At 40.5% G+C, this 144179-nt stretch overlaps 1 protein-coding gene and 1 long non-coding RNA gene across 2 annotated transcripts; both read right to left on the bottom strand.

Moving 5' to 3' along the window:
* Positions 1-46522: 46522 nt before the first annotated feature.
* Positions 46523-143335, bottom strand: SH3GL2 (SH3 domain containing GRB2 like 2, endophilin A1). The gene is made up of 9 exons (XM_027634890.1): positions 143200-143335; positions 64990-65058; positions 62746-62818; positions 58394-58537; positions 56418-56551; positions 55188-55346; positions 53625-53728; positions 50281-50411; positions 46523-48015 (listed from the first exon to the last, which is right to left on the bottom strand). Exons 1-9 carry the CDS (start codon positions 143242-143244, stop codon positions 47816-47818), a joined length of 1059 nt encoding a protein of 352 aa, XP_027490691.1. The 5' UTR covers positions 143245-143335; the 3' UTR covers positions 46523-47815.
* Positions 139985-140279, bottom strand: LOC113943293. Its single transcript, XR_003526275.1, has 2 exons — positions 140203-140279; positions 139985-140104 (listed from the first exon to the last, which is right to left on the bottom strand). It is a non-coding gene; the product is annotated as an uncharacterized LOC113943293 (long non-coding RNA).
* Positions 143336-144179: the final 844 nt, after the last annotated feature.

The raw sequence follows: 144179 nt of genomic DNA, 5'->3' as shown, positions 1-144179 counted from the left end.
ATTTTCATTTAAAGCTAGGTTTGTGGGGAAAGGAAAAACCCAGATATTATATATGTATATATATATGGATAGCCAGATAGAGATAGGTAGATAGATAGATAAAGAGAGAGAGAGAGAAATATAATAGTTAAATTTTAATTTTTTTTTTGTCATTTACTATTCATCAGTTTCATTCCAGAAAAGAAATACAGAAATATTTCTCCTCTGATTTAATACCAGGAAGCTAAATTATTCTAACATACTACTCTGACTTCAGACTCTTATTTCTGAAACATCAGAAGACTATGTTTGAATCTCTCCAGTATGGAATATATTAGCAATTCACAGTAAAACAACAGTAGGTTATTCTTAAGACATTTTGGGACAGTTTTAAGAGAATAATGTCTATTATTAAAAAAAGGTTTTATATGAACCACTTTCTTTGATAGTATTAGAAGAGATTAAGCAGGGACAGTGAGTGTACTATTCTGAGGATGCTGGTGCATGTAGATCAGGTTTGGTTCCAGAACTGTAGGGTTCTGGAAGAACTGTAGAAGCAGACACTGCTTTTATTCATTCCTCTGTGGATGTGATATCTTTCAGTGCTGTTGAAGTATCATCTGTCATGAACAGTATTAAGTATTCTTGATTTAAATTTGGGTTTCCGTATTACAATGAGGAAAAACAACTCAACCCAATAAGTTCATAACTGTCTTTCAAAAATAAGCAGAAAAAGAGGAGGTAATTAGATATGCATTTGTTAATAGTGATTTGGCAATAATCAGATGCTGTAAAAAAAATTATATGAAAAATGCATTTATATGGACCAACCCCAAAATACCATTCTAGGCACTGTTTTTTCATTAGTAATGTTCACCATGCATTGCAAATCAAAGTATAAAGATGTCTGTTTCACAGATTGGGAAAGAAAGGCTCACAGAGATATGGTAATTTGTTTGTAAGCTGGAAACAAGCAAGTCAGATCTAATTAATTTTAAAAAATCACTTTCAAGCCACATTATATTTCAATTGGGATACACAACTTCCGAAGTATAAGTACATTTTCTTAGGTAAGTAATTCTTCTATAATAAACAGTCAAGTGAGACTGGAACTTCCTTCATTAATGTGTACCTAAGTTTTTGTGACATTTGTCTGACACAAAAGGCGAGAACCCAATGAAAACGAGCACCTGTGATACATAATGATCATTCAGATATGAATTATATCTGCCCTTTGTAGTGTCATTGGTAGTAAGCAATTCAGGGAGGTCAGAATGAAAAATTAACTTAATTGCCTAAATAGGTGATTGCGTGCTACGCTCATACTGAGGTATGGGCTATGGGCAAGCTCACAGCTATTTTATGAGCTCTGTGACAAGAAAGATGTTCTTGTTATAGGAGACTGGGATTTTCTATTATGTATAGGGCATTTACCCTACCTTCAATGAGATTATAAATTCACATATACCAAACTGCTTGCATGGAGAAAGGTAGGTTTAGTTGTTTGTTTTTTCTAGTAAATAGTGAACATTTTCATGTCATGCTTTTGGGCCACAGCATGTACCTTTTATGGGCAGTAAGTAAAGAAAAAGACTCACCATGAAGTTATATATATAATTTTACAGTTTTCTGTAAGAATTTTTGATTAACCTTCTCTTTTTCCTGTATTTTTAAGCCCTACAGTAGTACCCTTTCCATGCAGTCTGTCTTCTAAGTGTTCCATTATAGATAAAAATTTCAGGCAGAACTGGACTAGCACAGAGGCTCTGATTGTGTTGAAAAATTCTTACCAATTCCAATTATTTTGTTCCACACTACATGGGTTTTCAATTTTGATAGGATGAAAACTACAGCAAAACTAGAACAAACCACTTAGTTTCTCTATAGTCATCATGGCTAGGCTTCATGAACGAAGATTTGGGAACGGCTCTACCCACATTTGCTACAAGTGCGCTGGTGGCTAATGAGGCCAATAGGAGACAGACAAGTCCGGTTGCAAAAGGCACAGCAGAAAGACTCCTTAGGTGGTACATTCTGCAAGACACGATTCTTTCTGCGTTGTCTTTTCTCCTCAGGAGTGATCCTGCGTGCGTTCTCAAAAGAAGCAGCAGCGTTATAGGTAGTGTGTCTCCAGACCTCCCGACTGGAGGCCAGAGAAGACCAGTTATGTTGATCAATATGGCCAAGGCTGAGATCTTGTTTCAGGGAGTCCTTGTATCTTCTCTTCGGGGCTCCTCTCTTGCAGTAGCCAGTGGTAAGTTCACCATAAAGCAAGATCTTAGGGAGGCGGTGGTCCTTCATCCTTGAGACGTGTCCTGCCCAATGCAGCTGCGCTCTCAGTAACATGACCTCAATACTTGTGATTGCTGCTTGTTCTAGAACAGATGTATTGGTCACATAATCTGACCAGTGGATGTTTAGGATTGTACGGAGACAGCGTTGATGGAAGCATTCTAGGAGATGCAGGTGGTGGCGGTAGATGACCCATGATTCAGATCCATATAAAAGAGTAGACAGCACTATGGCTCTGTAAACACTGATCTTTGTACCTTTCTTCAGGTGTTTATTTTGCCAAACTCTTTTATGAAGTTTTCCAAAAGCACTATATGCCTTTGCTAACCTGTTGTCTATCTCTCCGTCAGTCTTACCATCTGAGGAGATGAGGCTACCTAGGTAATTAAACTGCTGGACTGATTTGAGCTCTGATTGGCCAATGGTGATATGGGGATGATGGAAGACTTCCTGAAGTGCAGGTTGATAGAGAACTTCTGTCTTCTTTAAGCTGACTTTCAGCCCAAAGAGCTCAGCTGCGTCTGCAAAGCAGGATGTTAAATGCTGTAGTTACAACAAAAGGGACCTAGATGACAACCCATTCAGTTTAGGGCTCAGATGTGTTTGTGGTGAACCTTACAGTACTGGTTTTTGTTTTGTAGCTGCTGTAGGATTAAGCAAGGTCTAAAGTCCTTTGAGTATAAAGAAAGAAAATCTCTAGGAACAGTCTACTACTTTTTCTTATTCACAAAACATATTTTTATAGTATTTTGATATCCCAACTATAATAATAATATTTGTTGGATGCAATGAGAAGTGGCTTGCTTGCAAGTTAAATTTAGGGAGGGACAGGGAAGGTGATAAACTAGAGGTAGTAGAGACCTTTACAGGTATTGATAATTTGGAATGCTAAAATACTTGTTTGATATGAAAGTTGTCTGTCATTCAGCCTAAGAACTTTTCACATGTATTCAATATGCTTTACATTTAAATTGAGTGTTGTATAAGATCTCTCAAACTAACGTTTCTCAGATGGTTTCCCAGAATTTACGTTTTTTTATGTAGTTGCCTTAATACTCATTATGTATTAATTATCTTTGGACAGATGTTGTTTTGTGTTCTGCTTAGTGATTGAAGAACACCCAATAAATGCATCTAAACCAAGGAATAAGATTCCTAGATCCACATACATACTGTGGTCCCTTCCCAGCTGCTGATAAGAGCAGCTTGTGTGTCATCCTCCTACTTGCCCTCATTTCCCTTACAAAGAAGACTGCAGGGGTAGGTAGAGGTGGGCTGTACAGTAAAGAGCATTCATACCCTACCAGTGAAAAGAAAAGACACGTTAGAAGTGTGTGTGGAGTATTCAGGAGCCTCATAGAGGAGATGAGGAATAACAAAGCAAAACTTCCAAGCTGAAAGCAAATTTCTTTAAAAAAATATCCTGAGCATGAGCTGCAGAATGTGCCTGCACATTCCTTGCTTGTGTATGCAATTTCAGAGAAATGTTGACAGTGAAATGTGACCATCTGCTAGACTGTGAAGTAGTTGATAACCTCAGCTGTAGCAATTTTCCACTTAGTATTATAAACATATCAAAAGATTTCAACTATTTCCTGTGCTTCATGGTATGACCTCTCACACCCGAACCACTTTACATCATCATGCTAGAATGTCCTATGGGGAATATCCACTATTCAATGAAGAACAGTTTTATTTTAGCACGAATGCATGGAGCTTTTTTAGGAAGTGTCTCCCTGCCTTCATTTTACATTCAGATGTTCTTTAAAGCTGCTGTGCTTCATTTCCCTCGCATTTATAGTCTAATTTTCAAATGTACATACACACCTGCTGTTCTTATTTTAAGAAGCTTGACTAGCCTAACATCTCTGATATTCAGGTAATTAATTCGCTATTGTTTCAATGCTGCTACTTTTTGTAAAAAAAAAAAAATTAAAAAAAGTCAAGGAGTTGAGTAACAAGACATTCATGTTAAATGGTTGTAATAATTGGTAAAATAGATTCTCCATATGTTAAAAAGTAGTTTGGTGCCTTACTGTCCCAGATCAGAAAACATGGATAACATATGCTTTCAAAGTAAATAGTTCTGTTAGCACAAATGCAGGACGCAAAATCCTCACATTTAAATAAATTTTATATTAAATTAGGAGATTAACAAAGGCAGATGTAAGAAATATAGCAGGGAATATTAAAGCTTAAAACATGAAAAAAATCAGATTGACTATAACTAAAATGAAACATCTGTAGGGCCAAAATTTCAGATATATATGTACCTGCATAATGAAACAATAAAATCAAAAAATCTGATAGGAAATTCTGAGAGGTGGAATTATCAGATTTTCAATGTTTGTGTTAGTTCTTGTATCGTGTATAGAGTTTGTTAGCTTTTGTTTCCTCACAGACTAATTCAGAAAGAATGACTATATTACATATCATTGTTTCCCCAATCTGTATGCCTGATACGACCTCAAGTGAAAAAAAAAAAACAAACAAAAACTACAGAAATTTTTTAATATTTATTTGGATGCTATTGTTTTAGAAAATGAATGCACCAGTATTCCTGTTCCTTTTACAATAGCTATATAGCATACTTCTTAGAAAAGATTGCACTCTGAAACTGTAACAATAATTATGGCTTCCATTTTATCAGAATTTCAGAATGCCCTTTTTTATCCCTGTGCTGCCCATACAGTGAAAACTACAGAAACCACTACAAAAACAGCCCAAAGTTGGATAAAAGGTGGGTTGAGTATACATAGCCATTCTGAGCACATCATAGATATTTCACCCCTCCTCACCTGTGCCCGTTGTATATCCAGGGATATACAGAAAAGAATGGTTTTCTATTCTCCCCCAGAGGCTTGATTCCTAATGCTGCACAGGGAGGACAGAGCTGCGTTCCCACCTGCTCCCAGGGATGGAGCAGCAGTTTCCATGTTTTCTGCTGGAAGGTGCAGTGCACACAGCAGGTGGGGACCCCACAGTATTCCCTCAACCCTGTCAGGGATTTGAGCTGTTGGTACTGGAGCATTGCTAAATCAGAGGGATTGTGGGTATTGCTGATCTGCAAAGTCTGTGAGCACAGTGGCTATAGCTGGATATGTTCCCCCTCTGGCGCAATTGCAACTCAGCCCAAACTGAATTAACTTCTTTCCATCACCCCATTCTTAATAACACCATACTATCAGAAATATTTTTTCTTTTTGTTAGACAGAATCCACTGCCACCATGGCCACAATAACTTCATTTGTTGTTGGGATGATGGGAGGGGGGAGGAAAGGGTGAGAAAGAACGAGAAGAGACCTGCATGCTTGATGTTGAAGAAAAGCCTGTTTGTGCTCAATACTTTGGAGAAATTGTTCAAGAACAGTTCATCCGTGTGAAAAACACAACCCCTACATGGCTGCCAAGTTCAGTAAGGCCTAGTAAGATCAGTTATGTAAGTGCCAATCCTAAAACTTGAAGCTGCCTGGAGGCAGTTTCAACTTCTGCACCCCATTTTTTTCTAAAGCTATAGAACATTTGAGAGAGATGTTACTTACTTGTTTGGGCCAACTCCTTCCATTTTTTTCTGCTTGTTCCCAACTTAAAAAAAAAAAAAAAAAAAGAACTGGAGATATATGGATATATGTGTCTCTGGCATGGTCCACAAAATCAACACCTAATTCAGAGACCTGGGATACAAACACCACATAGCGTAAAGGGACCAACAGAACCAGAACAGTTACTGGAAAATCATGTGTTTTCATATATTTTATGGCACCTTTAGTTAAACATGGTGTGTTTAACATGTTTTCATACTGCACTAGGGTTGTCTGATGACCATTTCTTGATCCTGTCATACCCACATGTTCTCAGGCAGCCCTGTGACTGCCTGTCTGTGTCCTTTGGGCCAGGAAGAGTTCAGATATAAAAATATATATGTTTATAACCAACATATACATACATATAAATATATATGTACTGAGGAGCCAGGAGGCTTCTGTGCCCACACTCAGTCCAGCAGCATGGGCACACAAGGCAACTGAGGCAGACCTCAGGCTTTGCTCAGTGCTACAGGACACTCTGTCTGCAAAAGTGGAACACAAGAGCAAAGCGCCAACTTCAGAACATGCATGAGGGGACAATAAGGAAAAGATACAAAGGTGTTCCAAAGAAAGACTGGGTGGACCAGAAGAAATGGCCAATGGGCCTATGAACCACAAACTGGATTTCAAGATCAGTATCATGCAGAAAGGGAGGGTAGTGGTGGGAAGCTCCCTTTCCCTGTAGTTGTGGCAGATCTTGCAGCTACCTGTAACAACATTGTGGGATGGAGGTTGGTGCTATATATTTCTCCATATCTTCAGGCTGATGCTGCAAATAAGAGGTGGAGGACTGGGCATGCTGTCAGAAGACTCCAGCTTCAGAACACACGCTGCAGCCCTGTGCTCTCAGAGAACATCAGTGGGATGCTCCTGATAGAAGGGCAGACAAGCCAGTTTTAGCAGGCTGCAGGAATACACAGTAAGGAAGGATTTAGCATGCACAAACCATGATTATTTTCAAACATAGAGCAGTAGCAAGCAGCTAGGTGGTGACAAAAAGGCAGGTGGAGCTGTTCATTCTGAGATCTTCACTTACAGACCCACAAAGCAGAGAAAGAAAAAAAAAATGTTAGAATGAAGATTTCCAGTTAGGAAAGCCAAATGGATTTTGCATTACTCCAAGTGTCTTATTGGCAAAGGGGAGCCACCACAGCCCCTAGGTGCAAACTGCTTTTCTGAACACACAGGCCAGTGAAAAACTGTCCCACTAGAGTAGAAGACGATCTCCCCAAAGGGACTTACTAGTTACTGCAGCAGAGGTGGAGAAGGCAGCAGTTCATCCCACGGCTGCCATGGAACATGTCGGGCTGTGGGACTGGACAGTGCAGAGGCTCAGAGCTGGATGCTACATAAAAGATACAGATTTGTTACTTTAGGACCAGAATCTGTACTTTAAGCTTATGAAACATTTGTTCAGGGTATAAATCAAATTTTATGCTAGCTGTTTGAACCTGCTGATTATGTTCAGCTCCATCTTGAAGCTGTCAGGATGCATGACTCTTTATATCCTCCCACTATTCGTTTACACAATTAATACAACAGAGTTTTTTAGATTGGGTCAGTACTCTTTTGCAAAGTGTGTTTTAATCAAACTTTCCTTCTGGCTGTCATTATTGTGGAAGTCATAGGTGGCACAGTTTGTAGAACCCTGCAACCTGTCCCCTAATCCAAAATTACAGACTAAAAAGATGAACTATTTAATTGCTCTAAGGAACAGTGACAGTAGACTCTATTTTGATGCAAGTACTGTGGCAAATTCAGTCAGTTGTTTATGGACACAAGGTTTTAGGGCTACACTTTGCTAGCACATAATGCCGAAAGCTATGATGGCTACTTCATTGTTAGTCAGCTTCTAAATGAAAAAAGGCATGTGCAATTAATCACCCAAGGTGGTAAACTTGTATGCAAAAAAGTACCTAGCATGAATATACATTTCATATACTCTTCAGTTTTTGAGGAAAATTTATTTCCCCCATTTTTTTTACAGCACTCCTGAAAATCCAAGTTGTGGGCCCTCTTCCAGCACTGGAATATTATGGGGGGGAACAGCATAATGCTTCAAACTTGATGGCACAAAACTAATCAGTAGATTATTGACTTGAAAAATGAACAGAGTTACTGTTACAAGATGTAAAAATGCCTAGGGAGGCCTGCAGATCATGGAAGAGAGAGATTATAGTGATGACCTATCACAGATTCTGAGAAAAGGGCAGTAAAAAGGTAAAGGTTTATTGCCAGCATTACACTGACCTCTACTTGCAAGTCTATGTACCAGTTTACATTCCTTAAACCTTAGCACGGTGACACTTCCTCCCTCCAAGCAGCTATTATCAGAGGAAAAAGAGGTATTCAGCCCTTTCTATTCAATAGCATATGAATGTGGCCAAAACTGAAAAGTCAAATCTGTCATGTGTTACAAAATGGTGACTGTCGAGTAGGATCCTTCCTTTTAGATGGCCATCAATTGATTTAATGGGTGTTTTTCCATGGCTGTATTGAATAATACCATGAAAATAACTGGAATGTTCTGTCAGGGTCCAGCTTTGGATATGTGTATTACACAACATAACAAAAAGATGGACCACCTTAAAATGAAGGGGTTTAACATGAGTTCTAAACATGTGTATGAGAGGGTCACTCTGAAAAAAATCAGACATGGAAAACTTTCAGATAAACTGCTTACACTACAGGTCCCAAGAAATGTGCTTTTTGGTAGCAGGAAAAAATGCCACTTTTATTACAGACCAACCACTGACAGAAAAATGCATCAGTAGGATTTTTGTAGCCTCTATTAATTTTTTACACCCTGACAGGCTACTTGGGAAGTTCAAAGTAAAGGTCTACTCCCCTCATGGGCTCTTTCTGTGCTTCCTGTAGGGTAATAGGCAAGCTACTGATTCTCTTATGCCAGGCTTGTGCAGAAAGCTGCCATGCTGTCTGCATCCACGTCCACAGCAATGAAGAAGGAGTCCTTTTGAGTGCTTGGTATTCCCTAGAACTGAACAAGGCTTTGGAGAAGGGCTGTGAAATTTGTGGGGTTTGACATTTTCAACAGGGGGTAAAAGTCTTTTTAGACTCCAGCAGAAGCAGGAACCTTCAGGCTAGCCAATCTGATGTACAGATTTTTACAAAAAAGGCTAATATGTTGTAGATTAAAGGTGGAAAGGAGCCGTCATTTTGTGGCCTGAACATATTAAGAAAAATTCTGCCAAATGTCAAACTGCAAAACCAATTTTAAATTCTGCATAAGGAAAATTGAGGCAAAGATCCAACCTAGCCAACACCACCATTGTAAGAAACACCGATGATTTGTAGGTTTACCTCTTCTCTCTGACTTATCATGTGTCCTCCTGTAAATGTACCAGTAAGGATGTGGACACTGCCAAAGAACGTATGACCCTGAAGTGTAGCACTAACATTTTCACAGTGTGCTTCATCACGGTATACCCAGGCCTTGAAGTTTGCAATCTCTTACATGCCCTGCAGTACTGCTGCCTTTATCACAACACAGACTCTGTGACATTTGTGAGTCGTCTGGGGGACTGGATGCCATTGCTCAGGGACTATTTAGCTGTCTGCAGATGAGCACATGATGGAGCTTGTGTCATCAGACCCCAAATGGAATGGCTACTTGCAGTCTGGAGGCAAGTGGTGTTTAAAGGTTAATGATATCACTCTATATCCAGCAAACAGAGAAAATACAAATTTTGAGGCACTAGGGGTCTCATGCTAGACTTTATCATAAATCCAGCCAGTGATGACCTTAAGAAGAGAATCATAGTGTAATGCTCTATCATCAGAAATGAGAAGTGAGCAAGAGAACCTTTCAGAAGATGCAGAAGGTAGTCTATGACAAAGAGTACTTACCAATATTTTAAAAGCCTCCCCTTCAGTTTTTTACCATGGGTGTGTGCTGGAAGAACCCTTTTCTGCTACTCTGGCATGGCCTAGCAATTCTGAGAAAACTTATTTTGTAAAAAGTCTTTTGGAGAACACTAACCACTACCTCTCTGTTATACCTGAGAATAATGTGGGGTCTGACTGTTGCTGGCAGAAACTGCTCTGTAAATATTCTTTTATCAAATTTGTTCAAGTCTCATCTGAAAGTCTTAGGGATAACCATTTGTTTCCCTCTAACAAAGTAACTAAGCTTATGATGAATGATGAACTCTGCTTGTGAGAGCAGAAACTGAGGAAACTTTTACTAAGTATGTACATCACGGGAATGTCAATGTCCAGGAATTTTTTTTTGCCAGAGTGAAAAAAGCTGCACACTCACTCTGAACAAAATATATGGTGTTATTTGCGAATCCCAGAGACAACCTCCAGGTTGTGTCCCTAGAGAGGTAGCTGTATCCTCAAGGCCCTGTTCTTTCTAGAGGTGTTTGAAAAAGTTACATAGGTACTGCAAACGTATCTGATTGCCAGTTTAAATGTTGCTAGCCCTAAGGTTTTTAGACTAGGAAATGGTGTTTTCCAGCCAGAGCAGCTGGCTCTTTACAGGTTGAAAATAAAAGACTGATGTTCAACATTAAATAGAGAGAACCTGGACTAACATGTTGCTATCAATGCACGCTTAGGAACAGGGTGTCCCACTGTCTCTCCCTCCTGGACCTGTCTATCAGTCCTTCCCCTGGCAGAGGAAAGCAATATTATGCACTATTTCTGGTGACCTGACAAAGGCCATTTCTGAAATTGACCAGAATACTTTAAAGAGGAACATTGCATTAACACGCCAGAAGATACACTGAGTAACAAAAGTGTGTCCCTCATCCCCTGTTCCCTGCAAGGCTACCATAGGCACTCTTCATCAAGTCTAGACATGACGATAGTCTCTTCTGAAGAGAGAGCACTGTATAAGGGATTTCTACCTTGGAGTAAAACCTACAGTCTATCAAACCTCAAGTTGAAATGAGAAAGGAAGCTTTAGTTCAGTAGGCTGGGTTGGTTCTGAATAGGTTGAATGGATGCAAAGTGCTTTGTAAGAGGGTATCTTTTCATTATATAGCCATTTTGACATCATTGCATCAGTTTGGCATATCAAGTAGATAAAAAGTGCTGTGGACTTACAATTTGTCTTTCTTCCCCATGCTCCCTAAAAGCAAAAAGCTTTTCTTAAACCTGCTGAAGAGCCAACAAAATGCTTTTTCTTAAAATAAATGAATATGTAGTAGTCATGACAAAGTGGCATAATGTACTGGTTTAAAGGTAAACCAGCAGGAGAAATGAATCCAACTCCAAAGATATTATAATTCAGAGTTACAATTTAATAAAAATAATACCATAAATACAATTATATGAACAAACATTTGGTTTAAGTCACAAAACCCAGATGTATAACCTAGCACCCTGGAGCACAGAGTGGTGTTTGTTGGCCCCCATGCTGAGCCCCACGTGGTCCTCCTGAGTCCAGAGTAAAAGGAGAGGGAAAACCCATTGGTGAGAGTGCTGGTTGCAGTCTGGTCAAGGGTGGTGATCGCAGTCTGGTTGAAAGTGGCGGTTGCAATCCAGTCGAGAGTGGTGGTTGCAGTCCGATTGAGATTCTAGTCCTCCTCTGGATCCAACAAATGGTACCAGAAGTCCCAAGACTCCAAGATTATATACCCTCAGGTTCAGGTAGGAATGCCCAGTACCTCCCCCAGGGCAGGGAGTTCCACAATGGGTGATTGTGAGTCGTGGGTATGAGGACAGGAGCATCCTCCTATCTCACAGGCCTCTTAACACCCAGCTTATAGCCTGAGGGGTCAGGTGTGCTCTGGGCAGCTGCTGCAAATGGTCTGTTCTTAACAGTTCCTGGGAAATGACATAGAGGGTGTAGAATATACGGTTTGGGTTACACCCACACAGTGATGAACTGGTCCCAGCTGTTCTAACTAGGACACATAGGCATACAATTAGTCGGAATAAAGATCAGGTCAGGTGTCTGCAGAGCACTACTGCTTATTTCTGCTGGTGTTGGTGGCAAGTTTTCTCAAATTAATTTTTCAAATGGAGTGGTCCTGCCCAGACTGAAGGGAAACAGACAGAAGAGTCAAGCCCATTCAGATCCCAAACCTGGAGTTAAAAATATATTAACATGCTTGCAAAATTGTGTGTTGCCTCTGACTGCATGATGCACCAAATCACACTTAGCTCTTCCCCTTTGCGGTTGTAAGGTGATAGAGAGAAGAAAGACAAAGGGAATAGAGATTTAGCTGTTTAAAGTATAAGTAGTAAGAAGAAAGACCACAAAAACTGAAAAAAAAGAAGACAACCCCTAAAAAAAACAAAATCAAAGGGAGTTTAGTAATGTGCATGTGGTTAGCATGCTGGTTCCTGGGGTTTATGCCTTTATCTGCATCAAGCAGATTCATTAAAAAATTAAAGATTTAATTCAGTACAATTCTCTTTTGCAGACCCTGATTTGAAAAAAACCACACAACCTCATGAGACACAGCTAGGACAAAGACTGCTATGAGAGTCAACAAACACCAAACACTGGGGTTAAAGAAAACATGACCCAGTTTGCTTTTTCTTGTTCAGGCTTCCATCGTATTGCGGGGGAGAAACTAAACCAAACCAAAAGCAAAAAAATGACCAACGCCCCAAAACTCTCCTGGAAAGTTAGGTACTCACATAGGCCTCTTGCTTCATGGGGATTAATGATTCCCATTCAAAACTGTGTTACCTCCAGAGTAGCAGGGAAGACTATATCCCTTGCTGGCATGAAAGGGTGGGTCTCTGACTTCAGCAGTTTGGCTTATTTATGCTAGCTGAGAACTTGGCCCTGAAATTATTAGTTGCATTGTAAGTACCTTTCTCTGTCAGAGCAGGATTATTCTGTCATTCAATGCATTTTGCAGTCTAATGTTAAACAAGAAATGTTAAGCATTCCATATGACAGGGTTTTCCCTATGCCTCTTGGGATGCTAACTCATTAAGAACTTTTTCCAGTTGCTCAGCCTATGCTGATTTCTCTTTATTATCATCTGACTCCAGTACTCACAGCTCCATTGTACCACCCAAAGCAATTCTCCATCCTTTCTTTGTGCATAACTATCCTTTTTTCATAGCACTAACATGCATATCTGATTGTTCTGCAAAACGTTCAGTATTTATTATTACAAGAGTTAAAAGTTAATTTAAGAAATAAGGAAAATGTCACCTTTGGTCTTGTTTATGTGCTAGAAGGAATACAAAAATTCTCATTGAGCAGCTTACCAGGAAAAAGTACATGAAGAAGTACAACATACCTCTGCCTCTATATGTAGATGAACAGAGATTGCCAGATGCACTAGAAGCACTCTTTAAAGCAAAACCATAAAGAAAGCAAATGAAGAGCCTCCTACTTCATCTCTGGTGCTGGAAGTACACTCTGTACACTCCCTGACACTGTCGCTAAATGCCAGAAACTGAGCCCTGCTTGTTGAGATGGATTAAAGGAACAGAGACCTAAAAAAAGCCGAGCAATTCCTTGGCCCACTGTAAGACCACTGTTTGAATTTCCTAAGATTGTGAAGGTAACTGTGCTTAGGGGTTTGTGGTTTTTTCCTCATATATTTTAAACAGTAATTTACTATCCAAGAATAACCTCAGAGATCAATAAGGATACTTTTGAAATAAAATAGTATTGCAGTAAAGATGGCACACAAAATAGTCCCTGAGTCGTCCTTTTAGATTCCTGTTATTAGCCAGCTTAGTAAGAGTTTAGCCAGTATACATGCTTTCAGATCTTCCCAAATTGCAGAAGCTGGAGAAGCTGCTTAGTTCCCAAAACAGTAATTTTGTCATTCTTTTTCTATCTTACGCTGTTCTTGTAAGTAAATATTTGTAACTTTTCAGGGTATTGGAAGTAGTTCCTTCTACTACAGCATGAAATATCTTAACCTGAGGAGAAATTAATACCTATTATAAAGGCATGAAGGTCCCTATAAATTGGGAAGTCAGAGCATTGTGATTTTGGCTGCAGACCCTGACCGGACTTGAGAAGCTAAACTGCTGGAGTCCAAGTGTAATTTTGGTGCCAAACATTTTTCTGCACACTGTTCCTGTGCAGCTCAGTTTTGTCAACATCCCTGTGACTTAAAAGGCACTGCTCCTCCTTGTCTCACATGTGGAAACTGTTCCCTGCTAATGAAGTCATACTGACTGAACATAGCACACTCCAAATGAACACTGATCATAGGGCACAGGAGACATGCACAGAATGGCCCTGCCTTCCGCACCCCAACACACACTATTTTACAGCCCATGGCTTTTTAGTAGGGTGAGAATGCAGAAGCATCACATGTTCCAGCTCTCTACCGAGAGGTGCTCCCAGCTTTGCCTCTTGAAGTACTCACCTGCAGTACACTGTTGCAGAATAGAACTATGGTTTTGAGGCAGGGAATTAATTTTCTCTTTATGTCTAGATGCCACAGAACAAATTATTTTTAAATACAGCTCCTCCTAGACGAGGGTTTTGTTGGCACATTGCACAGCCTACAATATAAAGTCAGGAGAATATTCATTATTTTTAGTACAAGTTACTTACTGTTACAGGGTACTTGTTTCATAAATTAGATAAATAGACCTAGAAGTCCATGCCTGTTTTTGGTCTCTGGGCTTAATTTCATCAGAAAGCAAAACAAAGTTTATTGGAGTGTACTCTGCTATGATTAATGTACTTACCTTAGCGATATAATTAGTTTACATCACAAAGAATTACATCAGGTTCATTTCCATGAACAGTTCAGAAAGGTGTGGTACTTCAAGGACAATGGTACATTTCAACTCATTGGTATGATTGTCATATGTAAAGGAAACAACAAATCAGTAACAAATAGGGAGTGGAGCTGACACTCCAAACAACAAATGTCGGAGTTAATCAATTCCAAAAGGAGGAACACAACTTTCATAATAATAAATGAAAATGTGCAATCTACCAGTGCAGAAGCTGTGTTGTCTTCACCATCTACACAGTCCTGGTTTTGAAAACAACACCTCTTGGATTTTTTAATCCAAATGACACCTTTTTAACTGTGTAGGAACATGACACCATTTTGTTAGTGAGATAAAGCTTCTAATTGAAAATGCATATTTGAAAAATACTTTTACTCCATAGTTTTAGATTTGCAGTGATTAGTTTAGTTGGTCTTACAAGGCAGTAGCAAGATGTTGAAGATTTCCTGCCCCTGAAATGATGTATTGGATCATTCCAAGACTAAATTCAAGACAGTGCCCAATAGTTCAATCTCACAATGAATTCATGAAGGATAATCTCTTTAAAGTATCATGCTTATCCTCTGTTTCTATTGCATAAAAAAAACCCCCATAGAATTAAAGGACTTTCAGTGTTTCAAACACAGTCAGCATAAAGCTTACTGTTTCAAAAGATATATGTCAGATATAAGATGAATATAAAAATTTAAGAATATATATAAAGTAAAAAGACCAAAAACAAATGCTAGAATGATCCAAGGAAGGAACACTCCCCACCAAACATCTGGACACTGCAAACTCTGAGAAAGTTACTGCATCAGAATCCAGATTTTGCAGCTGTCTTATAATGAGCTGAACGAAATCCTTGGATGTGATCGTATCTGAGTTTTAAAGATGTTTGGATTTGGGCCTGAGTTTGTAGCTCTGGCTCAGTCACAAAAAATGCGTGTTTCTGAGCAACTAAAATGATTGAGCTTTGTAAAAAACAAAACATTCTGAAATGTATGTTGAGATACTTTACCATATTAGGGAACTGGATTAATTAATTTTAAGTTTTCTTGTTTAGAACTTATTTGCATATTCACTTAGGTAAAATTTTAACTGTGCGCACTCTAGTAGTCCCACTGAAAGTTCATGCATTATGTGTCCTTATGGTTGGACCTTTTGTATGACAAATAACTACTGGACATTTAAGAGGCAGCTAAATGCTTTTTATCAGTTTTGTTTGCATACAGTATTACATTGGTTGGTAAGCACAAAATACCACCTTCTTTATAGCATGGTTTCTCACATATCACTCAGAATTCTTAACATTTTTCAGGTCATTTAGAAATCTTGAAGATCTTTGGTATTCACCAGAATATTTTCTCTTGCAAGATAAGAAGCTTTTTTTTTTTAATAGAAATCTTAGTAAGTAGCACTTTCTTCTTTCCTTGCTTGCCACACACACATCAGTTCATTTGTACCACAGAGAGGTGAATTATCCTCTTCAAATGCTGCTGCTTTAAAAGATATTTTAAGTATTTCATACATATAATGTGATATAGAAATAGATAAAAAGCACCTGACAGAAGTTTTTCAGAGAATAATTATTGTGATCCAGAAATATTTGAAGTCTGAGGCCTTCTATAGTAAACATCATACCTGTAGATTCATGCAGTATGTGGAGTAGACACAAGTACCTAGCTAGGAAAAGCACTGTTTGAAAAGGTTAAGTTTTTGCCACTAAACAGGGGCTCAGCATCTGCTGATATTAGTAGTTGCTGTTTCTCCCCCTCTTTCCTTCCCTGCCTTTCCACAAAATAAATCTGCCTGACTTAAGCATTCCCTCTTCTGTAAAGAAAAAAATAATCTGCCAAACCCCAGAGATCTGTCAAATGTTTCTGGTATCTGGAAGATGCTTGGTATTCTCCTGGGCTACCCCATCCTCTTTCCTTAGGTACCGTTCACATTGTACAAGTGCCTCACCTCGTCCAAAACCTGTGTTTCAGAAGTAGCATGCCTGAAAAACTAGCAGAAGTAGAATGAAACTACACCTTTTCCACTCCTTTACAGGGGACGCAATTACACCTTCACTGAAGAGATCGATTGCAAAGACTAGTCAGCTACAGTTAAAAGCCCAAAGCACCTGTGTTTATTTACAGAGGTCTTCACCCAGAAGACTAAAACAGCATCATGATAATAAAACCACCTTTGAAATACAGATTATTTTCTCTCAGTGGACAATTTGGGGATATAGAACTTCCTTTCATGCCAGATACTTTCTTGTCTTTTGTGACTTTTCAGAGACATGTATCAAACTGCACTCCTAACACCATGAAGATTGTCCATAACTGCTATTTAAAAATAGAAGTCTCTTTAAAATAATTAGATGCAAGTTGTTGGAAATGCCCTTTTCGTCCCCTTTTCGTCCCCTTTTCGTCCTTTTTTTTTTTTTTTTTTTTTTTTGGATACTCTAAAAAGCCTTTGGAAATCTTGTAAGTATTTTAAATTTCTGTGACAGTAAGAAATATACTTAAAAGATTTCTCATATATCCAGTTGCATCTATGTGTTAGAGCTTTTTAAATAAAACTGGAGATATTGCAAGAATTTCTTACAATAAAATTTGCTTTTTGACTGTACTGGTCAAGAGAGCTCCACGTAATAAGCCACGACCATAATTTAATTCCTGTTTTTACTCATCTGTGTCTACTATCAAAGTAATTACACAAAGAGCAAGTTCTGACCAGCTATGCAAATTAGATCCTAAACACAGTGCTGCCTTCTCCACCTTTATACATCTTTCCTCACCGATTTGTGAATCATATTTCAAGCCAGTACTAAGGAGTTATATATGAACACAGACTTCTTCTTAGATAGGCTGAAATTTTGGTGTAAGTCAAGGTGAGTAAATTAAATCACAGTCCTGGGACTTAAAAAAGAGCAATGAACCAGCTACTTAGCTTCCAGATTTTCGTTCATTCAGCACAAGAGACTGGATGATATCCACATTGAAATGGAAATGAGACATTGCACTGAAGATTTAGTTAGATAACTGAAGTCCAGATCAGCTGTAATTGTGATCAAAGTAAGAGGACAGCAGATATATGCACCGGTAGGGATCATCTCTCATTTGCCCACTGAAGGTGTAGGTAAAACAAATAGTTACTAGTAACTAGCCATTAAATCGCTCTGCAGTTCTACCTCACTTTCTTCTTGGAAGATATAGGAAGGAGAAGGGTGGTCAAGGAACAAATGTCTCATTTCTGCAGCCTCTTAGTTTTGAAAAGGAATAAATGCTATTGAAAAAGAATCACAAGAAACCTTTAAGCAAGCAGCAGGAATAAGTTCTTCAATCCATGTCAAATGAAAAGCTCAAATCTTACAGGCCTGGTAATAAGATGGATTGTTTTCTATAGCTCAACAAAAGTGCTGCTCCAAAGCGATTATAACAATCAAAATTAATCAACACTCTTACTGGAAATTTAGGATGAGTAACTGAGCATTTAATGATACTCCTAGGTACAGTCCTAGAGTCCATGGTTGCAGCAAGTCAGTAAGACAATGACAAGACTGTTTTAGAAAAATACTGGAGAGGATTAGAGGGATAGCCAATCCAGTTGTTGCAATGAAGAAAGCACTGTATAAAAGGATCAGCTTAGAGAACAGTCTATAGGATTTCTAATCCCTATGTCATCAGAGAACCCACAACACTTCTCAAGAAAGTACAAAGAAGTTAAAGCCAAATGAAGAAAATCCACAACTATAAATAAGCATAGGATGTGAGCAGAAAGGTCAGAAGGTCTCACAAATCTCATAGCTTCCTTACTTCCTTATGTAGCAGGACCCCCCTTTGATGAACCTCCCAGATGATCCTCAGCAGGAAATCATGTTTTACATTACTAAAGAGAAAGAAAAAAAATATAATTTTTGTTCCAATTTGATCTAGATGAAAATTACTTCTTTATTCCAAACCCAGCAGTTATTTAAACCCATGAGCATATTAGTTGGTCTCATCAGTCAGGCACCAGATAAAAATTACAATCATTAATCACATTTTCTCAATATTTACTAGATTTTCAGTGAAGTGATTCAGAGAAAGGTGACAAGGCCCAACAGACAATCTTTTAAGTGCTCACTGAATTGGGGCAATGAAGGGAGGAAGTGAGAGAGGGAGAAGAGAGTTTTCTTTCCTTGGCAAAGAAATTAGCCTCCATAGCAACTAAGAAAACTCAAAACTCGAAGTCAAACTGCAAACAATCAGTAATCTAAGCTCTTTTAAACCCCTGTCAGGTCAGAACAGAAACACAGAAAAGTATGTTGACTAAAGCATGTGGCATTTTACTTCACTTATTTGTTCTTGAGCCTAACCAGGAGATGAAATATAATAGGCAGATTAAAGAGGATTTTGATTGGAAAATTCTGGGAGATTATTTTTCAGGTATTTTTAAGCGTGTTTCAAGTACTTCACTATCAGTACTCAATTTTTCCTGTTAAAGCCACTGGAGAAAGAGGAGTTGATCAATTTGGTCACTGCAAGATTTCAGTCCTAATACAATGCATATTGAACCAGCTGGAACACTACATTAGGTTTCAGTATAGGTTATACCACCATAAATAAATACATATTTGCCTGAAATAGAACAAATTCATCGTTTATTATCCAAATTAATAAATCAGTGCACAACTAACCATTTTTTGGGGTTTTACAGCCACTGAAAATCTTTTTATTTACATCACATCAAACTGCTACTTTGAACAAGATGAAAAAATGCTGTGGTAACTATCACATAGGCAGCAGTTTTTTACCAAGTTGGGTGATATTAATGATATTTGATTAACAAGTGCTATAGAGGTACACAGTAAAAACTGTGCTCAGATGAACAAAGTGAATCCCATCAAATTTGGGAGGAGGAGAAGAAGCCCTGTCAGATGTTCTCCTCTTGGGTATCTCAAGGAGGAGATTTGCTTAGACAGGTAACACTCCTGTGGCTGAGGGAGAGCACATGAGATTGCAGGAGAGCTTCATTTTCTATAAGGATGATGAGGAGAAAGACTTCTTTCTCCAAGTAGCCCCAAGTAGCACAAGGGGCTACTTGGCCAGGGAGAGGAGCCAGCAGCAGCCTTGCTTAGGAATCCCAGGGTAGCAGCCAGCAAGGGCATGTATGCTGCAGTGCTGAGGAAAAGGAGGGCAAGTGCAGGCTGCCTTTCAGCAGCCCTGCTTGCACAGTCTGCCTGGTTGGCTAGCCCTGACAGCCCTGCAGAGCCAGGACCATCCTGCTGCAAGGAGTTTGCTCCCATCTCCATGTCTTAGTGGGATACCATGGTATCTGTGGGGTACCTCAGGTACCTCCTTCCCCAGGCAATGCCATCAGTGCCCTGTCTGCAAGGGGATCAGCCTCTTGCTCCCAGTTGCCCCCCTCCATGCCAGTCGAGCTGTGGAGGCACAGAATACAGCCTTCAGTGTGAGAAGATACACTGGTTGGGCCTTTCCAAACCCCCACATCTGCAGGTCAAGGAGCTCCCAAGATACTTCCTGTATGCAGAGTCCACCCAGTCTCAGAGCCAATAGCGAATGCGAGTTTGCAGCTTGTGGAACCTCATGTTGGTGCTTGCTGCATCAATGAGAGGAAATGGTGGGATGTCAAGTGTGCCTGGAAATCATGCCTGTGCAGAGTTTCAAGGCCCTGGGAGAGGGTGACCTCTTGGAGATGCAATGTCTCTGAGCACACCTTCCCCACATTCTTAGTCAATCTCTTGCCATCTTGATGTTGGAGAAGACTGTGCAGGGATGATTAGAAACCCTAATTTTATAAGGGTATTAGCTGAATAAGGTATAAGCTGAATTATAGCTGGCACCTGCTGCAGAACTTTGATGCAGATGTGGATCAGGCTGACAAAGGATGTGTCACAGGTCAGTGATTGCTGTTGTGGGACAGGAAAGTCCCATAAAGGAGCACTGCTGGAGATGGGTGGGTAAATAGCCATGTCCTTCCAGCTCTAGGCAGTGATCAAAAGAAGCAGCAACAGCAGCTGCCTTGCCTTCCTAGAGCCACCAAGTCTGGAAAGCCTTGGAAGCTCTGGGACTCAAATGGAGAGCCTTTCCTTTTCAGATGCTGCTGGAGCAGCCTGCAGCTGACCTGAGGTCCCCATGATAAGAGCCTTTCTCCTCTCTCCTGACCTGCAGCACATCTAAGTGGCATAGCAGCAGACGAGCCCATGGTATTTGCACTCCCTAGCACTCCCTTTTGATTCTGCCTGGGCCTTTTGCTAAACCTGGAGGGGAAGGAAAGCATTCAAAACTGGGGTAGAATAAGGGTCACAAGAACCCCTGCCTCTGCTCCTCCTGAGAAGCTCCAGGAGAGGCTGGACAGCAATATGACTGTGCCTGAGTGGCTCTCTTGGGCTTACCCAACCATGCTGTCAGACTCCTAGCTATTGCCCCTGCCATGCCCCTGTGACAGCATTTCTACCTTTTCCCACCCCATAGACCTTTCTTGGGGAACAAAAACAAGTGGCCAGGTTGTTCTTTTGCTGTCCATTCAGCAGGGTCTTGGCTTAAGTCTGCTGCTCTTAACCATGGGGCTTGCTGTCTGCCTGTGCTTGCAAACCTCCTCTCTGTGTGGCTGGGACAGAAATGTCTCCCTCCTTTTCCTGGGACATTTCCAAGGATGAGGTGCTATGTGCAGGGCTGGCAGACAGCCTTGGAAATAGCCTGCAGCCAGCAGGTTGGCCAAGCCTGGGGCTTCTTACAGTCAGCTGCTTTCTGCTCCTTTCAGGGCCTGCCGTTGACCTACAAAGATTGTACAGCAGATCTGCACGGCCCTGCAGGGTGTTTTGGTTCCTGTGTGCTCCACTCCTTCTGGAGAACTTTGTGGAGGTAGAGTTGAAGAAACTGTCAGTGGGGGTTCTCTTGCCTCTAACAAAGTTGGGGGCAAGCCATGGGGCATCTACTCTCAGGCCAGTGGTATTGCTCAAGGCCACAGCACTGGCCTGGTCCCTGACACCTGAGGTCTCACACAGGGCTTGACTCTCTACAAAACAGCTATTGCCCTCAGAAAGGGGCTGAGCTGAACTGAGGTTCCTGTCCACTATTCCTGGTCACTGCTGGGTGAAGGAGCTTCTCCTTCAGGATCCTATTTCCCTGCCACAGTTCTGATTGTTCATCTTCCAACAGGGCAGCGGGAGGGTGGGGGTGGCTGCAGTGTGCCAGGTAAAAAGAGTGCTTTCATCAAAACCCTGTCTCAGGTATGGGGTATCAGATGTTTCCCACTGGCTGGCTATTTTCCTCTTTCCCAGGCCAGCAAGATGACTGGGTGCTTTTGACACTTCCCAACATGCCACACATGTGGACCAGAAACAGCGACAGGCACAGTGCTGCCTGTGTGCTGCCTGTGCAGGAACACAAGGGCCCCATCATGCCTTCATGTTCATTGCTCTTGCTATCTGCTTTCAGCCAGATGCTTTCCCAGGATGCTGCTGGCCTTTCCAAGGGTCTCAGAGCAAGGACCCAATCTTGTTGCCCACAGATATACAACTGATGGCCACCACCATACAGAATACCTCAAAGATAACTTATCTGCTGGGGACTGTCAGTAGCATCCCCTGAGATTTTGATGTTTGTCTTTGCCGGGCGTTGGGGTTGGGACCTGGCCACAGGGAGATTTGCTACTCCCTGCACATCTGCTGAGATTTGTGTGCTCCCAAGAATTGCTGTTCCCTGAGGGTGTATTTCAATGAAGATACAGTGTGATATCACCTCTCCTAAGGCTTGCTTAGCACATTTTGGCTGAACACCTCTGGGCCATTCAGCAACACACAAGCAGGAGACTCAGCCCCGTGTCATCCTGCACAAGACTGCTGGAGCTGCAGGAACTGGGTGGGGATCATGGGCCCAGATCTGGCATGACCATTTCCTCATGGTCACATTGAATGTGACCTGCATCCCTGTGCTTTGCATCCAAGGGACTGAATGAGGCAGATGAAAACAAATATCTTCTGGGGACATTCACCTATGCTGTGCAGAAAGAGCTGACCCAGACCTTCACTTTGCCAGTGGACAGTGAATGCATGTGGGCAAGAGGCTGGGGCAGAAATGCTCATTTCCCAGCAAATGTCTTGCCAAAGGAGTGTGAATGGTACCTGCTGGGGCAGGGGCCTGACTCTGGCTGAGAGGAGCATTAGTAGGATTGGATGGGAGAAAGGTATCCATCAGGGTGGCAAAAGCACAACAAAGACTGTGTTGGCCCCACAGCCATCTGGTTCCCCAGAGGCCAAAGCTGCTATCTTCTCAAAGCTACTATCTTCTGCCTTTTGCAGTCTGAGACCTTTCTCAGACTTTCCATGTTCTCTCCACCACAAGAATGTTTCCTAACAGAGCAAAAGCAGTCAATGCCCCCATAGCCTTTTCTTACCTAAGTTCCGTGACAAAATCCTTTGGCGTGAGGAGTAGTCCCCCCATTTCACCACAGAAAGGAGCTGTCAGAACCTGGTAGCATTTGAGGGTCATAAAAACACTGACCCATTTCATTCAGATGGAGCCTTGGATCTGGAGACAGGCACAGCCCTCCACTTCTACCTTCTGCTTGTCTTTAAGAGAGCCACCATTCCCCCACCCTGGAATGCCAAAACACTGTCAGCTTCCAGCTGAATGCTGTACGCAAAGACATCTGTCCTTGTCACAGGGAGATTTGCTCAGTTCAGCTCTACATCTTCAGCAGCAAGTTCTCAATTCATCCATTCACCTCAGACTGATGTAAACTCCAAACCCTAAAGATGAAAGTTCCACTGTCAACACTGTTATTCTGCTAAGTATATGGTGCCTGAAAAACAGTGTAATTATCTTCTTCCAGTGGGTGCAGTTTGTGGTGAAAGCCTGACCACTTCCACTCAACTTTCATGTTGCTTTCCTCATTTGCCTTTGAATATAATGTGGCTGCCCAATTACATTGTTGTCCAGTTAATTTTAAGGTCAAGGTGGGAGAGAAGTTCTTGGGGTGCTGCCCGAGAGTTCCACTGCTACTGTCCTCTATTCTACTCTCTCCAGTACAGCCATGTCTCTCTTTTACTGAGGAACTCAGAACAGAAAACAGGACTCAGATATGAGCTCACCAGTGCTGAATAGAGGAAAAGGGTTGCCTCCTACTACTTGCTGGCAATCCTTTGTTTAATGCAGCCCAGGATGCCATTTATTTTTTTTACTGCAATGGCACAGTGCTGGCTCATGGTCAAGGACACTGAAGTCCTTTCCTCCCAAGATGCTTTCCAGCTGGGTTGCCCGTAGCATATAGTAGTGTACAGAACTTCACCTGCCCAGGTGCAAGACTGCGCACTTCTCATTACTGATCTTCATGAAGTTCCTGTCAACCCTTTTCTCTAGCCCGACGAGAGCCATCTGAATGCCAACACGACCCTCTGGTGTATCTGCCACTTTTCACAGTTTTGCTGAGGGCACACCCTGCTCCATGATCCAGATCATTTATGAAGGTGTTAAATAGGACTGGACGAAGGACTGACCCCTAGGGTACACTGCTCGTTACTGGCCTCCAAATACAGTTTGTACATGGAGAACAGTGAAGTATTATTTCAAGCAGCCAGCATTGCTTCACCAAGGGCAAGTCTCACCTGACCAACCTAGTGGTGGAGGGACCTTGCTTTCTGTGGTGGAGTGACTTCAACAGTGAACAAGGGAAGAGCTACACATGTCATCTATTTGGACTTTTGTAACAGGCCTTTGATAAGGACCCCCACAATACCCTATTCTCTAAATTGAAGAGAGATGGTTTTGATGGATGGACTATTAGGTACACAAGGAATTGTCTGGACTGTTGTATCCAGGGAGCAGTGGTCAGCAGCTCAATGTCCAAATGTAGATCCATGACAAGTGCTGCCCCTCAGGGGTCTGTATTGGGGCCAGTTCTGTTTAGTATTTTCATCAATGGCATAGACAGTGGGATTGAGTGCACCCTCAGAAAGTTAGCAGGCAACACCAAGGTCAGTGGTGCAGCTGACATGCCTGAGGGATAGGATGCCATGCAGAGGGACCTGGACAAGCTTATGTAGTGGGTCCATGAGAACCTCACGGGGTTCAACAAAGCCAAGTGCATGGCGCTTCACCTGGGTCACAGCAACCCCCAGTATCAATTCAGGCTGGTGGAGGAGCAGATAGAGAGCAGCCTTGCCAAGAAGGACTTGGGTGTACTACTGGACATGAGCTGGCAATGGACAGCCATGAGGATTTTTACTGTCTACTATCCATGCAATTGAATATTAATTCTGATTTTAAGATGCATAGAATACATGGGAAAACTTAAAAATCTTTCAAAGAGATAGACGATGAAGTTTGAATAATTAGACACCAGATACTGTGATGTAGGCTCTAACAGATAATTTGGTGCAGCCATTAAAATAGACAAAAGATTCTGGGCATTATTTTCCTTTTCCTCTCTATCAGTATCTCTCTGCCTCCAAACTTTATAACTCAAATTTACCTTTTCTTGAGCTACTTTTGAGATGCACTGAGCTCAAGATATTAATGATGAAGTGAAAAAAAATCCGTATTAGGTGTTTTCTGAGGACAAGTGAAAAAATGAAGCAACATACTGAATACTTCCAAATGCAAACAGCGTTTCCCTCTTCATCACCAAGATTCTTCTCAATTTGCCTGAATGCTATGCAACCCCCTCCCACTGCATTAAATGTACTTGCAGGTATCCACTTCTTTCTATCTTGGCCTGGTGCCTGTTGTAAAAGTTGTTGAAGAGCTGGAAGTAAGAAAGTCTTCCTAGTTCTGCATGAAAAAGAGCCCATAGATAATTTGTTAACAGATTTATTCTTGTCATCTATCAGCCTGTCTTGCATATGGTTTAATTAACCACCTGTATGAGACTTACATGATATACTTTACTCGCTTATGCTATCTGAAGAAGCTGCTTGACTTATTCCAGAGGTTACTCATCTGTTGTTATATCTTTTTACTGTACAAGGAATTTCTTCCTTAGTTACCTAAAAAAAAAAAGGGAAAAAAAGACAGAGAAATAAAACAATGCATCTTCTTTTGTAAAATGAAAATATGCAGAGAATCCAGAGGTGTGCTAGTAGTACTTGACATTAGGAATGTTTTCTGTAACAGAAAATAGAAAAGAAAAAGTACTTGTATGCCATCTAGGCAGAGATTTTAAATGTGATAAATTTGCACTGTGCTGCTTTGGCATGCAGTTGCAAGTACCCAAACACAGTTGAAGGACATTCTTCAGGTCTAAAAGGGACTAAAGCATCCATTAAAACTTTCAAATTACTTGAATATATGTGAATATATTGTTCTTCATGTACTATAGAAACATATGTATGTCATTAAACAAAATGAGTGAAGTCGGGTAAATTTTCAATACAGGGATTATGGAAGCGAAATGCTAGTTTTACTTTATAATGCCAGGTGAAACTATTTACAGAACTGATTATGATAGAAAGGTCCTTGTGCTAGATTCTCTTTTTAAACTACACAAGTGTGAATCTTCCACTAGAAAAGGCCAAGTGGGAGTGAGGAGGAACTAACTATAAATTTCCAAAGAAAAATATGCCAAAATACAAGTATTACAGGGGTTTTTTTGTGAGAGTTAGCCTTTCTTTTTATTTTTTTTTTTTTATTTTTTACAATCACAACGAAGTTCAATGAGATCATAAATGTTGCATAGTTACTGTGGACCACAAATATAGAAAATGTAGATGAAACATTAACAACATCTTAGAATCATAGAATCAGCGAAGCTGGAAAGGACCTCCGAGACCATCAAGTCCAACCCTTGATCCAACACCACCGTGGTTACTAGACCATGGCACTAAGTGCCACATTCAGTCTCATCTTAAAAACCTCCAGGGACAGAGAATCCACCACTTCCCTGGGCAGCCCATTCCAATGCCTGATTACCCTCCCTGTAAAGAATTTCTTCCTAATATCCAACTTAAACCTCCCCTGGTAGAGCTTAAGACCATGCTCGCTTGTCTTATTGATAGTTGCCTGAGAGAGGAGATCAACACCCAGCTGGCTACAAACTCCTTTCAGGGAGTTGTAGAGTGATGAGGTCTCCTCTGAGCCTTCTCTTCTCCGGGCTAAACAACATCAGCTTCCTCAGCCTCTCCTTATAAGACTTGTGTTCTAGACATTTCCCTAAGCTCTCCCCTTGTTTGAAGCACTTGAATAAAAACTGTTGATCATAGGCAATTACATCATACTAAATCATGCTGAAAAGCCATGTAGCTAAAACTTCCATTACGTATCTTTTTTTTTTTCTGATTTTTTTTTACTCATAATTGCAGTTTAAATAATACATTAAATATTATCACATTTTTGTGAGTTTCTGTATAGCATATTTTCTCTGGACTTCATCACCAGTAAAGACTAGCTATGGTAATAAACAACTATAATATTTAGCTGATTTTGACAGCACACCAGAGAGATATGAGTGTTTCAGATTCCAGTAACACCTTCAGCTGAGTCTCACTATTGATCTGCCTGACTTGTTCACAGTGAGGGATAATGACCCATTCATAGTAAGGGATAATGACCCATTCTTTTGCAAAAAGACAGAGAAATGTAGAGAGAAAGCCTTGAATAATATATCACTTAAAGCATTCTTCATATATTCCAAACAAAAATTCTTATTAATAAACCATTATTTAATCAAGGAGAAGTCATTACTGTCATGTTGCTCTACTTCCCTGTTATCTGTATCTTCTTTGATGGCATGTTCATTTTTTTCTCTACTCTTCAATTCTCTTTGGTTTTTTCATTATCAGCTTCTTGTCTTTCAGGTTGGTAGGGGTTATTAGACAAATAAAGAAATTAATTCAAGGCCCAGGATTTCATTCAATTGTCACTTCATAACTACATCTACATAAACTGTGCCTTGTCAGGCTCTGAAGTTTGGAAGGGACCCACTTACCTACAGACTGGGGATGCATTTTTTTTCTGTCATGTTTTGGCCAACAGCCTTTCTTTACTGTTTTTATGAGATCTACTAGACCCAAAATGTTCTCTATTTTATTCCATTTATACCAACAATTATCTTTTGCTACCAGACTTAGGTTGTCTCTGCTTCTTATTAAGCTAAAGAAGGATTGCATCTTCAAGCAATTAGTAAGTGTTTTCCCACATTTACATTTTTCAGTTCTTTGTAAGTGTTGATGTTAGAGGTGTATGCAAGGTACTGGCATCAGTCTCACAAAAAATGCCTCTCTGCAATTTACTACACACTTCAGAAAGTTACTTCCATCCTTGTTAGGATGGAAGTGTAGTATTTATTTTGAACTGCTTGAAGCAGCTTTAAAGGTAGCAAACTCATGCACATGACACTTTTTTTTATGATCTCTGTCTCTCATCCCCTAACAGAAGCCCAGAAAGAAAACCAGTTCTGAATGGGGCAAACTGCTCAGTTCTTTTCATGCACCAACAGACTGTAGAGGTAAAGAAAGAGCACAGACAATAAAAGATGAGGAAAGAAAAACTTCACAAATCTTCAAATGTTTCTGATAGCCTAAGTAGATATAAGAAATGTAGTTTTGATCAGTTCTGAAAGATCAACCACACATTTCCAGTATCAATTCCTTTAAATATCAAATCACCTACACAGAATTATTAGGAAAGATTTCTGAATTTCTGCAGTTGGCCAGAAAATGTAGCCTTTTTTTTTTTTTTTTCTTTAAGATAAAAGTTTTAAAAAGTAAAAATATCCATGATATCTTGTCATTATAGTTAACTATACTTCAGTCATTTTCAAGATGTCAGAAACTGTGTTAAGCATAATCACACAGAAGCTTACTCAAAATATTTTGACTGGTAAATTGTGGGGAACCTGTTTTAGGGATGCTGGACGAAGCATCCTGGGAGACGTAGGCCCCAAAGTACTCTAATACATATGGGCAGTGTCAAGTCCCGTGGTGGTTGGTTAAGAGAACCACATGTTGTTTGGAAGTGCATATAAAAGATGCTGTTCACTTCTAATGAACAGATTTGGTTGGTGGAAGCCCCAGCCACTGGGTCATGTGGGTTTATTTATTTATTATATTAATAAAGGCACATCTGGTGTCTGGAACATGGGGCTTTCCCTGTAACAGGGATAATCAGAAACTACCTTGCAGCAAGGAAGATTGCCGTAGCATTCGCACTAGCTTGTTCTAAAACTCAGGAACGCATCCCGGAAAAAAGCAAGACGTTTATAAAAGCATCAAGACTTCAGCACAGAATGCAGCTGGAGGATGCACCACTGAACAGAGCTCGAAAAAATTCGGTGGTGGTTTCTCTAGGCGATGGCGAGTGCACAAATACAGGGATGTTGATTAACTGGTGGGAAAAATGCCGCAAGGAAGCAATGTGGACAGGAGACTGAAAAGTTATTAATGCATGCTCAGTTATATACCGCCTGCACCAAAAGCCTCAGTTCCAAAGTTTGCCCTATGAGGTGACCAAGGAACTGAGGTAACTTGTTAAAGAGAGTGGAGTTTCCTCGTCTCATACGAGGAAACATTGAGTACCACTTATGTATTTACACCTCATGATTGGAAGATGCTGTTGAAGATGGTTTTAACAACAACCCAGTTGTGCTGGTTTAAAAGTTAACCAGCAGGGGAAAATGAACTCAAAAGAGAGACCACAAGTCAGAATAACAATTTATTAAAAACAACACAACAAGTATGATTATACAGACAAACAACCAAATTCAATCCACAAAAACCCAAATGTACAACCCAGCACCCTGGGATATGAACAAGCAGGGTTCCCCGGGCCCCCCCCGAGTCCAAAGTAAAGGGGGAAGTGGAAAAAAACAAACTCTGCTGGTGGGAGAGCTATTGCAGTCCAGTTGAGGATGGTGGTCTCAGTCTGGTTGAGAGCGGTGAGCTGCAGTCTTCCTCTGGATCCCACGAGTGGAGGGAGTGCAAGGTTCTGAAACTCCAGGTTTATATATTCTCCAACTCAGGCAGCAATGCTTAGCCCCTCCCCCAGAGTGGGGAATTCCATAAAAGGATGTTCAGTCCTTCCCTCAGAGTGGGGAATTCCATAAAAGGGTGTGAGGGTGCTCAGTCAGGGAATTCCACAAAAGGGCATGAGGACAGGAGCATGGGGGGGGGCACCTCGCAGGCCTCTACTGACAACAGTTTCTGGGAAATGGCATGGAGGGCTATAGAATACACAGTTTTGGGCTACACCCATCCAGTGATGAATCAGCTGTTCTAACTAGGACACCAGTACAGCGTCTGGTTAACTGGGTTTTGGGAGAATTGCACAGAGTATGCAAATGACCCAGGTGGTTCGCAGGCAGGCATGACTTGCAATCACTTGGCAGGGGAGGAGGCCTACGTGACAGCTGATTCACAGATAGGCTACCCCTGGGAGATATATGAAGTGATCGTGAAAATGGCTTTGAGGGCCAAAAGAAAGCTCCCTAGCACAGACAGGGATAGCAGCTTGTCCTTCACAAAGGTCCTTCCGGGATCGACTGAATCCTTCTCCCAGTTCCTCGATCAGCTGCAGGTGTCTTTAAACAGGCAGGTAGAACATGAGGAAGCTAGAGAGCTGCTTTTTAGGCAGCTTGCTTATGAGAATTTGAATCCAGACTCCAAGCAAGCTCTGCAGGCTACCCCTAAAAGGGAAAGCTGCACCATTGCTGAGATGGTTCGAGCGTGTCAGGGTGTTGGATCGGTTGAACATCACACAGCCTCTCTAGCAACAGCCTTAAGCGCCCAGCTGAGATTACAGGACGAGGCAAGAGGGGACGGAAGCTGCTACTGATGTGGTGCTGCTGATCATTTTTATAAGGACTGCCCAAAGAAACACCCCTCGGCAGTACGCCAAAAATGTCACCATGGGAAGCACTGGTCTAATGAAGGTCAAGGTCGAGTTGACCTGACGACAAACCCTTCCCATCAGGAAAACTGCAGATGGGGTGCAAAGCTGAGCTCCCCGATTCAGCAAATAAATACGGCCCAAGAAAACAGATTGGTGATTTGCTCAACACCACCTCAGGCAGCACTGGGCTGGACCTGGCCTCCAGAGGGCCAGTAACTTTCACATCTACCACCATAGTGTTGATCCCTGCAGGGATCTGGGAACCTTTAGGCCCAGGAGTCCATGCCCTTTTAGTTGGATGATCGTCAATGACCAGGATGGGTTTGTTTGTCTTACCCAGAGTGATTGACTCTGACTCTCACAGTGAGATACAAATTATGACATGGACCCCAGTGACTCCCTGTTACATGCCTAAGGGAAAACGGCTTGCACAGCTAATCCCCTTTTACAGCACGCCACCGGCTGGGGAGGGGGAAAGAGGCTCGAGGGCTTTTGGGAGCACAAGTGAGCCTCAAATATTCTGGGCAAAAACTACTTCTCCGGTACAACCAGTGATGACTTGTCAGATAGACAGATGCAGATTCAAAGGCTTGGTGGACACAGGAGTGGACGTTACTATTGTCAAAGACACTGAGTGGCCAGCTGACCGGCCCACTCTTTTTCCTGCTTCAACTATCCAGTTTGCAGAAGTGCTGACCTCAAGGATACCAACTGCACAGGGTTAGTTGTTGCTGAATGTAGCTAAATGTAAGACACTTTGTTACTTGTTTTCTCTGTGAGTTTGAACAGCAGCATCTAAAGGCTGTCCTTACACTCTAAATTGTCATTACAGAGTTTAGTACTGGAGATTAAAAGCAAGTATTGGAGATTAAAAGCAAGTCTCAATAATATATTATTACAGAAAATACATAGAAAATCTACTCAGACCAAGATTAATATATATTGGGTATTATGTGTATTACGGTTGTGTCTGTAGCTGCTAAGTATTGATATCTAAAATTACTGTAGAACCTGCACCACGTCCGGCATAGTGCTAAAAAAACTTTCCATCTTCTTTCTGTACTGAATTCTATAGAAAAAAAGTCAAGTAACTATTTGTCCAGTCATAGGACCAAAATATTTCAAAAGTGGGGAGATGCACACAGCCTGTGGTAGTGCACCACTAAGTGCAGGCAGGATTTACAAATTTAGGGAACTTTAAAAAGTGCTTTTCAGCTAGATCCCTGCTGTCTGAGCATCCACCACAAAAATAAAAAAGCTCAGTGAAGTTTTATAGAATGTTAAGTAGATGAGGACAAAGCTAAATGGAAAAGAGTTGCAGATGCTATTCTAATACATAGCCAGAAGAAATGAAAAGGAGTGACTATGTGCAGTCTCTTTTGGAGCATGAGTTCTCAGAGTTTACAGTGAATACGCAAAAGAGGTGTGATGACAGGAACAAATGGAAGTAAAAGGAACAGTCTTAATAACAGAGGTTCATCATTTTCTCCTTCAAGGCAAACTTCTTAACAAGTAGGTGTGCATCATCCAGAAAACCAAAAATCACCTGTCATAAAAACATGAGCAAAATATAATATAAGAGGCTGTTGCTTCAATCTGTAGACTGGAAAACTAGAAAAGTTGAAAAGACATGGTGCAAGTTGTCCAGTAATTTTGCATATCAAAACAGTTATGGACACCGTTTTACATAACTGAGTCCCAAGGGAACTGGCTGATGTTGTTGCTAAGCCACTCTCCATCTTTTTTAAAAATCACAGCAGTCAGGAAAAGTCCCCAGTGACTGGGAAAAGGGAAACATTGCTCCCCTTTTTAAAAAGGGGATGAAGGAAGATACAGCAAACTATGATCTGGTAAGCCTCCCCTCTGTGCCTGGCAAGATCATGGACCAGATCCTCCTAAAAGACATGCTAAGGTACATAAAAAACAAGGTGGTCTGAGCCAGCCAGCATAGCTTTACTAAGGGCAAATCCTGTCTGAACAATTTAGTGACCTTCTTTTATGGAGTGATGGCAAGAGTCAACAAGGGAAGACTGATAGATGTTAGCTGTCTAGATTTCTGTAAGGCCTTTCATATGGTCCATATGACATTCTTGTCTCCAAATTGGAAAGACATGGATTTCATGGATGGCCTTTTCAGTGGATAAGGAACTGGCTGGATGAGCCAGAGAGTTGTGATTGATGGTTCTATGTCCAGGTGGAGGCCAAGGACAGTTGATGTCTCCCTGGGCTCTGTCTTAGGACCAGTGGTCTTCAATATCTTCATCAGTAACACTGATGGTGGGATCAAGTGCACCCTCGGCAAGTTTGCAGATGACACAAAGCTAGTGGTGCAGCTGGCAGAACAGAAGGACGGAATGCCATCCAGAGGGACCTCGACAAAACTGAGAAGAACTGGGCCCACAAGAACCTCATGAAGTTCAACAAGTACAATGAATTGCACCTGCGTTGGGCAATTCCAGATGTAAACACAGAGTAGGACAAGCCATTGAGAATGGCCCTGCCAACAAGGACTTGGGGATTCTTGTGAATGAAAAGCTGGACATGAGCCAAAAGTGTGCACTCGCATCCCCGAAGGCCAATCACATCCAAGACTGCATCCAAAGAGGTATGACCAGTAGATCAAGGAAAGTGATTCTCCTCCTCTATTCTACCCTTGTGAGACCCCACCTGGAGCACAGTATTCAGCTCAGGGGTCCTTAATACAAAAGAGATGTGTATCTGTTCGAATATGTCCACAGGAGGGCTGTGAAGACAATCAGAGGGCTACAGAACCTGCAACAAAAACAGGCTGAGAGAAGCGGGGTTGTTCAATCTGGAGAAGAGAAGGGAGACCTCATTGTGGCCTTTCACTACACTAAAAGGCCTTATAAAAAAGGAGAGAGACTTTTTGTACAAGCAGAGAGTGACAGGACAAGGGGCAATTGTTTTAAACTTATTTAATTATAAATATTTCTTAGAATACCAATTCAAAATAAAACACCTGAAGAGTGTAAAAGTTCAAAGCTAAAAATATTCCCATAGTTTTTTCAGGGTTTTTTGTGTCATATGCTTTGTTTTCTACAGAAATCCAGGAAAAATATGGCATAGAGAATCTATAAGAGAGAAAACAGCAGTCATTTTGCTTCAGTGGATCACTTAAAAACAGAGAGCAGAACATTAAACTTTTTCGCTCTCCATATTGGGTCAAAAGCAAGAATTTAACAAAGCAAAGGAAAATTGTCCAATACTGAGACATTTACAGAAAATATCTTAAATGTATCAAAACATCATCTCCCACAAAAAGGGAGGAAATATATTGAAGCAAGACAACTTGTATTCCTTGATAATAACATAATCTTGTGTGAGAAAAGGAACACCAGATAACATGACGTAGATGAGTTAACTTCTTCATTAAGTGGACCAAAACAGTGGGATAGGCCATGTTAGGTAAAGAGTTGTCCACACACGTGCACATGCACATGATTTCATGCCAGAAAGTTGAGGCTACAGAAAAAGTGACATTCCTTCTAGTACTCCCTCTAGTCTGTCTGTGACAGGGTGTGCCTAAGGGCATGGCAGACAATGTTTTCACCATTTCATCCTGGATTCTCTGTTTCTATGTGCTGCCAGATGTCCATGTACCAGTTTTCCCAAACTCTTGTTGCTGGGGGTGTTTATGGCCACATGCTGTCTCAAATGGATACACGATGTTATCACACTAGGCCTTTCCAGCTGTTTTAGGCATTGTTCTCCTGGCACTTTTTGATCCATAGTCCATACAATGGTTCATTCCACTCAGTTCATGCTTTCTTGTTTGCCTGCCTGTCAGCCATGGCTAATCATCCTTAGGCACCTTAAGTAAAGGGCTGCAATACTCTTGCAGCATATAAAAAAGATTTTGGAGACAAAAATATCAAATATTTGGAAAAGAACAAAAGTTTAAACATTGTATGAAAAAGATTTGCTTTCAGCCATCTCAAGATATTTTGCCATCTCTACTGTCCCGAGGTTTTGGAAATCTATCACAACAAAAAATATCCAAATAATTTGGCATTGAGATGGCCTATTCCTTGGAAACCCTGTGTTTTGTAATCCATATGGGTTTAACTGCAAGGAATTCCCTTAGGTCTTTAGGAACAAAGCATTAGCTGAAACAATTGCTGTCACTAATGACGCTTTGAAAGGACTCAGGAATAAAGATGGCAAAGATTGGTTGCTAGAAGGGATTTTCCAGAGCTCATCAACAAATCATTTCTACTTTGCACATTCAAGATACTTGCAAGGAATGTGCTGACACTATAAGCCTTTCCTACAACAGTAGTATGCTGGTGGAAGCAGAAGCCTGTATCCATGGAGCTCTATCCCTACTCTTATGTTTTTTACTTATCTTTCTATTCCAATGAGGACTAAAAAAGACCTAGTTTCTTTTTGTCAGACTCTTTCGTTTTCTTTTTAACTCATTCTAAATGACAAAATTATATCAGTCAAAATGATAGCTAGGGATGGGAAAACTCTCAGGAAAATGTGTCTCTCCATGCTGCTGGACAAAAACACATTTTACAAAGGACTGGTATTGATGACGACATGAGGCCATATCTGGGGTGGTGCCATGTGGGCACACATGAAAATGATTTGCCATTATTGCTACTGTCTGTACCTTTGGCATCCTAAGTCCTCTTGCCTTGTCCATACCAAGCCCCTAATGTCTCAGTTTATTATTTGCTCAGTCCATGCACTGTCTCCTTTTGCACATGTGCATATGGTTACAATCTCATTTTGAGGATGATTTTAAGATTTCACATGAAGATTACTTGTTTCAGCATTTTTAGAGGTATTTTCAGCTTTGATGTTTACCAATGTGAATAACCTTTGGGACATCTCTGGAGAATACAACTTTACTCCTAAAAACACACACTGTTCCTTATTCTCACACTTATATCTGGCAGTCAAGTTACAAATTAATTAAATTCTTAGACATTATTAGTTCCCACACCTCCTCTTACTCCTAATACATTTTTAGAGAAACAAAACAAAACAGATTTGAAATTACCTTAAGTTTACACTGAGCACTGAGACAACTCTTTCAAAACATATTTTGGAAAAAGTGGGTGTTAATCCCTTATGCCTCAAGGGCTCATGTATAAACTTGGTATAGTAAAAACTTGGTATAATAAAAAAATTTTGCTACTAGAAGGAACCTCAATTAATACACGTGAAATATTTAGGAAACTTCAGATGAAAGATACTATGAACTGTCAAAATTTTTAAATTCTAATATATTCCTTGAGATAGTTTGGCCCAAAGCAAGCAACTCTCCTTCTAGCTAGAGGCTGACAGATGTATTTTGTGATGAATTGTTTGTGTTGAATGAACAATTTCAGAAGCTATTCTGATTTTTCTTTTTTAATTTTAGGTTTTCTGAAGGTTAGTATCTGCAATTCTATGATTATACTGGGGAAAGGGAAGAAAAAGGCTAAGTATAAGCATGTATGTGCCTGATTGAAATCATGAAGCTGAAATATAAAGCTTTGTGCTGGAAGGATCTGTAGCTAAGTGACAGCTTAAAATTACTTCATTCAGGACAGATGGGTGATGTGGGTGCTATTCAACTCTTTTACTGGACTTTTCAACCCTTAGGCATGTTTTATTAAGCCATTCTTAAGATCAATATGAAAAAAAAATGCCTACAATATGATAATATAACAGATGCGGTTATATTAGGTGGGGTTATATTAGGTAGGGTGAGCTTTAGAGATTTCTACAGCTTACAGTTTTGTGTGCTTGGGGTTTTTTAAATTTTAATATTCAGGTTTGGAAGATATTGAAAAAGTTTATTTTCACAATTATCTTTGCACAATGGCTATTATCTATAGAAATTGCTATGTCTGTTAACAGTATCCTTTAAAACTTCTAATATCAGAAAGAAAACGTATCTATTTAAAAGTTATTAACACTAAAATTAAATGGCAGGGTGCCCTCTACTGTCTCACAGTATTAGCACCAAACAGTAACAAAAATCAGGTATTTGTAATGCATCAAGAACCATGGTCCAAAATCTAAGAGATCAACTGCTGTATTTAATTTGAAACATGCTGGACTCATTAAAAACAGGTTTAGATCTCTCGCACGTCTTGAAAAGGTGACAGTACCATACACTGTTTGTAGCTTGAAGAAACATTCTGGCTTTTCCAGTGAACAATATTCATAATGCAGCAATGTTCTGCATCATCAATTGATAAAAGGTTTTCCAAGGTATGAAAATAGGAACTAAGTATGTTCTATTACATTTTCTACATCTCATCAAAGCCTACAAGTTCAGCAGAAATTGTGAAATTCCTGCTTCTGCACAGTCTTTCCCTCCTCTAATTCCCTATGACAAAAATGGGCTGCTGACCTAAGATCTAAGCTTAGAAAAAGCTTGATAGTTGCACACCATCAAGAAGAAGAGTTTCACCTCAGCCATCAAATAAAAAGCTTCTTGTGCAAACCGGAAATACTTGCACAGAGGTGGCAGCAGCTGATTGCTGACCTTCAGCAAAGTGTCCCACATAAGGAGGAACATTTTAACACCTGTCTGTGCTTCCAGTTTCTATCAGGATTTTGATTATGATTATTATTATTATTGTTGTTGTTGTTCTTTTCTGTTACCAGAACTACTATTATTATTAATTACCAGGAATAGTATTATTAATTAGCAGGATTACTCCTGGTAATCTCTAGAAGTGTGCATACAGGCCTGATAAGTAGACTTCATACCTCTCTTTTTACTTTAATATCACAGAGAGTAGCAGGAAGTGAGAGCTTTCCTTGGGTTACAGGGAATTTAAGAATTCCACAAAGTTACTTTAGACATAAAGAAATTAAAAGTATGTAAGATGGGGATTATTTATTACTTTTGCAGGCTGAGAATAAGAATAGAAATAGAACCACTGATGCTTATTGCACTATTACTTGACAGGCCTTTTGACACGAGGATGTGGAGAGCACACCACCAGTTGGCTTCACAGTCAAGTGAAGTGCTGAAGTTGTGACCTCCAGACACCTTTGAAATTGCAGTCCATTAATACCCCTGGTTGCCAAACAACATCCCAGTATTCAGCTTTATTCTGTTTTCAGACTCTCAGTTGAAGGTTAGAGTATTAATACACAGTAAATATTCTTAAGCTCTCAAAATGTCTGTCCTTGAGTAAAAGCATAAATTTTGTTTTGGCTGGCTGGATAACATAGTTGTACAAAGAAAAAAACAGATTTTTTCCTCAAGTCTCTGAGAGGTTTATGCGCATTAATATATATCCTCAGCACTCTGTGAAATATGGATTTATTATCAGTTCTGTTGTACAGTTGGAGAATTCAAACTAAATGCACTATCCAGTTTCTGGCAACAGTGCCAACATGGGAAATCAAATCTATGCTGAGTCCCATCCTACAACCTTAAACAGATCAGGTATGATGTGACCTTAGTGATTTTGGGAAACCCAAGAGACTCTGCTAGACTTCCAGGCCAAAGCAAATAGTAACTTCCTGAAGCTCCAAAGTGAAAGCAAGGAGCAGTTTCTGGGAGAAGGAATGCTGAGGACATGGTGAAATGATCTCTAATGTCCCATGCCTCTGGAAGTATACCCATTTTTAACAGCTATCTCAGCTTTACACACAGCAGAGATAGCTATGGCAAATATGGGCACTGAAGAAATGAGGCTGCACACACCATGATTCGATTTTTGGGATTCTCCATACAGCTCTCTCTCTGCACTCCCCTTTTATTAACCTCTTAGGGTAATAAACAGCACCTGGTGTTGCCATTCAGTTAACTAGAATTTCCAGGACTTTTTGCAAACTCAGTGTATGCAAACTGACACACTCCTTCTCAGCTCTAAGGCCAAACACTCTCTTTTGGTTCTAATTAACTGAATACAGGTGCTGCTGGCTTAACTTGTTGCCGCAATAGCAGCTTCTGGTCTTTTGTAATGGACATTGTGAGTTAAGCTATTTTCGTATTTTTATTTTCATTTGGTGTATCAGGCTTTTTATCCTCTTGCTCAGGAGTGCTAAAATGATGGCATAAGCATCCCAGCTGCCTTCTGTTTACTTTATATCTGTAATTCATTCTGCTCTTTGAAGAATATGCTTTAAAGGACTCGTCTACAGGACTTGGAGGAGCTGATCAGCTGCCTTAGCATTATCCTTCTGTCTGCCCCACTCATCACACAGGAACTGTGTACAACATTGGATCAGAAGATCACTGTAGGATTGATGAAGCTGATGCATCTGCAGTTTCCTTTGGACATAACCACTGATGTGTGCTGATGTCTGCATCTTACTGTATCTTTTCCTCATGGTTCAAATTTGCATTAAAGCAGCTGGAGCTGCTAACAAGCTACTATAGCCTACTGGAAAAGAGCTGTGAAAGGCCACCTTCTTTTCTCATGCTGAAGAAGTAAAGTATGCTTTTCTCTGTGTCACTATTTGTTCTAGAAGCACCTCTGATTATATTTCACTTACAGGCTAAAATCAGAGAAATTCCAGGAATAGAAGTCCCATCTCTAGAAGAATAGAAGACAAATAAAATTTGTCCCTTTTTCTTATTCTGCTGTTCCTGTATAGTTTAGGAAGTATTCATTTCTTAGCATCACCTGAAAATTCAGCAATAAGAGAGGATAGTTCTGGTTGCAAAACTTCCTACTAGCTGTTTGAACTTTCTTTCTTCCTGTTCTAAAGTTGCCATGTTCATCATGCAACCCCATATATGGGCTGAAGCTTCAGACGTATGATACTTCCTGCATTACTACCCAGGACCTTCTGGGTTTCTTCCTATTCTTGTGATCTCAGGAAGATCCAGGAAGATGGGGATATGAAAAGTTTGACTGGGACTGCCCAGCTAGTTAGTGCTTACAACTCTTGACTGACAGGTATTAAAGATCAAATTGTCCAGCAAATCTCAATATAAATTAAGAAAATATGATTGTATACTGCACTGAGTTCTGCTTGCAGTGGATTATCTAGCTCATCAATTGCAGAGGGTTACAGATGAGTTTTGCCAGGGCTTCAGTCCTTCTAGGTAATATAGACAGAGGAACTTTACAAACAAAACCTGTAATGGCCACTGGGCTAAGTGGAACCTCAGTGGGCACTTCAAGAAACCAAACTTTAGATATAGGTGCTCAGAATGTATGTTAAATGTTTGAAACCTAGCCAAGGTATTTGTGGAATTCTCCTTATGCAATCAACTCAGCGTCAATCATGCAAGCTGTGTATTGTCACGTCCACCATTAGATGTCTCGTACTAAGTACTTCATATTGGGTACCATTACAGGTGTAAGAGTCACACAGAGTTGTAACTAGTTTCCTCTCCTTGATGCATGGAACAGCCAAGCTTTGGAGGCAGCTTCTACAGCAAGCACTGAAGGCCTGTGGATATCCAAGTATTCTGATGCACAGCATATACCAGCTAACTTTTACAGTGCTGTGACTTCACTGTTTTCAGCAGAAACCAGCAGAAACCAACTACCTCTCTTGAAAAAGAAATAAAAAGTTTGGGAAATCTGCAGCTCCAGCTGCGAACATGTTTGAAGGCTTGAAGGGGGTGAAACCAGGCTATCCAGAGATGAGCCTAAGGGTGATAAGCCTGAGCTAGGGGTATAGTCAGCAGCCCAGCTGAAGTGCATGTACACCAATGCACCCAGGTGCATGTACACCAATGCACTATAGCAAACAGGAGGAGCTGGAAGCCATTGTACAGCAGGAAAACTATGATGCAGTCACCATCATGAAAACATGATAGGATTATTCACATGGCTGGAGTAATGCAATGGACGGCTACAAGCTCTTCAGAAGGGATAGGTGAAGTAGGAGAGGTGGAGGGGTAGTTCAGTATCTTAGGGAGTCTCTTGACTTTGTGGAACTTGAGGTTAGTGATGATAAAGTTAAGTGCCTGTGGGTAAGAATCAGCGGGAAGGCCGACAAGGACGACATCCTGGTTGGAGTCTGTTATAGACCACCCAACCAGGATGAAGACGTGGATGAATTATAAGATCCTGGCCCTTGTGCTTGTGGGAGGCTTTAACCTGCCAGATGTCTGCTGGGAACTCAAAACAGTGGAGAAGAGGCAATCTAGGAGGTTCCTAGAGTGTATGGATGATAGCTTCTTGCCGCAGCTGGTGAGTGAGCCTACCTGGGCTGGGGCCCTGCTAGACCTGCTGCTTACAAACACAGAAGGGCTTCTGGGAGATGTGGTGGTCAGAGGCTGTCTGGGCTTCAGTGACCGTGAAATTATGGAGTTTTCAACACTCAGTGAAACATGAAGGGGCATCAACAAAACCTCTACCTGGACTTCTGGAGGGCAGACTTTGGTCTATTCAGGATGCTGATTCGGAGAGTGCCTTGGGAAACAACCCTGAAAAAACAAGGGGTCCAGTAAGGATGGACATACTTCAAGAACAAAATCTTGAAGGCGCAGGAGCAAGCTATGTACCGAAAGATGAGCCAGTGAGGAAGACAAATGAACTGGATGGACAGGGAGCTTTTGCAGGAACTCGGGATAAAAAAGAGGGTGTATCATCTTTGGAAAGAGGGGCAGGCAGCTCAGGAAGTATTTAAGGATGTTGTTAGGTTACGCAGAAAGAAAATTAGAAAGGTGAAACCAATTAGAACCCAAGCTGGACAATTCTGTAAAGGATAATAAAAAGTGTTTTTATGAATACATCAATAGCAAAAGGAGGGGCAAAGAACAATCTCCATCCTTTACTGGATATGAGGAGAAATATAGTCACCAAAGATGGGGAAAAGGCTGAGGTATTTAACACCTTCTTTGACTGAATTTTCAGTAAGATAGGTCGTGCTCAGGACAAACTGGCCTCCTGAGCCAGTAGACAGGGATGTGGAGCAGAGTTGCCCCCCTGTAATACAAGAGGAAGCAGTTAGTGACCTACTGAGCTGCTTGGATCAGATGGAATCCATCCTAGGCTGCTGAGGGAACAGTTGGAAGAACTTGTCAAGCCACTCTCCACCATTTATCAGCAGTTCCGACTAACTGGGGAGGTCTCAGTTGACTAGAAGTTTGCCGTTGTGACACCCATCCATAAGAAGAGCTGGAAGGAGGATCCAGGAAACTACAGGCCTGTCAGCCTGATACTCAGTGCCCAGCAAGGTTATGGAACAGATCAGCTTGAGTGTGATCACACAGCACCTACAGGACAGCCAGGGGATCAGACCCAGCCAGCATGGATTTAGGAGGGGCAGGTCCTGCCTGACCAACCTGATGTCCTTTCATGACCAGGTGACCCACCTGGTGGATGATGGGAAGGCTGTGGATGTGCTCTACCTGGACTTCAGCAAAGCCTTTGACACCGTCTCCCATAGCATATTCCTGGAAAAGCTGGCAGCCCACAGCTTGGACAGATGCTGGCTGGCTTAAGAACTGGCTGGCTTAAGAACAGGTTGGAAGGCCAGGCCCAGAGAATGGTGGTTAGCAGTGTTATGTCCAGTTGGTAGCCAGTCACTAGTGGTGTCCTCCAGGGATCAGTGTTGGGCCCAGTCCTATTTAATATCTTTAGTGATGATCTGGACAAGAGGATCGAGTTTACCATTAGCAAATTTGCAGATAACACCAGATTGGGGGGAGTGACAATTTGCTGGAAGGTAGGAAGGCTCTGCAGAGAGACCTGGACAGACTGAATTAATGGGCCAAGACCAACAGCATGACGTTCAACAAGGCCAAGTGCTGGGTTCTGCACTTCGGCCACAACAACCCCAGACAGCACTGGAGTTGTCTCCAAGGTTGGGGAAAGAGTGGCTGGACAGTGGCCAGGCAGAAAAGGACCTGAGGGTGCTGACTGACAGGAGCTGAACATGAAGCCAGCAGTGTGCCCAGGTGGCCAAGAAGGCCAATGACATCCCGACCTGCACCAGGAATAGTGTGGCCAGCAGGACCAGGGAAGTGATTCTTCCCCTGTACTCTGCACCTAGAGTAGAGCTAACACTGGCCTATAGGAGGTCACTCTTGCAGCCCTGGTGTTGATGCTCACTGCGGCAAGAAGATAAAATAGGAATAGCTATGGTGTGCCAAACATGCCTATAGTCCAGGGATGTGCAGACCTGCAATGCCCAGGGACAGGGTCCCTATTTGAAGCCACATTCTCTCTCTGCATCCGTTCTCATGTGCCCAGCAAACCTCTTCCCATTCTGGTGTGAGAGGAGACAGACTGACCATGGAGATCATTAGAGACCCTAATAAAAAAGCTCTCAGTGATGTGTATTACAGCTGTTGCCTACTGAAGGATCTTGCTGCCTGTGTGAATGCTCTTAGCAAAGGCAATGCCACAGGTTTATGACTTCTGAGGGGTAGGAAAGTCCCATAGATAGCACTGCGCATGGTAGTTGGATAAATCACTGAGTCCTCCAGTTTCAGTGACCCAAAGCAGCACCAGGGTGTTTCTGCAGGTAGCGAGAAAGCAGATCTTGTCAGAGTGCCCATCCTGGAGTCTCACAGCTCGCAGATGGGCAGAGGCACAGGTGCTTGAGCCCCTTTATGTTTCCCTGCATTGTTAGTGCTTCCTTTCAATTCCAGGTTTCATAAAGGGTGAAGAAAAAGACACAAGCCCTGAGCAAGTGAGTATAAGAAGCATGAGGCTGGCTGCCACTAACCCACCAAATGAGCTGTGGGCCAGGAGAGGGCTCTTACTACAAGGACTTCAGCTTGTCCACTGTCTGCGCTAGAAGCACTTGAAAGGCAGATGTTCTCTGAGTCTCAGAGCTGTCAGACCTTTCAAAAACCTGCAGTTCTAGCAAGGCATGGTAGAAGTTGCTGTTTCTCTGATCTGCTCCCCTGTGCTGTATCTCCAAGGAAATACTATTAAATAGCTTAGAAATTATCTGTACACTACAGTGCACTGCACCGTTCCCATCTTCTGCAACACATTAGACCAAATGACAAGGAAAGACAGCAAAGCCTTCTGGAAATTCCACCAAGTCTGCACTTGAACTACTAGAATGCTAAAAGCCTAAAAGTAGTAAAATAATTACAGAACATTCTAGGAATTCTGAGCTGAAGTCTAAGACAACCTACTGGTGCTTTACAGAAAATTAAACATGTCAATAGAATGTACTCGCTTTTATAGAGTGTTACCTAGGAACATGCCCAGATTCATTATTTCATGGAATCATAGAATCATAGAATCAGACAGGTTGGAAAGGACCTCTGAGATCATCAAGTCCAACCCCTTGATCCACTACCACCACAGTTGCTAGACCATGGCACTAAGTGCCACGTCCAGCCTCATCTTAAAAACCTCCAGGGATGGAGAATCCACCACTTCCCTGGGCAGCCCATTCCAATGGCTGATTACCCTCTCTGTAAAGAATTTCTTTCTAATGTCTAACCTAAGCCTCCCCTGATGCAGCTTAAGGCCATGCCCTCTTGTCCTGCTGCTGATTGCTTGGGAGAAGAGACCAACCCCCACCTGCCTACAACCTCCTCTCAGGTAGTTATAGAGAGCGATGAGGTCTCCCCTGAGCCTTCTCTTCTCAAGGCTAAACAACCCCAGCTCCCTCAGCCTCTCCTCATAGGACTTGCGCTCCAGTCCCTTCACCAGCCTCGTTGCTCTTCTCTGCACCTGCTCGAGCACCTCAGCATCTTTCCTGCACTGAGGGGCCCAGAATTGGACACAGTACTCCAGGTGAGGCCTCGCCAGTGCTGAGTACAGGGGCAGAATCACTTCCCTGGTCCTGCTGGCCATGCTGTTCCTGATGCAGGCCAGGATGCCATTGGCCTTCTTGGCCACCTTCATTTGCCTATCTTAAAATCAGCCTACCCCCATGCTGGGAAGAAGACCCATTTCCACACTGACCTACACAAACCCTAATCCCTGCCTTCATGAGATATGATCAGCTTAGGCTACATTCTGGAGCTATTACTCAGCTTAGTGATGTCCATAAAGATTTGCAAGACCTAGAATTGTGAAACCAGAAAAGAAGTCCTCATAGTATTTTGAAGTCTTGTCCAGAAAAGCAGTATGACTATCTGCAAAGAGAGAGTTGTCTGTATAATCGCTAAGCCAAGATTCAAATACAATATTCCAGGTGTGACTACCATCTTTCTTTCTGGAGGGAAGAGGATATTTTAAAATAAGAAAAAAACACCTTTTCAATCAGTTCTTTATTTAAATGGAGAAGAGTGTAGGGAACTGTTGGGGTATTTTGCTATGTTTTTCACAAAGACCCATTTTGCAATAAAAAAGGAAGTCTAAGAAGGTAAAAGCTTCATGAAACCTTAGGGTTCAACAGAAAAAAGAATCCAACATCAAAACTAAAATATTTATCTATATTTGGCAGCTGATAGCTCAGCACTGGTAGACTTCCTAATTTCCTCTGTGAGGAGAAGTTCTGCAGCCAGGTTTGGTAATTAGGTACCCATGGCACATTTTTGAAATAGTTCTGAAAACATACACCTTAGGTGGCAGGATGACTGAAGTTGTAAGTCTCCCAGTGAAAAAAGAATGCTGTATCCAACAACAACATGTCTTATGTGATTCTAGAATGAAAGAGTCACAGGACTCCACAGACAAAGCTTTGAACTACCTGATATGCAAAACCAAACAGCCTCCTGCTTTTTAGATCATCCTCTTCATCCTAGCACTGAAGCTTTAGATACAAACTTTTCTCAGCCCTGGTAATCTCTCTCTTGGCCAAGTCAGATTTTGATCTCACCACCTGAGGAATAAAGTGTTCTTTAGAGATAAGCTGCGCGAGACGGAGAACCCAACAATATGCAAGTGCCAAGAATTGTGCAACATGTCAAGACAAGGCCAACGTTATCATATGATGGCATGTAAGAGATTTTTTGACTATTCTGTGCATTCCTTCTGGCCCCATTTGTTGAAATACAGTACGTTTCCCTAGATCTCAAAAACAGGGCCCTCAGCAGGGTGGGGCAACACTGCATGCCAACTGCCCTTCTGCTCTAAATCATGCAAAATTATCTTTAAGGTTGCCTGTGTTTGCATGCCCTTCACAAATGCTATGTAATAATAATCTGATAAAATAGAGGTGTGCCAGGGCACTACGTGTGACTGTTAGGCCTTAATGATTAACACAGTTAATTACCTCTAACATAGTTCTTAACTATATTATGCCACCATCAGTGCATCTGTAAAAAGTTTCAGGGCTATTGGGTTTGAAACAGATTTTTTCCAGTCACTGACTGAAACTTACTCAGAGGCCAGTCCTTGGATTTAGTACAGAACTGTAATAAAAAGTTCCAGGAATTGTATCTGTATCTGTGGTTTTTTAATAGTTTGGGCTGGAAGTGACCTTAAAAGGTCACTGAGACCAAGACTGCTGCAATGAGCAGGGACATCTTCAACTACACCAGGTTGCTTAGAGCCCTGTCCAGCCTGACACTGAACTGAGCCTTGAATGAGGTGCCATCTCTGACAGACTTTTTTTCCACTTTGTCAGTCTGTGTCAACATGCATGGGGACATGTACATAGTGCTGAGATAAGAGGAGGAGGAAAGTAAGAGTGAGAAATAGGGAACATCAAGGTTAAAGACGGATGAGCTAGAGATGATCCATGACACATCAGCAGATATTCACACTGAGGCCTGTGCAAGGAACTATCACTGAAACAGTGGAGAACAATGAGGAGGAAGAAGCAGCAGAGAGATGTTATAGACTGACCATAAACCTCCAATTACTCATGCTCATGTGCTGCTGGTGGGGAGGAGTCAGAAGTGAATTTGAGCTTGGGAACTGGGACAGGAAAGGCGATACTCCTTTTTGTTTCTCACTATACAAAAATATTTTAATTGCTATCAATTAGTTTTCTTCATGTCAAGTCTGTTTTGCTTCTGACAGTGTCTCTGTTTTTATTTCAGCCCATAAATAAATTAGAAGTTAACATGTCTTTAAGCTTTACTAGGGAGTTTGTGAACACCAGTATTCTTTGATAAGAAATAACCTGTATCCGCAAGACTGCATGCTGGTCATTGGGACATTAATTTAATGTGCTCAGTGTTCAGTTTATCCTGTTTACAGGGGCCATTATAAGTGTGAGATCTATGTGACTGAAGCAAAATGATGATGACAAAAAAAAGGGCAGGAAATGACAAATAGGCCTTCTGAAAAAAAATTTTTGTTAGCTGAAGTTACCACAACAGATTTTAAAGCAACAAAGCAATAATTCACAACAATATTCAAGTTATTCTTTCAGCATTTATTTGAAATAACAATACTTTCCATGATATAGTTTATACATTAAGCAGTAGGGATTTGTCTTTATTTCACATCATCCAGTATAGAAGTGGCACATTCGAAGCAGCACATTAAACCTCTGATAGAGTCTGTACAGTTTAGATAAATAGAACTCTGGATAACTAAACTAACAGAACTTCTGCAACTGTTACCAAAAGAATGCCAAGAAGCTAGGCACGACACTGTACACACTAAGTGCAGGAAGGAGGAACACAAGAGAACCAACTAAACAGATGGGAAATGTTTCTGCATATACAGCCACTTGTCTTTAACTGCTCAACACAAAAAATAGCATGTTTTATTTTATCCTCATTGAGGAGAGAGTATGCACAAATGATGTTCGAAGAACACATGGTAGACAGAAACAAAATGAAGTGACAGTCATGTTTGGTTGGTTACTGTATTCCTCAGTGAATGAGTTTACAAAGGATATCTGGTGCTTAAGCAGCAAGGTTTTCTGCCAAGACTTGACAAGAAACATTAAATAAATGCCAGTTTTATTCCCCATCTTGCCCATTTACTGGCATTTTGGTGAGCATGCTAAAAGTTCCTGAAGGGCAAATTCAGGTGGTTTGTGGTCCAACATTTTTACTACAGGAATCCCCATTTCATAGCATACAGTTTACCTCTGGATGGAAACAGGCCTTTTAACAATAATTAAGAATACAAAAATTAGCAGAGAGCAGCAGGACACACAGTGCAGTGGTTCACTTTCTGAGAAACCAGAGGGTCTACACATAAGCTCTCTCTGTGAAAACAGCCAGCCAGTTTGGTTGGAAGATACAGTTCTGGTTAGTCAATGTTAGACCTGTGTGAACTGTATCATTAGGAAGGGAAAGATGGAATGGCAAGAACTTTTCCTTCTTTTTATAGAGAACTAAGACTGAAAAGTAATACAGTAATGATAGGCATTACCTTCCCCAGACCACCTTCACTTTCTGCTATTTCACTATGAGTTACCTGTTTCGCTTGCCATCATCTTCCCAGTTTCATCTCACTAATGGCTCTGGTTACTACCAGGCCAGCATGGTCAATAAACTAATCCACGCTATGCTAGCTCAGAAGATACAACGCATCACCACCACATAGTATGACAACATGTAAACCAAAGACGCTCATTAGGAATTGATGACTCTAACCACTGCAGTTTGCACTTGTAAGGTGTAAGAAGCAGCATTCTGAAAGCAGTGGTACTGACACAACTATATGTGTCAGAGGTGGTGGATCAGCCATCCTAATTGGGTAATGGAACTAGAATATCAACATAATTGATGGGGAAGAAACCTGACTGGCCATGAAGCATCCCCTCATACCAGTTTTCATCAATCTGGTTAGTGAGGGTAATGATATCACCCTCTTTAAATCCCAGCTCCCCTTCATTTTCTGGTTCAAAGTCATACAGAGCTCGGCAGCACGGCTGATCCATGTGAGCACCTATGGAGAAGAAACACAAAAAACCAATGTGCTTAAAAATCTCAACATTTTACCACTATACCTATGACAGACTTTGCTGTTTCAGGTATCAGTTATGTGCTGATGACAGTTGTTTGATAATCTGCTAAACTTCCTTAGAAGACAACTGTCAGTTTTGGTAACCTTCAGTTACTCTATGTTCCAGCTAGTAAATGTTTGAGAATCCAAAAAGAACTAAGCTACCATCAGGCCCACACCACAAAAGCCCTAATGTATTTTCAGCTTTACAGGCACAGAGACACTTTGTCGATTTACCTCAGGTAAGTAGTGTAAGGGGTACCTTAAAACAACAGTGAAGATATAACTGTGTCTTTGCCCTTTATTTGAAAACTTCACTGATACAGGTAATGCCACTGGATATGCTCAAAATCCTCTGAATTTTAATATGACATTTCCAAAGACCTTTTCTCATACAACACTTGATTGCAGGGCCAGTAGGATAGATTCAGAACAAATTTGAAATTGAGAGCTTTCTAATATGCTAGTTCATGAACATCTGACCATAAACTGTTTAAGATGGCTAATGGATATTATTATAAGTCATTAGTTAATGAGATATTCGTACATTATACAAAATTAACAAATATCCTCCCTCCCCCTGAAGTCTCTATAGCTTCAAGCCTACCAAAAGCAAAATTGTTACTAGTTAAAATATTTAGCATTTAGTAGCACTAAATTGTAAGAAATCATATCCCTACCTGACTTTCCACAGTAAAAGTTCATACACTTCCAGTGGTCTGAATGAAACAACACATGCCACTCCATCAAAATGACAGTTCTACTTTTCCAAGTATACTGGCTTCAAGATGAATAACTTTCAGATTCAAATTTTTTGCATATTCATTTCAAACACTCATTCTGGCTAGAAGGCCCATGCTTAAGCTATTTTAGGACAAAAATATTTCATTTCTATAGGTCTCAACAGAGCAAGTTTTTCAAATACCAGATTTAATTTATTAAATTCTGTAATAAAACCTTACTTCTTTTCTTTACATATCACTCACAGTATATTTTGGTTTCTTTGTCAGGAAGCTATACAACATGTATTTGGTATCCTCATTGCTACCAGCTGAAATTTAGAAGAATTAGCAAATAAACTCTTTAAATGAACCACCCCAAACATACATTCAAGAATTTTCAAAGAAGAAAGTATTTCTCTGAAACCAACAAGCACTTCAAAAAACAAATTAAAAAAGCCCTATTGAAGAAAATGCTAAATACTGCTCTCTGAAGAGAAAAATATGAATGCTGAAGAGACATAGGAACATCAGTCTGCACTGCCTTAGCACAGACAAGTGTTCATGCAGCTACAAAACCACACTCATGAACAAGGAATCTCTATTGTATCCTTTTCCTTGATTGCATAGTGAGGAGATTGCTAGGTGTTCACCAGATTGTGTAAGATAATTTCTAGTTGCAAGTGGCAAATGGAGAGACTGTTACTGTCTACATCTGGGAGAACATCAAACATTCACATCTGGATGTGATGAAAAGGAAGGAAATCCTGATTAAATACCTAGTGAAAAAAATCCAGTCTTGCAAGGTGGAATATGCTAGCAATTGTCACTGAGGTAAAGTGGAATAACTGACAGGGTCTGGACAGAGGACCACCCTCACCATAACATGGGATAACAGATCCTTACGGTATGAAACAAACAATAAGGTTTTCTTAGTCGGTATATATATATATATATGAAAAAAACCAGTTATTAAATATATTAATTATGCACACTCATATAAATGCTTCATCTTGATTGTGCTGCTCCCAGTTGGACAAAGAAAACAGCTCAGATGGCTGAGTTTTTCTTTTCAGTGATTTTTACTTTCAGGTTCATTGTGTTGTAATAACTGGTTCTGAAAAGCAGGATAAGGTTACGGAGGTCTGGTGGGCTTCAGGTTTCTGCATCTTCATGTAAAACTTTCAGTTGTTATTTTGGTTTTCTAAATGGCTGCTTTGTAAACATCCGTATTACAAAGTAACCTTCTAGTACAAAGGACCTTTTTGACCCAAAGACACATTTAAAGCAGTGGATGGTCCGTTCCTGTTCTCCTGCTTGGAGATGTGAACACTTTACAAAGAAACAACAGTTCAAAGAGCTCTCTCCTATGCTATCCCCATTTTCATCTTCCCTCACAACTATCTCCAGAAGAAAGCATGCAACTTCTGCACTGATACAAAGCTTCAAACACAGATGGCTTTTTTGCTCACATTGTTACTGCCATTACCTGATGGTTTGGGTGTGGTGGCATGGGATATTCCTCCATTGTGCTGTGTATTGTCACCAGTTGTGAAATCCAGGCTCATACGGGGTTTGGGCTGGTATTCTCGCCTGGGCTGAGATGATGCCTCTTTTATTCTACCAAAACATTAAATGTCAAGAGTTAGTATCTTGTTAGCAGATTAAACTCACCAAACATCTTTATTTCCATGGCTGAAGTTCTCATCAACCAATCATGCAGACTAAACAAGTTTTGTCATTTGGAGTAGTGTATTTTGTTTACAACAATAATTTAAATTACAGTTGGTTTTATTTAATTTTTAAATTAAATAAAAACAGCTGGTGTGAGGCTGCTAATTTTTCTTTCCTTCCAGAAACTTAGTATTTTGCCTGTCTTCCTTTTGTCTACAATAACAAAGAGCTTCTATGGAGAAAAACTTGTTACGTGATTATCAAAGCTTACAGAAGGGCTTTATAAACACCTCTGTCCCCATCTTAGCAAGAATTTTGCTTCTATCCCTGGCAAGCATTAACTATTCAGCTCGTTGGTGCCAACTCTTGTCATTTTGGGAGAAGACTGTGGGAATGTACTGACTTCAGTTGAAGGCTTGTTTAATTTGCAGTCTGGAATACCTGTTTCACAAAGGGACAAAACTCCAGTCTTCCTGACTCAAAAACTTTATATATCATTCATTTCAACTTATTCTTTTAATTGAGATATCTAGAATTTCTAGGAAAGGGTACATTTTAGATTTCCATGTAAAATCCAGGCAATGGATGAACAGCTTACATAGAACAACACATATTTCTAATACCACATATGGAAGAATACTTGAGTCAAGACCTCTAGATTTAAAAGACAAGTTGGTTTCTCTAACCTTTTCTAGATCTGCCCTAGACTTGCTGTTGATAGCACATTTTGATTTATCTATTGAAAAGACTTAACAGGTTTTGATCCTAATAACAATATTATTAGTATCAGTCAGTCCCCAGAGACTGCTTTTCTTCTACATAAAAAAATAACCAAACTCATAACCATATTAAAAACATAAAAAATTGAAGCTGTCAAAATAAACTTAAATAAAAAGGTTTTGCTGTGTTTCACTCATTAACAAAATTTACATTTTCAAGCCAGTAAAGCTTTGAAGAAAAATATATTTAAACAAGTTCTGTTACACTTAATACTTCCGTGAAACAAACACCATCTTTTTCTGTTTATGAACTATAAAGCGACAGTTCCAGTGTCTTGCTAAAAACTACCCAAAAACTCAGCATTGGCCATGTTTCTTAAGAAAAGAAACATCTCCATGGAAACCATTCCTTCTTCCCAGCCACTCTATCATGATACTATATCATGAAAACTGCATCCACCTTCTGCTTGGTGAAATGGGAAGTTTAAAAGTAATAGCTTTTGCTGATCTTCCAGTTTTTATTAATTTTACTGCAAGTTTCCCAATGGTTGCCAAGATTCTAAAATCCCAGTTCCTGGAAACATGGTATTTAAAGGAAGTTTATATCTTCCATTAATGTTTAGAAGAAAAATGAAAATTCTTGCACTTACAGTTCCTGAAGAAAGTCTTGAAGTCTAATTTAAACAGCCCAGAGAAAATAGAATACAAGTGCATTTTTAAACTTTTCATGGTTTTTGCAATCTAACTCTTACTTTCTTTCATTCTTTGGTGAATATTTTACACAGGACAGTGTTGATAGTTAAAAGACATTGCCCATGCCAAACAACAGCATGAACAGGTTCCATTCCCATCTTTTTTTTAGAAGTATCTACAAAATGAGCAATATCTGCTGTAGACATCACTGAGAGTGAATAGTAACAAATTTGTTCAACTTAAAAGTAAAGCATTATTTATTTTCTGTTCCATATAGTCAAAAAACAAACCCCAAAATCCAGGGGCCATGCGTTTCCTTTCCACCTGCGTATCACGAGCAGGAAAAGAGTAGTAGTTCAAATAGTGACAGCTCTACATCCCTGCCTCATCTCTGGCATGAGCATATCACAGAGCTCTAATTTGTGTCCAGTGGTGTGAACAAAGGATGATTTATCCAGCAGACTTTTTACAATTAGGGATGCACAGTAAGCTTATGCAAAATATGTATTTCAGCTGAACTATAATAGCAATCTGATACAAGATCCTTGAAAATCTAAAATTATTCAAAAGGGAAAAGGATGATCTCAATTGATATGGGAAATCTATTGCAGAGAGAAGTAAGTTCACTTAATGGTATAATTTATGGACTACAAAACAACCTATCTGCTCCCGAGGATTTTGTAATACTTTTGTAAAGAAAGTGAATTGCAGTATTAATTTAGAAGTGCTGAAAATTGTTTTGTTAGCTGTTTAGACAGTACTGCAAACTATATCCTGAAACAGTCAGCTGGGCAGCCTACCTACCAAAACAAGTGCTGCTCCAAATCGTAATGAAATTTTAAGACTTAGAACCAAATGAGGTTTTCAGAATGTATGCTCTGAGAAAATAAACACTGACAGATGCAGCAGTACCAGTAATTTGATCTACACTAATGACATCAGAAAACAGGAAAGAATCATGCATAATCATGTTCACACAGTATGTGAACATTATCTTGTCTTGGGAATTATATCCAGCCTTTACTAAGAGTCTTCCAGAACCATACGGACTAAGGAAATATTTCCTGTATGTTAAATTTCCTTGAAGAAGGATGTATGTCTGCAAAGCTGATCAATCTCTTTTGATGAAAACAAAAATTCTAAACTAAAAATTATAAAACTCTATTAGAAAGAAATTATTTCAATTCTAATGGCATATGCTGTTAGAGAAAAGCAGGGAAGAGGTAAACTCATTAAAGTCTTGTATCAAGTTTGATCTTATAATAAAACTGGAAAAAGGAGTATTTAAGAAGGTGGCAAATAAGGACAGTCTCACTACCTGGCTTAGGAGGATCTTCAGGTAGACAAGAATGCAACAAGATACTCTTTTTCAGAAGCAATTATTAATATCCTCTCAGAATGAGTACTTTGTGAACACATGCACAAACAGTAAGGAATCTGATGTCATAAGTCTCATGGAATTCAATATTTATAGACACTTACTTCCAGTTAAATTACATTTAACAGTTTTACTGAGCTGAGGTGCTTTCCTGAACTCAGTCCTGACTGAGTCACACTCAGAAGTAGATGCATTTCCAAAATATATAAACCCCAGCTTGCAATTGCCCAGCTTGCAATGGCCCTTGCTTTCATAAACATACAAATACCAAACTTAGAAAGATAACAGCGCTGCATTCTACTTGCAGGTTTTCTGCCTCTGCCAAACTAACAAAAAATCTATTTAATAAACTTACAAAAAGTGCATTACCTATCTTCCAGCTTAGAAGTAACTCGCTGTAAGATTTGTGTGGCCTGCTTGTGGTACTCCAGCTGGGCTTGGACAAGAGCAGAAAGCTGGCTCACTTGTTCAATCTGAGGATTGACATTCGAACATCAGATGTTAGGTGAATATTAACAGCTAAGCAATAGCGAGCAAAGACCACTGTCCACTGCAAAGGCAGTTTTACTTATCTCTCTAAAAACTTGATTTGTCTCTGTAGTTAATAATAAATAGTTACATATCAGTCTTTATTCATTACCATGTCTGGTTATGACCTGATCTGGAATGGTAACAGCAACTCTTCTCTGCTGATCATCTCTCCATGGCTGATTTGCATGAACAGCAGCCTACAGACCTACCACATTCAGAAACATCATCATGGCTAGGCTTCGCGAACGAAGATTTGGGAACACTATGAAAGTAAATGAAGCTGTAATGAGAGCATAATACACCTTCTCCCACCCTGCCTCTGAAGGGCACAAAACCATAGGGACTATGGTTATGCTTCTATTGTATTCTGGCCTGTGAAGCAGATCAAAACAGGAAGATACTACGTACACTTGGATGCAGAATATTTGTTGTGAAGGCAGATAGTGTTCTACTTTATGAGACAAAAAACATCCAAAACACTTGTGTGGGCAATGCAATTGCCAACAGTTTCCATAAAACACAAGGCTGCAATGGTGTAATGCAGGCCAGCACTGCCTGGCTGCATGGGGATGGATGTTACTACAAGGATTAGAACTACAAACCTTTAATACTTTTTTCATTTCAGCACATCTATATTTCACTTTATGCAAATATTAATTTCTATATGCAAATATTTTCAGGTTTGTTATGGCTGCTTTACAGCAATCTGGTGACAGAACGTAGAATTGGATTAGTTGTGTATTTAAACTTAAAACAAATCCAATCATTTATATCAACAGAAATACTTACACTGACTTTCCTTTGACTATATATTCTGTTAAGACAGACTTCAGTTGACTTGTTTTTTCCTCCAAAAGAGATAAATGTTTCTTCTCACTTAATTTTACAATTTCAACATTAATTATAAATAGAAGATTAGATAAATCTAATAAATGTTCAATCCTAACCAGTCTATAAGCAAAACATGTGCTGCAGAGTCAGATATAAACAGTCAGATTAACTTTGGTTTTCCTATTTACTATTGCATCTGATTATAGCAAAGACCATGGGATTGTGAGTTCATTTCTGATCTTTACCAATCCTCTCAGGAGCCCAAACAGTTGAGCAAAAGCCTTGGCTCAGACTCTATAACCATAACTAAGTAAAAGTTATGACTTACATTTATATAACTCTAAAAAGAAAGACATTTTGGTTTAGTAAGTAACACTCTGCAGGAAGCATAGCAATGTTGTAGAGGATTTATATTTTTTAGCTCAGTTACCTATAAAATACCTAAAAAATTAGTCCTATAAGAACATGCTGTACTTTACAACAGCTTCTGAGCCTCTGTGTCCAACAAGGAGGAAAGTTCTTCTAATATCTTTCTAAGACTCTGGTCAAAGATTAACAGGGGTATCTCACATCCATCTCCAGAAGGTTGAACATGCTTGACTCAGCAATTTCTTTTGATTCATCAAATTTCTCCAGAGCCTGACGAAGCTCTTCATCAGGGAGCTTGCCCTGTCTTTTCTTCTTGTAATCAAAATCCAGGCGTCGACCCTCCATTTTCTTCAGGTGATGCTAAAAAACAAAAAATGCAAACACAAGCACAGAACAAAGGATGTTCCCCAACTCTCCTGATACTGCACTGTAAGCAGGTGGTCCACACACACTTCCAAGCATGTGCTGTTGGCTGTATATCAGCCATTCTCCAGAGGGGAGAAACAGAATCATGAATTAGGTGGTTTTATGTATCATTTAAGAAGCGATGGTCTAAATGACTGACCAACACTAAAAAAAGTCCACACAGAATGAACAACTTCAATTTCCATCTGTATAAAAGATATGCAGATTTTTAGCTTTTTAACTCCGATGCAGAATTTCCTAAATACTACATTTTTGCCCTAGATGTTTAGGAGAAAATAATTTTAAAAGCACAATTTATTATATTTTTGCCTGTATAACAGCTCTCATAAACAAAGCGACACAGAAAATACTTTTATCATCTCTATCAGACCACCAAATTATCTGAAAGTTATCTTATAGTAAAGATTTTCTAGATTGTTAAGTGATGTAACATTCACATTAATCTGTTTAGCAGCTGCCATGTCAAGATGGCCAAAAGTTAATGCTACCAGTAAAAGCATGATTAGTTTAGGTGTTTACTGTCCCTCAGAAGAATCAATTTGTCATCTATTATGATATGCTTAACTTTATCAACCTTTTAACCAAATCAAAGGACTCAAAACATCTTTCATCCACATATATTCAACAGTATGAAAGCCTTACTAAGGTCAGAATAGCAGCTACTACACATATAAGCATCTGCCATACACTACAGAATGGAATGTAAACACCTGTACACCTATGTAGTGAAATGAGCTTTCAAATGGTAAGATTAGAATATTGTGTTCATGCCTGCATAACCTTAATGATGCCACTATCAAAAAACATTAGAATTTGGATCTTTCCCTTTCTAAACCACCAACTAGAGATACAGAACAGAAAAGCAGAATTCAAGCCAGAAGAGACTAAAATCAGGTCATCTGCAAATCTGGATGCCCATTTTAAACTACACCGCTAATGTAAATTCTGAACATATACGCAGTCCACACATTTGGCATTGTTAAAATGCTGCATTGCGGGCAACACCTGTATTTCTCTTAGATCTTTGTCATGGAGATTCTGAAGTGGGTCAATGAAGTTTTGCTTCACTTCCATGTCTAAAGAGTCCTTGACCTCAGAAAGCTCCTTCATAGCTTCTCCCACATCAGCAAGTGCTGGTCCTGAAAGAAAAGATACACACTTTATCTCAAAATAACTTAGTCTTGAGTCACTGTAGAATGAAACTGAGTTATGGAAACTTCAGTTAGTATTTAATTTTAAGTCTTAGGTTTAGGAATGAAACAGAAAACGATGCACTGTGTGAAAGGGCATTTTACAGTTCTGCAGCCACCAAGACTTCATGCCTTGTAATGCAGCTGAATTTGAGGTTCCATGCTGTGTCAAGATAGTCTCCTCCATATCCCTCATTATTTGTTAATTCCTCACTCTACTGAAACATGCTAGAATAGAATCATCTGTATTTGCTCCAGTGTTGCCATCACCAGACTACATTAAAAAATAGTTTTAATTCAAGTTTAGGTCTCCCCATTTCTATCAGAAAGGCTGGTAATAGTATCAAATGTAAAAATTCTTAATTTCAAAGATTTATCTTTTTTAATGAAAGTTTTATTTTATGAAACTATAGACTTCACAGTACTACTACACTTTAGAGGTCTACTACATAGACCTCTGAAATGTAGGTGTCTCAAGCTCATAAACTTCAGTAACTTTAGCAGCCTTCTGAGATTTCCTCCAAGATTAACTTGAGGGCTACCACTCTGTTTTACTTCCTCTGCACAAAAACAAAAGCAAGAAGCTCAAACATACCCTCCTCCTTTGAGGTGTAGGTTGGAGGAAAAAAAAATCCACTTTCAAAGAATACAAAGAGTTTAAAAACAAAAAATGTGAGAAATCAGAAGGAGCTCTGTTTCTCAAGCAGGGGATGCCAGGAATGCACTGCAAAATGAGAGAGTCTGTCTGACTGGACAAGTGACAAGCAGCCACAATAGCTGTTATTAGTTAAGAATGTGAAAATAATTGCCGTATCTATGCTACTGCCTGCTAGTGCAGTTATCAAGGAACATACAGCAATTTGTAGAAGTTGTGTTAGTTCCTGATCTTCCTTTTAAAAATGTGTTTGAAATTTAGCAAATGAGAGACAACCAATTAAAAAAACCTCAAGCAGTAGTCTTTAGCACAAATCTACCTACATCTGTCAAGCTAACTAGTAAATCACATAAAACAAGTAAGAAAGTCCTTTTTCTATTGCAGATGTCTTTATGACAGGAAAACAATTTTATGAAGATTCAAATAGAAAATAGAACTTCCACAGTAGTATTTGAGGGTCCTATATGACCTATAGAGAAATGGAAACAGAGAAGCCAAAAAAACACCACAGAAAGACAAAGTATACTATTGTGAATGTCATCACTTCTAATTATAGGTCTACTGCTGAAGAACACAATGTTAAGAGCCAGTTTAACATTTGTAACTCAGTTGTAAATTTATTTGGACTTGGAGGGAGGAGCAATTGACAGATAAGACAAGAGTATTCACTAGTGCCCTAAAATGTGGAATTTGGTCAGAAAAAAGGCCGATGCCTATTAAAAATCTATTAGCTTTTATTCCTTGCCTGTTATTAAGAAAATAACAGTTAGTATAAGGATTCTGAGGACAAAAGGGCTTTATTGTGTCTATGCATTGACAATACTACAGTGTCTGTACATGCACATCTTCCATTCCAGTACAACTACCTATGACAGGGTTAACCTATATGGATATGGGTCTGAATGGAAACAATTCAACTTTCATTCATGTGAAAAATTTCTCTAGTCCAAATCTGCAAAAGGTACTTAAAACAGGCCTTGACCGACCTTAAAGGAACAGTTTGATGAAGCAGAATTCTAATGATTCTTGCAGAAGTTCATCCTCTATTAGAGCGCAGACCTTTAATAATGAAAGTTATATGAAATTTTACTATCATGTTTATTGCACTATAAGGGAAAAGGAAGTAAACAAGTTACCAAAGTTGCATTCTTCGCCAAGTTCTCGGCCAAATTTCAGCATTGCATCTGCCAGCAAGGCTTCTGCCTGAGGGTAGCCTGGTCCCTTCTCCTGTCCTCGAATTTTTGACATAGTGTTGATCATGCTGAGTTTAGCTCTGGAAGCTGAAGAAGGCAAGTGACAATATCACAAACATGCGGTTGTTTTCTTACACAGTCGTGAATGCACTCCTACGTTTAAACTTATCTGAGCTACCTAAAATGTATTTGAAAGACATTTTCTAAGTTTAGGACTAAGCCCTTGGAATGAAGGAATGAAATATTGCTAATCACTGCCATTTTGTTTTTGCTGGTAGGGTAGAGAGGAGTCTCCGTTCAGCACCTGAAGTCAAAGCTTCCCTTGAAACTACTCGGACAGAAGTAGGCCTAGAAACACTTCCACGACAGCATGTCTGACACATGACAGGCAAGAAAATCTGTAAGATATCTCCAAATTCTTAATCTTAAAATCCCTAGGTAGCCGATGAGACAGAGATTGAGACAGCCTTGCTCTCAAGAAGAGGTTCAGACTAGATACACTCAACATTAAACTGTGGTGTCCCCCATTTTTAAATGTTTGGAAGATTTTCTGTTGTAGAACATTAAATAAAATCTATGTCCCCAAACATGATGTCCAACAACCTTTGAAACCCTTTTTGCTTTTTATGGAGGTTTGGGGAAACTCTTACTTCAATATGGCTTTCAACTGCAGATCAGAAGAAAGGACACAATTATCATAATTGACGAAAACAAAGACAGCACACACAAAAGAACTGATTTGTTTGATGATGTGCTTTAGTGAATTTTTGCAATTACAGAATCTGAAAGGCCTGCAGAGAGTGAATTAATTAACACTACTTAAGTTCAAATTTTGCCAGCTAAATCCCACTGCCAGCAAGCTAACTCAGAGGATGTTTCTTAACTACATTATTGTCTGTGCTAGAGGAGGGCAGCTATGAATGCCTCTACCTTTCCACTTGCAAAGGCCTGACGTTGTTAGGTGCTCTTGAGAGTCAGTATTTCTGTTTACAAAACATTAGTAGCTCACACTGTTGTGTGCCGATTTCATTGGTCAAAACTGAATCTTGCACACATTTCTGCAACAAAACGAAACACTAGAACTGGAACCAATAAATGTTTTTCTTTCAATTTATTGTTAAAAGTGCACATCAGGAGATAGTTCTTGTTGTATGTTTCACTTTGCGGCTTATAAATGTATGCACAGATACAGACATGGAAATAGACACAGGAAAATCAGACAAGTCTCATAGAACTTATTTTGTCTGAGAAGCAGTTATGAAAGGAAAATATATTTTTAACATATAGTAATTATGGTTTTTTTCAGTTTTTTCACTACCCTTGACTGCCATCAGATCATGTTTTTCAACATGTGAATTTTCTGACACCTTCTCTTTCTACCCACTACAAAACTACAGTCAGCAGACTTGCTGACTGTTCAGTATATCATTTTAATGAAGTGTCTGGCCTTTAAAAATGGCATTGAAATGATGGTGGCAATGAGAAAATACAGAAGCACAAATGAAACTAATGCACAAACAAAATTAGTCAGGGGAATGGAGGCAGCAAGCTGAATAAATCAGGAACAAATGGGAGTATTTTCAGAAATAAAAGAAAAAATGTGAGAGGGAATATAAAAAGATGAAGTGGTTATATTCTGGACAGCAAGGTAAGAGTAGAAGGCAAAACGTATGGAAAAGAATGAAAGAGATGAAAGGATAATAAGGGAAGGGCAAGAAACATATCCTAAAGAGAAGAAACGTAAGCATGAAAAATGTATGTTTGAATGATTTATCTAATAATTTAATCATGATTACATTAAAATAATAATTTAGTAGGAATCTAGAATACATCTGCCAGTGGTCTCATTCCACTTTTTTTCTTCTAAAGTTGGTTCCAGTAACTTCCACAGGAGCAAAAGTAAGTTTGTCCCCAGCCAATTTCAAAATCCCACCCTGAGATTTTCAGTTCTGTTGTTTTATTGTGCTAGTGCCATGTGCTTTCTTCTCTAAGTTATATTTCAGCCTGAGCAAGGACAGGCAAAGATGTACAAAGCATCACGTGCAAGTGATCTGAATGGTTGATTATTTTCCCAGTTGAACTCCCTCTCCTTTACATTTACTTTCATGGTGTCACTAATGATTTACCTTAATATTAAGTATTAGCAGAACCACAGTGAATCATAAGAATGCTGCCAAAAGCTTTTGAAAGAAACTTAACAGAGAATTCAATCACTCATTCTTTGTACTTTCAATCTTGTTCATCCTGCATATCTTCTGCTTGAAATATGGTCACGTACATCTGCATGGAAAGCCTTTAAGTCTTCATCATGTTCAACTTCAGTAATTTTCAGGTTTCCTTCAGCTTTTTTTTTTTCATAATTGGGGAGTCACAAAGCTATCTTCTTCATCTGCACTAATCTCAGCCCAACATCTCTTTCAATAGCTTTCACCTTTGTCTTTAATATCCTTTTCCTTCTCCATTCCAGCATTAATTAACTGTTTTATGAAGTTAGAACACGATGCATACTTCTTTTGTTGATATTTCAAAACACCATGAAGTGTTGATCTCTAGATCAACAGTTGATCTCTAGAACCACAGTCCTATGTTATCCATGCCTATTCGTGTTTTCAGGGCACATCTTCCTTTTCAAGGAATGTGTGCTACATCCCAATTTCTCTTCTCCCTATCAAACACAAGTAAACTTCTAATCTTCTGCTAAATACTGCTGTTAAAGGATTTGTCTGATGAAATGAATAACATGATTTCATTTTCTATGTATGAAAGTAAATCTTCCTCCTGCCTATTATGATTTTAATTTTCTGATTCTACTTGCATGTGCCACAAGCAGACGAAGGGATATGTAGCTGGACTATGGAAACTGTTCTTTCCTGCAGCACTGCGAATCTACATCAGCCTGAAGTGCCTGAATTCATACACTTAGCTACTACCAGAAATTTTGCTGCCTGCTTTTGATGGGAGCCTGTTTCGTGATTCACAGCAATCCTAACCACTCAGATGTGTCAGGAAGGCAGTCAGAGAAGCACCAAACAGCCAAAGCTTATTACTCAGTCTACACAGTGTTGCAGAACAGCAGCTTAACAGTAGTTCACAATTTTATCACTAGCTCCATAATGTTTGTCAGTCCTATTGTTTTTCCTGCAGAGTACTTGTTGACAATGAGCAGTGAAGCTGTGGACTCGTCTCATAAACAGAATTTCATATGTTGACATAGAAACCATTCTAGTCATCATTATTTTCTCTCTAGCAGTTCTTGAACTTGTAAACACTATTCATCCTTCTCTTTTTTTTTCCAATTCACTGTCAGCATCATTGAGTTATTATTACCCATTTTTTCTGTAATCTAAGATAAAAATATCACCAATTAATCTGTACCAGCAACAGTCCTTCAGTATACCACACTGGAGCTGAAATATTTCACACCAGCTCAAGTTTCTTTTCAGCTATTAGGAATATATATTCCTTAGTGTGAATGAGTGAATTTGGTCTGTACTTCCATGACACTCTAAGATACTTATGGTAGCCAGAGGGCCTAATTTTACCTTCACCTTGATTTTGCACAAGCTAACTCCATTGCCCATCAGCGATACTCACATTGACTTACAGTAGTTCCTAGAATGCTACAGAAATCTTCATATTCTTCAATTTAATAGTTTACTTATTTATTACAGGTCCAGATCACCCCTCCTTTTGAGGATCTTTGGCAAAAGAGGAACATGTAGCTCTCCATCAACCCTATCACAAACCCATTCTTTCATTTCCCCACAGAAAACACTCATTGATTTCTATTTTGAAGGTTCAATTTAGTCATCTCTGACTATACCCATTTCTCTCCTTTTCACCAGTATGGCATCAACAACTCTTTTGCACCCTCCCTTTTCTACTAACTCTAATAAGGGAAATCACCAGAGGACCAGATGAAAAGTGCTATCTCTTCCTGTGCCATGGAGGAAGTTGCTTCAGAACTTTGCCTTTATTTCATGGTCTGCAAGGACTGCCTGGTCCTTTACCTTCACATGGTGAATGACTGAGACAGTAAGAGATGCCTCACGCAGTCTTACTGTGTCTCTCCTGATCCCCACCTGTGGGCTGATTGGCCTCCTCTGTGCCCATACCCATGACACAGAAGTCTGTACTCATCTCTGTTATTTCACAATAACTTCACCAATCTTGTGTTAACCTTAATTGCATCAGCGAGGACTGGTGAGATTTTACACTGTCAGACTTTTGTACTGGTGAGAAAGAGTACTTTCAAAAAGTGCTGCAAGTACTGTAAGACTGTGAAATTACATTACCTGGATTGGGCTGAAGATACTCTATTGTTTTTGCCATTATTTCCACAACTGCCCTGCTGGTAACATCCACTTTCTGAAAAGGAGAGAGTGTTAAACAAAAAGAAACATGAAAAGTTAGACAAAAGGAAGATATTTTTCCCTCTTTTTATTCTTATAAATTCTTTTAATTCTTCTTATAATTTATTTTTATGTCCCTGAGAACAGCTTGGTATGAGAATGATGATAATCCCTAAAAAACTACTAAAGCATGAGTACACCATTTCAGATCCATTCTCGAAGCCATTAGTACAGAGTATCTCAGGGTGTGTTAGAGATTTGATACAACTCACTGTACAGTGTTGATTCTTTACATCACCCTGGGAACCATCCGCAATAGGGAGAAGTTTTTGATAGAACAGTCACTGACAACTTTTTTGGGCACTGGCTATTTGATCCCCTAATAACTGGCAAAATGAGAGGAAAGCAGAAGTCAGTCAATTACGGTTGGAGAGCAAGGTCTGGTAAAACTGTGATGGAGAAGACTAGGTATTCATTCAGTTTTCAGTTTCAAGAAACCTATCAGCATGGATGCACTGACCGTTTATTGTCCCTTGGCTGACTCCCGTAGTTAGGATTTTAAAATACTTAGAACCAAATAGCATTACTTTCTTCTGTAGTAAGAACTCTTGCTTTCTTACGAAGCACTTCGTATCTGCTTTCTAAAGTGAATGTAGCAAAGTGTGCAATTACTCTCCCTCTCAGAATCAGGTCTCAGAGAAAAAATGCTGCTTTGGCAGATTGGGGAATCCCCGTAACCTGTTGTGTAGTCTGTATTTATAAGGACACATTGCATTTCTCTGCAGGGTAGCTTGTGTCCCACAGAGAGAACTCCTTCACCAAAATGGCAAGTTCCTATTTTAAAAAAAGAACACCTAAGGTAGGTTGGTTGCACCACACTGTGACTGACGTCTTTCCTGTTTCCTGTTGCCACTGCCATCTGCCAGGTCTTGCTCTATGCTTTACACAAAGAAGCAGGACAGGTCTGCCAGACCTACGTGAATAAGTAGCTGAACTGCCTGGTAGGGAACCCAGAAATGGCTAGAAGGCTGCAGAGGAGAGCAAGGGTGAGGGAACAGAAGGCTAGGAATGGGCAGAAGGATCATGTCCACTGCCTGCAGGAAAGCTGGCAATGGACAGAGGGCCAGGTGGGGAGTGTGGGGGCAACTGATGAATTTATTCTGTTCCCTTCTCAGGTCTCAGTGCTCCTATCTCCTGGGCTGCCAACCCATGCCACCCACAAGCTTTATGTGGGACTCCCCTGGCAATGTCCTCTTTTCCACTCTAAACTTTACACCAGTTTTCTGAATCTTCATTAACATCTTCCAGTGGGAATGCCTATACTTGCAGCATATACAAAGGGAAGCTGAGTGGGAGGGGGGAAACCAACTTGGTACTTTCTCTGTAAGAAGTACAAAGGATACGCCCTTCTCCTTTATTTCCCATCCAAGGTTTTTTTCCTGACCTCACTATACAAATGTACAGATAAACACCTGCTCTCTTAATCAGTTTTATATCAGATACATACCCTATAAATCACCTAGCACTAGCTTGTGTTACAAGGTTTGATAGTACCTTTCAAAGTTGAAGCCAGAAAAAAACCTGCCCCTACTAATTCTTTCCGCTGAAATATTATCACCGCCCCATACAGCTGTGGCTTTTTTATTTTTGTTTCCCTCCACCGAAACACTCAGTGCTACCACTATCAGGCTCACCAAGCAGCCTCCTATGGGGGGTTAGGCCCACCTAACCTGAGGCATTTTGCCAGCAGAGGTTGCCTAACAGGATCTGAACCTCTGAATGAATATTCCAATGCCACTGTCAATACACTTCAGCAGACAGCTTTTGCTCCTCCTGACCTGTCACTCAAGGATCTGAGAATTGCTAGCACCCTTTGCCACTGAGACAACCATCTTGTAGATAGACTCAGTTTCCAGAGATGCCCTGCAATGGTTTAACTGAAGCTAATTTGTAGCTGACATCAGCCTCAATCTCTGAATGTAATATGTGTGTTATAAAGAATGTCATACACTACACATGCCTTAGTTAGAAAAGAAACAGAAATAGGAAATGGAAAGCTCCATTCTGCTGAATAAAAGTTAAGTATTTAAAAATTTTTTTGAGTGATTCAGGGACAAAAACTTTGAAATTCCTGAAAAAAAAAAATGCACGGTAATAATGAATATATGCATCTATATTTAAACTTACCCTTTCCATTTCTTTGAAATCATCATCTAGTTTGGTTCCTTCTGCACCTCCTACTTTTTCACTCACTTTCTGTAATTAAAAAAAGTACAACAGATTCAGCAACAAATGAAAAATTTAGTTACAGCATTTTCTTAGAGAAATGTTGGGTTTTCTTCTGTTAAGTCACTACAACAGTAAGACTTATTATTCTTTCTGAAAAACTCATTTCAAACACACTTTAAGTTAAACAATCAGAAATAATATATTACTGCCTAAGCCTCAGAGACACAATTTTTGACCAAGAATAAAAACCACACCTAAGCACAGAGCACCTAGAAGCTTCCAAGGCCTAACTCAAGAGGCACCCATGCCTGAGAACCTTCCAATACTGACTCAACCCGCAAGCAGACCTTCACCAGTAATAATCAAGAGTTTATAAACAGAGAGAGAGAGAGAGAGAGACAGACAGACAGAGAAAGATTGATTTAAAAAAACCCCTACATTCACACACTCAAGCAGGAGCTGGAGGGTAACATGACTTATACATAAAATACCCAACTGACATATCTAGAGAGAATGAAAGGGATATTTGGTGTCGTGTCTTTAGCAAATATTCTGGGTTTTTTTATAAAATACTCAGTTTGAAAACTAACTGGAAAATTATCCTGTACTACTCTTTCATTTCTCTAATCCAGTGGAACACAATGGACCATGTCTCCCTTTACAGTCAGTAATATTGACAGTAACAGCTTTGAATGATAACTGCTATGAGACACCATTCAAAATGGACATCAGCAATTTCATTGTCAATCACAAAGTCTTTTAGTGGTGTAATTCCATAACTAAGTCAGGTGCATATGATCCTGTGACTGTACTAATCTTTTAGTGAGATTGTATGCTTCATAAGAAATTAATCATACATATGACTTTTTAACTACTGATTTCAGTGAAGTGACTCCAGTAATAAACAAGGAGAAACAAAAGAAAATTTTTTTCCTCTTGGTTTCAATGACTGTGGTAATTCATTTCTATAGATTCTTTTTTAGTATAAAGAAGAAGAATGCCCACAGTCAATCACTCACATAACATTAATAAAATCCAAACATTTGAATAATTTTAAATTCATTCCAGTTCACTACAACAAAGCTGGAAGTGCATCATAGCCAAGCACTTACTAAGGCAGGCTGTAATTATTCTGTGCAATAGGAAATAGCTATCAGCTGTTTGTTTTCTGTCAGCATCCTGCAAATTAGTAGCCCAAATGGTGCGTTAGTGAAACATCAATACTGTGAATGCAGATGAGCTTGTGTGGTCTGTATTACTGAACTTGTGCCTTACCAGGACTAGTGAAGCCCCATGAGAAGTCAAACAAGGTACTGTTAGGAGCCATTCTGCAGTGGACAAGGGACAGATTCAGTGCTCTAAAAGGTACTATTTATTTTCAGTTTCATGAATCAATCTTCTGCAAATGGACATCCTACTACAGATGATACGGCTAAATCTGCACAGCAGCATTCTACAGTAGGCTAATATGCTAGTAGTTAAATATTGAAAATAGATTTTTTATAACTGTAGTTCAACTCTGAGGATACAAAGTACCCAAAGGCAGTTAATCTCCCAGGCCTTTTTGACTGTAGCTTTACATTTCATCACTTTGAGATATTTTCATAGTTGATGAGGATTTGCAAAAAGATAACTTCATTCCCAGAGATGCCCTAAACATCCCAATTCAGATCTATAAACCATAACAATTGCTTCTTCCCTTCATATTCATCATTACTCTAACTGAGGAAAGTACGACAATCTTAAAACTGCAGCCTTATAGTCTGCTGGAGTTGTCACTGCGAAGTCAAAAAGGCAGGTCAACCCTCTCTTCTAAACGTGCTTTCAGTTTTTGGTCACTTTGTCAATACTAGCTCACAATCACCATCATGAGTCACTCACTCAAGGTAACTAACAAAACTATGTGCTAAGCAGAAAATTAATTTGTAAAACTCTGTGTCAAGTACTGTTACAGACAACAGGGGTGAGTCAAAGGAGAGAGATGAGCTGTTAAGTCTTCAGCTCTTCTGGAGCTGGAGAAGATTCTTCCTTCAGGATAGTTACACCACAGACTGCCAACGAACTATCTTCCCTTTCATTATGCAGACAAAAATCTGGTTTGGAAAAGCACTGACAGACTCAGGAAAAGCACAGCTGAACAAAAATCCCACATGAAAATTCAAATACTCTTTGGGTTTGATTTTTTTTTCCTAAAGGCCACAGACACTCATGCAGAGATGAGAACTCAAATCAAGAATTCAAATTTAAGGGAAAAAAAAGTTAAACCCTTAGAAGTTCTTGCCCTTTAGGACAGTAGGGTGTAATCTGCTCAAAGAGGATAGCAAACCTCCTTTGCAAGGCCATAATCTAAAGTGGTCAGGTGGGACCAGTAATCCTGAGAAAGGCAGCCTAAGTACTTGCAACAGAGGCCACATCTATGTCATCATTATATTGACTAAATTTAGAGATATTTTTCAGTCTGTTTATATTCATCCTCCAAATCAACTGTTAAAGCATTATACTAAGGCTACCACTCCATCAGTAGCTAAGATTGTCAGATTTGATTATCACAGGTCATAAAGCTATGCCAGCTTACACGAGCTCAGGATCTGCTCTCGTGCTAACCCTTTCAGAAGCAGTCAAGAACATCACCAGGCTAACAGCTACTGCTAACCAGGAACTGAAAATCTCCTTTGTCAAGTCATTTCAAGGTTTTAACATTCTAGTTCTTGCTTTACAACAGAATAAAAGGCCTTTTAAGGGAGGAGAGAATGTAATTTGTGTGAATCAAAAAATATACAGACTTTTCTACTCTAACAATATCATGTTTTACTATTGGGATCTCCATATTTTATTTGACTGAAAACCAATGTTATGTTCCTTAAAGCAAATTTGAATTTTATAAAGACTCCATTTCCACTCAGGCAGAATACGAATTTAGCATCTGCTGATCAGAATGGTTTCAGCAGAACAACAAAATTGGCGTGATTCCTACAGTTCGGAAATAAAAAAATAAACTTTTTTTTTCCTGGCAGTTAATATTAAAAAGTTTTTTGGTAAATGCTGACAGGAGCTGGAATATAAGCCATAGTGACAGGAATGGGGTTTGGTAGATGGATTTCATGTGAAACAACAAAACTTGCTAGGTCTTAGTTATGAAACCATTTGTTCAATTTTTCATATATTTATGCAATTAAACTTTTTTTTTGGTGTATTGCTGCATCATGGTGCAGCATGTCACAGAGGACAAAATATGCCTGTGCAATCACTATGAATATCCTGAAAATTCCAGTTGTTTTTTATAGAATTCATTGACGATCACTTGTACAATATCTTATACACCAGTCCTCTAAAGATATGACTCCGATGCTGACATCTCTCACCACTCATAAGATGCCAATATAAATCAAACGTGCATTAGATATCTATTCCACGAGAATTATCTGCTTCAGTACTCTGACACTGCATTGTACCAGAGTTCTGAATAATTCACAGGTCAAACAACTGCTACTAGAAAACCTATGAGACTACCCAAACTTGAAAATGCAGTAAGATCAGCATTAAACTATACTAGTAGTCACCTGAGTTTGCAGCTCAATTAATTGCATTAAATACTTGTTTGGCAGCATATATAAATGGCAGCTTTGCTTCTATACAGAAGTGGAAAAATAGCTTTAAATAGATTACCACCACAATACATTGTCTTTCCCTATGACACAAATTGAATGTTGTTTGCAAAGCGGTCATAACCACAGTAAGGCTGAAAAGTAAGTCTCCTTATTGAATGCATTCATAGCTCCAAATACATTTTCACAGTATAACATTTCTTTCTCTAAAAAGAAGGCTGTTGACAGTATAGTCCTATCAAATCGTCACACAGTGGATGGGGTGGTAGAAAGAAAATATTTATTAATACGACAGCTATGGGAAACAGTAATGAATAAAGCTTACAAATTCACAATGTAGAAAAATAACAGTTTCTGTAGTTCATGCTCATTAAATGCAAGTCACCCAGATGATTTCTCATTCCTGATTACTCAGCATCTCTTCCATAGGTTTCTATAGTTCTTCCATGCCATTTTTACCTTTTTGACTTTTGCCTGTCACTGTCAGGAAGCACAGTGACAGAAATATCTTCAGGTTTGTTAAGGATTCTCAAACAGGCTCTAAAATGCTGTGATGCCTTGTGAGCTTTGCAAACACAAAAAAGACTTTCAAAACAAAGTAGTGAGAAATACACATTTTAAAGGGAAGAAGTCTGTATACACATGGTGAAGGTTTCACAGAATCACAGAATATGCTGAGTTGGAAAGGACCCACAAGGATCATCAAGTTCAACCCTTAGCCCTGCACAGGACCATCCACAAGAGTCACACCATGTGCCTGAGAGTATCATTCAAACTCTTCTTGAACTCTGTCAGGTTTGCTGTTATAATCACGTCCCTGGGGAGCCTGTTCCAGTGCCCAAACACCCTCTGGTTGAAGAACGTTCTTCTAGTATCCATTCTAAACCTCCCCTGAACCCATTCCCTCAGGTCCCATCACTGGTTACCACAGAGAAGAGATCAGTGCCTGCCCTTCCTCTTCCCCTCACGAGGAAGTTGTGACTGCAATGAAGTCTCCCCTCAGTCTCCTCTTCTCCAGGCTGAACAGACCAAGTGACCTCAGCTGCTCCTCATACGGCTTCCCCTCAAGGCCCTTCACCATCTTTGTTGCCCTCTGGACACTCTCAAATTGCTTAATATCTTTCTTATACTGCGGTGCCCAAAACTGCACACAATATTCAAGGTGAGGCCACACCAGCGCAGAGCAGAGCGGGACAATCCTGTCCCTCGACTGGCTGGCGATGCTTTGCCTGATGCCCCCCAGGACACGGTTGGCCCTCCTGGCTGCCAGGGCACTAATGACTCACATCCAACTTGCCATCAACCAGGACCCCCAGGTCCCTTTCCATGGCATTGCTTTCTAGCATCTCAGTCCCCAGTTGTAGGAGTGGTTGGATGGACAACACCAGCCACCTGGATGATAAAAGAAGAAGAAGAAAATACTAAAGCAAAAATACTGTGGTCCTGAGCGAGCCAGAGCTAAGATTACTATGTGTGTGAAAAGAACCACAAGATCAAGCTGGAAAGCCGCTTGAAGCATGCCTGTTCTCTGTGGCTGGAAGCAGTCACATGGGGGTGTGTGGTATGTGGGGAGATAAGGGAACATCTTGCTGGCTGGAGAGCTTGGACCCAGGGTCGGTCAAGAGTCTGTGTATAGAAATGGAGTAATACAGTTACAAGAGAGTTCTTCCTGGATAAAGTCTGTCTGAGGATTCATTTGCCGCAAACAGTGCAGAGTGAGGACCTTTTTTTCTATACCCAGTCTGTATGAACATCCAGGATTTCCCCATCCCAGTGAATCCATCACTTTCTTTTGCTGAACTTCATCTGGTTGGTGATTGTCCAGGCCTCTAATTTGTCGAGGTCTCTCTGCAGGGCCTCCCTGCTTTTGAGGGAGTCAACAGCTCCTCCAGTTTTTTTGACATCTGCGAACTTGCTCAGTATCCCTTCCAGTCCTGTGTCCAAGTCATTTATAAAGACGTTGAAGAGCAGACGGGCTATGTTGGAGCCTTGTGGAATCCCTCTAGTGACAGGTCACCAGTCTGATGTCACCCCATTCACTATTACCCTCTGCGCTTGATCCCTGAGCCAACTACTCAATCACTGTGATGTGTTTATTCAGATGTGTGCTGGGCAGTTTGTCCAGAAGGATCCTGTGAGAGACAGTATCGAAAGCTTTACCGAAATCCAAAAAGATTACATCAACTGGCTTCTTTTGATCAACCTTGACGAGGTGGATTACCTTGTCATATAAGGAAATCAGGATGGATATGCAGGACTTCCCTCTCATGAAGCCGTGCTGGCTACGACTGATGTCTGCATTGTCTTTCAGCTGTTTTTCAGTACCTCCCAGAAAAACCTTCTCCAGAACTTTACCAGGCACTGAAGTGAGACTGACAGGCCTGTAGCTTCTAAGGTCCTCCTTTTTGTCCTTCTTGAAAATTGGGACAATGCTCACCAGCTTCCAATCAGCTGGGACCTCTCCAGATTCCCAAGACCACTCAAAAACCATTGAGAGAGGTTTTGCAATGACATCAGCCAGCTCTTTGAGGATTCTGGGATTAATCGCATCAGGCCCCATAGATTTGTAGGGACCCAGCTGGAGGCTTTTCAGAAGGAGAAAACATTTGAAAAAGGAACATTTTTATTAAAAAAGTACAATCTCTAACCAAGACATTTTCTTTTCTGTCACTTCACACACTCAAGTAAGAGAAAGCTGTTACTTGCAGGCTAATTCTTCTGTTTGTCTGATCCTGCACAGTTTGGCATTTATGGTATCAGAATTTGTTACCACAGAAACCGCATGACATCTGCAATTTAAGTTTATGATCATGGCCCTGGTTCTCTGCAGATTATGAAACACACTTCTTGTGGCCAATCACACTGTCTGTAATAACAGTCAGCAACAGAGGAGATTTTCTGATGATTCAGATAAATTAGAACACCTCAGAAGGTAAAAACACCTCAAAAGCATATGTAAACTAGCTCTATTTTAGAGTTCTCCTCCTTGTTCAATTGGCATCAAAATACAGAATAAAAGAAGGACTTTTCCAGATTAGTATGCAGACAGCTTATCTTCAGAAATATTAAGAGGCTGTAGAGAATATCAGTGCTGGTTCACAGAACCTTATCCTGTACTGGAAAGGAAACTAATATCTAATTTCAGCTGAGGCAGAGTAGTATTGCTAAGGGTTTTCCAGAACAGCCATCTAGATGAGGGAAGTCCTAATTTACAAGCCAAATAAGCTAATATCATTAGTTTTGGAAAGCCTCAGGAAACTCAATAAATGTGATAAATCTCACAAGTACCTAAAAGTGTGGGGTTAGCCTCACGTGTACGCTGTACTCACTTGTTAGGGAAACTGAGCAAACCCCACACTTCCACTAAACTTATTTCACAAGGAAAGCTTATCACACTCAGCCTTACATTTAAAATTATTTGATTTTTATTCTATTTTTCTTTTAATTTGTAAACAACTTGTGCAAAATACAGACTGTCAGTAGGACAAAGCATGAGAATACAGAAAGTCACTGCCAGCAGTAAAATGAAAATAGGATCCCAACTTTATATACATTTAAGATATAGTAATGCCCATTTACATTTCATTAGTAAATTCTCTGCTTCAGCTGTACAGCCACAAGAGCAAGTCACCATCATCTGGAGCTCAGCAGCAGAAGATCCTTCCCTTACAGAACTGAGGAGCACAGCGACTCCACTGCTACCACAGGAGCTGTAATGGATCATGAAGACAGTATGAAAGACAAAAGTGAAAGAAAAGGGAGATCTAAGAATCTCCAGGGAACTTAATTTTTTATCTCCTGTTTGCACTAAGACTTTGATTATGCCATTGAACTTTTTATTTCTCCTTAGCAAAATGAAGAAATACACTTGCAAAGCACAGGGGAAAATCCTAACCATTAATTTGCACCTGCTACTGCTTGCCATCAGCAGCATATCTAACCAAAACGTTCATGATGTACTTTAGGTAAGCATCTGCCAGACACGCCTGAGATTATCTTTTCCTTTTCCCTTCTGTCATGCAGTAGATATATTTAATCAGGAAATAATAAACTCCCTCCTCTGATAGCACTGAAATAACTTCCTTCCTTCTAGAAATCTTTGTTTACTGGCCTGTTCCACCACAACACCACACTAGGCACAGGCTGGCTAGCTTTATTCATGCTTAAAAGTTCCCTTTACTCTGCTGTTTGATGCAGAATGTGAACAATAAAGTGCACTATTCAAAGATCAGGAAGTAAACTGAATTTTGGAAACTTAAGCAGGGAAGGCTATGACTGGACTCTAAAAGGCTTGCCTTCTTCTCTCACAAAGCATCTTCTAAATACCCTTTATACATATACAATAGCTTGGCCTTGCAAGTCCTCACAGCTGCTAGTAGTAGGGTCCATAGCCCTGTTTATGAGCTCCAGTAACAGTCTGAAGGCAGGTCAGAAAGCCAGGGAAATTGGCTATAGATGTGACATACATAAGATACAGCAACCCTCCGTGCAAAAGACTAGCCATTGCTAAAGCCTGTCAAGTCATGAATGAAATTCTTTGTAGGATAGGATTTCCAGTAATGCCAGTGGAGCAAAAGCAAAACTTAATATATCTCAGTGGAACTATTTCTCCCCAAGAAGGATACATAAAGATCATGATCCCAACCTCCAGCATTGTCACATGGTAGGAAATACGCACTGTGAACCTGTCTCCTGTTCTTACTCTCCTTATTTAGAAGCTGTCTCTAAGCTTCATTTTATTTTTTTCATTTTCAGCTAAAGCTGTCAAAGGGGAGGACAGAGGGTAGCTGGAACAATCCTTTCTTCGACCAGTCTAATCTAGCCTTTTTCTTTCTGGCTATTAGCAAGGACCATACTGCAGAATTCCCGCAACTCCAGCAATATAGGGGGAGTCATTCACATTCAGCTCTAGTGCACAATATGAAAGTATGCCACAAGCTTCTACACTGACAGAAGTTACTGCAGAGTCCCTGCTGCAATGCCACTGCATTACACTGGAAGCTGTCCTCTGGCAAGTGAAAAAAAGCAGGGTGAGGGCAGTGAAAACACTGCTGAGGAAGTGCTGGTGTAGTACTGCCCTATACTGTATCTCTGTATAGAGAGTCCCTGCCTAGAGGTGCCCACCATGACAGATGAGGTAAGTATTACCCTACAGCTGACAAAAATTTAAAGCAATGTTATGCGTTACAATGACAGAAGTGTGCTGATAGCTGAGACACTGCAATGCATCCATGATAACTAACAGAATTCATTTAAAGCCTTTAAACTTCTTACTGAAGTCTCGCATGTTTACCGTACACACACTGCAGGAGGTTAGTTCTCTGCAAAGTTTCAGTTCAGCCAGAAAGCTGGTCACAACCCCAGCACCTCTGCGGTTTAGAGTGGCCTTGTGAGCTGGCAAAGAGAAGATGGCAGAAGTTCAAAAGCTGCCAGAGAGCGGAGGACAGCCAGAACGCTGTGTGCCTTTTTTAACACTCTCTGTCCCTGCAGGACACCACTATGAGAAAGAGAAGAAATTGGTATTAAAAAGGTGGCTGTGTTAGCTGGAAGACATGCCAATTTCTGCTTTTCTGCAGTACAGAAAAGGAGCAGAGAATCTATTCCTTTACGGTACCTCTACTTCTAACAACAACAGTACCATCGCTTTAGTAGACCTGCGGGCAATCAAATGCCCACAAGTTTTTTTTACTGTTCTGCAAAGGGGTATGGATTCAGACCCACAATCCTTAAAAGTTCACCACACAGCAGTAGTGGGAGCCCTGCCCTACACTGCATCACCACAGAGTAATAGGACATCTGTGCTGTATTTCTCAGAGTGCCAAAAAAATTTGGTAGGTGCCTGTTTCTTCAATGTAAGCATCTCATTCAGCTGGGTAGCCATAAGGTAACTCCGAGAGAGGAGCAAAACTATTAAAAGAACGTTAATAATTTTTTGAGTTTGCCGGTTTCTTGCCTAGGAAGGTGCACAGCCTGGCTTTCTCTTCTGGAACACTAGCAGTTACCAGCTTCTGACCTATCATGGCTATTACCATGAATAAATACTGGGTTTGTATTTGAAAAAGAGAGTGTAAACCATGAAATGACATATTCATTCAAACTTTCATACCCCTCTACTGTCTCCAAAGCAATTTTTATGACGCCTTCAGGGGAAGATGCTTCCTCTGGGTAGACAGAATTGCAGCTTTAAGTTTTGTCTGTGCTTTAAGGTAGGTGAGTTGTGGGTCTTAAAACTATGACAACACCCAGAGCGGAAAAATAGGGAAAGAGAACACAGAAATGTATCCATTCAGCTAGCATCCTAATCTGGAGCCGATATACAGCATGCTTATGGATCATGATCCATCTTATCTCAACTACATACATTAACACATGCGTGTTTCATTCATATAGCTTCTAAATTCAGCAGAAACAATGATCTCTTCCTTCCCTCTGCTTCACTTGGCACATGCATACCTTACTACATAGCAGGCCCAATCTGGTTACAGGTGATAGTCACCAGACTGCTTGCACTCATCTACTCCATTTCAGCACTAAACTGTTTCCTGCTGCAGTGGTTTAAGCTGCCAGCTGGGAGGTTGATTTCACACGCACTCATCGTGAAGAATGTTTAGTCTTGGTTACTGATCCAGCTGACTTACATCCAGCTGCTAAACGTTAACTCTTAAAAACACTAGAGTAACACAGGCAGGCATAGCGGGTAAAGAGTGCTAGGGCACAGTCTACAGCTTGCTAAGATCTCTACAAAATAGAGTCCAAATATCTGATCAGCATTATGCAAGTAATGACAAAACAATATTGATTGGTAAAGCAGACTCTACTACACATGACTCTGTTGGGCAAATCAACTGCTCATTTTTACAGAGCATTAAAGCTTTGGGGGTATTGTGACTTCTTTCTCTCAATACAGGAACAAATCAAAGTTTAGTAGAAATAAATAGGGCATACTTAGGCAAAAAACCCATGGCAAAATAACAGCATGAAAATTTTCAGCAATTAAATCCCATTTAAGGCATATTTTATAACTCTACCTAATGCACACTAGCCTATGTGCATTCTGCTGGGTGAAAGTCAGCCTAGTCCTTAAGACCTGGAAATGTGAGAATGTGGGGAACATTCAGAAGCTGTTAGAGGCCAAGAGAACAGAACATGGCTTAAATATGATTCATTGACAGGTGTACTAACTGTGCTATTGTGAACCTGCCCCTGCTACATTCGAAAGTGTATTTGCTGGAATTTGCCACTGAATTAATTGTTACCTGTCTAAGAGGAGACATTAAAAGGAGTTTGTGAGGAAAAGCATGTCTGTAAGCTATTGCTAGTACTGACGTACATTTTATTTGTGCTGTTCCTATTGCCACCATGTCTAAAAGGCAGTCTATACAGCACAACAAAATGCCTCCAAACTATCTGTGCCTTTTCTTACACTGCTGGTAGTGTTGCAAATTTATCAACACTGCATAAAGAGCAACTCAAATCCATGCAACACTTTCAGTTTGACAGCAGCACATTTAGAAATTGGTGAGTTCTGCTTTAAGCTTTAACTTTCTTACACAAGCACTAAAGTACTAATTACACAGAACGCCCTCCCCTTAAATTCATGTCCTGTCTCACACTCACTGTGTAATAGCAGTATTTGCCAAAGCACTGGCCTATTCTCAGGGGCTGGAGAGCACTACAGTACAACAGTAATGCTCAGACAGCCTCTGTGCATTTCTGGGGTGATGCCCTTGATGGACTGAAATAGTGGCATGTCTTTTTATGCTTCTGAGATGTACACAAATGGAAAACGAGAAGAGAAGGGGTACTGAATGAGTTAGGACTGAATTGAGTTAGGAACCAGATATAAGAAGCAAATGACTGGTGGCACCACTTTGCCTGATACTGTACTGTGTATGAGCTGCATGGTGCAGTGGCCAGGAGCAGGGGCAGCTTTTTTGCTGCAGCCACAGCAAGTTCAGCAGAGAAGTTATGTCAGAGTCCCTGCTGGGGAGGAAGGGCAGCTCCTTCCTACCACAATGAATGCATAGCCACAGCCTTAGGGGATTAATATTTAATAATTTTCCTCCTTTCAACACTATATCAGCTACCAATTATAAAGGTCATTTTAAAATGTAAGGAAACAAAACCTGCATAAAGAGACACAAGACTCAGCTCTGACCTAAACACAGCTGCAATTCACCAGTAGCACCTCTGACATGCAGGCAGTTACACAAACATATCTGCATTAAGCAAAAGCAGAGCTAAACCTGCTGCTCTCTGATAGGTACTCAGAGCTTCAACTGCTGTGAAAGACTGATAGGTACTGCTCTCTAACAGATACTGAAGAAATGAGACAAATGACCATAATATCCCTCTTAAAATAAATTATACTATAGCATTGATGTTACTAACTGGCTCATGACTACTTTCAGCTCTGATCATAATGCAACACGGATCAACACAACAAACTCTGCTTTAGATGCAGTAATATAGGTCTGTGGTTCCAGCTGGTGTTCAAGATATTGACACTCTAAGGAGGCTCCTGTGACAAAGGGAAGTGAAAGCCTTTCAATAAGTTTTCACCTAATTTACAAAGCAGTGTGTGATTACCAGAGGGATGTGCAGATTTTTGAGAGATAAGAATGAAACAGGTATTTTTTTGCTTATGTTAACTCACAATCCGTTTGAAGAAGTCCAAATGAAAATATAAATAAAAAAACCCCAACCAAAACCACAACAAAAAAAACCACAGAGGCCACAGGTCCTTAGTAAAAGAACTTGTAAAAATTTACACTTTTGAATATCTTAAGATAGTTTCAGTCTTTCACAGCAGTTGAAGCTCTGAGCCATTGTGGATCAAACTATATACATACCCGGAGTTTCATAGAAAAGAGGAATGCTCCTCTTCATATACAAATTCAATTGCTGCTTTTCACCCTGGTTATGTTTCCCTGTAATTTTAACATCATATGAGAATAAACTATTGCAGTTAGTAAGTTCAGTTTTAAAGAGCTGTTAGGTTGCATTAACTTTTCTTAAAAACATTATGAAATCTTCAAGAACTGCCTGTGCAGGCTCATTAAAATTGAGGCCCTCGAATTTTAAAAACTGATTTGGAAGATGCAAATGTGGACCTGCTTACACTTCTTAATTGATACAAAAATACAAAAAGTGACAACAGATACTTTTCTGAATTGCCTTCTAAGAGTTAATCCATTGTTATGCCACTTCCTGTTCTCAATGTCTGGAAGTCCATTATCCATAATGAAAGTATTTTCCAACTCCGTTAGCCCATGCAGAAAACAAAATAGGCAAAGTAGATTCCAATGTGCACATGCACATGTAGGTAGATTACTTTCAGAGATAGGTCTGAAAAAAACTGAATCTACATAAAAAATAAATGAAAGATTTTATCAGTGCTGCCATTTCATCCTTCCTAAATCACACCAGAGGCACATCCCATCTAAAAAACGGGCAATCACCTTTTAGACAGCGCACACTGAATAAAACCATACCTACATTAAGGGAGCAATATTCACAGCTAAGAGTGCAGAAATGCAGACATGGGAATATACTACTCAATGCTAAAATGCCACCTGATTCTTTCACCGTGTTAATGCAGATGAAGAGCCATCCTAAGAGTGACTTTTTAGAAAGACAGTTGCATATTCATGTCAAGTTCAGTTACCTGTTCAGTTCAAGTTCAGTAAACTGTTCAACAGTTTAGACCTGTCTCAACCCATTGAGAAAGACCATGTCGGTCTTTGACAAACTAGGAAAGCGGACTACTCTCACAGACTGCCTGCCTGCACATCTATAGGCATCTCACTGACACCTGTTTTCTCTGACCTGAATCCATTTCACAGTACACAGCTGACGTTAGGCGTGTCATACAGTCCTTGCCACATGCATGGGGACTTTCCAGCTTCTGTAAAACATGTGGAAGTTACTACTTGCTACCTGCAAAAGAGTACTATCCAGCAGGAGGAGAGAGTGGATGTGAAAAGAGCAAGGAAAGCAGAGTATAAAGGAGACAGGATCTTCAGTTGGTGTAACACACACAAATCAGCTTCCATTTTATGAGACAAGTAATTCTAACTGATGCTCTGTGCTGCCCTATCAGGGAAAGACCCACTACTTCTTTCACCTGTTTTCTTAAAAACATGTATACTATGTTGCTAGGCGCTGATCTGTTTTGTGTCATGTTGTATCCCAGAGGTACCACATTTTATCAAAAGGTATTTGTTATCTTTACAGAATAAGAAATGAGGGACCTGTAAAATAAAGCTCTTAAATGCGTAGGATTCCTTTTCCATTTGAAATAACCTAATGGAAAATGTTTTAAAAGACAATCACCTTACACTAGAGGAGAAAATAACACTTTTTCTTCCCCCTCCCCCTGCCCCCATATTTCCCATGGCAAGTATTAAAATATGTCTTGAATTTCAGGATGTAAACATATTGCAGTCTGCATGGGATATTTAAGCGTGTATGACCATTTATATCAATCTGTGTAGTGGGCTGACCCCAGGTACTCACTACAGCCACCCTCTCCCCCCGCTCTGCAACTGGACAGAGGAGAGAAAAAAACCAGCAAAGGATTTATGAGTTAAGAGCTGGGAGAGGTCACTAACTTATCACCATCACGGGCAAAACAGACTCAAAGTGGGAATATTATTTAATCTTATTACTAACAGGATAAAAGCCAAAGAGTAAGAAATAAACAATCTTAAAAACACCTTTCCCCTACGCCTCCTTTCTTCCATGTTCTCCCTCCTTCCCCTCAGCGGTGCAGAGGAACAGGGAATGGGGGTTCCTGTCAGTTTCTGTTTCTGCTGCTGCTCAGGGAGTCCCCTGCTCCCGTGGGGTCCCTCCCACAGGAGACAGTCCTTGATGGACCTCTCCAACATGAGTCCATCCCTCGGACAACAGTTCTTCATGAAACTGCTGTCCCGTCGGTCTCTCCTCCATGGGGTGCAGTCCTTCATGGATGAGCTGTACCAACGCGGGTTCCCCACAGGGGCCACAAGTCCTACCCGTGTAAAACCTGCTCCAGCATGGGCTCCTTTCTCCATGGGCTGCAGGTTCCCTGCACAACCTTGCTCAGTCTTGGGCCTCCCACGGAGTCACAACCTCCTTTGGATATCTACCTGTCCCAGCATGGGCTTCTCCATGGGCTGCAAGTGGGTCTCTGCACCCTGATGGTCCTTCATGGGCTGCAGGGGCACAGCTGCTCCACCATGCTCTGCACCATGAGCCACAGGGGCCTCAGCTCTGGCACCTGGAGCACCTCCTGACCCTCCTTCTGCTTGACCTTGGTGTCCACCTTGTTGCTCACATGTTCTCACTCTGCTCTTCCCTGGCTGGAATTCTTCCTGCACCACAACCTTCTGTCCTTAAATATGTTATCACAGAGGCATTACTGTTGCTCCTAATTGGCTTGGCCTTGGCCAGTGGCAGGAAGGTCATCCTGGAGCCGTCTGGCATTGGCTCCACCAGACAGGGGAAGCTTCTAGCAGCTTCTAACAGAAGCCACCCCTGTAGCCCCCCCTGCTACCAAAACCTAGCCACAGAAAACCACTGCTGCTCATTAAATTTTGTAGAACATTTATGTTCAATATGAAATTTACCACAAGTTATGTAAAGGCAAAAAATAACAAAACATGTAGACCAGGGGAGGTTTTCAAATATCTAAATTCAAACATCACGACCACAAATAAAAATACAGTAGTAGCCTCTTAATATAATTAATGAATGAGACTAATTAGCCTAATTATCCATCTGCTCAGAGTTACTGTTCATTGTGCAGACAACTGTGCAATTAATATTTTCATTTCACCCAAAAAATTCTATCTTGGGGAGCCGGGAGGAAGAGTAGTTGACCCCTGTATTCTTCAGGCCTGTAGTCAGCTGTAAAAAACACACAGAGATAGAAATGCCACTAAATACTTCACTGGCTTACTGTGCCTTGGAGACTGCTTAGCAGTGAATATACTCTGAGGTACAAAGTAATTCTCGAGAAGTCCTAAATCCTTAACACTGTTGTTTCTTGCTTTAAAATACTGTATTCAAATTAGTTTCTGAAAACAACATGCAAGCAGAAATTATACACAGAGGTTGTCGGCTTTAAACATATGCTTTTCTGGTCTTGAGCTGCCTTAATGCTCCTTCCATCTGCAGAAGATCCTAGACTAGCCTGTACAAAACATCCAGTGACAGGCAGAAGCCCCTGGTATCCATCAGAGTACCATCTGCAGGCTGCTGAATCTGTGAGCATACAGACTTTTCACTGTTACCTGCTTATGACAGTGCCTCACGAACACATGATTTTAAAAATATTATTAATTCATTTATTCTCACAGCCTTCTAGAAACCCAGTAAACAAGGAAACTCTGTATTACACCTGAAACTGTACCCCTACAGACAGCTTTAGACACCACTTCTTCTCATACGTCACTGGGTCTCTTACACCACTGGCTTTGCAGATTTCTTACAGTGAGGTATCTCATTGATGGAGTATGACTTAAGCCAAGTCCTGTAATTCAGATTTCAGCACACACACGTTCTTCCCTGCACGACATCAGTAAAAGGGTGGATTAATGAGCTAGGATACACCACATCTTGGCATTAGAATGTTTGCAAAGTACAAATTTTCTCAGCAGAAAGGTAGCAAAACTTGCTTCTTAGCAAACATAAGTTGTCCATTCTGTAGGTGTCAGAATGGACCATTTACCACAGAGATCAGCAGAAGAATTCCCACTGACTTTACAGGATCAAGCAAAGCAGCAGAAGTGACAGGGTGTTAAAGATCTGACCCACTTAATGGATGAGGAAAAGGCTGTGGATTTTGTCTACCTTTAGTGAAGCCTTTGACAGCATTTCCACAGCATTGTCCTGGAGAAACTGGCTCAGACAGCTGGACTCTTCACTAGGTGGAAAACTGGCTGGATGGCTGGGCCCAGAGAATGGTGGTCAATGGAGTTACATCCAGTTGGTGGCCCATCACTAGTGGGTGTTCCCCACGGCTCACTACTGGGGCCAGTCTTACTTAACATCTTAATGACCTAGATGATGGGATCAAATGCACCCTCAGCAAGTTCACATATGACACCAGGTTGGGTGGGAGTGTTTAAGTACTAGAGGCTAGGAAGACTCTCCAGAGGAATCTGGACAGGCTTCATCAATGGTGCGAGGCCAGTTATATGAGGTTCAAGAAGACCAAGTGCCCCTGGATCACAACAATCCTGGGCAGAGCTACAGGAGGGGGAAGAGTGGCTGGAAAGCTGCCCAGCAGAAAAGGACTTGGGGGTGTTGGTTGACAGGTGGTTGAACATAAGCCAGCAGTGTGCCCAGGTAGCCAACAAGGCCAATGGCATCCCGGCTGGTATCAGAAATAACGTGGCCAGCAGGTCCTGTCCTTGGCCTCAAATGTTACCAAGCACTGGAACAAGATGCCCAGAGACATTCCTGGAGGTATTTAAGAGACATGTAGATACGGCACTTGGGGCATGGTTTGGGTGATGGACTTGGCAGTGCTGGGTTAACAGCTGAACTCAATGATCTTAAATGTGTTTTCCAACCTAAATGATTCCATGATTCTCTAACAATTCTATAACAAATGCTGCATTCTGCTCATAAGTAATGTAATTTTTAAGTTAGTCTTGTCAAGGCTCTCCTCTCCAACTTAATATACTTCTTTCTTGTATTCTTGAGCCTCTTACGCTAACAAAAAAATAACTGGAGTTGATAACATTGTTCTAACCAGATCTCAGAAATACCATCCCAGAAGAAAACAACATTAAATATTCTGAAAGAAAAACTTTTAAAGAAATGTCAACCTTGCAATGATTTTACATTTCATTAGTATCTATCAGCTGCTGTGTGATACTATATAATACAATCAGTATTTAACCAATATAGCACAGTAGTCTACAGTTAAAACCATTACCCTTTTGTTTTAAATACCATTTATTTGATTAACAAGAATAAATAAAAGCTTTGTCTACTCTAAGGAGCCTTTTGCAAAAAACAATTTCTTCATGGTTAGAAGTATCCTGGCTCCAGTAGGCCTTCACATGATGGGCTGCCATTTGGAACAATGCTACTTCCAACACTGCTCAGAAGAGGACCTCACTATGCAAAACCAGGTGACCCACCTAAACCTGTTCTCTCAGTGCTGTCAGCAAAGGTGAAACTCAACTAGTCTAACACTTCTGATAGATAAGATATAGTGAGGGCAACTTAGACTTGAAGATGGTTGCTGGAATTTAAAAAAGAAGTACCATAGTGGCATGCTGAATTATACCTAGTGTTGTTCATGAAAGTTAAGAAAGAAGGAATGAGTGAAAGTATAGCTAAACTTTAACTATGAATATTCCAAATATGCAAATGAAAGTACTTTGATCCTCTAAATTAAATGCAAATGTGGAAGGTCAGAAATTATTCACACGAAATCCAACTGTAGCAAGCATCACAACCATATGCCACCTAGGTACATCATCGATAATACTTAGATTTACAGGATAATGGCATTAGAGCATCCAAAAAAGAAAATTTGTTTCTCCTCCTTAAGAATAAATAATGATTTGTGTCTTGAGCTTTTATACTTACAACAATATAAAGCTTTGGTATGAAATTTGCAGGATAATTGTTCATCAGGTAATCACTTCCTAATACAGGCATTACAATATGCATGAATATAGATAAAGGGGTTTTTAATAATAAAAATATATAAATATGGGTAAGTGTAGACAAGTGCTAGTATTTCTTTCTTTCACATTAGCTAATAGCAATTCAAACCCAAGGATTTTAGTGGTTGAAAGGTATAAAGAAACGAGACTAGGAAGTATGGAGACAGATAAATCATACTGAATTTTGCAATATCTCATTTTTCATATTTCATTTATGTCGAATACATCACTCAGTTTGAAGTTGAGCAAACTGGTGGACAATAAATAAGCCATGTTGTGAATATGCACGAACCCTGTGAATAACATCTTCCCTGTGTCTCAATTCTTTAGCTACTGTGTGACTCATAAGATCCAGAAGAATAAACTATTTTTTTATCTTCTCCTTAAAGTGTACATGAGTTGTGCTGGGATTTACAAATCTATCATGTTTTGCCTTCTGAAAATCCAAGAATCTCACACCCGGACACCCTACGCCAACATAAGAATGGACAAATGCTAAACAAGAGGTACAAAACAAAAAGAGATTCTTGATAGAAAAGTTTGGAGGCTCTTTCCAAAAACCAAAGAACATCACATATAAACAACAGTGTGAAAAACAGCTTGGTATTCACAATCCAACAAATCTGCGCAGATTAAAAAAATTGTACGCATACCAGTGGTGCTCTCAAGCCTTACTTTCCACTTCTTACTCTTCAAGCCTTAGCTTCTCCACTACCGATGTGTAGACCATGACAAGGTACGCCATGACCCATTGAATCCTCTCTGTGTTAGAAATTTTAAAAGAGGCACATGGGAAAGCAAGCTGTGGCTTTACCAGTGGCAGGAAAACAGATGCTTGGAGAAGATTCCCTTGCAGCACCACAGAAATATACATGGTACTGCCATTACAGTTCTGAAAGGGGACAGTGTTGGAGAAGCAGGGGGGGAATTAGGAAAACCAAGGCCAACTGCATCTCCTTTTAAAGATGTCAAAAGATGGTAAAAATGTACAGGCCAAAGTCTTTTTTCTAAGGGAAGAAAGGCTGCTACCCCTGGCTATACACTGTCTCCTGCACTTCACCACAAACACGAGGCAGCATCTATTCGTGGAGCTGTCAGAAAAATCATTACAAGTGAGACCTGGTGGTCACCCCAACATTCGCTGTAGAAAGTTTTTCTGTGAAGTTGGATTTTGTCCAATATACTTTTTTGTAACATATTGTCTGGGGAGGGGGCTGGAAATGGTTGGTCCCAGCTGAGTTTCCGCTGAGGGACCAATTGGAACTGTTTTTTCACCCCTGTGAAAAACAGCCGGAAGCTGTTAGCAGTTGTGTTTGTGTGTGTGTGTGTGAGTGTGTGGGACCATGAGGTGAGAGGAGGGAGGCCTCCTGCCCCTTGCGGGGGGTCAGGCCCTCTTCCCCACCCCAGCCAGGCTGCAGGGAGCTCACGACAGTATATTAACTGGATCGAGTGCCTGTGGCCAAGGCTAGGGGGCTTTTTTCTCCCCCACTGCTCAGGAGAGGCGGTGGCATGGACTTAAGTCTTGGCATTGGAGCTGAGCCAGGAGATGGGCCAGGAGTTATCCCGGTCTGGAGAAGCAGCTGCAATATGCAGAGCTGGAAGAACTCCAGGCAGAAATTGAAGACGGGCCAAAGGGCTCAGAGGAGGCCCTACGTAAGGCTTGGACGAGGGCAGCTGAAAACCAAAGGGCGAGGAATGCTGGAGATGGACCCCTCCTTGCTATGTGGCAAGTCGAGCTGATGCTGCAGCAGCTAAAACAGAGGAAAGCCAAACCAGCAGATCTTTTCTGGATAAGGACTTTTGGTGAAAACTATTTGGGGTAAAAAGACTGAGCGAGGCCCAGAAACCTGCAACCTGGTGGTTGAGAGTGGAACATCTCACTCTCTGGGAGGAAACCTTCATGAACCAGGGAGAAAGGACTCACAAGCTGACTCCCTGGACTTTCATGATGAAGACCTAGTGACACAAGTGTTTCCCTTGCAGCTCAGGAGGAGACCTCAGCAGGAGCTGAGGGCTGGTGGGGGAGCAAGATACCCTGATACCCTAATGAGAGAGAGACTTTTAACTAACCCTGAGAATTTCTTCTGAACTGATGTGGGAGGGTCCAAGGGTGGTAGGATTATTATTAATACTGTGGATTTATTTGCTCTTTAGTTTCTATAGTATTTAGTGTGGTAGTAATAAATTGTAATATTATTTCCCCATGCTGAGGTGTGCCGGTCTGAAAACTTCTCTTTGGTGTTGAGGTAAAATGGGGGGGGACCTTGGAGATTGGATTTTTGGGGTCAAATCCCCACACATATGGAGTTGCTTCTGTCAAACAGAGCAAAATGAATAGTTACAATTGCAAATTAGTGCTTCCTCTTCATATACTGTGGGAGTGTCAGTGAAAAAAAAACCCTATGTTTTAAATAAGAAGAAAACCTAAAATAAGGTTATGCCCTAAATAGCTTTATCAACAATAAATTTTACAATTATCATAAAATTTGAAGCTGGAAAAATAAATCAACACAAAACAATACCAAGTTCCAATTTTGCTGTCCTGACAATTTTACCTCTAAAACACTGTGGGATTGGGACCAGAGGCACTAATGATACAAGTTGACAGAGCTAGCCATTTCTTGAAATGACGCTGCTAATGTTTCTCTATCACTGTTCTTTGCATGAAAAGTAATATCTACTTTTTGCTTTTCTCTCTCCTGGAGCTGTAAGCCTGCCTGGGTAGCACTGGGACTATTTTTATATAATGTTTACATCATCATGCTAGTTCAATCTATCAAGACTATGTGCTTGCCACTGCTGAGGCACTACTGCTGAGGAGATGCAATACCTTCATTTTGACAGACAAAATGCAGCAAAACTTTTCCATTATCAAACTGCCAAAGGATATGTCTAAAAACTAAAAACCTCTCACATTCCTCATGAGGCTATAAAGCCTCCTGCAAACTGCAGACAAAAGCAATAAAACTGAAGCTATTATGACAACGGGCACCTCATGTAAGACAATCAAGGAAATGACTGATCCGAGCTCTGTTTAAACAGCTCAAATGATACAGCATGATGATGCTTTGTTCTTTCCTGCAATATCGTCTACGTAACAGCTTCTGATGCAGATGCCCTTTGGAAAGACAGTTAAGAACTCACAAGATCAGCACCTTTAATAATTGCAGAAAGATATTTATAGTTTAAGCATTTGAATGATAATGAGAAATAGTAACTGCCAGTACAGTATAGAGTAGATTTAGAGATGTTTAGGAATTTCTCAGTTTGTCAGATAATACCAATTGGCCAAAAATACTTTTTTTTTTTAGTAGGATTCTACCAGTTTTGCTATACCTGAGAAATGTTTTCTCTGTGTCAGAAAAAATTCTGTTCAATATTGGACAAACCAAGTGACCCTTTAATTTCACTCACAAAATCTCTTCTACAGAAGAGAATAAAATTTTGGTCTCTGACACCTCACAGCCCTAGCCATTTGGTAAAAAAGTTATGCTTGCCTGAATTAACATTTGGAGGCAAGTGAAGGGAAGAAGGAACTCGCATAAAGTGGAAGAGGTCTAAAAGGAAAGAATAAGATCATCTAGTTCACCGCAGAAATTTGCATGAACAGTACATATTTAAGGAGGCTGCTCTCAGCTTTTTCCACAAAAATTCTCTGCTACCTCAGAACTACTTTCAGAGTCATGCAAGTTAGGAAATCTTCTGTAATCTTGAAAGACTGCACAGGCAAGAAAATCATGCACGTCCTCATTGGATGAATTTGTATCTTCCAGTGCTTCTAGGTATCTTGTGTTTTTAACACATCCTATGGAAGATACCTTGCTCTAGACATTGGTGACCTGTTGATTCACCAACCCCTTTTCTATCACAACATTGACAGTGCTGAGAACTAAGTCATGAGTTAATATGTGCAGGTTACAAAGTAAGGTAAGAAGGGCAGAAGATAACATTGCAAATGCAGAACCTGTGAAACCCTCCACATTTGTAAATCAAAAAACACCAGGCCTAGTTGCCTTACCATAGCATCAGTGAGGTTTCATCTTGTGATTCTCACTTCAAAAGGTACCAGAAAGTGCTAGAGGAATTAAATACACAAGAGAGAAAAAATTTGTTTGCACAGCAATAATATCAAGGAATATTCTCCATAATCCATGAGTTTAATTATACAGCATTTCTTAATCTAATTATCCATTAAAAATCCATTCATCTACAGCTCTTGAGAAGTTAAATGAACAACTGCACTTACTCAGGTTAAGGCATTCTGGCTTTCATTACAGACTTTGTGCTGCTAAGAGACAGCAAATCTTCCCTTCTTTTGTATATATCCACAAGTTATAAACTACATATTTTGATTGCACTGTAATGATATGTTTGAACTACTTCACGGTAGCCTACTGTATCGAATAAAAGGTTTTGCTTTTAATCATCAGCTTTTACAAAGGATAAAATAAGAATGATAATTTCCCATTACATCTGTCAGTCTTCCCAATGGAGAAAATTGTAGGGGTTTTTTGAGTTCCTGTTCAGCCAAGCCAGCTTTCTGCCTCCTTTCCTTGACTTCGACATTTGGGAATTGCCTGCTCCTGTGCCCTTAGGAGATGACGTTTGAGAAGAAACCAGCAGTGATGGACTCCAGCACCTGCAAAAACATTTTTCCAGAGGACCTTACTAACTCCCTGAGCAGCCTGAAGTCTGCTCTTGTCATGTCCAGAGTTGATGGACTGACATCAGAAGAAAGTTCAGGGAAATTTTAGAATCTTTTGGTAGAGAAAGCAAATTTGAATGATCTGAAGTTAAAGTGATCATTAGTGAAAAATGATTGTAAGAACAGTTAATTTGTTTAGAAAAGTGACTAGATAGATATTTTCTGGGGGAAAGAAAAAGAAAGCAAACGATCATATCACCTTGCAGAATACTTAAATCTCCAAAAGTTAGAGACTTTTAAGTGAAATTTGCCTTTGAAAATCATAAGCAATGTATCTGCATTCATAAATAAATTACTTTCAAGGGAAGAGATCAAGCTTTTCCCCTATGGAAAAAAAAAAAAAAAAGCATTGCCTGATGCAACTAATTTGTAAGCTGTGGAGGCAAGTGCAGTTTGTGGTAACCTTTGGCAAAATTCATCATCAAGGATGAATATTTTTTTTGAAAAGTATGTTGATCGCTGTAGAAAACAGACCACACTTTGTATTTAAGTTTCAGACTCTATTTCCAGTAAAGAGTCCAACAGAACACTACGCACAGAAATGCAGCATACCACATCATATAACAGGTTCCTAAATTAGCTTGGCTCAAGTTAATATTTAGAGAAGACAAGCTTTTAAGAGAGCAGGGTATCACTAGATGACACCTCCAGTGCAGAGTTACAGAAGCATCATCTCAAAATGTAGGCAGAAAATTAAATCTGCCGGCTTCAAGGCTGACAATCACCAAGCATCGTAGGTTAATATAAAGTTTCAGAAGCACAAGATATCATCTTGTACTTGATTAATAGACTGATTATGCATCAAAAAAACAGAGTCCCAGGATCCAAAATTATGGACATTTAAAAGAAAACAAACCAAACAACCACCTTTTTAGAAGTTGTACTCCCAAATACTGATGCCTGTTGGAAACACTGGGAGGCAAGACAGGTCCCTCAAATTAGTGAACTTCTTGGGAATTTTTCTTAAAAAGCACTAATTATTTGAAGGAATGGTGAATTCATGCCAAGAAAGCTCTCTAAGACAAGCAAAGCTGTGAAATATACTTCAGTTTTTAAAATCCACCTGTCACCAATTTCACATAAGAAAAAACCCAAAACACTCCTATGTTAGACCTAACTTAGGATTGCACAGACAGGAGACAGTATTCATCATATAGAGATTTTTATAATGTATTTAATAGCCATTACTGCATAAAAATCAGCATAGATATAGGTTTATTGCAACAACTCAGAAGTAAGATTTCTTTTAATTCAAAATTTGTTTCTCTTTTTCTTACAATTGTACAATTTTAGGCTTTGTAAATATATGTCTCTTGCTGAAGAGAAATATATTACCAATATAGCAGTAATTTATAATTTATAAATTTATATTTATAAATTTATAATACCAATATAGCAGGTTTAAATTCATTATCCACAGCACAACCAGGTTTTGTTTTTCTGTAAGCACTCTCAAGGACAGCTAAAGATCAGAGAAGTCCCAGGCATGCTGTCAGCCATGTATCCATCCTGATACAGCTTTCTTCCCAGTGTTTGGTTTTGAGGGACATTCTCTGAAGTACAGTAGTCCAGTCTTACAAAAACAATCTTTTTCTCACTTCCCACACAAGTAGCACTTTTTACTGGCTTGTGCACTTTATTATCAGGTCACCCACAACTGTTTTAGTTTTGTTTGGGAAAATGTCAGATAAGCCGTGAGTCATAAGAGAAACATTATACAATTCTGTGGGAAAAAAAACAACAAGATGAAGGAGAAAAAAAGAACAAAAATGTTCAATCTCTGTGGATAAGTTTTGAAGCCTCTTGTAACAGTCCCATCCCTAATACAAAATGGACCATGACATGGTTTTTGTGCACAAAATTCCCCACTGTTCAAGTAATTGCTGCCTGACCTCTTCTTACTTCAAGCAGGAGGCACGGAATATTTTTAAAATGTGTCTCTGTAGAAGATGCAACATAGCAGGTACTACAAGAATATTTGACATTCAGCCTCATTCAGCCCATGAATTTTCAACTATAGGCAGCTCCCTTATCCCTATACTGTACCACTAGGCTATAGTAAAATAATAATCCAAGGCTCAAAGACTGTCGAACTCCATTCTTCCTCCTGAGCTTCCCCTTAAGCTTTTTTACTGTCTGCAGGTAACCATTCTCTTTTCAGCTGTTCCAAATGCTTGCTCACATTTCCTTTCTTTGAATCTCAGCTCTACTACAACTCCAGTGAACAATCAATGTGCAGCAGAAGTGACAGTAAAGAAACAGAAATAATGAACCGAAGCTCCAAAAATGCAATTTGCTATTTTAATAAGAAAGAATGAAATCATGCACTGAAGTCCTCAGACTGATTGGCTGTGCAGAACGTGACAGAATGCTTTTTACCAAATCAGAACTTAATACAGAGAACATTCTCAGAAAAAGAATTACCACATGAATATACATATTAAATGCAATGTCTGAAACTTTTACATGTTTGTGAGGCATCAAACATGCTGTAACCAGCAACCTTCGTTAACAATATTATGTCACAATAATTGTTTGCCTTACACATAAAATGTGCACACACAGGAAATTCAGGAAACCTACTGTAAGGTGACAGTAAGAAATCTGAATACCTGTCTCAAGTCTCAACCAGTCATCAGTGCTGCATTGCTTTGGGCACATTATTTCATCTGTCAGTATATTAGTTTCTCAGAGAAATGGGAATACTACTAGTGTCCCCTGTAAAATCTGTACGCAATTACAGTGCATTTCTTCTTTTATTCAGAATTCCTATTTGCACTTTGAAATTAAATATATATTCAGTTTATATTCACACTTTATATCTTTAATGATTAAAAAAAAAAGTGTTTCAGTAGAATGCTTTCTTTTCTCTTTATATTGGAATTCGAATCATCATCTAGTTCCAAGCCCCCTGTCACAGACAGGGACACCTTCCTGTAGACCTCAGATTTGCTCAAGGTCCCATCCAACCTGGCCTTGAACACTTCCAGGGATGAGGTGTCCCCAATATCTCTGAGCAACCTGTTCAGTGCCTCACCACTCCACAGTAAAGAATTTCTTCCTCATATCTAATCTAAATCTACTATTTTTTAGCTTGAGGCCATTCCCCTGTGTTCTGTTCTGTTTATATGCTCAGGTAAAAAGTCCCTCTCCAGCTTTCTTTCAGGCACTGGAAGGCCGCAATTAGGTCACCCCTAAGCCTCCCCTTCTCCAGGCTAAACAACCTCAATCCTTTCAGCCTTTCTTCATAGGAGAGGTGCTCCAGCCCTCTAATGACCTTAGTGGTTTCCTCTGGACTTGCTCCCACAGATCAATGTCCTTCCTGTGCTGGGGACCCTAGAGCTGGATGCAGCACTCCAGGTGGGGTCTCACCGGAGCAGAGCAGAGGGGAAGAAACACCTCTCTCAAGCTGCTGACCACACTGCTTTTGATGTAGCCCAGGATACAATTGGTATTGGAGGAAAGCATCAGTCGATATTTGCCACGATTTTCCATAAAAATAATTCTGTCTTATACCTTTTGTTACTAATATTGTTGCTGCTAGTGTTCATTTTCTTATCTCATTGCTGTTTCCAGTAAATTGTTCTTATCTCAATCCATGATTTTCACCTTTTGTGCCTCCAATTCTCAACTCCATTCCTTGAGCAGGAAGGGGGCGGGGAAGGCAGGAAGCGAGCAAGTGGTGTCTGATTAGGGAGAGTCTCAATGAGGGCACTGAACTGCGGAGTACCTATCCAAAACATCCTGTCCTTCAGGTGTGTCAACCACACCACTCGTTTTGGTGTCATCTGCAAATTTGCTGAGGGTGCATTTGATCCCTTCATCTATGGCATTAATTAAGATATTAATGAAAATATTAAATAACACTGGTCCCAATATGGACCTTTGAGGGACACCACTCATCACTGATATCCATCAGGACTCTGAGTCATTGACCACTTTCTCTGGATGCAATCATCCAACTAATTCCTCATCCGTCTAGCAGTCCACCCATCACATCCATCTCCTTCCAGTTTAGAGAGTAGGATGTTGTTGGGGACTGTGTCAAAGGCTTTACAGAAGCCCAGATATATGACATCTGCAGCCCTTCCCTTGTCCTCTGATGTAGTTGCTCCATCACAGAAGGCCATTTGGTTGGTCACACAGCCCTTGGTGAAGCCGTGCTGGCTGTCCAGAATCACCTCCCTGCCTTCCATGTGCCTCAACATAGCTTCTAGGAGGATCTGTTCTATGATCTTCCCAGACACAGAGGAGAAGTTGACAGGTCGGTAGTTCCCAGAACCCTCCTTTCTACCCTTTGTAAAAGATGGGTACAGTGTTTCCCTTTTTTCAGTCACCTGGGACTTCCTCTGACTGCCATGATTTTTCAACTATCATGGAGAGTGTCTTGGTAACTACGTCAGCCAATTCCCTCAGCACTCTGGGTTGCAGCTCATCTGGTCCCATAGACTTGTGCTCTCATTTAGGTTTCTCAGGTGGTCGTGAACCTGATCTTTACTTACAGTGGGAAGCACTTTTCACCCCCAGTCCTTGTCCTGCTGTCCATCCACTCAAGAGGTGAAGACTGAGGCTAAAAAAGTTGTTGAGTACCTCAGCCTTCTCCTTATCCATTGTTACCAGTTTTCCAGCATTGGTTATTGGAGCTGTACACCTTCTCTGACCTTCTCTTTCTGATTAACATACCTGTAGAAGCCCTTCTTGTGATTCTTTACGTCCTTTCCCAGGTTCAGTTCCACCTTTGCCTTGCCCTTCATCATCGTGTACCTACACAAACAAACTTCATCTGTATATTCTTCCCAGGTTATCTGTCCTCATTTCTACTGTCTGTGTATTTGCTTCTTTAGCTTGACCAGCAGTTCCTTACTCAGCCATGCTGTCTCTTGCCTTCCTTGCCTGAATTCTTGCTCCTGAGGACTGCTAGCTCTTGAACTATATGGAATACTTGCCTAAAGATCTGCCAGCTCTGTTCTGCTCCTTTGTCCCTGAGGGCAGTCACTCAAAGGATCCTATTGACTCTCTCCTTGAAGAGTTTACAGTTTGCTTTCCTTAAGTTTGGGGCCTAACTTTCTCCTTATCTGATCCATATCCTTCATGACTGCAGTACCTGACTCCCTCAGATACTCTTCTCCCTATTTACAGGGGCATCTTTACTAGAAAATCATATCACAGACAATTCCTAAAAAAAAGTCTGTGTTTATTGAACTTTAAATTACATATGTAAGGATGTACAGCCTGTAATTGCTGTTGTCAATTTAGTCAACTACTACTGACAATAGGGAGATCTCATAAGTATTCTTTGATATTTAAGATGATAGAGAAGATCTTATTTTCTTGGACAATATCACCATTATGTGAGGCTCTATATCAATTATTTTAAAGACACAGAACGTACTTTGCTATTGTCTGATGTAGCTATTAGAGATGTTACAAGTTTCTACATCTGAAGACTGTTCAGGAGAAACTATGCTCCAGCCTTGTTTTGCAAAATGCTGTATTTGTATCTGAGCAGAACTAATCCTTCTTTTGATAAATTTTAAGATATATCTCTATACACATCTTAGCTTCAAATACATCAGCTCTATGAACTTCGGTGGAATTATGACTCAGTGAATACTATCTTTGAGCCCTGTTTCATAACTAGGACACAGTTCTTTCTTCATTACAGATGGTGGTGGATATTTTTCTTCTTGGATACGCCACTGATTTATTGCAAGTTCACCACACTGCCAACATCTAACACTACTAAACTTAAAGGTTTTTCAAAACTTTCTAAGGCCTATACGAAGACTTTTCAGAGAGTAGCTATAAAAAAAAAATAAAAACAGCAGTAGATGCTTAAATGTCATTCTGTAACAGACAATTGAAGAGCTTTTGTACACTTTATGCATGAAAATAATTCTCCCTGGGTCCACCTTTCACAGAGTTGATGTGTATATGCCACACTTTCACCTCAGTGCTTAATTTTACATTCTGCTTTTAACTCCATAGAGCAAAATGTGTTTGGTTTCAAGCTTACTTTTAGAGATCACCACCTCTTAGAATGAAATCATTATCCAGGGTTAATAATCTTTGTGTAGGAAAGGTCCCAGAATGTCTGAAGTGCTTAGATGGAGAACTGTCATTAGTTTAGATGAAGAAATTGCTGCTGGTCACAATCTAATGCTATCAACCATAAGGCATTGCAAAGACTTTACATGCACGGATTAATACTCTCAGTGCCCTTGATAAAGCAGAGATGATGTGATCTGAAAAACCAAAAGCCTAGAGGTTTTCAGGTCACTGTTACCAATAGCTGATCTGCCAGACATTGCTGTGCTTTTCCTACATGGAAGCCAAAGGAAGACCGAAAGAAAAGAAAGAGGGAGAGGGAAAGGGAATCCATTATGGATTATCCACTGTGGCTGCACTTTAGTTCCACTTCTGAAGAAAATGAGCAGTTCAAAGAAGTTCGCTATAAGATACTCTCTCCAGATGCTAAAAAACTCAGGTTATAAGTACTGTATTTGTCAGGTCCCTAGCTCTAGGTCATGTCTCAAGCTAGGTTCAAGGACACTTCTACAATACTTTTCAAACCTATAATGTCATCTTACAAATCTTGAACTGTCAGTAAAGTTGCCAATAACAGTGTTTCCAAGAATACAGCCTAAAATTTTACTTTTTCTGACTTCAGAAATGAAAGAGAGATCTACTGGAAAGTAAAAGTGAAAAACCACACAGAACAGAATTGTAAAGGTGTAGTGGTTTGGATCTTGTTTTCCCCCAGAGGCTAAGAAAGTGGTAACCCCCGAGGGGTGGAGACCCCTGGAAGTTTTGAAATTTTGTCCAATGGGCGCTCCTGCAGAAATGTAAACATGCCACAAGCAAACGGAAGAGAAGAGTTGTAGTTTGGGTAGTAGGTGAAGTGGCCATGTTGTAGGAGCCACGAGGAGAGGGCAGGAGCCCTCTGGGGGGGGGCCTCTGCCCCCAGCCCCAGCTGGGGGCTACAGAGACTTGGAACAGTGTTAATCTGGACTATGTGTCTGTAGCTGTGAGCTGGGGGATGTTTTCCATCGTGAGTGAGCAGAGACAGAGCAGAAGCGGCGGCAGCGTCCAGAGGTTATGGCTAAAAGCCAACTGATAAGACCTGAACCGGAGAAGCAGCAGAAGCTAGCAGCAGAGCTACAGAGTTCTGGGGGTAAGAACTGATACCAGACCACCCAAAACTCCTTTGAGACCTCCAGGAAAGGAGGGAGATGGACTCCTATTTTGGAGAGCAGTTTTGGACATGCAGCACTAGAGAGAGAGAGAGAGAGAAGAAGAGCTGAGAAGCTCAGAGCGTCCTGGGAAGCTGGACCGGGACGGAGAGGAATGTGGAGGAGGGCTTCGCCCCCCCCACTGCGTTGAGGCAGAGCATGGACCTCTGCAAAGGGGAATTTGAATCCCCTGAGGAAAGGGACTGCCATGAAGACCCCTGAGCTTTGTGGTATGACGTGGTGACGCGAGCTTGTCCCTGCTACACAGTCCACGGAAGAGAAAGACCCTCGTTTTGGAGACGATGGGCCAAGGGGCTTGGAGACCCCCTTGTGTGTACTGAACAGAGATCCAGCTACAACAATCCAGTTACTGCTGCATGCATGAGATGAGGAGACCTGCTGCCTTAGAAGAGACTGCTGCATGCATGAGATGAGGAGACCTGCTGCCTTAGAAGAGATTCCTGCTTTGAGACTGGAAGGGATCTGTCCTTCTTTCCCTCCTGGACTTTTATTTGGAGGGGAGAGGAGATCTGATCCATTGTAAATACATATGCCATGGTAGAGATAGTTGTGATCATGTGTATAATGTATTATGATGTTTATTTGTACAGTCACTGTAATATATTCCCTTTCCCCCATTCTTAGTCTAGTGTGTTTTGTCTGGAAAACCCATCTCACATTTGGTTGAGATGTGGGAGGGGGAATGGAGCTAGGGAATTAGGATTTTTGGGGCTATCTCAAACCATGACAAAAGGCAATAAAAATAATATTCAAAGCCACAGAAAAAAATATATAAAGAAATGCAACTAGTATCAAACTAATGATAGTAGAGAGGGTAGGTGAGCATTCGGAGTCTGAAACAAACACTGTCCAAGGACAGATGTTTCATACCTTCAAAACAATGGGAAAGTAGTCAGGAGGAGCCAGAAGTCAGTTTTAAGTTTTGGGTAGCCTTATTTTATCAACAATTTTCCACTGATTTTTAGGCAAATCAATATTAAAAAGACTAATTTTCATACAGTTTTAGAATCATAGAATCGTTTAGGTCAGAAAAGACCTTGAAGATCATCAAGTCCAACTATTAACTCAGCATTGCCAAGTCCATCACTAAACCATGTCTCTAAGGGCCACATCTGCATGATTTTTTAACATTTCCAGGGATGGTGATTCAACCTGGGCAGCCTGCTCCAATGCCTTACCACCATTTCTGTGAAAAAAATTTTTCCTAATATCCAGTCTAAACCTGGTGCAACTCAAGGCTATTTCCTCTTGCCTTATCACTAGATACCTAGGAGAAGAGGACAATCCCCACTTCACTACAACCTACTTTCAGTTAGTTGTGGAGAGCCATAAGGTCTCCCCTGAGCGCTCTTTTCTCTAGGCTAAACAATCCTCAGCCCTCAAGTTCCCTCAGCCTATCCTCATAAGACTTGGTCTACAAACCCTTTACCAGCTTCATTGCCCTTCTTTTGCCTGAATTATTTAGAATAGATAACATGGGATTTCTGCGTGCAGCACACAGCCCTCCAGATCAATGTTTTTCTTAGCTTATGAGACTGGTTCAGCTGTGTTTATAGTTTACTAAAAAAAAAAAAAAAAAAAAGAAGAAGACGACTTTAAAGTTCAAGGGTTTCAGAAAGAGACACCAAAAGCTGGTAGATCTGACAAGAAGCAGAATTAGAAGCAATCACTTTGTCACAGATAGATTTAGATGTGGGCTATCACCGACTTGCTGATATGTACCAACGCCAAAGAGAAACAAAGAGAGTAACGAATCTGTCACAGTTCAAAACCAAAATCCAACTAAAACCTTTTAAAGTAAATGTGGTTCATGCTTACCTTTCACATGCTCAAATATTGTACACCTCAGAGAAGACTATCTTCAAATACAGAAGTTACTGGACTATCTTGAAGTTGTTTAGTCAAACATACCAGAATGATTGGCATGATTATGTCCAAGTTTAGTAAAGAAATATGGGTTATTACATACCCAATATGCGAACTTTACCACTATTATAATCTTATTAGTCAGCTTGCTCACACTGTCATGCGAGATACAAACATGCAGCATGTAACTGGTCTGTGCAGTGTATGGAGAATGTTCTGTGGTGGTCACAAGAAGCTCTCCTGGAGCCAGATTTACCTCTTCTCTTGATTTCTACAAATGAACAAAAACGAAAAGCAAACTCTAGTTGAGGATGGTGAATCACAAGCAGGATTGTTACCTCTGTGAGTCTTTGCAATAGAGACCAATTCAACTATGGTAACAGAGAAGCTGGTACTGACATCTCTTGGGCAGCACCACTCTAAGTTGCCAGACTATCCCTCACTTCCCTTGGGGAATAGCTGCCATGCTCAATCTGTCCCCACAGCACAAAATCTGAAATGCTCCAGTGCACCTTGCTCTTCCCCAAATTCTTCTTCCCTTCCTCTCTGGAATTTTCTAGGCCTTTTGCTTAGCACATATAATTTCATTGGCATGGTCCAGGGTGTGCTACCACCCTGTTCCCCTGTCCTCCAAGCCTGTTTGTGGGAACTAGGGCAAACGCCCACCATCCTCCCTCCCAGCCCTCAGGGTCACCACATACAGGCTCAAGGACAGGAGAATCCAGCTCTTTGCTCCCCCAACAGAGAAAAAACAGAAGGTCCTCTCACTGGTTTGCCTGAGAAACAGATGCCACCAGATCTTTAAAAGGGAGAACAGTTTTACACTAGTCTCTTCCTAGCATTTGAAAGCCAGTGCCTAATATTTATATTCAAGTACAGAAGTCATTGCTTGTCAAAACATCACACTTTACACTGCTGCCAATGTAGCTTTATGTGTAGGCCTGTAACAATACAGGCACAAGTAAACTGTTAACTTCTTGTTAGCTGTGTATTAATGGGGAGGAATTCTCTACCAGAAAGAAGAGCATACCAAGCAAGTAGTTTATATAAGTTAGTATTTTTTGATCAGAAAATTTTTTCATATTAAGCAAGTGGATGTAAGAAGTTATAAAATTATTAAGTTGCTGTTGCCTGGATACAACCTTTTCCAATTTATTTCCAAACAACTTCATAGAATTCAGGTTAGCTTTGTCCTAGTTGTTGAACTGAAAAGTAAAAATTCCTTAATCTTCAGAGAAGTGATGCGGCAATTGTTTTAAATGTGTTCCTTGATTTTATATATATACATATAAAATTTTAAATAAATATTTTAAACTGATTATAATATATGTAACCATAATTAATTTTATCTATAATAATAAATTGTATTTCTAATCAGTTATTTTAATCTACAATTATTTCTGAATATACTGCCTATAAAACTCTATTTTACTGATATAAAAACAGATAAACTAAACCACATGCATAAAATAGTTTTAAAGATAATGAATGATTTTATAGACACATTCAAAAATACAAGAAATGGCACAATTAAACTTCTCATGTAACTCAATTTAGCTCTCTGTATATAAGCACGACAGTATGTAAACTTTTACTATTTTCGCACTAGCGATGCAGTTTCATTTCTCATTTGCTGTATAAAATGGGCAGTATTAATTTAACAAAAAACTGAGGATTACTTTTTTTCAGTTCTACTGTACAATCTGTAGGGAAATGTATTACTACAGAACCATATCCTGCATAAAGATTAAATTCTTCATAATGTCATTTTCCAACCATATTCATTAATACCTAAACTGAGTTCTACAAAACCATCTTTGAATTTATTTTGATAAAAAACTCTGTGAGATTGTAGAAAATCCTATTTTTTTTATGTTTGCTAATTACAGTTCCTAATATTCTTTAAATCTAGCAATTGTAGACTGACAAGAACACATGATCATAAACACCTTTGGGGTTATGTACAAAGCTTAATCCCTGCTTACAGAAATTTTTGTTTGCAGAATGGAAACAGAGTCTTCAGAGTTTCACTCACACATTTCTAGCTGCATTGCTGACTAACAAAGGTGCTCAAGAGAACATCACCCACCTAAATATTGCCTTGGTGAGCCCCACATATCCTCAGGCCCCTTCAGAAAATATGTCATATTTAATGCCAAAGTAATTAAAGGTAGGTACCACAAGACATCTCAGTTATTCCAACTCACTACAGCGAAAATTAAGCAGTTAAAGATCAATACAACTCAAATGGGGTTAAAAAACATGTGCCCCTCCCAAGTAAATTAAAAAAACCCCAGCTATTTGCTTGTTTTACAAATATACCAGGCTTCTGTTTCAAATTCACCACCTCTAGATATGATTAAAACTATAAGCTACCACATGGCTTTAACTACAAGACCTATCATATAAGCATCCACTTGAAAAACTCAAATCTTTAATACTAACCTTAGCAGCACTGCATATATGAAAGCAGTATTAATCATATTTTCAAGCTCTACCTGTGGCAGATTTATCAGTTTCTGACTTCATGTTATTCTCAATTAATCTCAGCTTCAAGAGCCCAGTAAGATAAATGCTGCCTCAGGTGATTCATACCCCTCTTCCCAAGACCTAAGTCAACATGCACAGAATTGCCTACTTGATCTCAGCCACAGAGTATGTGTTAGGTACAGAGATGATAAAGAGCAGAAAACAGAGAAACAGAAAATGAAGAAAAATACAAAAATAAGTAAAAGAAAGGGAGGACATAAAAAAGAGTACTCAGAATGTGAAAACAGAAAAGAGAAAGTAATTAAAAAAAATTCACAAAATATGCCCTGCTTAATAGACCTTGTTTGCTCAACAGTGTCTTTATCTACTGTTTGATGGAACAAGCGTAGCAGTGACAACTAATTTCCTAAATTGCAGTTTGCAATTAATTTGTTGTATGATCTGAAAAAAGTAATCTTCAATGAACTGATAAGTAATTTTACCATACACAGTAACATTTCATTCAGTCACATGCAGCATACACAGTCTAGCCACACAGTGACAGACCTTGTACTGCACGCCCAAAAGTGAAGGTTGTCATAGCTACTGCTACTTCAAAAGTCTTGGTTTCTTATGACTAATATTTCAAGTTAAAAATAGTATTATGACAAAACATAAGAGACAAAAAGTACATCTCTGAACATGGTGCTATGAAAACACAGTAAAAATGTGATGCCTTTTTTTTTTATCTAAACCATTTACAGTCATACTTTATAAAAGAAAAAAACTTACTTGGATTGCTTTTCCATACATCTAACAAAGGATTCTTATTGTACTTAAAAAGATACCATTTCTAAAAGCATGATGGATCACAGGATGAAGTCTATTTTTAATAAAATGCCCCCATATTGAAAAATTATCACAATTAAAATAGTTGTCACTGTATGATCTGGTTATAGTAAAAATTTGCTCCACATGCAAGCAAATCTGACTAATTTTTTTTAATGTCATGCTGAGACTTTATGAGGTCCTAAAAGTCTTGTTTAATTAAGAGCCACAAAATCATGACTCAAATAAAGAGCAAAAAAAAGGAGAAAAAAAAAAAGAAGACTATTTTTTCCACTACTGTGTTGCTCTCACTTCATGGAATGGGAGTATTTTATTCTATTTTGATCATAAGGACTCAGCTCTGCTTACACAAGATGAGTCACGGGGATGTCTCCCCGATGAAACTGCCAATTTCAGAGCCTTCATTACCTTTTAATGACACACTAAAAAGCTTGCTACTCACTAGAGTACCGAGGAATCTTACTCCCTTTTAGGACTTGCCCCTAATTTACCTTTGACTCTTGTCAATTCGCATTTCTTCCTCTTAAAGTTACTGATAGAACATACACAGTCAGTAAAAAGAGGTTTTAGAATCTGAGAGTTCAATTTCCAGCTGAAATTCTGTGAGACTATATCTCCTGTGAAATCAATTCAAATTGTATCATTTCTGCATCAGCTGAACTCTGGCAGCTGGAGAGAACCTAAACCCACTTTTGTGGTTAAGGTGGTTACTATTCATGCTGCATTTGTTCCTTGCTGAAGCTACCCTTTGCCCTACCTGCACAACGAGTAAGGACTGTGCAGAAGCACCTCTGTGAGTTTTTTAGGGGCTTTCTTTGAGTATTAACAGAAAGGTCAAGAACTTTCTTCTCCCCTGTCTGCAGTGAGCTTTCCAAAATAACACCAAATGGATTATCCGGCTGTAAGAAGTGTCTGTATGCCATAAGGGTCTGCACTATTTATAGCATTTAATGGGATTTTAAACCAGCATTGTTACAATTATTTAAACCAAACTGAAACAAGTGTTTCCTAAAAGAGACTATGTTCCAGAAAAATTGTGGTTCCATAATATATATATATATATTTTTAAAAAAAATATATTTATATAATTGGCATCAAATTTTATCAGCATAATTATTACTTAATGGAGGTACAGCACAAAACCCCTAATCCTTGAAATATATAACGATATGGTGGCTTCTAGACATCTACAATAAAACCATGATCTTTGGTAGGAAGATGTTGAACATCAACATGCATAAAGCCACCTGAGGAAGTAGGACTTTGTTTTGAAAGTTTTAGTTGCACCACTATTGGTTATTCCTTTTCTACACCTTTCACCTGAAGCCTCTTAATTTCGAAGTTATAATAACTTAGAGGGAGGAGTTTGGTTTCTTTTTTTCCTAACCCACCCTCCTTAGCAAACATTTGTGTCTTGTTAAACTAAAACAGGAACTCATACCTCTGATCTTTTAATTTGCCTTTACTGCAGTTACCCTCAGCAAATGCAGTGTGACTATGCAGATCCGTCTGGTAACTGCATTGCAAAGCCCTGTTAAACGGTCTGGCCTGGTACTAATGTAAGGTGCAATATGAGTTACCTGGTTTTATCTCAAATGTCCCACTACAGTATTAAAATCTCAGTTGCTTTTTAAAGCTGGTAAGAATATATCTATGTAGAGAAATCGTGATTCTCAGGATACTACCAGAACAGACATTATTAGCACTCAAAACCAAACCCATATCATCAGGACTCAAAATCTAACAGAGACACCCATTGCATAACAACAAGACTTTGGGTCTCAATTAGCCATGAATGTCCTGAAGAGGAGGCACATCAAAAAATAGTTTTTCTTTCCAGATGTAACTAATCTGGATAAAATACATGCCAATTCATACCTGCTATTATTGCTGTAAAGTTGTGGCATTTCATTCCATGAATGTGCATTTTCATCCTATGTACACTACTACAGTATTTTCCATTATAAATGCCAAGAATTCAACTTAGGTAAACTGTGTCAGAAAGAGATAATTTTAGCCATGGTCCTTTTCCTCACTGGAAAAAAAATTCCACCATACTGCAAAGTGGTGCAGCAGCTGGCACTCACTGCCAGGAGCAGCATCGAGCAACCTGCAGCCCAGGCCAACTGCTATCCTCCACATTTAAATACAGAGTCAGCTCCAAGGACGCCAACTGTCATTTGGCTGAGTTTTCACATAGTCAGCCATTTGAAACACACATTAAAATGTGGTCTGGTCACCCAGGTAAGCCATCTGCAGCCTGCAGTTGCAGGGCATTGTGCCTTGCGGCTGCAGAGGGACCTTGTACTTTCACTGGTGTGATTTAGCTCCCAAGGATGTCTCAGTCAAAGGATATTTGATGTCATCACCTCCTCTCTGAAGGATGAATGACCAACTATGAAGTCATTTATTCCACTGTTATTCTTTCTTAATGGCTCCATATGGAAATATGCCTTCCACCATAGTAGCCAGCTGTAATGGAAGCCAGTGCTTGGACTTCAAACGTAATTAATTTACAAAATATAATACAATAGCATAATGCTTTTTCCTTACCTATTCACTTGCATTTAAAAGATGAAATAAAACACACTTTTAAAATTTCCCACATAAATGTTCAAAATTTCTTTTATTCTGGGGTAACATTCAAAAGACAGTGTAATAGAGGAAAAGTGAACGCTTCTAAGGATACACAGTATGACTGCAAGAGGTGAAAAAGTACTACGTACTAGTCCTCAATGCTTTTCAGAAGATATGTATTTTGGTTTTTCTTTGAAATTAAACAGATGCAATCTTTCCTCTAAATACAGCTCCAAAAGAAATAGAATATTTTCCAAGGCTCCCTGTCTGCACAACATTAGCTACATACCACGGTCTCCTATCACGTTCTATACGATAAAATTACTTGACCAACTTGGTTTTGAATATTTAGTCTCTTTAAAAAACAAGTAAAACTTGGTTTCTGGTAACAAGTGCTGATACTGTTCGGTCATCTGAAGAAACCTAGACACAGTCTTTAATTATATAGCATTATGTTTCCATCATAAGGTAATTCCTATGATCATGGTGTGTCATTGACATGTTCAAGTGGCAGAAAACAATCTCTAAGGGGGGGTACATTACTCCTGTTCAATTGCAAGGAGACTGGTTTCTTAATGAGTTCTCAGTGTCACCTATTAGTTAATTTCAAACTCACTGATACAGTTCATGCTCAAATGGGAAAAACAAAAGGAGAGAGCGTGGTCCTTCTGTCACTTGTCAAATGGTTATTTTTAGAAAGTTTAAAAAGTATTACAAAGGATCATCAGTATTGGAGGTGTTTTATTGCCTCTCTTTGTTATGGATGATACACAAGTAATCAAAAGTAATCTCAAGGCAGGGAGATAACTGGATAAAGCTATTCACTGCTCTGGTTCTGTCACAGATATGGAGTTTCACATAGTACATTTCCTTGTTGTAAGGTACTTCTGACAATTATATTCACTGTGAAAACTATTGCAGAGTTTAATTAGCAGCTTGATATTCTTAACCCCAGCTGCTCACATAAATACAGTGTTTGTTTATTTGGAAGGGAACAAGTGCATTTGGGCACTTTACCAGGGATTTTGGCTAATATAGATGTAAGTAGCTGAGAGATCATCACACCTCTGCTTGTATCCTCATGTCTGTCCTATTCCTCTGAAGACAGATTTTATCATGCCCACAGTGGTCTTTAAATAAAACTTCTATTAGAGTGATTCTGTCTGGTGCTAAGTCTCTGCAGTAAACTGAAATAGTGATAAATGTGCAGGTGTCTATGTGATCATGACATCAGTATTAAAACGGAAAAGCTCAATTTTTTAACAAAACCAGGAATTAGTAAAAGAGAGGACTTCCCTTTCTTTCTCAACATACAGTCTCTTAAAACTGAAGGTTGAAATGTTTTCCTGTTAAGGGCTTCACAAGTTCAGGAAGGTAAAAATAATGTGCTAGTGATCTTTAGGTCATGGACTTATTCTGCTTTTTAACTTTACAGATGAAACTGTAAGAGCAATAACTGCATAAGAAGCATTTTCTCTGCCTGCACAAGTAGCAATAATATACCTTCACCAAGCAAGCCACATTTATTATGATTTTCTACATGTACATAAATGGATCTAAGTAATGCTGTGTTTAAAATCCTGAGGGAGATCTGCATGATCCATTTTCCCACTGATAGCATTAACAAAACAGCTTTTGCTTTCACTAATGTAAAATGAACATGCCATACGAATAATACTTGCATTGGAGAGCTGTCTTAAAATTTAACCCAAATAAATTGTCTATCCCATGGTCTCAGTTTTCTCATCTGTAAAAAAAGATAAAAATCTTTGGGATACTGCTGCAGAAGGCACTATAAGAGAAAAGTGCTATTGCTGTATGAAAGAGTATTTGTTCAACTAAATCTCCTAGTCTTCTTTGATGCCATTTTCTCTACATGCTTCTCCCATTTTTTGAAAGTAGTTTTTAAAAAAAATGACTGCATGTGATTTCTAGAAGAACTTTGCATCCCCAAATATTTGTGGAAGCAGTGGAAGATGTAGGGAGTTCCTTAGTGTAAAGCAAAACGTGGGTGAAGTAGGTTCAGCAGACCCTATGGTACACACGTTCGTCTCAGAAAAAGAGGAACAGCTGCTGAGTTCTACTTTGTGGGGCCTAGCTACACCAGCATGACAAAAAGCATAGGAAATATACATAAACTTGTGGCTTGACTGTGTTTAACAGACAGGACATCATTCTGGTCACAGTATCTGGATACATTAATGCATACTCTGTAAACTGACTTACCTCCCTGTCTCACTCCCCTCCTTCTATACTGCAGCAGATGTCTCCAAAACCTGTTTGAACTGATTGCTCTAAATGCACAGGGTTAACTGTAGGCAGCTGTTTTAGACCACTGGCTTAGGGCACAGTAGGCATTTAAAAACCTTGAGAGGAAGTCTAAACACTAGACTTCCTTCCCCCCCTGCCCCTCCTTTTCTTACTGCAGTTACTGCTAAAACCCGCTTTACTCCTATACATGCCAGCAGCCCCTGGTGTCCTGTGGAATTAATTGTTTATGATGTTTTGCTGAGAAATGTACCAGTCTACTCATCTGAAGACCATTTAAAGTTCCACTAATACCCACATGCACCAGAGCAAGCTCAATTTTCAGCCTCATTTGTTCTTTGTCATGTGTTTCACCTACCACCTGCAGCTGGGGTTCTGTTCCATTTGCAGCTTTCCAAACCCTCAAAGAATGGTTAAGGCAAGGGAAGAGAGTACAGAAAAATACTCTCAGTAACTGCACACATCTACGATTTCAGTTGGGTTTTTAATTACAACACTAACACTTTGGAGAGTCTTGGTTAGCATTAAACAACAATGTGGTATAACAAAAATTACATGGCAGTAAAATAACTTAAGCAAGAGATGTTACAAATGTTGACTCAGTGCCCTGCTCTCAGTCTCCGGACAGAAATCTTCAAAATCCAATATGGGGAAACCAGGTAGCAGAACATCACATCTCACAGCCATGTTCCCAGTTACTCAAAAGATCACTTGTTCTTTGGTTAGATCTGATTCAGTAATAAGGTATAGCTTCCCCATTTTGATGGCTGAAAGACTGCTAAAAAAATTGGAGAAACAGATGTTGAACCTTGGAAGACTCAAGAAGAATTCTCCCATTTTTTGAATGAGTGTTGTAAATCCTGGTAAGAAAAGTGGTACAATAAATCCACTAAAAAAAGAGAGATGACAATCCCAAGGTAAGTATGAGATCAAATCTTCTTACTGCATCAAAGACATGAAGCATTGACTGACTCAGACAGATTAACATCAAGTTTCTTAATCCCTGTTTTTCTTAAGTATACTAAATTGCCTAAAGCCCAGAATTCAGCTGGTTGTCTGTACAAACTGAACTAAAGTTGCCGAGATATTTAAAAGCCAGTAAAATTTGGTGGCATTCTGGTCCAGGGGTAAGGAAAACAGGATTTTTCAGTATTTAAAGTTTGGAATTTCAGGGACAGATTTCAGCTAAATCTGCCTTTAGATCCAGCTGCAAGGACAAATGGCCTTCAAAACGTATAACATTACCATTTATAGTGGAGAAAAGAATCTGCCTAATTTTATCAAGTTAAGCCTGACACTGTTCAGTACAAAAATCATTGCATTTAGGATGCCAAAAAAACGGAACTATAAAAGACATTTTTAGCTACCTTCCAATGTAAAACTACACAACTGTACTGTAAGCATCTGCTAACACTGAAATGCAGCACCGTCACAAAATTTAGTTAGTCAGGGAGTCACATTATATACAGAATTAAAGATTTTCCCATACACTCAGAGAATGGTAAACCTATGCGGGAATAAAAATGGCTTATCAGTTAAGGATCTGTTTTCCCTGATGTGCCCCAAATGAAAAATAATGGATGGCTCCTCCACTACTGATCTTGGTTGCCATCAATGCCTGAGCACAAAGCTCTTCAGCCAAAGAAAATAAGATTTACCTTACTTTAAGAAGTACTTAAAGTCAACAGGCAACTGTGTCTGACTCTTCTTCAGCCTGGAAGAAGCAAAAGTGAGATGATTGTATCCAAAAGCACTGATGATTTGTTGTCCAAGACCACTGCAAACTGCATCCAAACAGACCATGATTGACTGACCTAGTGATTGAGACAGGATTTATTTTTTTCACTTATTCCTTAATACCACAGCATCCAGGGTATCTATCACTTCAGGTCCCATTGGATTTACACTATAAAGCATTGTGTACTATCAAATTTCTATGAAATCCTAAATTTTTAGTCAAACCTTATGCTTAAGCAGATAGTTTGTTCCTATAAGAAATCAAAAGCAGATTTTTTAACGTCTCAGAAAGGTTGACAATAACAAATATAACAATTTAAGAAGATCCATTGCTACAAGGCCATGATAATGTATCTTCTAGTGAAACATTCAGACTGAAGAAACGGCATAACTAGCAGATAAGCATCATATACAGGGATGACTAGGTGAGACAACTTATTTTAGGTAACACAAAGCTAAGTGTAATCAGGATGACTCATTAAGAACGTAAGTACAGACCTATATGCATCTCAGCTAGCAGCTGTTGCCTCCTTAATTCAGCAGCTAACAAGAAAACTTGATAGTTTTTAGACAAACTTGTTGTTTTGTAGTGAAACAATGATTTATTGTGCATTCCAACTTTCTATTAAATTTATTTTGTATTTGTTGAAATACTGCAATCAGCCAAGCAATAAACTCCTTATCACTTTCGCCATATCACATTTTTATTTTGCTTGATAAGACTCTCAGAAATTCCCTTTAGTGTAGTCAACCAAAAAATTAATGATTATATAACAAGTGATGGATTCTCTAGTATAACTTACAAGTATGGTAAACCATTTTATCACTTACTAGAGTAGCTATGGTAAAAAGTTTCTTATTCTAAAGTACAGAGATCTGTTCTGGAGTATCCATAATGTTTCAAACTTGTTCTTCCTTTTTCTTAATTCAAAATAAACATTTACCCAAGTCCTTATATGGCAGAAAGTCTGGACTTCAAAGAAGCCTAGAAAAGACTGTAATAGATGATACCACGATGCTTTGCATCTGTAAACCTCACACTAATGCAGTAAAAATGTCTATTTCTGCCTTGCTTTTCAGCTATGATTCATATTCAAACAAAAAGCCCATGGAAAAGGCCATGCCTTTATAGCCTCTGGAAAAAAAAAATCACAAAACTTAAAAATTCTGGATAAAAAGCCCAAAAGGTTCTCCTGTAGTTCTCAGGAGCTATAAGGAAGCTCAGGATGGGTACACTTAGTTTTATAAGCAAGTAATTAAAATCATTTACCTAGCAGATACACCTTACTGCATACACTCGCATTCTCACAGTATTACCACACTACACTAAATAATGAGGAATTCCATTAGTATTACTTCTGCCTACGCTTTTTTTTTGCAGAACGTCATAAAAGACTCCTTTTGGAGGCACAGTGGATGACATCCAAGTATCCATGCAAATAGGATTTCAAGATGAATGATTGACATCCCACTAATTTTCAACATGGGAAACTGAGAGAAAAGATGGATGATTTGGTTTGCTCTAGGACATAAAAGTCAGCAGCATCCCATTAATAGATTCTGATACTAAGTACTGAACAGTAGTTTTTCCCCTTACCTGGGTTTCTTTGTTACATATGCCTGAATAAAGAAATAGACACAGGTAGCTCATGGCAAACAAGCAGATTTCAAATTATTTCATTTGGGCAATTTAAATAACCACATACTCAAAATAAGACTACATCCCTTCAAAATACCCAAGCTCCAATTATCAAACCCATTTCCAGGTACTGGAATACAGCTGACCTAAGTATGGGAATGCTGAGGTGACAAAGATACAAATTGACTTTGTGACTTCTGCTAGTAAAACCAAAAACATCATGAAAAAATAAGGTCAAGTCTTTTTTTATGTCTCTGTTCCTGTAAGTGTGCAGAAGATAAGTGCAGAAATAACAGGATGGCAGACACTGAAAGACATCTACATGACATACTATTTTAGAAGATATTATGCTTTAAGAAAGCAAAGATGACAGGATTATTACTTGCATGTCTGCATATATTGCAAAACAAATCAGCAGTGAGGAAAAGAATACTATGTCACAAAAGTGGTGTCTCCACCACTTCACCAGATGATTTAGACTCAGAGCTGCCCACCCTCAACTGAATAAAAGTGTCCACAGTTTTTCCCATTTACTAATGAGGCAAGGTCTTACTGAAGCCAATTTCCTGTATAAAGCACTGAACACAGGCATAAAGATTTACTCCACAAAGAGAATAGCAAATGTTTCATTAGCACTTTAACTCAGAGGACTCCGGAACTTATGGACAGACATTGCTCGTCGACCGAATGAGCCCGTTCTGGCCTGGATGATCCGAGTCTGGGACTCTACAGGTGATGCCATAAACCTTGATGGCGGTGAAGCGAGGTTCTTGAGGTCCATTGCCCAGTATGTGGGTATTGAGGAGGTGTTTGTGAGGGAATCAAAGTCCCTGTCCCTCTGGGCACGGCTTTTGGATGGTGTGAGGGAGAGGTTCATTTACAGAGATTCTTTGCAGGCAGATCATTATAGCACGGGCTGGAAGACCACAGAAGAAGGAATCCTACGGCTGAGGGAAATGGCATTGCTGGAAGTAATGTTTGGAGGGGATGGGTAACCCACCAACGATCCTGACAAGGTTAAGTGTACACCACAGATGTGGTGGAGTTTCACACGTATGGGGCCGTCCACACATAAAGGTTACCTGACATCATTGCAGGCTGGGGAGAAGCAGGAGTCAGTGATGTCTGTAATAAGTAAACTTTGGTTGTACGACAGTATGATCGAAGGACCACTACAGGCCCGCATCTCCTCTGTAGAGACAATGATTAACGAGCTCAAGGAATTAACTACAGGGTTGAAAGAGAGGATTGAGGGAAGCAATTTCCATATTGCCCCAGTGAGAACCAGATGCCCCCCAGCTAGAGAGAGTGGACAGACCTCACGAACTGAGTTGTGGTACTTCCTAACTGACCATGGAGAAGATATGAGACGGTGGGACAGCAAACCTACCTGGGCCCTAGCAGCCCGAGTACAAGAGCTGAAAGAGAAAGAAAAGGGGAAGTCTGTGAAAGTGAGTGCTGTACCAGTATCCTGCGGGCAGGGACCTGACCCGCTAGAGGGCACCTCCCGTCGATATTCACAAGAGGAAAACGGTGACTGGCAAGATGAAAACAAATGTTAGAGGGGCCCTGCCTCTAGCCAGGTAGAGGCACAGGACAATAGTGTCTATTGGACTGTGTGGATCAGATGGTCTGGTACATCAGACCCACAGAAATACCAGGCTTTGGTTGATACTGGCGCTCAGTGTACGTTAACGCCCTCAGGACATGTGGGACCAGAGACTATTTCCATTTCTGGGGTGACTGGAGGGTCTCAAGAGTTGACCATGGTGGAAGCTGAGGTGAGCTTGACCGAGAAAGATTGGCAGAAACCCCCCATTGTGACTGGTCCAGATGCTCCATGTATCCTGGGTATTGACTATCTCAAGAACGCGTACTTCAAGGACCCCAAGGGACATAGATGGGCTTTTGGAATAGCTGCTGTGGAGACAGAGGCGGCTAAACAGTTGAACTCATTGCCTGGTCTCTCGGAGAGCCCTTTGGCCGTAGGGTTGCTGAAAGTCAAGGAACAGCAAGTGCCAATCGCCACCACAATAGTGCATCGCCGGCAGTACCGGACGAACCGAGACTCTGTGATCCCCATCCATAAGATGATTCGTGAGTTGGAGAGTCAAGGGGTGATCAGCAAGACCCATTCACCCTTCAACAGTCCCATCTGGCCTGTGCATAAGTCTAACGGAGAATGGAGACTGACTGTGGACTATCGCGGCCTGAATGAAGCCACCGTCCCGCTGAGTGCTGCTGTTCCAGACATGTTGGAGCTTCAGTATGAGCTGGAGTCCAAGACAGCGAAGTGGTATGCCACTATTGACATCACAAACGCATTATTCTCCATTCCCTTAGCAGCAGAGTGTAGGCCACAGTTCGCTTTCCCCTGGAGGGGCATGCAGTACACTTGGAACCGACTACCCCAGGGGTGGAAACACAGTCCCACTATCTGCCACGGACTGATCCAGGTCACACTAGAGAAGGGTGAGGCTCCAGAACACCCGCAGTACATTGATGACATCATCATATGGAGGGACACAGCAGAGGAGGTTTCCGAGAAAGGAAAGAAAATCATCCAGATCCTCCTGGGAGCCAGTTTTGCCATAAAGAAGAGTAGGGTTAAGGGACCTGCCCGAGAAATCCAGTTCCTGGGGGTGAAATAGCAAGATGGGTGTCGTCAGATCCCAACAGAAGTCATTGATAAGATCAAAGCAATGGCCCCACCGACCAGCAAGAAGGAAACGCAAGCTTTTTTGGGTGCCATAGTTTTCTGGAGGATGCATATCCCGGAGTACAGTCAAATCGTAAATTCTCTCTATCTGGTAACCCGTAAAAAGAATTATTTTCAGTGGGGCCCTGAACAGCAACAGGCATTCAAACAGATTAAACGAGAGACTGCACACGCTGTAGCCCTTGGGCCAGTCAGGACGGGGACAGATGTGAAAAATGTACTCTATTCCGCAGCTGGGAATAAAGGTTTTGCCTTTGGCAAAAGGTGCCTGCTGAGACTCGAGGCTGCCCACTTGGGTTCTGGAGCCGAAGCTACAGGGGATCTGAAGCCAACTACACCCCAACAGAGAAGGAGATCCTAGTGGCTTATGAAGGAGTACAAGCTGCCTCCGAGGTGATTGGCACAGAAGAATAGCTGCTCCTGGCACCTCGACTACCAGTGCTGAACTGGGTGTTTAAGGGAAAGGCGCCCTCTACACATCATGCCACTGATGCTACATGGAGTAAGTGGATCGCTCTGCTCACGCAGCATGCCCGTATTGGAAATCTGAATCGCCCTGGGATCCTAGAAGTCATCACAAACTGGCCGGAAGGTGAGAGTTTTGGTCTAGCAGATGAAGAAGAAGAGCAGGTGGTACGGGCTGAGGAAGCCCCAGAATTCAATAAACTACCAAAAGAGGAAATGCGCTACGCCCTCTTCACTGACGGTTCCTGCCACCTTGTAGGAATGAAACGTAAATGGAACTATATGGAGCCCCGCCTGACAAGTTTCAGAAGCTACTGAAGGGGAAGGAGAATCGAGCCAATTAGCAGAGCTCAAAGCTGTCCAGTTAGCATTGGAAATTGCTGAATGGGAGAAGTGGCCAAAGCTTTACACTACACTGACTCATGGATGGTAGCCAATGCTCTGTGGGGATGGTTGGACAGATGGAAGAAGGCCAATTGGGAACGCAGGGAAAAACCCATCTGGGCCGCTGATATGTGACAAGACATTGCCACTCGGACAGAGAAGTTGACTGTGAGAGTCCGCCACGTAGATGCTCATGTGCGCAAAGGCCGAGCCAATGAGGAGCATCACAACAATGAACAGGCAGACCGAGCTGCACAAGTCAAGGTGTCACAGGTGGACCTGGACTGGCAGCACAAAGGAGAGTTGTTCCTAGCATGGTGGGCCCATGATGCCTCAGGCCATCAGGGCAGAGATGTTACCCATAGATGGGCACGAGACCGAGGGGTGGACTTAACCAGGAACACTATTTCCCAGATTATCCGTGACTGTGAGACCTGCACTGCCATCAAACAGGTTAAGAGACTGAAGCCCCTATGGTATGGTGGACGTTGGAGTAAGTATAGGTATGGGGAGGCCTGGCAAGTTGACTACATCACACTGCCACGAACCCGCCAAGGTAAGCGCTATGTGCTCACCATGGTGGAAGCCACTACTGGATGGCTGGAGGCGTATCCGGTGCCTCACGCTACTGCCCGAACTATCATCCTGGGCCTTGAAAAGCAAGTCCTGTGGTGACGTGGCACCCCAGAGTGCATTGATTCAGATAACGGAACTCATTTCAAGAACAGCTTAGTTGCCAGCTGGGCGGAGGAGCATGGCATCAAGTGGGTGTACCACATCCCATACCACCCTGCAGCTGCAGGGAAAGTTGAACGGCATAATGGACTGTTGAAAACTACCCTGAAAGCGTTGGGTGGAGGGACAGACAAGCATTGGGATCAGCATCTAGCAAAGGTTACATGGTTAGTTAACACCAGAGGCTCCATCAACCAAGCCGGCCCTGCCCAATCAGAGTCCCTCCACACCGTGGATGGAGACAAGGTCCCAGTGATTCACATGAGGGGTATGTTAGGGAAAAAGGTTTGGATTAACCCTGCCTCGAGCAAAAGCAAACCCATTCGTGGGATTGTTTTTGCCCAAGGGCCTGGTTGCACCTAGTGGGTGATGCAGGAAGATGGAGAAACCCGGTGCATACCCCTTATTCTCGGGAGAACTGGCTGTAACCGTATATTTGCATCTGTATGTAACTCTGTATCTGTATTTGTTTTTGTACATATTAGTAGATGTGTACATAGTTAGAATAATGCATGTACATATGAGGATCAAAGATGCAATCTGATAAAGTGTGGTAGCATGGGAAAGAAAAATTAGGGGTGGATAATGTTATAGATTAGGAACTCAGGGGAATTTTTCTTCCCCTGCCCCACTCCAAGGGAAAACGGAGTGAGCAGGGGGGGAAGGGAGGTCATTAGCTTTACAAAGGATGTACCGTGGCTCTGCTGATGGGCCATTTAGAGAGGCTGGAGAGAGAGGAGGGGGCTGGCTCTGTTCTGAGGGGAGAGGGGCAGACTGCATTGTTGGCTGTTCGGGGAGGAGCTGGGGGGAGCGGGAGACCATGGAGGTTTTTTTTCTGTCTGGAAGATGGGGACGGGGTCTGTGCCCAGGGCATTTAGGAGAGAGGACCTGGAAGCCGGTTTGCCCCGTTTTTTCCCATCCCGGTCAGCTCGGACTGCTGGCTCCGACTGGCCCGGCTACCTCGCTCCTCAGATCTGCTGTGTTTCGTCGGAGAATTGCATTGCCCGTGGGAGAGAAGGGAGGAGTTTTGAGACGCCATCACTTGGAATATTGGTGAGTCCCATGGGAGTGACCTGCCTTCCTCCTCTTTCTTCTCCATTGAGGGAAGGACCCCCCATTTCCTTCTCAGCCCCTCCCACGGGCCAGGACTGCTCCCGCTGGACCCCTTCTTCCTGTATGGTGACCACCGGAGCCCAACAGCGCCCCCTGCTGACCGTGACCCAGAACTGCAGGCTCTACACTTTCAGCGATCCAACACCGCCCCCTGCAGGCAACAATTAGGACTTCGCTAAAGGACAGAGAAGTATTTCCTTCAGACTTTTTTTTGTTGTTTTTTTTTTTTTTCCTAGGACTACTGTCTAGTTTTTTGTGTTCTGTTACTGTTTTTTCTGCCAACATACATATATCTTTTAATAAAGGGTTGTTATTTCTTCTGTTTTTCCACATTTTCCTCGAGTAAAGCCCCTTAATTTTGATATTACAAGTGCTGAGAGAGAGGAGTTTGGTCTACCTCATAACTCATCCTCTCTAGCAAACAGTCCTGTCTCATCAGACTGAGACAGTAGAAAACCCAAAAAAGGCATTATGGTGTCATTAAGAATTAAAATCTAAGAGCTTCATACATCTCATTCTTCTTTGGAAGGCTTTATAAGCAAAGCAATTCACAGCATAACAGGTCATACCTCTTTGCACACAGCTGTAGTCCAGCTCGAGAGCTTAGCCCATAAAGGGGAAAACAGACCTGAAATACAGATCCCAAACAGAGTTAAATTTTCATAATCATACTTTTTTATATTTAATAAAAGAAGATAAAATTTTACTTAAAAGTTCTTGTGAAAGTGAAGTTTGAAAACTTATTTTTTCATGAAAAATAAAAAAAGACAAGCGGAAATGGAGTTTTACCGCAAATATATCTATCCTACTTGTTTAATCCCATCTACCAGCTCCACTGAAGATGGGTTTTGCATGGACTGTGAATTAATTTCCAGAGAACATCACTGACCCCTCACTAAGCAAAAAAAAAAAACATAACCCCACCAAAAAAATGACTGAAACCACAACCTTTCTCCAAATGCTGAGAAAAAAAAAAACAACCAAGCAACCTTTATTGGATATAGTAGTTGGTGCCTGTAAAAGAGACACATCCCAAGTAAAGAATGCAGTAGAAAGAGAACTATACTACTGTAAAGTGAAAAACCTGCACGGGTCTCCTTTCTCTAATTTTTCCTCTGGTTATGATTTTAACTAAGGTGAGGCCCTGATTTATACGCAAGTTGAAAATTTAATTGAGTGGAAGAATAAGACTTTACCAATAATTAGAAATCATCAAACTGATAAGGGAATGACATAAGATCCATGAAGTTCCTGCTATAAAACATAATTTCAACTGAAGCTCCATTGTATCATATATATAAAAATAAGATTGATCAGCGGGAACAATCCTTTCAGGAAATTAACAGACACAAGCTTAGAAGACTACAAAAGCCGTTTTAACAAAAGTTGGTTTAAATTGCATATTTTTTGTAGGTGAGATATCAGATTGGTGGAGAAATGTTTTAATTATACATACAGTAGATTACACTGACTCAAAAATAAAATTAAAAAAAATGTTTATACAGTTTAAAGTATAGAAAGGATGCAAAAGTATTCCAAAACGTGCATTCCGTGTTCCCCAAAATCTATGCTTTAATTCAAAAACAAATCATAGAATGGTGTTCCATTTTATACAAGTTGATACACAGAACTAGAGAGGTAATTGCATCTTTAACATGTCAGTTTTCTAGGGATTTTTCTTTAATGACATGTAAAAAAAAGCTCTCAAGATTATTGGCATAATCATAACACATCAAAATTAAAAGGCAGTTGAATCAACTTTACCTATTTGGCCTAGATCATTAGACTGCAAATTAATTTTTCCAGTACTGTGAGGCACATATCAGAGTTTTACAATTTCCTATTCACTAGCACGGATAATCTCCAGCAAGCTTCTGCTGAACACATGCTTATTCCAGAAGCTGCAGCAGTTAAATAACAAGCTAAGACAGCTGGGTTCAATTTAGGTTGCGGATTACTCATACACTCTAAATGATAACCACTGTTAGGCTGGTGAAAGCCAGAACTGCTGCTATTACTGGACCCAGTTGCTATGTCCAGCTTTTTTCTATTTAGAACCTTAAGGAAGTATTTCCAAAAGGCTACTGTTTTCCAGTGGGGTAAAAAAAAGAAAAGAACACAAAATTCAATCTCTAAACAATGACAATTCTTTATAAAAAAAAATTACTATCCTTAAGATCCCAGATTAGTATAAATTAAGGAGATTAAAAGCACAGAAATTTGACATTTTCAGTTTTTTGGAGAACAGTTTGCACACATTTTCCAAACTTTCTCTGCAACTGATTTGCCATCTTCTGTCTAAAATCTTTGTGTACGGGGGATTGACTTTGGGAAGAGACTATGGTTATAAATAATGGTATAATTTTTGTCTTATTTAGCTCACAAATGCATTCTAGTAGGAAATAGGAGGTTTACTTAAGGATGGGTATAGCACCTCAATCTATGTACTTTCATTCTCCAGCTGTCTCAATTTCAATGTCTCTCCAGTTTTTTTGGGTCAGAAATCTCAAGCAGTTATACACTGACTTGCACAAAGGCACTAGAAGATTCCCTGATGTATTTTCGGCAGGCTATTTGAGAAATCTTTATTCAAAGCAGAAGTCCTACAGTTTGAATTACAGAGTAGTCTGAGTTGGAAGGGACCCACAAGAATCATCAAGTTCAACTCTCAAGTGAACGGCCCACACAGGGAATTGAACCTGTGACCTTGGTGTTACTAGCACGAAGTTTTAGATATGATTCCATCTACTTTTTGCTACAAGCTAATTGTTTGTTGATTTCTGATTTTAGTGAGATTTTTTGGTTTTGTTTTTCCATCTGAATACAGTAAGCAAGACACCAGATCCTGCTGAAATAAAGACAGCTTATGGTAAAATGTGTTCACTCATTACTCATATTTGACTCCAAATATTTTTCACACATCTAACTTCACAAGACATCTTAATTTACGGAGAATTTATTTTGGTGGTGTAGGCCTCACTCTATCAAAGGTAACTCCTCAGAAACTTTTGACAAGGCTGAGAGGAAAAGTACCAATACTGTTGCAAGATTATCCAACTGCTTTATTGCAGTTTATTTATTTGTAGAAGATATTAACCAATTTTGGAGTGACTGACTAAAACTATTCCATGGCTAAACCAATAGTTCTGCACAAAAATGCAGCACCTGTGATGGCATGTTATGCCTCAAAGCCTAAGTGATGGCATTTTTTCCTCTATGGACAGAACCTTTTGTGACTTGAACTTCCTCTTTTAAGATCTTTCACATTCTCACCATTCACTCATCTTTTTTTTTTCTCATGCAGTCATGATAGTTACTCTTGAAATATCTCATCTGTAAATTTTATATCTACATGCTTGAACACTGATAAATTGTAATCAAAGCATCAATTAATAGTCCAATTAATATCTTAAGAATCAGAGAATCATGAGTCCATTCCTGACAAGTTAGAATGCCGCTTCAGTGCAACTGTGGCTTGCAAAGTATATTCAGAAATGGAAACAAATAATCTTTCCTGTATTTACTGGTTTCTGGCTCTGAGAATCAGTTGAATTACACCATGCTAGTGATTTTTTATCACAAGTTTTTATTTTTCTAGTTTAACTTCTAGTGGCATTTCCCTGGAATCACAATGTTTTTAACAGCATCTGCATAACAGAAGCTTTTCTACACAGCTATATTCTCTTTCATACAGAAAGTAGTATATTCGTGACACTCATTTCACACCACTGAAAGCTCACAGGTATGCCTTCAAAGGTAAGTAATCCACTTCCATTTAAATATTGTACTTTCCCAACACACACTAGTATTACAGCTATCTAAAGTTCATCTGTCAAAACATGATGAAAAGATCTTTTGAAACATTATTCATCATTTTATTTACTGCTCTATCATTGCTTATGACTGCAATGGAAACAATCCTGGGAGGAAGAAATGTTTGCTGTACAGTACTAATTTGCTGACTACTGGTTAACTCATTGTATTGCTTTAGCAGATTCTCAGATATTTTGGAACACTTAGGCTGTCCCCCCAAGTTCGTTAAAATGATCATCTCACTCCATGAGGATCAGCATGGCCAAGTCAGACATGGCAATGCACTTTCTGAGCCCTTTCCAACAACTAGTGATGTGAACCAAAGTTGCGTTCTCGCACCAACCCTATTCACAGTCTTCTTCAGCATGAAGACCCAAAGGGCCACTGCAGACTTCGAGGATCAGGACAGTATCTACATTCGATACCGTACTGATGGAAGCCTATTCAACCTAAAGCGACTGAAGGCCCACACCAAGACCTTAAACCATCTTGTCCGGGAGCTGCTTTATGCTGAGGACACCGCCCTTGTCGCCCACACAGAAGCAGCTCCTCAGCGTTTAACATCCTGCTTTGCAGACGCTGCTGAGCTCTTTGGGCTGGAAGTCAGCTTAAAGAAGACAGAAATTCTCTATCAACCTGCACCTCAGGAAGTCTTCCATCATCCCCATATCACCATTGGCCAATCAGAACTCAAATCTGTCCAGTAGTTTAATTACCTAGGTAGCCTCATGTCCTCGGACGGTAAGATAGATGGAGAGATAGACAACAGGTTAGCAAAGGCATACAGTGCCTTCAGAAAGTTTCATAAAAAGAGTTTGGCGAAATAAACACTTGAAGGAAAGCACAAAAATCAGTGTTTACAGAGCCATAGTGCTGTCTACTCTTTTATATGGATCTGAATCATGGGTCATCTACGCCACCACCTGCGACTCCTAGAACGTTTCCATCAACGTTGCCTCCGTACAATCCTAAACATCCACTGGTCAGATTATGTGACTAACACACCTGTTCTAGAACAAGCAGCAATCATGAGTATTGAGGCCATGTTGCTGGAACACAGCTGCGTTGGGCAGGACACGTCTCCAGGATGAAGGACCACTGCCTCCCTAAGATCTTGCTTTATGGTGAACTTGCCACTGGCTGCCACATGAGAGGAGCCCTGAAGAGAAGATACAAGGACTCCCTGAAACAACAGGGATTGAGGGGCCCAGAACTGGACACAGTACTCAAGGTGCAGCGTCACCAGTGTCAAAGACAGGGGAACGATCACAAGCCAGGATGCCACTGGTCTTCTTGGTCACCTGGGCACACTGCTGGCTCATGTTCAACCACCTGCCAAACAGCACCTCTCGGTCCTTTTCTGCTGGGCAGATTTCTAGCTACTCTTTCCCCAACCTGCAGTGCTGTCTGGGATTGTTGTGGCCAAAGTGCAGGACCCAGCACTTGGCCTTGTTGAACCTCATGCTGTTGGTCTCGACCCATTGATCCAGGCTGTCCAGAACCCTCTGCAGAGCCTTTCTACCCTCCAGTAGATTGACACTCCCACTAAACTTGGTGTCATCCTCTAATTTACTAAGGGTATACTCAATCCCCTGATCCACATCATCAGTAAAGACACTGAACCAGGACTGGGACCAACATTGATCCCTGGGGGACACCACTAGTGACTGGCTGCCAACTGGACGTAACACCATTCGCTACCACTCTCTGGGCCTGGCCATCCAGCCAGTTCTTAACCCAGGGGACAGTGCCCCTGTCCAAACTGTGAGCTGCCAGCTTTTCCAGGAATATGCTATGGGAGACTGTCAAGGCTTTGCTGAAGAGCAGGTAGGCTACACCCACAGCCTTCCCCTCATTGTCATTACAGTACTGCTATATCATAAAATGCTGTATTTGCAAGAAACATATTTCAGAAACAGTATTTTGTCAAAATGCGCCAGTTGGAGAAAAAAATATTTTGAAAAATATTTCTACATACAAGCTTCTTGCAGGAAAAATGTCTTCAACAGTATCCAAGCAGCATAATATCACTCAGTAAAAATCTTTCCATTCCTATTGTTCTCATTTTTTTAATTAAGAGCAAAAGTCTTCTAAGCAGGCTTTGACCACTTCAAGGAAATACTGAAGTTGCCTTAATAACAGTGCTTAATAAAGAAAATAAGACAGATGAACTACAGAAGGGATACAAAGTTCAAAAATAACTGCAGCACTATCCGATTTTAGTTCACTTTTATTGAACAGATCTTTTAAACGCCAAAAGGCAGAGCTCATAAAGCACACCAAAAAAAAAAGCTTAAAAATCCTGTCATGGTTAAATTTTAATGATGATCTTTAAGTCAATTATCCAAGAATTCAGGAGACTACTACTGAATAGCATGTCAGTTTATGGTAACAAAGATGTTCTTAAATATTTTGAAACTATAATAGAAATCACTAGTATTTAGTATTTAATCAAAAACAACTAGAAACATTTCAGGCAAAATCTGAGTCTCACCAAGGTACATGAAAGTTCAGAAATTGCAAAACACTTGACAATATAATATTTCATTATATAGTCTTTTCACTTTCCATGTATGCAGCCTTGTAAATAAAAAATAGTAATAATGGAAAAAAGGGCTTATTCTAAATGTCTTGGCTTCTTAAGAGTTGTCCTTAGCATCTTTTACACAAGACCATATGAAATGAATGAGTTGTTTCTCAACAAATAGATAAATATAGGCCATGACAGTAGTGGCACAGCCAGCCCAAGACCAACTGAGACCCCAGACTGTGTTTGTGGGACATTACGTAACCTACGGATAAGCCATATAGAGCTTATCATACCCTGTGACTAAAAACAGTCTTAACGTCCTATCAGACAAACCGAGAGAATAAAAGTAGCTTGCACTGCTTCGTGAGCTGACAACAAATCAGTTCAGGAGGGTAGGGGGCAAGGTTGCCCGACAAGGGCTCATAAGCCAGAATTTCTCTGATCAAGCAACCTCCTGCACATGATGTAATGCCCATGCCTCCCCAGACACTGCAATAGAAGTGTTATATAAGCACTGTAATACTCTTAAACCAACTGGAAAGGGCCAGACATGGAGTAAAGTGCATCTCCCTTGCCCCCCTCCTCCCTCAGCATTTATAACTGATGTAAATGAAATTTGTTAAGTGGAGGCCTGAAGACACTGTGCTGAAAGTCTCTAGGGAGTTCCCAGCTGCCTGGGTATGCAGCGTCATACTCCCCAGCAAGCAACCCCCCACCTCGAGCCATCTCACATCACACCAAACACAGGTAAAAGGGTGGTCACAGTGAGAGACACAAGAAATAAACTTTATACAGGCACAGACATTGCAGGCAACATAGGTGTGATCTTTAAAATTTTCCTAACAACACTGACATGTTGCTCAACACCCTAAAAACAGATCTACGCAAACATCTAATGTGGGTCTTTAAGAAATGAGTTTAGAAGAGTTTAGCATAGTTGTTTTAACTCCTAGCAGAAGAGAATGTGTTAATTAGTGCTACTCATACAGCCTCAACAGTACATTTGATTATTTGAAGATGAGGATGTTGACAAACTCTCTACAAAAAAAAAAAAATGTGTTCTAAGTACAGCTCATCAGGAATTGAACAACTTGTGCCTCTTAGAAAAACAGTTGCAATGTTTTTCTGCTGGCATAATCCCAGGGTTTACCCTTGTTTGAGCCAGCCACCATTAAAAAGAGTACAACTTTTTTTGAAGGGATGAACAAAATGATTCAGCTCTGATCCAATAAAGATGGCTCCTTCCTATCCCCTATCTCTGCATCATGTAAACCATATAACCCCAGACAGGGAGCCTCCAGATCCAAGATTAACCTGAACCATCTCCCACCTTTAGTCATGGATGTTCCTCATTTAGTCACCCAACTGTCAGCCACAACAGTAATCACCATTTAAGCAGGAGCCAGAGCCAAGGGCTCTGGCTGAGACTGTAATAAGTCTCTCTCTGTTTATATCCACACAGAATTAATTGACCAATTTACACAGAAAAAGTGATATTTTCATTTTAAGACATAGTCTTGCATGTGAAGTTCATTCATTTATAGCCAGAAATACAAAGAGAGGCAAAATATTGCAGAGATCTTCTTTTACTTCAGTGAATCATTGCAGGAAACCACTTTATCTGATTGCAAATTCCCAAGTGCTTCTGCTTCCAAGCTACCAATAGTGACGTGGTGAAGGAATAGCAAGCATAAGGAACTGTAGCTGTTTTTTCTGTACCCTAAAAATGCCATGTCCAAACAGCAAAGTGTTACTAATTTTTTATGCCAGAGGGTGAGGTTTAAATGGAAAATAAATATTGAACAACACACACTGACCATGTCACTGTTCTCTTCAGGGAGTCTCAATTCATATCACTGTTCAAAGCTCTAGCCACTCTTGTAGTCAGCACCGAAAACACACCAAATATTAGGACACATTTTTTGATGTAATAAAATGCCAGTTAAATAAATTTGTCCCTAAGACATTTTCAGGCTACCAGTGAATATTGAGTTCCTCTCACTGTTTGTCTGTGCCACCACACTCTCAAGTTACAACAGAGACAGACCAGACTATGAGAAGTCTGGGGAAGTTGGTAACAAAATAAAAACTTCTTCATTTCCAAGTAGCCCACACTCAGTTCAAGATTGATCTCCATGTCGTGGAAGACAACTTCAACTTTCCCCACCACTTTCAATTATAGAAGGGATCCAGCCCTATATGACCGAAACAAAGTCTTTTCCATGTCCTGGCTTTGTGACAAGGAACAAGTCAGATTATTTTTTACGAGTGTACTGAAATGTCAGCAGACATACTGTTGGCATGTTGAACAAAGACTTTATGGACTGAGAGCCCAAAGTCTTTTAGAATCATACCCCAAGCTTAACTCCGAATTATCCTAATATACCATACATGATCACGTTAAACTGAATGAAAAAGTTTCTAAAGGTCATCTACAAAAACCTGTTCGGTACCTTGCACAGTGTGTATGAGTGTGGGATTACCACAAGAGAGAAATTGTCACTGTGTTTCCTAGTACATCATCACATTAGCAGTCTAAAATTCATCTCAACAGCATAACACTCCTCTTTATGAATTTGCTGTAGCCCTAATGACAACTTATCTCTCTCTAAGAGATTTATCAGGAACTACAATGACAGGGACACCCTTACCACTGAGATCACCCAACCTGCCTTGTCAACTTTCAGCAAAGAAATCTTGGGATATGTGTCCAATGAATCACTGCTTCCAGTTCATTGCTAAGTCAGCTGCCACAAGGTGGCAAGGCAGAGAAAAGACTGTTGTGAACTCTTCAATTCCCTTTGAACTATGGGGAACAGTCTGCACTGATAACTAAGTGCAGAGGGATGGTACATATAGAGAGAGATATAGCCTCTTCCCTTTTCTGTTACATCAGAGTTGCACCTTCCCACTGAGAGACAATGCTCAAAGCTAAACCATACTGGTGTTGGTGGAACTCTGTCAGGCCTTTGGTCTAGCTAAGACAATGCTATTCTCAGATTTCACAATTTCCTCTGGTTGACTCCCACATAAGAAAAAAAAAAAGAGGATCAATAATTAAGTAATTTTCTGCTTCATTTTTTGTTCCCTTTTAGTCTGCAAAAGTAAAAACTAGTAAAAATTAAACCCAACTTGGCTGAAGCTCTGGATTTTTCCACTGAAACAAGTGCTTGTCATCATTGGAAATACAGATAACCTTGTTCATCTAGTAGGCAACTGATGGTGCTACTTTTAAAATATAAGTATTTTTAGTGAAAAAAAAAGGAAAATAAAATTTGTCTTTTGTCTGCTGCTTAAAATGGTGAATATTTTCCATTAGTTCAACAGTAAAAAGCTAAGTCCTTGATTAGGTGTTAAAATAAGTTCTGTGTACTTGTTCTTGAGAAATTTGTATGATTCCATCAAAAATGAAAATAAGCTCTAGAGAAGGTAGTATAAAGAGACTGAAGGACCAAACAGTGAATGCCACATTGATAGAAGGAATTCAAGTTCCTAACAAATTTCATTGGACTTCATCACCATGGTAAGAATTAATCTTAAATGACAATACTATTAACACGACAAACTTATTTCTACCAGATTACTATAACAAATTTTTAGAGAAAAGCAGATGTTTCACGGATAATTCTGTCAATACTCAGTATTTTTCTGTATGCTTCTGTCTTAGTACACCACCAAATCAGATACATGAACAGTATCCCATTTGTCTTTCACCAGTCTATTGCAACATTATTATGCCAAGATGGACTTCTCAAAAAGTCTGACTTTCTTCTCTTAGTACATGTTGTTGATTCCTGAAAATTTTTCATTGCCTCCTCAAGACTAGTATCATGAGAGTTCAAAGGAGAGATGGAACACAGATATACAAAACAACGTTTCCTTCAGTATCCCTCTTGTAGTGGACATTTAAAATATATTTGAATGGAAAAGAGATGTAAAGTAAATAGTGTACTGCTGGAAGAAAGATAACAGTAGACTACAGTCAAGCTTCTCCACAAAGAGCTTTTCCTTGGGCTGAAATACAGAAAAACAAGAGCTGAGAGTAGGTGAAGCTTCTTTAAAGGAGAGGTCGCAAAGGAGCAATACACACTGGGACACCAGCGCATAGCACGCTCTATTCTGGAAACCACAGATTTGACTGAAGTGCCAAAACAGGCATCACTATTCCAATGTCAGTAATCTCTGTGCAAGCAAGCACAAAGGAAAGAACAGTGGAAGGTTCAATTTTCAAATCAGCAGTGTTCTGGGGAAGCCTAGGAGAAATGCAACCTTGTAACATCCCACAGACAGGGACCATTACCACAACAAAAATTTCAGGTCAGTACTAGCTTTTCAGCCGAATATCCCTTGCTATGATTCTTGAATTGCCAAAGCTCAAAATAAAAGCTCAAACTTTTATAGTCTTGTCCATAAAGCCAACAAATCAGTATACTTGAATTTTACTGTCTCATTTGAAAACTCCCATGATAAATGCAGTAACCTTTTTAGTTCTCCTCTACCTTTGGACCGCAATAAATTAGAATTTATTTAATCCTTAGTTCACTAATAATTCCTCTACTTGGCACAGCAATTACCTAAATCTCAACTAAGCACACTGAGATCTGGGTACTTTTAATGTGACTGAAATGTCAATCAGACTTTTCTGCATTCAGTCAAATTACAAAGTTATTATTTTATTGATGCTGTTGAACTTCCAAAATACCCTGCAAATTATTTCCTTTTCTGTTTAAATCAGATATGCTATTCTTACAAAACACAGTTAGTTTGATTCTTCCATTCAGATCTACTTTCTTCAGATTTCCTCTGTAGGCCTTCACATAGTGGAGCCTTGAACAGTGAATAACCCCTTTGACAGTGCTTGATTCTGCAGGGTACTCAAATGTAGTTTAAAAACAATTTACCAAATTAAGTTGAATTTGTGCTTGCTGCAGGTTGCTGTGGTAAACACTGTGGCTTAGCTGCTCTGTCTCGGAGCCCGAGACGTGTCAGAACTTTAGCCATCACCATGTCATAAAGGTACTCTAATTGCACAAAAACAAGACTGGAAGACTGATTGTCGCTGGTGTAATTTGGACTGTACAGTCAAAAGTATTTGTCTATTACCACGCACTACTCATTTCTTAACTAATTGTTTACCACTATTTCCTGAAGTTACTTGTATGAACAGGAAGGGGACTACTATGGTGTGTCAGCAGTTCCTATACTGACTGCATTCCCATCTGGAAATGCATCAGCATTTTTCCTCCCTCAAACCACCTCTAAAATAACCTATTTTTTAATCCCAGCATTTGTGTTTTGAATGTTTATGTTGCTCTTTAAAACAGCTTAGAATGGGAACATAAATTTTGAAGAGGTCTTTTTTCTGTTCCTAGGAAAAAGCCATTATTTATATGAAAGGACTTACTCAATATCCCTTTTTAAGGATAATTAAATCCCCAGTTCTCATATTTGGACAACTAGAGAGCTTCCAGATAAAGCAACTTACTGTAGCCTGGTCTTCCCCCCAAGCAAGCCATTTTTGCTTCAGGCTCTTTGGCCAGCAAGGCCTTTGACACCGTCTCCCACAGCATTCTCCTGGAAAAGCTGGCAGCCCACGGCTTGGACAGGGGCACTCTGTGCTGGGTTAGGAACTGGCTGGAGAGCTGGGCCCAGAGAGTGGTGGTGAACGGTGCTGCATCCAGTTGGCAGCCAGTCACTAGTGGTGTCCTCCAGGGATCAGTGTTGGGCCCAGTCCTGTTTAATATCTTTATCGATGATTTAGATGAGGGGATTGAGTCCATCATCAGCAAATCTGCAGATGACACTAAGCTGGGGGGAGTGTCAATCAGCTGGAAGGCAGGAGGGCTCTGCAGAGGAACCTGGACAGGCTGGAGAGTTGGACTGATTCCAATGGGATGAGGTTCAACAAGGCCAAGTGCCGGGTCCTGCACTTTGGCCACAACAACCCCCTGCAGTGCTACAGGCTGGGGACAGAGTGGTTGGAGAGCAGCCAGACAGAGAGGGACCTGGGAGTTTGGATTGACAGGAAGCTGAACATGAGCCAGCAGTGTGCCCAGGTGGCCAAGAAGGCCAGTGGCATCCTGGCCTGGATCAGGAGCAGTGTGGCCAGCAGGTCCAAGGAAGTGATTCTTCCCCTCTGCTCAGCGCTGGTGAGGCCACACCTCAAGTACTGTGTCCAGTTCTGGGCCCCTCAGTTCAGGAAGGATATTGAGGTGCTGGAGTGGGTCCAGAGAAGAGCAACAAGGCTGGTGAAGGGACTGGAGCACAAGTCCTATGGGGAGAGGCTGAGGGAGCTGGGGTTGTTCAGCCTGGAGAAGAGGAGGCTCAGGGAAGACCTCATCACTCTCTACAACTACCTGAAAGGAGGTTGCAACCAGGTGGGGGTTGATCTCTTTTCCCAGGGAACTATCAGCAAGACAAGAGGGCATGGTCTTAAGCTGTGCCAGGGGAGGTTTAGGTTAGATATTAGAAAGAATTTCTTCACAGAGAGGGTGGTCAGACATTGGAATGGGCTGCTCAGGGAAGTAGTGGATTCTCCATCCCTGGAGATTTTTAAAAAGAGACTGGATGTGGCACTTAGTGCCATGGTCTAGTAACCTCAGCGATAGTGGATCAAGGGTTGGACTTGATGATCTCGAAGGTCCCTTCCAACCCAGCTGATTCTATGATTTTATGATTCTATGAATAACACTATATGACCAAGCTTCTGTTCTTTTTCACACCCTCCACTTCTGGCAGATCTACACTGCATATTTGCCCTAACACAGCTAAGTGTTGGTTGGGAACTGACTTGACTTCTGACCTCCAGACCTCTGGCAAAAGAAGACATTTGCTTCTTTTGTAGCAAAGCCGTTTTTTCTTCTACAGTTTGTTTTACTTGTAAGGGCTTTATAGTGGCTTTAATCCCAAGGGTATTGTTAATACAGCAATCACAGTTATTTATCACAGCCATATACTAATATTGCCATATCAGTACAGTGATCTTTGTTTTGCCAGAGCCTCCCTTTCCCTCTGGCACTGAACAACACCCTGTAGGCCGAGTATCTGCAGCTGACTGCCTCTACTCAGTGCAGAAAAACCAAGTTACAGCACTGCTGTTTTTATAAAACTACTTCATTGGGGTCAAGATATCACCCAGCACAGATGAGTCATCTCTGCAGTTTTAGACATAGGAAAACAATTCACAGAGTAGAACTAGAGGAGGTGAGATTTAAAGGAAACTTTACAGAGGACTCAAGAATAATTTACTTAACAGTCTTAGGGACTGGTTAACTAAGTTTCATGCTCTGTTGTGAATATAAATAGTTAAAAACATATTACGTAATGGAGAGGATGTGATGTGTAGTACTTAAGTAAAGCACTCATTACCAATGATTTTGACATTGTCTCTCACAGTACCCTTCTGGACAAATGTCCAGCATGCAACTAGGAAAGTCTATAACCTGTTGAATGAGAAATTGACAGATGGGTCCAGTTTATAGTAAATGGGGTTACAATCAGGCTGGCAGACAGTCACCCTAGGGGTTCCTCTGGGCTCAATTTTAGGGCAAGTGCTCCTTAGTGTTTTTATAAATTATATGGACACAGAAATCAAAGGTAGATTAAAAGAAGTTTGCTAATATTACTAAAACAGGAGGAGCTGTGGACTCTCTAAAAGGTAGAAAGGCCTTATGGAGAGATGTGAATAAACTAGAAAATTGGGCAATTACCAATCATTCGAACTTTAACAAGAGCAAGTGCTGGATTCTCTACCTGGAATGGGGTAATCCTGGTTATTCATACAAGCTGGGAGAGAAGAGCCTCGAAATCAGCCCCATGGAAAGATATGAGGGTTGATTGCAAGTTGAATCTGAGTCAGCAGTGCCCTGGCAGCCAGGAGCGCCAACCATGTCCTGGGGGGCATCAGGCAAAGCATCACCAGTTGGTCCCACTCTGCTCTGCATTGGTGAGGCCTCACCTCCTGTGTGCAGTTTTGGGCAGCTCAGTACAAGCAGGACATCAGGCCGTAAGAGTGTGGTCATAGGAGGTGGTGAAAGGTCTTGAAGGCAAGACTTACAAGGAGCAGCTGAGGTCACTTGCTAGGAAGGTCATTATCTCAATGCCAACAATGGAAAGAAAAGGCTGTATACTAAGTCTACGGAGGAATTTATTGATTTTGAAACATCTAGGGTTTTATTACTTTGAAACATTGCAATTTTATTTATTGTTTTCCTAAAAGCTCCAGATCATTGAGGCAAATGATTTACTTGAAAATGTTTATTTAATGGACTTTTAAAGTAAACATTGGCCCCTGCACTTGTTGAAAGGTTTAGAATCATGAACACCCAAAATTTCAAATCAAGAACAATACAAAACCAGTTCAGATTTTTTTAACTCATGCTTTTAATTCAGCCTCTCAGTATAATAATGGCCGACCTCATGACTTTTAAATGTTCACAGCTGATTATGCTATATATCAAAATAGCACTGCTTGTCTCATTAAACTACCATAATTTGCAACTTGGATATGCAACATAAAATACTAATCATCACTTCAGAAGCCACTTTCATCCCTTGATTTGTAGTAGGGTAATGCTCAGGTTAAGTTTGCTACAAAAAGCTTGCTGGTATCTTTTCTCCTAGTATCCACATTCAACCCTTTATTTTCACACATATACAAGGGAAGTACCATTTCCAGATACTTTGCACTGGTCAAACGGTACCGATAGATTCTCTGGCCAACCACTTCATTGCTCAAAGAGGAACTTCAGATTACCAAAGGCAGGATGTCTACGTCTAAGTATTTCCTACAGTGACACATGAAAAAACCGGACATATACACAAAAGCACATATTTCCTTTGTCTAAGTATAACATGTACATCCCTTATGGCTGGGAGTGCTTGATACATAATCATATACAGGTCTGTGAATAGGGATGCACCACAGTAATTTCATTGCTAGTTCCACAAGGACAAGTAAAGTAGAACATGAAATGAAAAAGGCTTTGACGTCTATGGGGAGACTCTAATTGGATTCAAGAATTTTAAATTCATCTCCAAATGCAGAGAAGCAGAGACTGACTCACAGATCTTTCTGTAGAGCATGAGGAGGTGAAATTAGCAGGAAAAGTGCAGGTTATGTAGGCAGAAGAACTGCTATAAAAACAAATACATTTGTAGTGTAAAAAAAGGCAAGTACAAGTAATGTATTTATATGGCTCCTGAGAGCTTCACAGTTCCTGAGAGAGGACAAGGACCAAAAGAGAGGAAGAGTAATTGCCACATACACATCACCTCAAAAGTAGACAACTGCCAAGACATCTGATAACAGGCAAAGCTGGGTTAGTTTCAGTGGGACAGCTACTTTTCATGACGTGACTCAAGCAATCGAGCTATAAAACTGTGCATACCAAGTTAGTATATTTATATATTCGGTACGAAGGAAATGTATGGGGATTTGTATAAAGGATGTGTTTGTCACAGTCTGGTTTTGTTCTCACAGCAGCAAGGACACTAGCAGAGGGCTGGGTGTATATGTAGGATGCCACTGGGATACTCCTATCTTTACATTTATTTGCAGCATGAGCTATAGCAGTCTGAGGGGAAAGCAACAAGTAAGCTGCAATGCAAACGAAGAATTGAAAGGCAATTAAATTTATGCAATGTGGTTCTGATGAAGTGCATTGCTTTACTAGAAGTACCTAGAAATATAAGTCCCCAAAGGCCAGGAGGCATCATGCTCTCAATTCTTCAGTGATGCAGAGTACAGGGAGTTCTCATACTCACTTAAGATGTTAAAGTTCCTAATATTAGCTTTGCCTACTGAGTGTAGATTAAAGCCATCAGATTTTTCATTCCCACTGATTACCTGATCAACAGCAAAACTTCAGCTGTCAGGTCTATCTCATTTGAAAAGTGTAGTTTTAAAACAGTGTGTGTCAAATCACTGACAAGAGACAACTATGGCAGCTCACAAGCACTGCACACTTGGGCAAATTAGCAAATCAGGAATTATACAGCATGCCTTGGCAGCAAGACCAGCGTAAGGCAAGATCATATGCTACTCTAATCATTGGGTTCTGGTTGCATGAGGACAATGGCTCCTATCAGCAAAAACCAAAGAGATATGTAACAGCAATAAACAACAAGATAAACAGATATTTGCCCTCAGGGCTGAGTCAACAATAGCAATCCTCTTTGGCATACCAAGAGATCATGAATTCAGTTTCCTCAGGAGTTTGCAGCTGTTTTTCCAGTGTCACAGCTTTGTCATATTGTTGAAACAAAAGTGATGCAAAGCAGGGAGAGGAATTCCCAGCAGAGCTTGCACTGACAGTGGAGGTCCTTTAGTTATGACAATTATACACTGCCTAGTTTATGGCTGGGTGCATAGAAAAAGAGTGGTTAAGGATCCTTTACTTCTTAGGCCAACTATGGCAGATATAAAAGCTCACAATGGAGCATAGAAGTAGTTCCTCACCAGACTCCTATGTCTGCATGATCCAAACCTAGGAGATGTGACCAATCAGTGCTGTACTATGGTACTGAGTATCTCAGATCTGCTGAAGATGACACTCCTCGATGGCAAGACAGCAGTGTTACCAAGAGCACCAGTGAGTTTTTCAGGAGTTACATCCTGGTCTCTTGGTAGGTCATGTTTCTGTAACGCTCCCCATGCAGGTCTGTGCCTCAGAGCATACAATCTAGTTCTTTAAAACATGATGAAGGTAAAGAAACCTGCTTTGCCACATCTGTTCACTACTACACTATTTCTTAAAATACAGTCCTCTTGATCCATAAATCTACATGACTTCTTTTCTCTGTGGATGATGCTACTTTCCTTCTTGTATCTACCTACACCCTTGCTTGCAAAGTGAGTTAGTAGGAGCCAAGCAATTTACTAAATTTAAAACTCAAGTCGGCCCATCAGCTGAACATATAGCTTTTCACAGCTGTGTGAAAACAAAATTTTAAATATTCACATGGCATAGAAAAGCCCTCCTGGACCAGAAGGACTGCTTCCTGCAGTTTTCACAACCCTTTTGCACTGTGTGACTTTCCAGTATAGACACTGAATCAGAAGTTCAGGTCAGCTGCTGCATCACTATCGGAAAGCAAGCAAGAGGGAGGGGCACAGACATGCACTGTCAAATACATGGCACACATTTTAAACTAGAACAGCTCTCAAGGGAGGTAAACTTTAAGGAAACAAAATAATTCAGAGGAATTATTGACAGGTCTTTGCAATGTCCATCATCTGTCTGATGCTATGTGTTGTTACCCCCTCAAAACTCTTAAGTTTTACAAACATATAGTTAACAAAACACTAGGTTTTGCCCTTGATAGAACTGAAAATTTAAACCATAAAGCCAAGGCAATTCAGTAAAGAAGAAAAAAGGAGTCAGTACTACTATTTTTAAATGTCTGGATTCTGTAACGTCTCCTTAATGTTTTGGATTATATGTTACTAAAATACTATTAAAAAAAAAACCAAACAAAAAGCAAACAACAAAAAACTCTGTTAAAAATTACTCCTGAACACTTAAGACAAAATAAATGACCAAAATACCCCAAAACAGCAGCATTTAGTCTGCAGAATGTTTTCTTGCTGCTGAACAAAGGCATATAGCACATACATTAGTGAATATCTCCTATTAACCACCAGGTCATCTCCACCGTACATTTGCCTGAAGTCTCCATAGAAGGAAAATACCAGCAAAATTTTTGTAAATGTTGGTTATGCATCATAATTTAGAGCAGTTTTTAATAACAGGACTCTTGCCATTTAAAAATAAATAAGGTATTAGCACAAAACCCAACATTTCCAGCCTGCAAATCAAACATGTTATTTCAGCAGAGCCAAGAAGACACAATCATACTCACAATGAATGAATTCCTTAAGTCTTAGCTCCTTGGTCACATTGAGATGGTGCAGAGGAAACAAGCCCACAAATCCCACCATAAATTCCTCAGATGTCAAAGGCTGGCATGGAACAAGAGCCAAAAGTCACGTTTTCTGCTCTCCTGGTCACTTTGCAGCAGAAACGTGAGAAGAGAAATGGGTGCAGAAGAGCGCACTGCAGACCTTTTCCTCCTAGCACAGGCTTGGGAAGGTTGCGGCAGAAAACAAAAATTGCTGTAAATATGCTTTATTTTCTCTCTCTCTTCCTCCCCCCCCTTTCACTCCCTGGGATATTTTGTTTGAGACTTAGGTTTATTTGTGACAGGATAGGAGAGACTTCCTATATGTTTCCCTCAACACCTCCCCATAGCTTAGCACTGGGCAGCTAGAAATGGCTACTTTCTTCTTAAATGTATAGAAACTAACCTCCAAGGCAAGCCCATGCAAGCAAAATCAGGGCAACAGCATTTCAAAGCATTTTCAGCTCTCACCCGGGAATACTAGGAAGAAAGTTGGCAGTAGCTCATCAATGCTTCTTAATTGATGAGCTGCTAAGCTTCAACATTTCACATCTTAAATCTATAACCACAAGCTCAGTCACTCTCAAAGACAACAGTGGACACTTTGAGCCAGGAGAGGGACACCCCACACACTTGATGACTTCTGACAGTGATACAGACACGGTGTGCTGTCCTACCATGATGCAGCATGATGCTGTATTATAGAAAAAAAAATCATAATATTCCTTATATGCTCTTCTGTTAAGTTCTCAGTGTAGTGCTAATAAAATTACTAATACACAGCAGGCAAATTCAACATCTGGACACACTCTTCCCTCTTGCTGGCTCCCTGCTACCTGTTCCATCACATGATCTCAGAAGCCCTAAGTTTCAAGCTCTGAGTCCTCTGGTTCAGCCATCCATAGGGATGTTGCTTGTACTCCTGATTTGACCTTCATTCTTTAACAAAAAGTTCATTTGACATCGATGGCTTCTTCCCCAGCTGCTTAATTTAGCTTCCCAATTTTTATTTTATTACAAGACAATTAATACAGCATTTAAAGGAAATAAAATTTTCCATAACAATAGTTTACAAAGGTTTTAAAGAAATATCAGGAGAAAATCAGAAAAAAAAGTCTGCAGCAGGGAATCTGTTTGTAGGTCAAAAATTTTCCCTGGACACACATGTAGTTAATGTGCAAACACAAATGAGAAAAATATGGAACTAGAATAGGATGTTTTATTGCAGCTTCATTAAATATTCAAATCTCTTTTGCTCCTATGTGCTGTGTAAGAAGAGAGAGAAAGTCTTTCACAAGCGACAAGATAAAACAGTACCATATCTGTGTGTCTCTAGGGAAACTTTCAAATATGCTCAAGAAGACTGCCTTCATGTTATAAAAATCCGCAGAAATCCAATATAGCTGATTTTAATGTATGTTTTGGGAAGTGGTCTTGAGATGAGAGGAGTAAATCAGCAATTACCATACCAGAACCCAAATTACAGCAACAGAAATGAGGGTAAGGCCAGCCCTTGGGCATCACTGAATTTACTCCTATAGCCTGGTAGATATTTTCAAATTGAATTCCATCCACATTCCAATTTGTTTCTACCTCAGGTAATTAATAGATTCTGCAGTGGAACCAGTAGGCCCCACTCAGAAATTCAACCCAAGCATGCTTGGCTGCTTTCTTGTCCAGTACGTTTAGGTTGTAAATCAAGAAACAAGACAGTCAAAACTCCATCTCCTGAAGTTGAGGCTTTTGAGACCTCAAGCGCCACAACCACACATATGTCCAGTGATTTACATTCTTCCGACGAAGAAGAATATATACATAATTTACGATATGCACTGAGCAGCAGAGAGCAGAAGAGTAGCTCCTTTTGTACAGATGTACTGAAACTCTTGTCTAAGTATGCAGTAATGCTTTCTCACATTAAAGTAACAGGGTCTCCCACCTCCCTCAGAGTTATAGAGAAGCAAGACAAACTTGGACAATCTTGACTTTTGTCTCGAAAGGCCATACATCTGTATAGCCAGTAAGTGTTACTGCATTCTGTCTTTGCAGCCTGACTATGTACTTTCAGTCACTCACAGCACCCTAGGCACCAGCACAGACGTCACAGCACTACAGGGAGCCCCAGGAATAAGCTAACTCAGAGTTCAGCTTCTGCCTGGGAGAGTTTTGAGCTTCACTTGACTGTTTGAATGAGTCATCAATTTGAAGCAGGGACTTTGCTGATCAAAATCTAGCAGAACTTTGGCAGTCAGCACTGGGGAGACTTTCCACGCGCAAAACATAAAGTTTTGGGAACACTGTCATCTTTTCTCTTGGACTGGAACAATACACAGTATCACTGTTTCCAGATCAGGAACTGAAGATCCTTGAAATAGGTTAATGAAGCAGGAAATACCAAGTGCTAGCTTCATTCAGTAACATCTGCCATTCCTTCTGCCTCTAGTCAGTCATCCATACATACAGCAGAGAATTTACCTCTGCTCAGTTTTCAGGAATTCCTGTTGTGGACCTCCACAGTCTTTCATCCTCACCTATCTTCCTTTTTGGTATATTACTCCAGCAGAATACCCTCCAGAGGCTGTAGAGCTTTGGTGTCTTATTTCAAGTGTTACAGGTTTTTTGGTTCCTAAAAATGTTAGCATATTGTTGAACATTCTTTATGCCTCAGTTTTGTTTTAAAAGTTCTTAATTCTTTTCATAACAGTGGAAAACAAAATCAAATTCCATTTATTCCTGGCCAGTGTAAGAAATGGCATGAAACAATCAACAGAATACTCAATTAGGACCTCCCTCCAAGTACTGAAACCTCCTTTCACTTCAACTGAAGCAAGACTCAGTTCTAACTAACTGTGCTTGTATGACAAAGGTAGGATTCCCAAAGAAATACAAATCCACCTGGTGAATTAGTTGAGAAAAACACACTAACTGGTCATCTCTAACGCCTTAACCAATTCTGTGCACTTTCTTGCAATGGAAGGATATGCCTTAAGTGTGATGTCCTCAAATCCCTTTCCAAACAAAATCAATTAAGTTGAAAAGCTGTTCTACTCGCAGAAAGAAACCCATCCATTGCAGAATTATAACTGTAAAATTGCAGCACTTCAAATTCAGCCAATAGATTAACTTTCCAAGACAGATAAGTGACTCATCGGGAAAGGCAAACGCTATTTTTGACATTTATACTTTATGAATTATTAACTGGTTTGCTGCATCTAGACTGATTTTGCATGAACGGGAATTTCTGCCACATACCTTGAAGCTGAAAAGTGTACAAACTGGAACAGAACTCAGCAAAACTATCTAATTGGCTAGTGCTGCTTTAAAGAGCAAGTCCTGTCAGTATACTTAAAGTCATAAAGATGAAATCAACACTAATTTGCAGGAAAATTTTCTTTCTGGAGAAAAAAATACAGCTTTCATCTTGTTTGGAACATGTTATGCTATCCTATTTCATTGTGGTTGCACTCTTCCCCCCAGAAGCAGAACAAAAGTGATGACTAGCGCTTAAGAACACTTTAAACTGGAAAATAAATTGTGTCCTCATTTTTTTGCTCAATACTCACCAAATTTCTTAACACAAATATGAAAAAGAAGGCCTACATCAAAATGCTTAGATAAACTGTTCACATTTAAAGACCTTTTGCAGCCAACAGAAACTGGAATTTAGGTAATGGAAAAGAATAACATTTGATATATAAAACCACAAATTACTAAAAAAAGGAACTGAAATTCCCAAAACTATGAAGAAGGCAGAGGTAGATGTAAATATTTTAACAGTGTGAAGTGTTCTGCTGCCATCAAAATAGAGGGGGGAAAAGGGGGGCAAAGACAACATTTTTCTCTATTTTAGAACTTCTGCTTATGAAGGATTCAGTATAGTATCCCCTTTTCACAGCCCAATGAAAATTACATCAGCGCTGATAAGGATCCCAGCTAGTGGCACCTACCTGTTCTGAAACACATGTGCATTCAATTCACCAGCCCTCCCCCAGTGACAGGCCGATTAGCTGAACCAGTGGCTGAATTTCTCGTTCTTTCAGGAGGCCCTCTGGCATTACATGAAACAGCCTTTGGAGGCTGCCACTAGCAAGGTTATACTGCTGCTGCCTCAGCAGCACCTTTGCTGGGATCAAATAATACTTCTTTTTGGCAATAGGCAAAGAAAGTAAGAGCAAACTGCTGCCCCTTGGTGTGAACCATGAGATGCTGCAACAACTACTTCACTACAATTTCAGTCTACAAAATAGAAAATTTTTTTTCAAAGCTCTTTAGTTATAAAGATATGGCTTCCATCACATTCATGAGAGCATCATCACTACTACATCAAGTACAACTACATATCCATGAATCACTCTGTTCAGCTCCACCACAGTGGTTTCCATCTACAGTAAACTTCAAACAACCACTTATGATTTTTAATTTTCTGCCATGCAGGTCTGTAGAGCCTCCATGAAGTGAAAGCTTGTGAAAAATGTTAGCACAGTAAATATGAATTTCCCTCTTTTTTTTTCTCTGCTTTGAGAGAAACAAAAACAACTCTTAGCACTTCTATGATGGACTGGATGGATTCCTGTGACATGTGCTATAACCTCAGATTATAAAAAAGCTACTATTTTGCCTCTAAGATTAAGTATAGGATTAGGTAAGAACCAAAGGCTAGGTAATTCTGCCATAGCAAACATTATCACAATAATACCATGCTGTAGCTTGGTTTTCTTTCATCTAAAGATATTATATATTTATTATCATAAATATCATATACTTAAGAAAGGATCAGCAGCACCACTGTCCATCAAGGGCCACTACATGAGAAGAAATTAAGAACGAGAGTCACAGAAATTTCTGGAAAGAAGCAAAAGGGAGAGTTTTTTGTTCTAGGAGAAAAGGTTGTATGGAGGATATTTTGGCTGCCCTTGAGCATACCACAGACTTTCACTGAGAAGAGGGCCATGAGCCTGCTTCATCAGGGCATTTCCCACTAAATGCTGTCCATACAGTTTCTCTTCAGATGTATTCACAGAGTGGTAACAGCTCCTTATGGCCTGCAAAGCAGATTTTCAACTCCTCCCCTCCTTTTGAGCTTATAAAAGTCAAAGATTTCACTGGCACTCTACTAGGTCATGACAATGGTCAAGATTCTTGACCCTCCACCCTTCACAAGAAATGTGTAAGATCAACCCAGCATCACCCTCAATTTTCAATTGACAGCTACATAAAACTACAGAATCTCCTGCGCAGTAACGTCTGCAAAATCTGTTTTGATTAAACCTGCTTATGCTGCTTCAGCACTTTTCTGAAGCATGCTATCAATCAGTATGCCAGTCACGAGGGCACATTTAAAAATTAAAGACACTGTTTTGCATGAATGACCAAGAGCAGCCAGTTCTTCCTTGCTGTGTAACACTTCCAGTTAAAATGGAAGTCAAGATTTGAAACAAAAATCTGATGCAGGCTGTGTTTTGAGCACAGCATCCGCAGGTATTCTTTGATTCCAGAGATTGCTGGGAGAAAATTTACAGATGTGTGTCATTCAGGGCTCCAGCTTTTATATACTCATACTTACATAAAAACATAAAGTGCATACATCAAGTAGAAAGATACTATGATTACAGATGCTTGAGAAATCCTCACCAAAAAAAAAAAAAACCCAAACCTTTTTTGCACACAAAGAAGCAGTTCCTTCAATCAGATTCAGAAACAGGGTTTTTAACTGAAGCAAACTGTTTAAGCCATCAACAACTCAGAAAGATTACAAAGTATCCAACTAAAGGGTAATTTAGATTAAAGTCAATTTTTCATCCTTTCAATTATGTAACATCAATAAAAGGACACATGGGAATTATGCCAAATGTGAACAACGTATCTGGCAATCAAGTTAGAGCGTACAAACCGAAGGAATTTCCCTACCTGCTGTGGAAATAACTCCCTCCACAGCTAAGTGAATATTTTTCCCCAAAATAGTCTTTATTTCCAGATCAAAAATTTGCTCCCTTTCCTTGACCTCAAAAAGTACCACTTTGTACTGAGAGACACCAACAGACTGTCCTGGTGCATGCCTCTTAAAGAGAAGTTTCTAGCAGCCTGTTGGGGCACTATCCTCAGAGCCACACCGGCCTGCAAATGACTCTCCTTCCTCCTTCCTCAGCTTGCTCACAAGTTTTCACACCACATGAGAAGGCAGTTCATTAAGTTCGACATAGCAATACAAAGTGCAGCATTCCCACTAGGAAAAACACATATTGTCCAACTTCCCAGACCAACTCCCATATCTACCTACAAAAACAGAAACTGACCATAATTTGGTGGATGAGGCTGAGAGGAAACATGGGAAGGAGATAAGCAGACCTATGTGAGTCTAGCTTCAATCACAGTCAGTTGGAAAAGACAGGTGATGCCCTATCACTGGAAAAGCCTAGCCTGCACACACACACAGATCCCACTCAACACTGTGGGACAGTCAGGAATATACTTTGAATACAAGGTTGCCAGGGATTTAGGAAAATATTGATAACATGGAACAGTAACAATTGGTTAGTTGCAGTTTAAGAGTCTAGCAAGTGTATAAATCACTTCATATGTAAAGAAGGATTGCTTCACATATTCCAGTTAAAAACATTTTACATACTTCTGACCAAGGAATTAAAAAACATTCAGAGAGATGAATTACAGTATAGAAATCGTTTGACCAGGAAATTAATTTCCATCATACTCATATTCCTACTGATTTCAATGTAACTGCTCCAAGTTTGTGGTGATGGCCATGTTCAGAAGATTTCTGCGTTTTATGATAATAAGCAGACACTCTGTCAGGACACTTTCTAAACGGATTATCAATGTTTTAAAACTCAACCTCAACCCTGTTTCAACCCTAATGCTCTCTTTTTTACAAATGAACCTAGGTAGACAGCTCTGAATCAATGCAGAATTCCTATGAAAGCCACAGAATTTCATGGGTAATAGCATAGCATAGCAAGGCAGGAGTTTCATTTGCTTCTTATTAGTCACCAGGGTCATTCTCTTACTGGGCAATTCACAGGCTGCCTTGTTAAAGAGGGAAGCACAGTACTTTCCACCTAAAAGGGCATCTAAGTGGAGTGGAAGTAATTTCTTCAGATGTTTCTTTCAGTATCAAACCTTTTTCTCTATAAAACTGTATAAACTGGTTAATTTTGTCTTGGTGTTGAGACAAATTAAATCATGTATCAAAAAAAAGGAGAATACAGTGGTAGGAAATAAACAGGCTTTTAAATATTACAGGCTTCTGGTTCAAATCACCACATTCAGATTGCTATTTAAATGTCAGTCACATTTATTCAGTGGTTTCCAGGGGAACATTGGATGCAGCCATTCCAAGAATTTTTGTTCATTTCTTTCCCTATGAAATTATTACTTTCTGAAAGCTTAGTTTTGACTATGCCTCACAAGAACCACATTATACAATGAAAGCACTGATGTGGAAACAAAACTCACGCTATTTTAAAACAACTCTATTTAAATGCCCCAGACTGGCAAACTGGTATCACCCATAGTGATTGCGGTAGTTTTAAAACTGTACACAAATCTGCAGAAGCAATGTTCTCCCAGTCACATTGACATAGCACTAACAGAAAGGAGTCTGCATGCCTAAATAAAAGGGACCATTTGGCAGCACAGCACTTGGTTGCTCATTTCTGGAAAAGTACTCTTTAGTGCAAACTTCCTAACTCCAGGATGTCTTACAGATTTGCAGCAGCACAGTTAACATTCAAATGGGGTTATTTCTCCTTCTTAGGTGCTCTGTGGATAATAGAATTAAATGAATAATCTAACCTGCTCCATACTGGTCAATCTAGCATCTTGCAATTCTGTATTAATGTCACAACTTCCAGACTCACCCTGCTTTTACAAAGTCAGGAATAGTTCTTCTAAACTTCATGATGCTGCACAGAGGTAAAACCATAAAAGTTTTCCTGAAAGGCAGAAGGGTGAACACACCATTCATTCTAGAAGGCGCAAAGTATCCTCCTGCTTTTCAATGACTCACTGCTGTTGCAGTTGGTGCGTGGAATTTGACAGGCATTAAGTTCTTCAGCACGGCTTCTGAAGTGGCAGTACTTCATGCAGGTTAGTTTGACATATTACAAGTCAAAGAATTATGAATGAAAATAAAATCCTACATTGTATAAAACAATGTGGAAGTCTTAATATTTTAAGTTGATTTATAGAAAGAAGACTTCTGAATGAAACAAAACCTCTTCTATAACATTTAAATTGTATCACAAATTTATACTTCTCACTGGAACGGTATTATGTATTAATAATATTGTACACTCACAAACTCGTTTACAGGGTACTATTGTTACAACAAGAATAATAGCATTAAAGATAGAAAGAAATTAAACCAGAGAATTCAAGACTTTACAATGCTAAACTGGGTTAAAGGACAGAGCAAGCTGAGAAATGATGAGAAATAACTTGTTCCTGATATGAATTAAGACTCTCTTATGACAGCACATCATATACATAAACATGAGTAAGAACCAAATTAATAATTTAGAATTTTTAAAACTACCAATTTGTTTGGTTCTATTTGGGAAGCTTCATTCACACCGACAATCTATATTTCACCTGGGGGTTAATCACTAGCTAAAGAATTACTCCCTAGATCACGGTTATCACAGCTAAATCCTGGATTTCTCACCCATACTGCAAACAAGCCAATAAACAGTTTTGTCTTGCAACATACTTGTGAGTCATTCTCATACACGAATGTGTATTCACGGCCTGCATGAAACAAGCTGTGAAAGTCAAGGCTGAAGCCAAAAATCCCTAGGTCATCAGATGCCAGGCTGCTAAATCTGGCATCAGAGACTTAATATTTTGTTTCCAGACAGCTAAAACTCTTCCTTCCTTCCAGATGACAGTGTTGCTGACAATCAGTGTGAGAGTGTCATCTGAAGGACAAAACAGCACGCACAGACCTTTCACACTATGCTCCTGGAAAAAAAAGATGTTTATCTCTGCTGCTGCAGATGCATTCTCATTAGCTTACAATAATGGAGAACCCAGACTTCTAGTATCCACAAGTGAACTTCAGCTTGCCTCCTTCTTAAACGTGGATGACATAGACACTGAAATTCTTATTTTCAGTACCAGTGCAGTAATGATGATTCCTAGCCTTCTGATGGCACTGTAGGCAGCAGCAGTAGAAACAACAAGAGTAGTAGCAGCAGATGGGTGCTGCAGGGTGGGCTCAGACACCCCTAACTGCTCCTTACTGATCTGTTCGGAGTACAGCAATTTTCTTGTGAGACTTATTTTACCAATGATGCAACACAATCTGGCATTAAAAGTGAGATACAATGTCATTCAATGCCTGCATGTGCCTATGCTGGAACTTGACATAACATATCGCATTCAGAGTCATAATCATAGAATCATAGAATCAACTGGGTTGGAAAAGACCTCCAAGATCATCAAGTCCAACCCTTGATCCAACATCGCCGTGGTTACTAGACCATGGCACTAAGTGCCACATCCAGTCTCATCTTAAAAACGTCCAGGAACAGTGAATCCACCATCTCCCCGGGCAATCCATTCCGATGTCTGATTACTCTCTCTGTAAAAAATGTCTTCCTAAAATCCAACCTAAACTTCCCCTGGCACAGCTTAAGATCGTGCCCTCTTGTCCTACTGCTGGTTGCCTGGGACAAGAGACCAACGCCCACCTGGCTAGAACATAATAGGTACTGGTGTAACTGCCAGGTATTGAAAATCAGAATTTTGACAAATACTCATATTAAGGATCATTCTTTCAGGGAACATCACCCCATATTGCACAAGAGATGAGATGAAAGAGATGAGATGCATGAGAAGGAGAAATACATGGGTGTTGAAAAGCATAACAGCAGAATGTATCTTGTGTGCCTGCACCTACAGACTGTTTGCAGTGACCTGCATGACAGACTCCTTGCAGTGACCAAGACTGCTACATCAAGATGCCTGCAATAGCAATTAGTAGAAAATAACTGGAGATTTTGTATTTAGTTGCAAATCAAAAAAAGGCATATTGCACAGATCCTGATGTCAGATCTCTAAATCCAAAGCAGTTCTCTTGACGTCTATGAAACCATTTTAGATTTTTGCCCAAAGCACACTGATTCAGGAGTTGTACCCTTGCAGACAATATCACACAGACTTTGTATTATGAAATAACTCGAAGACTGGTGGAACATCCACCCTGACCTTCCTGCAATATCACACCATGTCTAAAGCAACAAAACCAAACTTCATTATTCGGATTTCAGTTGTAGTCTAGACCCAGAAAACAAAAAGGTCATGTTTATTGCTCTTTTCCCAAAGTCAGGAATGCCTGTGGAAACACAGTGCATAGCCCTCGGTAGGAAAGGTTCGAGGGCCACAGTGGGTATTTGCCCCAGCAGCCACCCCCGCGGACTCCAGGCGGAGAGGACAGGGCATCCCAGCAGCTGCTCCCGCACCCCGGCAGATCCTGCCCGCTGCCGCAGCGCGGACGGGGCTGGGCAGGGGGGCGGCCTTCCGCAGCCGAGCACCGCGCACCCATGGACATCCGAGCAGATCCACCCCCTCCCGTGCACATCCACTACGCAAAAGCCTTCACGCTCACGCGGAGCCGTGACCCACTGGCGCACCACGCACCCCCGTGCAGACGCTCACACCGCCTCGCACGCACGCTCATCACGCACGACCGGCCACAACATCCGCGATCCCACTCGCCGTGCACTCGAGTGGAAATCCGCGCACAGGGCGCCCAGCACACACCTGCACGCACCCGTGCCCGCCCACGCATAGGCCGGTCGCAGCCGAGCGCATCGCAGCGGCACCGACTCACGCGCGGGGAGGGGGCGCGGTACCTGCGTGGCTTTGTGGAACTGTTTCTTCAGCCCGGCCACCGACATGGCGAGGGCGGCGCGCTGCAGCCGTGCGGAGCCGAGCGAGCCGAGCCGAGGCGAGCCGCAGAGGTCCCGCCGCCGCTCAGCCGAGGCGCTCTCGCTGCCGCCCGCACCAGAGCCCGCCGCAGGCTGTCAGGCGGCGGTGCCGGAGCGCTGTGACGTCAGGGCGGGACGCACCGCCTCCTGCCCGCCCCCGCCGGGCAGGTGACCCCGGGCGCGCAGCTCCGCGGCTCCCGGGGTCCCGCAGCGCCGCCGCTGTACCACCGCTGCTGCGCTACCGCCGGCCCGGGCACCCTGCCCCGCACCCCCGCCTGCCCCCTCGTTCCGTGGGCAGCTCTCGCACACGCGCGTCCAGCGGTGGAACCCGCTCTCGTCCCGTGCGGACACTCTCGGGGGGAGCACCCGTGCCCCGCCGCGTCCGTCTGGGTCACGGGCGTAGGGCTTCTCGGTCCTCCCCTCCCTGCGAGGACCTCGCCTCAGCGTCCTACCCGGCAGGGAGCGGGACGCCTGTACCCGCGGGACATCATCCACGGAAATTGGCGGAGCAGTAATGGGGGCAAGAGAGGAAAGCGGTAGCAGAGGGAGTATCAACGTGGTCCAGATTCCTGAAGAAACATTTCTAGTCAGTGTCATGCCAGTGTTTAGCCAGACATGCCAGTATCTTTGTGCCTGATCGTGCCTCGTTGGATGGTAGTCGAACCCCGGCTAATTGGGATCCCGCAACAAGTGCTGTTTTTTTCTTTCATCACAATGTCAGTGGTGCATAGAAAAGCAAATCTAAAGCTTGCCCATTCCAGCCTGCTGGTGTGGCTGTTGGCTGGAGAGCCTAAAACCCAGATAAAAGTCATGTACTTTAGCAGTTCAGTGTTATAAGCACTAGCAGAACAGTAATCAGTAATTATTAGGCTCTGCCAGCAAAAGACTAAACAACGTGAACAATG

Source organism: Corapipo altera, unplaced genomic scaffold (genome assembly GCF_003945725.1).
Source record: "Corapipo altera isolate COAL_440 unplaced genomic scaffold, ASM394572v1 61411, whole genome shotgun sequence".
Lineage (NCBI taxonomy): Eukaryota > Metazoa > Chordata > Aves > Passeriformes > Pipridae > Corapipo > Corapipo altera.
This window is presented reverse-complemented; position numbering and strand designations above follow the sequence as displayed.

Excerpts from the sequence above, each read along its gene's own strand:
- SH3GL2 (XM_027634890.1), bottom strand. The coding sequence starts at position 143,244 with ATGTCGGTGGCCGGGCTGAAGAAACAGTTCCACAAAGCCACGCAG. Across the intron at positions 50,412-53,624 it reads ACTTCTAAGCTGGAAGATAG|AATAAAAGAGGCATCATCTC; the intron begins GTAATGCACTTT and ends ATGTTTTGGTAG. Across the intron at positions 48,016-50,280 it reads CACCACACCCAAACCATCAG|GTGCTCACATGGATCAGCCG; the intron begins GTAATGGCAGTA and ends TCTTCTCCATAG.